This window comes from Antedon bifida, chromosome 5 (assembly GCF_963402885.1).
Source record: "Antedon bifida chromosome 5, ecAntBifi1.1, whole genome shotgun sequence".
NCBI classification, from domain to species: Eukaryota; Metazoa; Echinodermata; class Crinoidea; order Comatulida; family Antedonidae; genus Antedon; species Antedon bifida.
In genome coordinates this window covers 17275940-17391607 of record NC_136230.1, presented here as the reverse complement: position 1 = coordinate 17391607, position 115668 = coordinate 17275940, and the positions used below count along the sequence as shown (strand labels likewise).

At 32.7% G+C, this 115668-nt stretch overlaps 2 protein-coding genes and 1 long non-coding RNA gene across 4 annotated transcripts; 2 read left to right on the top strand and 1 right to left on the bottom strand.

Annotated features, from left to right (window-relative positions):
• Positions 1 to 2182: 2182 nt before the first annotated feature.
• Positions 2183 to 35606, bottom strand: LOC144842691 (aprataxin-like). The gene is made up of 7 exons (XM_078699221.1): positions 35488 to 35606; positions 29970 to 30136; positions 13794 to 13912; positions 9511 to 9564; positions 9051 to 9154; positions 6983 to 7064; positions 2183 to 3143 (listed from the first exon to the last, which is right to left on the bottom strand). Exons 2-7 carry the CDS (start codon positions 30123 to 30125, stop codon positions 3065 to 3067), a joined length of 594 nt encoding a protein of 197 aa, XP_078555347.1. The 5' UTR covers positions 30126 to 30136; positions 35488 to 35606; the 3' UTR covers positions 2183 to 3064.
• Positions 35607 to 38199: 2593 nt separating this feature from the next.
• On the top strand, positions 38200 to 99153 carry LOC144842618 (histone demethylase UTY-like). Of its 2 annotated transcripts, XM_078699076.1 has the most exons (26): positions 38200 to 38424; positions 38528 to 38594; positions 41378 to 41489; positions 41646 to 41695; positions 46681 to 46739; positions 66849 to 67024; positions 71686 to 71720; positions 72313 to 72406; positions 72627 to 72852; positions 80531 to 80662; positions 82379 to 82507; positions 82965 to 83058; positions 83596 to 83790; positions 83923 to 84144; positions 85062 to 86057; positions 86250 to 86462; positions 86779 to 87090; positions 88395 to 88459; positions 89020 to 89091; positions 89804 to 89952; positions 91668 to 91782; positions 93087 to 93231; positions 93502 to 93686; positions 93871 to 93997; positions 95065 to 95232; positions 96104 to 99153. In XM_078699076.1, the coding sequence occupies exons 1-26, from the start codon at positions 38348 to 38350 to the stop codon at positions 96125 to 96127; spliced, it is 4239 nt and encodes a 1412-aa protein (XP_078555202.1). In that variant the 5' UTR covers positions 38200 to 38347; the 3' UTR covers positions 96128 to 99153. The 2 variants fall into 2 exon arrangements, with proteins under 2 accessions (XP_078555202.1, XP_078555203.1); XM_078699077.1 differs by lacking the exons at positions 38200 to 38424; positions 38528 to 38594; positions 41378 to 41489; ... (4 more) ...; positions 72313 to 72406; positions 72627 to 72852 and adding an exon at positions 77767 to 78186.
• A 6645-nt stretch (positions 99154 to 105798) lies between these two features.
• On the top strand, positions 105799 to 106409 carry LOC144842166 (uncharacterized). The gene is made up of 2 exons (XR_013612092.1): positions 105799 to 105835; positions 106151 to 106409. It is a non-coding gene; the product is annotated as an uncharacterized LOC144842166 (long non-coding RNA).
• Positions 106410 to 115668: the final 9259 nt, after the last annotated feature.

Sequence of the window (115668 nt, the reverse complement as noted above, 5' to 3'; positions counted from 1 at the left end):
AACAACATGTAATCAGCATTATTAAAGAAATTGCTTTCATACATTTTAGTCACAAAGTTTCAAGGTCGCATAAACATAATCCGAGTATGTTCACAGATCTAGACGCATTAGGTGCAATCCTGCCTGTGATTAGGTGGATTTCAAATTATGAATAGAGAATAGTGATATGCAAGTCAGTCTTAATTCAAACCATGAGAACATTGTAGTCGCATTCCTATCATGTCATTAACCTCATTACAAATTACTCCTGTATTTATTTTAATAGAAACTTTAATTATGTATTTATTTTAATAGAAACTTTAATTATGTATTTATTTTAATAGAAACTTTAATTATGTATTTATTTTAATAGAAACTTTAATTATGTATTAAACAATGTTTGTTCTTTAATTTAATAATAATTCTTTGATGGTGATTAGTCATTTTATAAAGTATAAAGCCTTGTTTACATAGGATTTGAATAATGATAATTTATCCACAGTAATTTTACCCAAGGTTATTGTAAAATTTGTTCACATTTAATAATAACAATAACACTTCTCGCTGGAACAGTATTCACAGGAGCGCAAGTGAAAAGGCATATGTTTATTCTATATCCTACCACAATAAGTAGGACAATAACTTGGATAATTACCACAGTTTTACATTTATACATATTTAAAGATTGTCCCCCAAAAGCATGAAATTAATAAATTTTGCAGTTTCCACAGAAAAAAAAAATTGTTCCCGAGTTATAAAAAGACAAAATAAACTATTAAATTAACCAAAGCCCATTGGCTGGCAAGCAGCCAATTTGAATATTTTTTGCTGTAAATTACATTTTTTTATACAACTATATGCTACATGAAAATGTTTAAGGGGGGGGGGGGGGGGGAATATATCTTTAACCATACACTTTTTACCACAAGGTATGTTATACGGTACAGTAGTATAAAAACTATATGGTCCTATTGAGACAACTTTTCTCATCTTAAAAATGTGAAAAATAAGTGGATTCAAATCATTTTAGCGGCCCACTATAAATCCGAACATGCATTGCATGCAGATTGATTGATTTTTTTTACAGTATATTACTATGGTGGAATCAGCTTAGCTTCAAGGCGCCCCAGATATTTTTTTTTCTGTAATTCACCCAAGATAAATGGAAAATACCAGAAAACAGAAACACAATAATGCAGCAACTATACAACGTCAGGCTAGGCCTATAGCTAGATGCAATGTTCGTATGTTACCGATGTTTACCAGCTAGACCTACAAAACTAAGCCTAGCTAGACTAGGCCTAAAGACCGCCCACAAGAGGACATTCACCGCGAGCTACTTCAAGGTAGTCCATTGTTTCTCTCTTTTTATAATAATTTACCATAAAACGTACATTTAAAGTAATTATGCATTATTTCTACAAAACATCACAAATTTTGGGAATGGGTCTTTCATGTAGGTTGAACACATTATAATTATTGGTACCTTAGGGCTGCCTGAATACATTCTCAAGATGTTTAGCAAGGTAAACCTGGCCTACAGGCATAGGTATTCAAAATCTTATAACTTATGACGTCATAATAAATTTCAATTGACTATAATTCGCTATTGCTTTTCAATGCAAAATATTTTGTCCATACATGCTATAGATAATACATGTATGTATGGTTAGGAGAGTACATTATCAGTGTTCTGTCAGAAAGGGCTTAAGTCAATATCAGTTGAATTTAGTAATACATATTACTTTATGGTAAATTATGATTTAAAAAAAGAGAAACAATGCACTACATAAGTAGCTTGCGTCGAATGTCCTCTCATGGACGGTCTTTAGGCCTAGCCTTGCTAGGCTTAGTTTTGTAGGCCTAGCTGGTAAACAGCAGTAGCGTACGAACATAGTACGTTAGCTATAGGCCTAGCTTGAAATTGTCTAGCTGCTGCATTATACTATATTATATACTATACAGATTTATAGAGCGCTTTTCAAAAAAGACCAAAGCGCTGCACATTAATTAGAGCAGTATATAATGACAAATCCTATTCCTTAGGGGAAAAAAAACAATTTTTTAAAACATTGTACACTTGGAGCTATATGCACATTATAGTTGTTATAGTACGCACATTATAGTATAATGTACGCACATTATAGTTGTATTTATTGTATTTCTGTTTTTGCCAAAATCTGTTAATACAAATTGGGGAAAAGCAGGTATTTTCATTGACTGAAAAGTTATGGTTCTTTTATTTGTTTACCCTTTCACGATTGATTGAAAGTGGGTGAATCACAGAAGAAAAACGAAATTATCAATCCGCGCGCATTGCAGTTAGGGATTTTAGCAGGTCACTTAAACTTGAATAAAATCTATTTATTTTTCACATTTTTATATCTAATGTAGTTTGACCTTAAATTTATAGACACTTTTTTCTCTTAATTTAAGGTCAACTGCACTTTATGTATAAATGCTATATGGGCCGATTGCGATAATTTTTTTCCTATTTTCCTGGTAAAAATGTGAAAAATAATATGATTCTGATAATTAGAATAAAATACCAGGGTGCATTGTGCACGGATCGATATTTTCGTTTTGCTTCAATTGAAAATCTATAATGCAACCATTTTTCAGCGATTGTGAAGGTAAAACAAATGGAAGAACCATAACTTTTCAGCGAAAATACAAGCTTCCGATAAAAGAAAAACAATATTAATGCAGCAACTAGACAACTCCAGGCTTCAGCTAGCTCACGATGTTCATACGTTTACTTTCTTTTTATCATAATTAACCATAGAACTTACATAAGTAAGACAAGGAATGAACTGGTTTAATGTTTATTTTTACAAAATGTCAAAAATTGCAGGGAAAGTGTCTTTTATATGGTGCAATTGAAATCATCTTTTCAATCACCGAGAGGCTTAGGTCTAAATACCATTAGACTATGTCTGTGTACCTGCCAAACAACAAACTAGCAATGAATAATTTTAAATATTATATACCACTAATTCATGCAAGTTGCTCTTAGTTCCACCAGATCAAAATCCTGACTCCAAACATCAGATTATCTGGTTACACTATTATTAAAGTCCTGCCATCATGCATCTTGAACATGCTGTTTTATATGAGCTTTTAACTTGGGCATGTTACCTTGTTTCATATCACACACATGGCACCTAGGTTGATATAAAAATAATACAGTATATAATATTCTATACATAAATTAACATCAGGGTAAATTCAGTATTCCTGGAACATAATGTATTTCGTAAATCACAATTAGCACAGTGAGTAAAACGCCGTAGCCATTGATATCAATGCTCAGTACAGTCGAGTTCGAATCCGCAAAATGTGTAAATAATCACCACCACTTAAAGCAACAAATCAAAACTAGACCACAACATAATTACAAAAGTAGCACCACAAAAAAATTGCAAAATATCGAAACCATTGAAATTTTTTAGAAATGTAAATGAATACAAATAAACACACACAAACAAAACAAATCCATTGATGATATATTGTTAAACATCAAAACAACTTACCACCACAATTATGAAAAACAATTAATAATGTGTTTAGGTCGTGTTTCTGCAGCATACGTTAGAATATTGCGCACAGAAAACGATTATGCCATTGAAAAATGTTAGTGTGCTCTCTATTTTGTGTCACGTCTAAGTATATACAATATAAACTATACTGTATACGTACTACATACAGTGCAGAATAGGAGAAAATAACAGGACCTGCCTTTTCATCCAATTTTTACCATGATGATGTCATCAAAATGAAACACGTAGATAGCAATTTTGGAAGGAAATTATCTGAGAAACAACATATCAATGTGTTGAATAAACTTGGATACGTAGAATATGGATGCGCGCTCTTTTAAATGTTATGAACTATTATGCAAAATATGAAAATATGACTTTTATAATTCAACTGGCCATATGATGACGTCATACCATCCGATGCGCATAATTTGTACATGAATTCGTATCTACAATTCAATAGCTTTCAGAAAACGTTTTAATCATGAGTATCACTTTTTATTCTGAGGAGCTATAACATATTGAAATTTATTGGAATGATGAAAATAAGTGTTATTCACTCTTTTGCACATGATGATGTCATAACAATTTTAAAAATGGTAAATTATGTGAAAGATAATTGATTGACCTAGACAGTATAAAAATATGGGGGAAAATTGATTTTTCGTATTTTAAAATTTTTAATTTAATAGCGCATGATATAAACTACACTTTTGCTAAGTTTCAATTTAAATTGTTATCGACTTATGTTAAATACCAGAAATTCATAAAATCGCGCGTAACTTAGTCATAAAACAGAGTTTCCTGCACTTCTAAAGTTAGAGGTCAATCTTCTGACAAAGTTATACAATGTTATGTTGATAAGAATTAGAGATACACGTGACACAAAATTCTGGAAAAGAAAGAATAAGATAGAAAAAAAAAAGACCCTGACAATAACAAGGGGTTATCCGCCAAGTGCATAGTTTGGTATTTTATATTTTCGTTAGTGTCCGCACGCATCATCAGTTTTTCGACTACCACCATGTGCACTTTTATGGGTTTATTTCAAGTCCGTATAAGCAGTTGTAGTTTTATTATTCCAATACTTCACATCTTAATTCTGTAAATTACCAATTCATATTTTATCATTGAAATGTTTTAAACTGCCAACTGATTGACAGAGTTCAACGTGCATGTCCCTCTTGCCCTCAATTTGCTAGGTGCATGCATGTTGTAACTTTCTGATACACACCCTAGATTAATATTCACACAGCACAATTTTTCTTTAGCGTCTTTTATTTTCTGAAGTCTTAACACAATAAAGTTCCATATCCAGTATTGCTTTCATTTTTTAGCTTACAGATATTTCAAAGTGAAGGAATACTTCAAAGGAAGGAACAAAATCAATGGCCGTAAATAGTTCCAAATTTTATTCTTGATACAATTTGTTTTGTTTAATAATTTGTTTTATCAGGGAAGAGTGCTTCTGCTCCTCCCATGTGAATTAATATATAACCACATATTAAGGCAGAAGACTGTATGGAGCATGGGTAACTGCTAGTTTAGGTTAAATAAATTTGCCCCGATAGGGCCGTTTCCCAAATGTGGTACACACTGTCTAGGCTGCGCACATTTCTGATATAGGCCTATCCTAAATACAAATATTGAAATTTTATTACTCAAATGTTTGCATTTATTATTAATTACACAAACTTGTAGAGGTATAACGCCACATGCCATTGTAATATTTCAATGACTATGAAAGTTTCAACAAAGTATTAGTATTATTATATTATTAGTATAAAGCGCAAATGTAATGTATTCAGGGTTTTTTCAGGCCTACAGAAGAAAAGTAACATAGCCTCAAGTAGAAACATTACATTCTTAGGCGCATATTCATGAAAGGGGTCTAACTTCAGTCCAGGACTACCTTAAAACAGTATTCATGAAAGGGGACAATCTTTAGTCCCGGACTAAACCTTGACTAAAATCATCATGAATAAGGGCCTTAGACACTAGTAGAATCAATGGAATCACATTATATCACCTATATAGGCTGGTTAATATTCTATGAAAGTATAGAATGTGCCTGTTCAAAGGCTTTCTGTTCATGTTGATTGACATAGAGTAACAATTTGATCACAACGGAAATGATTGCAGATGATTTCAATTGAAAATATTGGCTAATTCATTTTCTTACGCTGAGGGAGATACACAGAAGGAGCATTTGTGTCACATTCATTGACTTGTCAATAAAAGAACAGAATGAGTAGCATATGCTGACACACAAAAGAAGCATGTTGGCGTAACACATTTGGTTCTCAGATGGCATCAATAAACATGTTTAAACCTGATTGGATTTATTCTACTCAATTACAACTGTTGAGAACTGGGAAAACATGCTTGGCAAAGAGGAAATCCATGTTCACGTTTTTCTTTGAATTAAATAAGGCCAATAGCCGTTATATTCAGATTGTTTATTTACAGACTGGCCAGGAAGAGGAAACAGCACATGGTTGTGATCTTTTCCTGGGGGATTAAAACTATTGACAGAACTCTATGTGTTCAGTATACCACATTAATATCAACCTTACTATTGACAGAACTCTATGTGTTCAGTATACCACATTAATATCAACATTACTATTGACAGAACTCTATGTGTTCAGTATACCACATTAATATCAACCTTACTATTGACAGAACTCTATGTATTCAGTATACCACATTAATATCAACCTTACTATTGACAGAACTCTATGTGTTCAGTATACCACATTAATATCAACCTTACTATTGACAGAACTCTATGTGTTCAGTATACCACATTAATATCCACCTTCTAGTTAAAACTGTCACTTGTAATTTCAATTGAAAATATTCAGAAGAAAAATATATTGACATTATGCGTCATTAACAACAGAGGATTGACAAGATTACAAAAAATAAATAATTATAACATTATCTATAGTCTAACCCAATAATCCAGTAATTCTAATAAGGTTCTCACTAGTTAGTGGAACCAATATTGAATAATTTTATGGGACAAATGATTAATTCAAATTCCAACACACTGGATTGAAGCTCCGACTCGATGTCTGGATAGCTACAGTAGCCTAGGCCTACCTGAACTAGCAATGACTACATGCTGAGGACCGAGGCCACTAAACACTAATGTTTTACTTCTTCAAAAAAAAATCATGCATAATGATAATTTACTGCTAATACCTTGCCATCATTTGCAAAATCTCAAATATTACCTGATGTGATTCTACCACAACAAAAGCTGATAATCGAGGTACCGTGTACTTAATTGATGTTCACATTGGCGCCTCAGCAACAAGCTCCAATTCTGTTGCATGTGACAGAATCAATCGGGTCTAGTGTGAACCAAGTTTAACCAAATTATAACTCACATCCTAAATTTATTAATTTCTAATGTATATATTAGCTTTGCTTTGCATCATTTTGTTAAGACTTACTTTAATTCAGCTTTCAGTAATTCTGATGGATTCAAATACGCTAGATCAACTTTTCCATTTTCCTCAAGCTGTTTAATGATTACTAAATAAAAATAAAAACAAAATAGAGTGATACTAATTTAGAATTTAAAACAAATAGAAAAGTAAACAAAAGAAAACAATGAATTTTGTTGGGGGAAGGGGGTATGAAGGACTGATGACAGTTGTTTCCTGTAGTGCTGAAAATAGAATGCTAAATTTGAACAGCTGCCATAAAAAAGAAATCCTTTCCCCCATTCCTCGTGGGACATGAAGCTAAGTATTTACTATTAATATCTTCAAAAGCTCATTTCAATCAATTTTCTGAGCATTAACCAGCAGTTTAACAGTTAAAAGTTCCAAAATCATATTACTATTGTCAAAAACATTTTTCATTTAGTTTTCAAAAATGAAAAAGAAATTGCTTAGAAGCATGCAAAGAGTTTTTATACATGTTCCTAGTGTATTACTAATTTAAAAACAATTATAAATGTGTTGAGTGAATAACGAGCCTCTAATACCCTTCAATAAAAATTGCTGAAATTTAGGAGAGCCTGGCTGACCCTTGGCCAACTAAAATGATGTTATGGATATGTCTTTTTCTTGATGTTGACATTGTTGAGGTATATATATCACCTGGATCGCAGAACACTGAACTTTTAATTGATCACCTATTGGCGACGATTGATCTTATTAGAACCAGTGATACTAGATCACATGCAGGTATATGTAGGGTGACTTTAATAGAACAGATCTGAGATCATTATATCTTGGAAATGATCTGAAACAAATTGTTTCCTCCCCAACCCGAGGGGATGTAATATTAGTTATAACTAATAAAGTATGTTCAATCCCTTGAAGATAGGAGAACTTTGTTATGTCGATCGTTAGCGTTAAAATGTACAAAAACATTTTTTCAAGTGGGTCTCTAGCATAGTGGGCCTCTAGCATAGTGGGCCTCTAGCATAGTGGGCCTCTAGCATAGTGGGCCTCTAGCATAGTGGGCCTCTAGCATAGTGGGCCTCTAGCATAGTGGGCCTCTAGCATAGTGGGCCTCTAGCATAGTGGGCCTCTAGCATAGTGGGCCTCTAGCATAGTGGGCCTCTAGCATAGTGGGCCTCTAGCATAGTGGGCCTCTAGCATAGTGGGCCTCTAGCATAGTGGGCCTCTAGCATAGTGGGCCTCTAGCATAGTGGGCCTCTAGCATAGTGGGCCTCTAGCATAGTGGGCCTCTAGCATAGTGGGCCTCTAGCATAGTGGGCCTCTAGCATAGTGGGCCTCTAGCATAGTGGGCCTCTAGCATAGTGGGCCTCTAGCATAGTGGGCCTCTAGCATAGTGGCGCTCAGAAAGCAGAGTCACTGTTTTTGTATGGTTTCTTGTTTTTTATTATGTTTTTTTCTAGTATTAGTGAGTGCCATAATTGTATCGTCGTTGTTTATTTAACTAATTAAATTGTAATTGTAAAAGATACTTTATTTCAGCTTTTGCAAATAAAGATACCATGAATATAATAATAATATAATCAACAAAACAGGCTGTGAGCTGCATTGATGATTTTTGTACAAAGCGTTGACCATTCATCCAACCAGCAAGCATTGACATAAGTTATGTTCATACAGCCTATACGTCTAAGTTAAAAGTTATGTCAAACATAAAATGATATTCGCATGTTACTTTCGGTGAGCATCCACACGATGCTTTTTTAAAATTTATACACATCCATCCTGCCATTAATTACAGTATGGATAAACAATTTATCATGCTTAAAAACTAAGTCTCATTTTAGTCTTAGAGCGTAAGCACGTAACCACCAAACTACAGCTTCACTACGAATACAACATTGCATTTTACTTGCAAGCTTTGAAATAATTGCATCTAAACAACGCTATTCCTGAGATTTCTAACTTGTCTGTAATAAGGTTGAAGTAACTTTAATACATGAGTGTCTTCACAGGCACTACCCATGGCTTACAACAAACTGTTACTTCAGAGCTTTCTGCAGACTCATCTGAACGTTCCTTAACTACTGTATTTTAAAATAAAAGTTACCTTTGGAATCTACAAAGAACTTGGTTGTGAATGAGTTCCAATGTTTCTTAGTTTTTAAGCAACTTGAATCAAAGTCTTGTGTTATAGCATGCAAATGTAGGCGACTGGAAAACAAAAATGTCCATATTTTGTAATTAACTTCAATTTTAGGGTACGATTTTGAATTTTGCTTGCATACAGTAGTGTAACTTTGAATGTAAACTACAAGTACAAGAAACTGAAAATTGTTTTAGGTCAAATTTGGGTGGTCCAGTTGGCCACCCTCCAGTGAAACAGAAAAAATGTGTTATGTTATTTTATTTCTTATTGAAAGATTACAATATGTTTAAACTTCATTCAGTTATAAATATTAAACAAATCTTCCTAGTAGTGCTACTTTGAAGTTCATGTCATTTTATGAAAAAATAAGATCAAGCTCTTAATGCAATAGATACATCTCCACTTTTAAACAAGGGTTTACCTCATACTTGCAACAGCATGATATCCTAATCGAAAATTTCGGCCACCAGCAGCCCTAAAAAAAATGAAACAATACACATATTGATTATAGTAGTATAATAAATACTTGTGGCCTAACTTAAAAAACATTTATAGTTTTACCTTCAGAGAATCTATTTATTCACAGACAAATACAACTAAAAGTGCACTAGCTAAAAGCTAAAAAACAAGAAGTAAAATCTTGTACCCGGTAGATAAATTATCCCATAATCCATGATTACTCAAAGCCTGTCAATTTTACATGGACCCTTATATTCTTGTGCATTTGCAAATTTATCCAGACAGCAAACTCTACCTCACTCCTCCAATCATCCTTTGATTACTGCTCAAATATACAATTCACTCCTTCCCAAGTAATATAATAAATCCTTGCACTGTCACATGCTTCTATCATTTCCTGCACTTCTACTTCCAAAAACTGTAGTATTTATAACACCACAACTGTACTACTGCAACTGTCTTCATGTCGCACTGCCCAAGACCCTGCTTACAGATGGTACAAAATAGCGCAGCTAGTATGTTTATGTAAACGTAGAAAGAGTGCGTCTCATTTAAGATATTGATGCTTACATATAAATCCTGCCTTGGCCTAACACAGAGATACAGTACATTGATGATGGTCTCACTTATCACACTCCCTTTCACCATGCTCTCTCTCATGCAACATCATTTTGGAATTCTCTTCCAGACCACATTAATGATGTACAGTCGATGTCACGTTTTAAGAGCCTTCTTAAAACTCATAAATTTGCCAAGTGGAAAACCGGCTTTAGATATCACTATTCCATTAGGTAGGGCTAATTCTAAATGACATGTGATGTGTAATTAACCAATCAAATTCCAAGAATACAATCAGGTGTTTTATAATATATATTTATAAATTGTATTTTTTTTCGCACTGCGGCTTTAGCCAGCTATACAGTATTCCCAGAGGAATACTCATTCAGAAGCTATATCAAGTGGAGCTATAGTTCTAGAGGCTGACAGTTTTGGAATTTTGTAAACTCGGAAGGGTCGTGCTCAAATTACAAATTACATTACAAAGCATGTCTGGAGAAAAGAGTATATGAAAACATTTGTTGCTAATACAGTATTATTGAGATGCATGTAGACAATAATCTGTAAAATCAACCTTGGTGGTATTATTTGCTTTGAGTGATTTGAATTAAATAAATTTAAAGTAGGATACTTTTTTCTATTTTTATGTGGTTAAGTGAACTACTATCTACTCACAGTACACTACTATAGTTTAGTTTATTTTTGTTCTGTACAGTAGGCCAGACTATATATTTACGTTACACAAAATGTTTACTACTGATTTTTAAACAGAAATAATTGATATTAAATCATCATTTCTGAAGAAAGAACAATAATTTAAGATGTATTGTCCCCAAAAACATGAAAAATGAAGATTAATACAATCAGACTTTAAGTAGGTAATTTTGCAGTTTTAATAAAGTTATTCACTTCTGTAAAAAAAAGAAAAGAAAATAATTATTTCAATTATAAAAAGGTAAGAGAAACCTTAAATGTTAACCAAAAACCATTGTCTGACAGACAATTTAAGTATTTTTTGCTTTAAATTACATTTTTTCAGGTAAATAATTCATTTTTTCGATCCAGTTTTTGGTTTAACGTGAATAACTATTATGTGACATTAAAATGACACATTCAAAAACAGGGGGACAATATATCTTTAAAACTGTTACATCAAAGCGAGCGGCGTTTTTTGTAAGAAATATTTCTTTTTAAAATTTTCTTTTTAGACTATATATTGCTAGTATATTTGTAGAAATCCTTGTTTTGAAAAATTACATTTTATGTATACCTTTAATTTTCACTCTCGCACTATATTTCTTTGTATTGAGTAGAGTTTTATTAGTAAGTTTTAATGTCTTTCTATGAATGTTTTGTAATCTATTGCTCTAAAAAAATAGGACCATATGATGCAATTTCTATACCTGATATATGTTTTTATCCTGTATAAATATGTTTTTAAATATTAAATAAATATACGATCGATACGATATACAAACATGATCTTACAAAACTATCCTAAACTTGTTTCAAAGAATATCATTTTTCTTTTATAGTTCTAAATTAAGTCACCCAGTTTCTTCAAAGTTTATCAATATGGATCAGTTGGATGGTTTAAGTTTTATCTATCCATAATGTAAAGTGATTTGTAATAGATTATTATCTCTGTACTACAGTATTTTCAAGATCAACAGGTATTCATCTGCAAATAGTTCAAATATTATTTAATCTCTGTCAGAATTTAATAATGCACACACTTTACTGACATGTTGATTACATTATGATTATCTCTTCTACTATCTACTATAACTGTCAACCTTGAGAAATTTTCAAGCATAAGATCTGATTTGAAGATATTTTTTTGGTGGTGGGGATGACAGATTTAACTATATATATATATATCTGTGTATTGCTAAACAGAAATTATTTTTCTGAAAATTGTTTGTTGCATGCATTGTCAAATGAAGAGAACAAACTGTGTTGTTTTTAAAATAAGTAATTTGCTTTTTGATTTATATTAACTTAACTACTATTGTACAAATGCGTGTTTTATTATTATTTTATTATATTTATATTATTATGTAATCGATCGCATGAGTCTGTTTGCTTGTTGGTTTGTTTGCAGGATTACTCAAAAGTTATTGCAAGATCTTTACCAAAATGAAAATACAGATAGATATGTGGTCAAGGACCACTCCATTAAATTTTGGAGGCAATCCGGACCACGGCCCCAATTCTGGACAACTTTTTATTATTATTTTCAGACCTCAGAAAGATAGGACAGAATTTTCAAAAGCCGGCGAGCAGTCTTAAAGTAACAAGTAAACTGAAATTGCATTTTCCCGAGAACTCCTTGTCCAAAAAGGCAAGAGTTATAATGTGTGATTTGTAATTTTAAAACATAATTTGCTTTAATGTACAGGTTTTTTTATACGAGTAGTTTTAAAAAACCTATTTCTTTTCAAATTCACCCGTTTGTTTTTGCCGTTCCTGTTCTATTGTTGGTCAACTGAAACTATATTGTTAGTTGAGAGGCTGGTTACATAAACCTTTTTACACCAAACTTGCATACACATGCATGTAGTGAAATTAGCCTAAATCACACACAGCATATATATTTCCAGAGAAATCTTATGTATGAAAATTTTACAGTAGGCAGATGTATGCACTCTCGGAGTGGCTTTCTAGTTTGGAAATTGAATTCAAATTTGTTATGACAAAAAGTGAAATCTTTTGTATATAAATTATTAATTTATTTATGGCCCTTTATCCACATTACTAAATGTTGTTGGAATTATTTTCTTAAAATTCTCCATATACAATTTAAATCAATATAGTTATAGTTATACATTAAAAATCATTGTAGTACAAAAACATTAGATGAAAGAAAAATCAATAATTGGCAGTACATAAAGAAGAAAGCAATTAACAATAAAATTGGAGCATTGCTTTCAATTTTACAATTAACGTGAAATCTATTGATTACTGGATAATAAATTTTCATTTAAAGGAAAAGAAAACTGTATAGAAATAATGAAAAATATAGAAATAAATGAAAGAATTCAAGAAAATCCAAGAATGTCTATGCAACATCTTTACCAGTGTGTACTTTCTAGAATTATATTCTAATATAATACACATGCAAAAGAACAACAAAACATATGAAGCCTAAAAATAAATAGGCCTACAGCGATATTCCAATAGGAAAGGAGTTTCAGAAAAATCCAATCATCAAATCATAATTTTTTGTTGCCGAGACAATGGCCTATAATAAGAGTGGTCTAATATAGTAATAATAATTACATCTGAACGAATGATCGACAAGTTGTACTTGTTATGTCAACAACTGTACAGTATATAAACCAAAAACTGTCCCTATCCAAGTTGTAGCATCAATCTAGGTACTCTAGAGTGTGTTTGATAAAAAATAATACTAACGATGAAAAAAAAAGATCCTCAGATACATACTCATTTTTACACCAAACTCACATTCACAAGGTTGTACTGAAATTAGCCTAATCACACACAGCATTAAAAGAAATAAAAAATAAATATTTTTGGGAGACATTTTATGTAGGGGAATTTTAGGAGGAAGTACTGTATGCACTCTTGGAGTGCACTCTTGTTCATCGCAACATGATAGATCAATCTTGATTAAAATGCATAAAATTTAATAAAAGAGTTAGATAGAAGTGCAAAGTTGCTTACTTTTTTATGATTTTTTCTCCGCATATGTGAATGTGTTTCAGTAATTCAATGTTGCTTGTGTTTAGTCTCTTCAAATTGGTTATGTTTTCTTTAGGAAGCACAAGGTAATGAAACTTTGCCTTAAAAAATAAAATTAGATATTTTATAGCAATAACAAAACAAAAACAGTGCATTAATGTAAAATGACCAAGCAATGTATGACCATGACCCAGTTATCCCTTGCCTAAATTCTATTAAATATCAGTCATTCAGTATGTCAACAGCACAAACTTTGAAGAGTTAATTAAAGTGAGGTCATTTTGATCACAAATAATAATTAAATTCTGTTTAAAAAATAGTATTTACTATAAAAATATTAATTAAAATTAATTATTATGAACACATAAATAAGAACATGTTAAAGCAGTAGTTTTTATTGATTATTAATTATGTGGCAAAGATATTTAATTTCCTGTTAAACGTTTTACATTCTCAGTTGATTCACTCAACACCCTGCAATTCAAGTGTAAAAAGAAATAATTAATAGTCTGAATAACCATAAATTTCATATTTATTTAAATTCAACACAATAAGCATTATTGACGAGGGCGTGTCAAGTTTAACATGGGCAAAGCAAAAAGTGTTATCACTAAACTCTGGTTCGATACAAATACAATTGAATATAAATATAAACATAATAATAAAACATGGAAATTTAAAAGGAGATACACAAAATGCATTTATTAATACAGATCATTCAACCAGTCATCAACAAAATGTTTATAAAAATATATATTTTTTTTAACATTCATAACTTGAACATATGTATTATTATTGATAAATAAAATTGAAAGTAGATTGGTTTATGAAGCCTAGCAGTACATAAAGCTCCTGCCTGGGAGTTGTACTACATTGAGCAGATGTAATAAATGCCAGCCTGGCTTAAAAGCCTTTACATCTGGGTTTTGCAAAGTAGCCCAGCTGACTTTCTTATATTCAAGAAATTCTCTAGTGCATTTGACATCTGAAAAGTTATTATCTTGCCATTAGATGGACTATGTAATTGCAATATAACCTAAAAGTGTGTACAAAAGTTGATCAGCTGTATCATGGTACTTAGATCAAGGCATGAGTGTTTGCACATAACCTTAAAGGTTGCATTCCAATAGTGTTAGCTACTGGTTAGTATAGTTAATTTGAAAATTCTGCAACTGGGTTTGTTACTTGCTTACAGAATAATATTCAATTTAGCAGTAGAGTAGTATATGCACATCTTAATTATTTGTTATCAAAATATAGGCTTAAATTAATATATGATATGTATAAAAAAAAATATTTGAATATAATAATTTTTAAATGACATTTAAATTAATTTAGTAAAATAAAAGTAAAACATTATACAAGGTAATATAATAATGAAATAATATTGTTTTATTAAAAGTGTTCAAATAAAAAATAAGAAAGATGAACAAAACATTAACAGGTATGCTTTAAAAACAGTATTACTATGTTATGCAATAAATGGACTGACTCATCTGTGTACAGATAGATAGGTAAGTTATTATTATTTAAACAAGGTTTATCTTTTATCAATACAAAGATCATATTCCTTTACTCTGCCCTTTGAACAGTTAGAACAGTATTCATGGCTTGATGCCTTTACATTCATAATTTGAAGATGTCACCCTACCACCTTAGGCAATATTACTGACTATACTCTAAACCAAATGATGATGATTAGCTTAATGTTATCCTGTACAAATGTTATACAAGTAATAAAGTTACACAGTCTTTGTAGCCTACATCAACATATTTGAATATAAAAATAATATAAAATATTTTTATATTGAAATAAGCCTACAGATATAGGGCCTAAAAATTCTAATACATCAAATCAAAGTTAGTTAGTTAGTGTTACTGTTAGTTTTATGATCTGTTTTCTCCTATATTTAAGTAAATTTAATTAAATTATGTTGAGTTCTGAAAAGTACTTTAGTGTTATGAAAATTATTTTGTATGTGATGGCCTTTTCTCAGAAATGTATATATTAATACATTTCCAGTGGTTTTCAAATAAAAACAGCTAATTTCATTAACTTGAAAGTTTTGATTTACTGTGAAAAATACATCAATTACAAATAAATTCTCATTTCTATGCAAAAGTTGGATCCATTTTAAAGATATTTAAAAAAATTATTTTTGAACCATATCAATTTATTTGTTCATTGTTTTTATTTTTGTACATTTTAACTTTTTTGGAGTGACATGCCTAATCAGCGCAACCAAGCTATTTATATTGTTGTCTGTTTATGTTTGTATTTGCCGAAATAAAAAAAAAAAAATTAATTCCAATATAATATTTTAATGTTGATAGATAAAACATTTTTATATTTTGAACCTCATAGTTTAAGACTAAATGCTGTACACGTATGTATTGGTAGTCACATGATTAGTACTACAGATGGATTGAATTTTATTGCCAAAGAGGGCAGCAAACATGAAAATAGGTTTATCAAACAAATAAAAAACAATTATCCTAGGTAAAAATGGCAGTGGTATTTTATAGTAAAGAATAAAAGAACAGTATTTTTTTTCCAAACCTACATGCATATTGCCCAACAAAAAATGCAAATTCAAAGTACAACTAATTGTAGGGGAGAGCGGGGTAAGTTAAGTGTAATCCAGTACTGTACTTAGGTTCATTAATAGATATAAAATATATAAATGGAAAATAAAAAAATTTGAACAGACATTGGTAAAACTGTATCCAGAATAAAAAAAAACCTTTCCAATGATAACAAACAGTACACTATTTTGTGAAATTACATGTTGACCTTTTGGTTTGAAATGTTAGCCATTTTGAGTTTCAAGATGGCGGCTGAAGGAGTGGTCGGAAAAAAAATACAAGAATAACAAAGTTAGTCCAAAAAATCTATTTTTAATTTTGGCACAAAAACAACTGCAAAACAGAATAATCCTTACTAAATGTTATCACAGTTCAAATATGTAGTGAGGACCACAGAATATGGCTGCAGCAGTCGACCATTCAATACGCTAGTCACAACACACACTGCCATGCCTGCATTACAGGGTGTAGAGCTTATCAATGCTGGAAAGTATTCTGTATGATCCTTGTATATAAAAGTGCTTGAAATTTATAAGAAATTAATTTCATTGCAATTAATTATATAAATCAGTGTATATGGTGTTCTGGCGGCAATTTATACAGTCTTATTGTTTTAAAGAATTATTTTTACACTTGAATAGATGTATCAGTAGTCATTTACCTAGATTTTCGGAACTAGATGCCATGTGTTGCGTCTGGCAAGATGAAATGAGCTACCTGTACATTTATAGATATATTTTAATTGCTGCTGCACAACAATTAAAATATGAAGGTGTTAGCAAAATGACCAGGTACAATTACTTTGGCTACATGCAGTGTTTGTTGAAGGCATGGTGAAGGGATTTCAATCTACTGGTACATGTCTTGAACTGTTTTGATGTTGCACATACTTTTGTTTTATGTTCCTGTGCTTGGAGAATGACTGTAGTTGACAAAGGATTCTGGATGCATCCTCTCACCTACTGATTTTGATGTTGGAAGTGAATGTTGGGATAGTATCTGCACTCACATTGGTCATGATGTGGCATCGGTGTTGTTTAGTCTAATAGTGCATCTATCTGTCTGACGGCTGTTTTATCAACTTAAGAACTTGTCTTGATGAAAAACATAAATAATAAAACTCGTCCTAAATATTTAAAACCTAACCCTCTAAATAATCTCTCTCAAACTAAAAAAAAATATTTTTAAAAAAATGTCAAGTAGAGAATCGATATAGCGTCAATACAAGCCTACTTTGTATATGAATGAATAAAACATACATTATACGTAAGCATTTTAACCAACCAATCAGAACAGGGTTGACGTCTTTTCTTGAACTTTGTTTGACATTTCCGAGCATCCTAATGCTTCCGAAGACATGACGAAGATGACGTTCTTTGTGACGTCACAGCTCTTTTAAATAAAATCATAAAATTCATATTTTGGCTCAGATACAGTATGTACTGTTTCGTATGTTTTTCAGAGTTTCCAACCCTCTTGAAACCATTGTAAAGGCGTTCCATGCGATACAATGTCAAAATGTTGGCTGCGGCATTTTAGGTCATTCCCCGATTTTCCGCTACGAAAGTAATTAGAGTGTTCCATTAAAGCTATAGTCGTGTACAACGCCACCTACCGGTGGTTCCGGGGGACATTGCGTCTAGTAGTAAATCTATAAATAAAGTTAAGCTTTATTGCTAAAGAGGGCAGCATACATGCAAATAGATTTTTAAAAAATGATGGTAAAAAATCTACTGAAGTATGGAGTTAAACAGACAAAAAGCAGGGCAGCCAGAAGATCTCCCAATCAATAATTAAGCACTCATTTGAACTCTCATTAGTAGTAGACCTTTTTAACTACATTTACAGTTTCTGCACAATCAGGAAAACTGATGAGCCTTAGGCCGTTATATTCAAGATGATGAAAGTATTAGGAAACTGTATCAAGTGGAAGCTTATACTTACTACGGCTGAAAAAATGGATATTTGAAAACTCGGACTGGGCATGCTCAAACCCCTAAAGCACCTCTGGGAGAAGAGAGTCTATGAGATGTATGTAGACAGTAGTCTGGCTGTCAATGTAGACATTTATCATTGAATAATGGTCAAATCCTTCCTCTATGATAAATAGTTTTGGCGATGTGTGTGTGTATCAGGGCAGCTTCCCTGGTGTGTATAGATGAAGAATTGATTAGTAGGTACATTTGTCGGCGGCTGTACAACAAAGGTTCTTGGAAATTAGAAATGTTGTTTACTGGAATGTTGGGGTATGTGGGTCACTACGACTTTAGGTGGTAACACCCCTGCCCCGGAAAATGTTTAGTTTAGTTTAAGATTATATTTTTGTTCTGAACATCAGTAGACCACATAACAAAAGTTGATTGTTTGATTGCGGATTTAATTGACAGATAAGCTAAATCTACTACAGAAGGAAAACTGAATCCAATCAAAATATACATCCTCAAAACAGTTATATTTAATACTAGATAGGCCATGTTTTGTGATTTAATAGAGCAATTCAGACGTTTTTACGTTGCACAAAATGTTTACGGTAATATTGATTGTTAAATTAAAATAATTGATCAATAATAAATTATTATTTCTTAAATTATTAAATAAAAAAAACATCATTTAATGAAGAAAGAATAATTTAAAATCTTGCATCAAAAAGTCGAGCAACGTTTTTTGTAGTTTCTAGAAAAATTGTCCAGGACTTTGTTTAACCCTACAGTTATATCCCCCACCCCCCATATCTTTTTGTGGAGGTTCCACCTTAGAACAGTGTACATGGTCTGCCAACTCTCACACATGAGGGCCAATTTTGTATGCTTCACGCATACGTGGCTACTCTCACACATGAGGGCTAATTTTGTATGCCTCACGCATACGTGGCTCTGCCAACTCTCACACATGAGGGCCAATTTTGTATGCCTCACACATACATGTACACAGTCTGCCAACTCTCACACATGAGGGCCAATTTTGTATGCCTCACGCATACGTGGCTCTGCCAACTCTCACAAATGAGGGCCAATTTTGTATGCCTCACACATACATGTACACAGTCTGCCAACTCTCACACATGAGGGCCAATTTTGTATGCCTCACGCATACATGTACACAGTCTGCCAACTCTCACACATGAGGGCCAATTTTGTATGCCTCACGCATACGTGGCTATGCCAACTCTCACACATGAGGGCCAATTTTGTATGCCTCACGCATACGTGTACACAGTCTGCCAACTCTCACACATGAGGGCCAATTTTGTATGCCTCACGCATACGTGGCTATGCCAACTCTCACACATGAGGGCCAATTTTGTATGCCTCACGCATACGTGTACACAGTCTGCCAACTCTCACACATGAGGGCCAATTTTGTATGCCTCACGCATACGTGGCTATGCCAACTCTCACACATGAGGGCCAATTTTGTATGCCTCACGCATACGTGTACACAGTCTGCCAACTCTCACACATGAGGGCCAATTTTGTATGCCTCACGCATACGTGGCTATGCCAACTCTCACACATGAGGGCCAATTTTGTATGCCTCACGCATACGTGGCTATTTCTCACGCTTTCATTATAACAAATATTCAGAAAAACCTTATTTTGAAATTAACTTGCCTATTTTGAAGGAAATATGAAAATATTAACACGGTGAGATCAACAAACAAAATAAACATTACTTACACGACATCAATAGGCCTATAAAAACAAGTTACCACTACCTAAAAATGTATTACATTTATAAATCATAAATCTTACGTCAAAGCCGAAACACAATGCGCCAAGCTATCACTGCTCTGATGTGCGGGGTATGTTGTTTTGACAGGTATCGTTTTGACAGTCATACAGTATGTAACCAGATTATTTACTTTCTAACAGTAAAATATTTACAGTCCAGACAGAATATAGTGTCCACATTTGTAGTATATAGTAATATTAAATTAATCTATCTACCAGATTTCGTAAGAAACCACGAAACATGGAGATCTCTGTGCTTGGCAGTTAAAGTGTTAAAATATAGGCTAACAAAAAGACTTACAAACAAGCAAATTTACGATATTTAAGCCATCTGCGGTCATAATTTTTTCACAACAGAAAGGGGATTCCTCTCACATATAGCCACCACGCGATACCGATTGTGATGTCACACACTGTACTCCTTACCTCTCGATAATAGATAGAGCCATGGATCACTAAAAAACTTAAGGAAATTATCAACAAAAAGAAGTGTTTATTTTTAACCGGAACTAATTATGAAAATAAATTAATGAACAGGGAAGTGATAGTGAAATAGAAGCAACCTTTGGAAATGGGAGCTTAAGAAATGCTTGGCAAGGTATAAAAAATATGGCTTCTATACATTCTAAATATAGAGTTAATCAAGAAATACATATTGATAATGTAACTGATAACTTGTTACCCGATGCGCTTGGCAATTTTTATTCCAGATTTGAAAATTGAGTGTTAAATGAAATAAGACGAGACCAAGTTCCACAAAATAATATTAAAAATAATACAAATAGAAAGATTAATATTGAAAAAAATCACATAAAAACGTTTTTACGGAAATTAAATGTAAATAAGAGTTATGGTCCTGATAAGGTTGAGGGTAAACATTATTTTTTTGTTCGGACTAACTATTGTATGTGGTGTTGTTCAACACCTCTTCCAGTCCTCGCTAAAGTTATGCATGATACCGAAACTATGAAAAAATCCACTATATAATTCCAGTAACCAAAAACAGTCGTAAGTAAAATAGGTTATTTAGATCAGTGTAACATATGTAACTATTAGCAAACACAATGGGCACTTTTTCGCACTGTAGTATTCTATTTTAAATGAAACAATTTTTACTGAACAATTATAAATGATTAAATCGTTTATTTAGCCATGCACTGAACGTGCAACACCTTTTAAGGCTATTGTTATGTATTTTTATTTTTACTAATTTGGGATCCCTTCTGGCCATGAATTACAATGCCGCACACTACAAAACAGAAGCAGAATTCGAAACTGCAGTAATAGAAACGCTGAGAGAAAAACCTGCTGGCGGTTGTGTTTGTCTTAACCAACATTAAATGCTATAGCAGAAACATTTAACTAAATTATGGAATCTGAATAATTGATTAATAGTCGAAACAGATGTAAGTTCGAATACTATTTGAAATTGAATTTCTGTGGTATACAACAGTTTTTGTCTACAAACTCTCGTTTGTAGAAAAAGATATTGCTTTTTTTCTTTTAATTTATGTTGAATTTAAATTAAGTTTTACATCTAAAGAGTGACATTGCATCTTTTAGCCTTATTTATGAGAGAAAGTGTACAGGTTAATACAGGTTAAAGCTTTGTAAACTTTGTAATTATTCTCTCTTATTATGTTTCCATGTCTATTCATATATTTTGACATGATAATTTTGACAACAAAAATGGAAAATAATGTGAGTATTTTATTATTACACACGTATATATTGATTTAATGAGAATTAAAAAGATAATATAACTACTGTACGCGATGAATTCTCGTATTTTTTATCTAGACTAGTTATCTCACTCACAGTATTCCAATTATTGAGATCCTGTGTAAAGATGTATTTCAATGTGTTTCTAGTCTGCTGTTTTATTTCAAGTTTCTTTAAAGTCCATTCAGGTAAGTTAATTTTTTTTTCCATTTTGAGACAAATACTGTAATGCATAAATTATAACATTTGTGTAGTCTGTTGGTTTAAAAATGGTGTAAATTGTGATGATGTTCAAAACAACTTTCAATTTTTAACAATAGTTAATGAACGAATGTGAAAAGTTTTTTTTTGTACTTTGTAGTAGACAAGATAGTTTTTTTTCAGATGTGATGTAGTTTCAGTATTTCAATATAATATAAAATAATTATTTTATGTTTTTCAAGTTTTTGTTTAAAAACCTTTTTATATACTGTAGGCTTACAAATTGTTAATAAAAAAATCGGATATTTTTAAATAAAACTTGTTTTCCCTTTTAATAAAGATTGTTTAATGCAATTGTTTTAATATTTTGTTATTATTGTCTATCCCTTGTTTGATCCATACACAAATAGTTTTACTACTACTACCGACTATAAACAATTTTAAAAGACAACATTTTTATCTGTTTTTCAGCAAATTTGTCATACAATAAAACTGTCACTGCGAGGTCATATCCTCTAGGTTTTGATCCTAACATACTTACAAACGGAGATGACGATGATGAAGTCGGGAAAGTTTGCACAATGTTTTAAAACAGGTAAAGAAGTATTAACTACACTTTATGTGTTTAAATTTTAGAATTATTATATGCCTATACGTAATATATTTTCTTGTTTTTTTTCTATGAATCTCAGCGAAATTAAAAAGTTAAATCACTTTAACAAAGAGAAAATTGTATTTATAATTGGCCCTAGTATAATAAACAAATTGTATTTTGTTTGGTCATCTGGTATAAGTTGTTTAAATGTTAGATATATCCCAGTTTACACAGCTTCTTTTATCGTTGGTTTATTAATAATTTAAGGTCCTGTATTTATTTCTGAACGTAGAGAATGACCTGTTAGGAGCTCATTTTATACTAAGCCTGGTCATTAAGTGGTTGGGTAGCCAGTCCCTTTCCACACCTTATCCTCCCTAGTATTTCAACCATTTTCAACCAGATACTCATTTACAGGTACTCATTTACAGCTGATAGACTGTGAGTTTTCAGAATTAAACCCGGGTCTCTCTGTAGGCTACAACAGTCAAGTGTCTTAACCACTCGGCTACCCAACTTCAATTTAATTTTAAAAAGTATAACCTATAACTACACTTTTTATTGAAACAGCAACTTTTCACGGATAGGTCGTAATACGTCGCTGTTTCAATAAACAAGTAAATCAGTTAATGATATTATTATACACCTTATTATATCGAAAATATAATGATTAGTACTGTAATCACTGCACTTTTGTTTACTTATCTTTTGGTCTTTTTGACTGCTAATACTTTGAACAAACTGAAGGCACGGCTATGGGATCTCCTTTATTTCCGGTCATTGCCAACATCTTTCTGGAGGAGCTCGAACATCTAGCACTCTACTCCGCCAACAAGCGACCAAACTTTGGCTTCGATGTGTAGACGTCAACCAACAACAGCGATCCTGCAGAGTTCAGAAAGTCTGTATGTTTACCATATTTGGGACAGCTTTCTCATCGTATCTAGCGAGTACTAGAAAACGCCGACATAAAAGTATTTCATAGTGCAGTCAACATGTTGTCACAGTGTACAAACCATCTAAACACAGCTAACCTGGTGTATACTGTATCCCATGTGAATGTGGAAAGGTATACATTGGGGAAACTGGACGCGACCTTCAAACCAGGCTCAAAGAACATCAAGGCCATGCCAGAAGAGGAGAGCAAGACAAATCATCAATAGTTATGCATTCTCACAAACGACAACACCAAGTTAATTGGAAAGATGCTGAACTAATTGCTACCGTTCCTTCTTGCCATTCCAGACGAACCAGGGAAGCTATTGAAATCTACAAACACAACACTGTTCATCAAGATATTGGATTTGTTATTAGTGACATTTGGCTATCTTTATTCAACAAGAATCTTCATCGACAGTAAACCATGCCATAGTTTCTGGCCAGTTTACATTTCACAACCCTGTCTGGACACATGGTCTATGTTTGACCAGTCCACACCTAACTTGAGACAATGCTATTGTTTTTAGCTTGTCTCACCTTGCTTTTCACACCTATCAGGAACAATGCTCTTCTATAGCAAAGTTTCCATTCACTATTGTTCATGAGAAACAATGCTCTGCTATAGCTAGTTTCAATCCCTCCCACGGTGTGAACTTGCCATTGTTTCTGGCTTTCACACCAGTCCCACCCTTTCCACTTATATTCCAAGTTTCCTGGACTTTCTCCATTCTCACTCCTGAGGACGATCAAGGCATATTGATCAAAACTTCTAGAAACTCAACAGTTCTTTTCAGAACTAATACACATGGTGTACCGCAACTATATTTTTATCATGGTTAAATGCATTTTATTCCGACGCATACTACCATTTTTGCAGAGCGGTAAAATAGTATTGTTTTTCGATACACTTGTATATTAAAAGTTGACTTGTCTATTATATGACTACAATAACTATAGTCACTTATACAATATTACTGGATTGTTTCATGTTATTTATGTTATGCCTTCTTCTCCTTCTAGCTAATACAGACGATGAATGGATTCAAATAGATTTGGGCAAAGAATACATTATAACGAAAGTGACTATCATAAATGGAGTAACTAACAGTATGTTTTAGCTTAACATATTAACAAAAACAACTTAGGACCACCCCTTATTTAACGCGTGATTAAGTTTTCGAGAGGCATTCATTACATTACTGTATCAGATTTGGAAATAGATCCATTAGTAATAATGAAACTAATCTAAGCATTTTGCTCTTAACAATATTTTTTACCAATTAAGTTAAATTAAATAAATACAAGTTAATAACACACACACAGTTTATTATAGGCTTATGATATAAAAATGTGGCTAAGATTATGTACACTCTCGAGTTTACTTTCGAAATTAGACGATACAGTTCGGTAGGCCGTTGCGTGAATAATATTAATAATTACGAAAACAATACAGAATTTTAATAGGCCTACATATGTCTTTTGGTAAATTATTTTTCAGCGTATGATGGAGGGGAATTGGAAGGTAGCAGAATTACAATCTCTACGGGTGATACTGAACAAGACTGTACAGAAAACCCTGTTTCCAAGGCTCAAATTGAAAAGATGATGTACTTTTAACAAGAGCGCACATGCTTTTGCCTTTGGAATGGACATTTCTTGCAGTTACATTTGATGACAGTAAGAAGACAATTACGCTGTGGAGAGATGGAGAAATCAGTGCAGTGTAGGATTTACAGATTTTGAAAACATAACATCAGCTTTCAATGTATTGCGGATTGGAAATACAGGTGGAAAATTTATTGCGAAATTGGCCATGTTGCAGCTATATGATCGTGCATTAAATGAAGCTAAAATGAAAGCCGCAAGAGACGTGCCGTTTCAAAGTAAGGCTTGTTGATTTTTCGATGAACTATTCAGAAAGTATGACGTCACTTATCTAAAGATCCCAATCCCTATTTAATCAGTGCATTTTGTAGGCTGTAAACGGACACCTCTTGTGTAGACACCCGAATATCTTTTTAACGACCTAAGTAATATTTACAAAATACTGAACATCATATTATGCCCCACTGAACCAACGTAAATGCACTTTAAAGTTAGAATGTTTTTGGTCCACTCGGTCTATTTGTATCCTTTTAAAATAAGTGTGCATGCGCCTACTGTTTCTCATCCAATAGCCTAAAGTTCTTGCTTTAGTAGTGACCTCTTCTCGTATCTTGATTTTCCCCCTGCCATCAGCCTTCAATACAGACGTCTGGTTTGTAGTAGGAATTTATACAAATTCTTGTAGCTTCTTGCACAATCCTTTTATTTTCACACCTTATTTAAAACCATGTGGTTAAAGTAGCTTTTTCGCAGATTAATATCAGACCTTGACCATCAGGTAAGAAAATGCGGATTTTCTTCAAATACATAGCTTCATATCGGATGTCTGAATTCGTGTTTACAAATATATTAGCTCAACTCTAGCAACAACAAAAATATTTCCAGGAGCGTAAACAAAATACTGAATTACATTGTGCTCGATCGATCACTCAATGATTGAATTTTTACCAATAAAATAACACTAATATGCTCATGCACACTCGTTCAAAGAACACACAATAGACCGAACCCATCCTGTAATTGGCGAGTTACACGCTGTTGGATGCGTATGAAACAAAATAAAAAATTGTATATACTGAAGTAGTATTTTGTATTTTTTAACCAACAGCTTGAAATTTCGATTCAAATGGAAAATTTGTGAAGTTGAAGCCACCGAGCAGTATTACAGGACCTAAAATACTTAGCAGTACCAACTCGTCGAAGTTAGACTGTGTTTGCAGCAAACATGTTGTAAGGGACTTCAAATTCATCAAGTGAATAAGTCGTGTATTCTGTTCTCAAAGTATAATTTGACCAATAAGAGTGAGCCGTTTGATTCTGATAATATTGAGTATTATCAGAAGGAGTCACAGTCGCATAACCTTGTTAAGCACTGCTAAATTCCTCATTTTTCACTGCCATTATTTAATATTTAGCACTATTTAGGACAAATCATTGAATGTTCAAAGTGTATCCTAATGTTCATTATTGTTATTTATTATCGTAGTGAACGCTGCAAATCCATAAACAATACTTATTGTTAAAGTATTATAATAAGTTTGGTATTAATTAGTAAGACTTTGTTTCTTGCTGGTAGACATACAAAGAGTAAATGTATACAAGACATCAATTTGTGCATGTGTATAAACCATCGTACATTATCAGGTCCCTATCCCTTAAAATAGAACTATCCCTGAATAATGGATCATCATGACCAAGTGAGATATGATACATGTGGCATAGGCTGTTCATAGCTAAACTAAAAAATAAGTATACAGGAATAAAAACAACCTCTTGGCGCAGGTAACGCCACGAAAATGTCTAGCCCTTTGTAATGTCTCGCTTGAGTTACGATAGAAAAGACCTGGTCTTTGATTGGTTGAATGTTCTCTACTGTTACGCATTGATGCGTTAACTGATAACTACAGTAAGTATACAAGTGTGTGTTTGCCTCATGATTGAAGACATTTTCGCCGTATAATAATGGCCATACTGTGGAATTTAATGGACCCACGACAGTCGTAATTGTGGGCTCGAATAGCAATTGAGTGGTGATCGTTTGTAGCTACGTATTGACAAATTACATATTCTAGTGGGGTGTGCCTGCCTTCATTTTTGTACAAGAGGGAAGAGTTATTATTTGTGATTTGTAAATTTTAAAACATAATTAGATTTAATATACAGGTTTTTTGATGCGAGTAGTTTAAAAAACCTATTTCTTATCAAATTCACCCGTGTGTTTTTCGTGTTGCTATTCTATTGTTAGTCGACTGAAGCTATTGTTAGTTGAAAGGCTGGTCACATAACCTTTACACCAAATTCGCATACACATGATTGTAGTGAAATTAGCCTAAATCACACAGCATTAAGACACACACTTTTGGTGAAAATCGGGTCAAGGTCAGGAGGCCAATTTTGATTTGGCCAAGTATCGCACTATGCGCGAAGGCTAGTTTGTTTGTCTGTTTATTTATTACTTGGCCAAATTGAAAATTGGCCAAGTATGTTGATCTGTTTGGTTTGTTTGTTTGTTTGTCATCACTCTAGCGCTCACAGTTTTGATTCGAATGACTCCAAATTACTACCATACATGTCACCTGGTACAAGGACGACACTGCCCAATTTTGGTTAAAATCTGGACCACGGTCCCAATTCTGGACCACTTTTAAAAATTATTTTCAGACCTGCTAGTGTTAAAAGATAGGACAGAATTATCAAAAGCCGGTGAGCAGTCTTAAATTAACAAGTAAACTAAAATTGCATTTTCTCGAGAACTACTTGTCCAAAAAACTTCATTTTTGTACAAGAGGCAAGTGTTATAATTTGTGATTTGTAATTTTGAAACATAATTAGATTTAATGTACAGGTTTTTTGATGCGAGTAGTTTACAAAACCTATTTCTTTTCAAATTCGCCGTGTGTTTTTTTCGCGTGCTGTTCTATTGTTAGCCGACTGAAGCTATTGTTCGTTGAAAGGCTGGTTACATAACCTGTACACCAAACTCGTATACACATGATTGTAGTGAAATTAGCCTAAATCACAGCATAAGACACACATTTTGGTGAAAGTTGGGTCAATGTCAGGAGGCCAATTTTGATTTGGCCAAGTATCGCGCTATGCGCGAAGGCTAGTTTGTTTGTCTGTTTGTTTGTCTGTTTGTTTGTTTGTCTGTTTGTTTGTTAGCAGGATTACTCAAAAAGTAATTACAAGATCTTTACCAAAATGAATGTACAGATAGATATGTGTTCAAGGACCATTCCATTAAATTTTGGGACCATTTGGGACCATGGTCCCAATTCTGGACCACTTTTTAGTATACTTTTCAGACCTGCTAGTGTTAAAAGATAGGACAGAATTTTTCAAAAGCCGGCGAGCAGTCTTGAAGTAACAAACTGAAATTGCATTTTCTCAAGAACTTTTTTGTACAAGAGGCAAGAGTTATAATTTGTGATTTGTAATTTTAAAACATAATTTGATTTAATGTGCACGTTTTTTTATGCGAGTAGTTTAAAAATCCTATTTCTTTTCAAATTCACTCGTTTGATTTTCGCGTTGCTGTTCTATTGTTAGTCAACTGAAGCTATTGTTAATTGAAAGGCTTGTTACATAACCATTACACCAAACTAGCTTGCATACGCATGCTTGTAGTGAAATTAGCCTAAATCACAAACAGCATTAAGACACACACAAATATATATATATTTTCCCGGAGAAATCTTGTGTAGGAGAATTTTACAGTAGGCGGAGGTATACACTCTCGGAGTGGCTTTCTAGTTCTTATAAGTACCTTGGTACTATATTTGAAGACAATCTCAGCTGGGGATTAAATACTGATATGTTAATAAAAAAAAGGGTTAGGTTGGTTCTCCAATTTACCCATTAAAGATCGATCTGGGCTAGTGAAAATTGTAAATGTATGTTTGAAAATTACCGGATGCTAATTGCGAAATATTTCATCTTTCTGTGACAAACAAATTTTAGCTAAATGTAAATATATATTAAAAACACCGGAACATGCCCTACTGTATTTCATGATTTCAAACCTATGTGTAGGACAAAATAAAAACTAAATTCTTTTGTTGCAACCAGTATTGATTAGACTGTTAAATAAAGGTTTTAAATGTGATTTGTGTATTTTTTAATTAATTATTACTATGTATTTTTGAAAATGTATTTTTCAGTTCTTGATGAAATTACCCCACGCAGGATGAATAAAAAATTTGAAATAGAGGGTGCTGTTGACCTAAAAAACACCACCTCCTGTTTTCTTCAGATGTTGCCATCATGTATACAGATTGACGGTTGAAGGGTGAACAAACAATGTTTTCAGGGAAGATCCACATCATACCATTTTCAATTAGAATACAAATTTGTGTTTCATATTTCATATCATAACATACGACTTACTTTGTTCTTGCAATTAATTATGCGGTATTAGTTATAGCCGTATTGTAAAAGTGATGATGGTGATAATTAAGATTTGTAATGAGCGTTCAGTTTCAGTTGTTGCCATGCGATGTTGTTTACTGAGTGAGCGCAGCCTATAACTGTTCTACTCCATGTTTAAAATGGGGGCACTGCCTTCAAGGCCTAACATTCGACAATATTTCAAGAGGAGCAGCAGAATAATTGAATACAATTTTACCCCAGAATAGGAGGTGTGGATAAAACAAATGATACATGTTTTGTATGCATTGCATATACAACCTAAAAACCCATACCATTAATTTTTCCCTGGACTTAATCAAAACCGATACCTTCACCACTACTGTAATTGCAACATATACTACAGTACCATACCTTTGGATATTTGTCTTTGATAACTGTCACCAAGTCATCTTCTTCAACTATCAGATCTGGGTCTGTCATTGAGTCAAGTAAACCAAGACTCCAATGTTTTTTTTTATATGGTTTTGATTGACCTTCATCCTCATGTTTCCTCTTAATCTTGGACATACTCTTCTATCCTAATGAAGAAAAGAAAGTTGAGATACCTAATGGTGGTCATAAGGGTGGCCATAACCAGTGGCGTATCCAGGATTTTGAAGTCGTGGGGGGGGGGGGGGGGGCGGGAATTGCCAATTTGCCGACAAAATTAGTGTCGTTACCTGTACATACACCTGATCAATATATGTTCTAGGATTGCATAGTCATGTTGTCTTATAGGGATAACGATGCAAAATTAAAACCAAATTAAACATTATCTGTTAGTATGTTGTATTAATATTACAATAAAGAAAGAATTACGAAAATCTGAGGGTCTAAAACATCGCCAAAAATGATCGTTTTTAGCCACGAAAGAAGTAAAACAATTTGCGGCCTCAGTTGACAATTCTATTAACTACGCCATTTTTGGCAAAAATAATTACATATAATTACGTTTTTTAGTCATTTATTTTATATATCACCATTGGAAATATCAATAAAACATGTTATTAAATGCTTATAAAATATATAAAGTTGTTTACTTAACGGAATTTGGACAAATTCATTGCTCTAACTTTGTGTAGTAAACGATCAGAGAAGACCATGTCAGTTCATGGTACTGTACACGCGCGAGAAAAAACATTCCGCCGCTGCGGGTGATTCGCATCCGCCAATCAAACGATCGGAAAACACCCCTATTTGGGGCAAATCGTTGAACCTAAATTCGTTTTAATTGTCAATTGCTGCGGGTGATTCGCATCCGCCAATCAAAACGATCGGAAAACACCCCTATTTGGGGCAAATCGTTGAACCTAAATTCGTTTTAATTGTCAATAACTAATTATCTAACTCAATTTAATTAATAAACAGGGTCACATCAGGTGGTTAAAATCAGTACCAAAAGTATGAACCAACTTCATAATCATATTATATATGGTTTACGATGAAATCGGTCGCGTCTGAAATCGGTTGCGATAAAGCCAACTTCCGGTATTTTGTATGGCGCGCCGCTAGAGCTATACTTTTGATGATATCGGTTGCGTTTGAAATCAGTCACGCTATTTTGTATGGAGCGGGATGCATGCTAGCGGGATATACATTTTCTTCGTTTATATAGATTTAATTGATATTTTTTAGGAACTGGACTATTGATGTGGATATTTTTTATTTGGTTAATTAATATTTATTATCAATCATTAATTTTTTTTTCACAGGTCTCAGAGAAAGAGAAGGACTGTGTCTTTTCAAAATGGCCATTTCTAAACACTTTAAATATTATATTATTATTAGGCATATAATAATTTACCTATTTACATGTACTGTAATTAATATATAGAGAATATATGTATTATATATACAATTACGTAAAAGTGACTGCCAGAGGTTTTTCCAGTTAGAAACTGCCACCGCCAGTGTTTTTAGCCCAATTCGATGTTTTTATTAAAGCTTTATATGTAATTTAGACTAAAATAATCATAAAGATTTTAGCTTTACAATGGTACCAAGAACGATTTTCAAATCGCAATATGTAAATCGTAATATGAAAATAAAAGTAACTCACTTTTTTAGTTTTTCGTAGTTTCGCGCAAGAAAGTTGAGATATTCACGATTTTGTGCAAGACATCACAATATGAAAATATCGTCCCGGTGAGATCAACAAACAACAAAAAAGTTACTTACACGGCACCGATAGGCCTATAAAAACAAGTTATCACTATCGAAAAATGTATTACATTTTATAAATTATAAGTCTTACATCAATGTTTCGCCAAAATCCACATAGTAAAGACACTAGGCCTGATTAACCACCAGGCCTAAAGTTGGTCCGGAGCCGTTTTACGACTAGGCCTAGGCTAGCCTAGTATAGTAAGCCTAGTAAACTGATGATAATATCCATACCATTTCTAAACAAGTTTGCTGCGTGAAACTCGGTCACTTACAGTGAAACACCAAAACAATTAGGGTATACATATACAATAATAAAATTAAAGACTCCATATTGAAAATGACTCCATTATTTTTTATTCAGATAACAAACAAGCATGCCAATCCACAAAAACCTTTGTAATGCTTCGGCGGCATAGCTAGCGTGCGACCGATACACAATGCGCCAAGCCATCCCTCTACGCATTACTGTGATGCGCGGTATATGTTATTTCCACAGGTACCATTTTGACAGTCGTTCATAACCAGATTGGTTACTTTCAAATAGTAAAATATTGACGGTCCAGACCGAATATAGTTTCCATATTTATAGTATATACCAATAATTAACCTATCTACCGGATTTCGTAAAAAACCGCGAAACACGAAGATCTGGGGCGCCCCATGGGCCATACTGTACAAATTAGCGCGACCACAATAAAACGCGATCGATATCAAACGTAACTAATATTCATTCATTCATTCATTTTTTATTTCTGAAAAAATTAATTCTCCATAGCTCAAGAACAAATTAGTGTTTACATTATTATAAATATAAAGGAAAAACATGGTTAATAGAATATTAGCTTCATCCATCTATCATGTAGATTGGATGATGGAAGAGCAAAATCATAGATACATTAATTTTTGTGACCATATGATAAAAAGCGTATCTAGCGGCGCTCCATACAAAATACCGGATGTTGATTTTATTGCGACCGATTTCATCTGACACCTTATATCAAAGAACTTATAACACAAGAATCTCCTGTTTATCCAATATGCGTGTAACAATTTTGAAAGGCATTGTAGGATATAGAATAGAGCTAAAGCCTAATGGGTGATCAAATTAGAAAGTCAAAATCATAGAGGGGATCTGCTAATCAAAGATACTATAGCGCCACGAAGTGGCGCAAGATATGGAAGTCCTATCTCTTATACACTGCGCATGAGTGAAATTCCATGGGCAGCCATTCCGGCAAGCAAGTTACGCGATCACATACCCCGGAAGTGTATAAAAAACCATTGAACCACATCCACGTGTGACGTGTTGAGTGTTTGTTCGGGACATTTTCTCGTGTTGTATCGGGTAAATTGTAGTGGTAAGTTTTTAGAATATATATTTTTTTGTTAGTAAACATTAACAAAATTATTAAATTGTTGGATAAAGGTAGTTTAGGCGGGCGTTTCTGTGCAATCCGATCTAGGGCCTAGATAGTAGTAGGCGTAGGTCTAGGCATATTTTAATGCCGAACTAGGCCTAGCTAGGCCTATAATATTATACAAAAAAAGTCTGGGAGGATGAATGATATTGGCGGCTTGAAGATGGATCAAACAAGGCCTCAATGGATGGATGGAATAATCATAAGATTAAGAAAAAAGCTAAAAGCTGTTCGGGAATTTTTAGAATTAGGCGTTTTATTAATACAGTAATAACATTAACAGAAATAATTAAATGTAATGAAATAAAAAAATGTTATAGGGGCCTAAAAAACAATAAAAGCATAGGTAGGCCTACACTAACTATTCTAAACCAAAACATTGATGATGATATTGGTTTTTTTAAAAATAATAATTATAAATATAAATTATAATTATAAATTTGATCCCCATATTTATTTTGTCCTTAATTATTATTATTTGTATTGCCATATTTCTGAACTGAACTATCTAGGTTTTCACACATTTTATTACAAATAGTATATTGACTTTTGTTTTGAATTTAAAAATATATACTGTAGTATTTTAAAATACTATAATAAGTAATCAAATGATTATGTAACACTAACAGTTCAAAAAGTGACTATTAATTTAATAATATATTTTTCCCTATTTCAGAAAGATATAAGAAAGTCTGTCATCATACTGTATTACTATTGAGAAGATGGATGAATTGAGTGCACAGTGACATTTTAGACAAGAATTAAATACAAAGGCCAGAACTGATGGACAATTAATATATATTAGTAATAATAATTTATAGTTTTAATTGTTGAAAAGGAGCAGTATGTGATTACAAATAAAATCACTATTTTCACACACCTCATGGATCACTTTTAAGTGAAAGGAAATAACCAGTATTAGTAATATGAGAATTGGCTTCTTTTGTAATACATTAAGAAATCAAAATAATTATAGAATTTTCCTTGTATTTAAGAAGGCTAAACCATACATTCGTAATTGATTGAGTGTATTTTTATTCCATATCATTATTTAATTGTGTATAAACAACTTTGAAGTTAGAATTTTTCAGTCTTTTTATTGCATTCTAATCCCGTCCGTAATATTGAAAGTTGAGCTAATAAAAGTGGGTTTCCCCACAAAACAACAAATTATGATTATGAATTTTTTAAAATAATATTTAATACTTTTACTTTTTTGACAACTATATAATTTCTTTAATTCATTAAATATTTCTATGAATAAAAAAAATTAACAATTGTTTTTGTATCTTGTAATGTATGTACAGTACTATACTACAGTTGTGGCAGATCGTTGTAAAATTCCCCTTACATTACAATGAAATAACTTTGTAGGCCTGAAGCACACAAAATAGAGAGGGTCCAAACAGGGAAAAGAACACGTCCCCCACCATTAATTTTTTTAAAAATAAATAAAAATACAGTTGTGGACAATATATTTGGCAATTATTACAATTCATCTCCAAAAAATGCTTCTCTCGCACATAAACTGTGCCATCGTCCCAGCCTAGGCCAAACGCGGCCGATCTTGGGCGTGAAGTGGGTAGCATCGCTCTGCACCCCGCGACACCATTTATAGCTATGCCTCAACCGACTGCCTACAAAATTCGGCCTCCATACAGTCAGTGTTTATTCTGTAGCCGTTTGAGATTGGACAGTGATATACGCATATGTAAGTGTAATAACAAATGGAGTAACTTTATATAATCGAATTTTATATAAATGTTCTTTCATTTTGACGCAAAAGATAAAATAAAGTCGTACTGTTTATCGCGAAGATGTAAACCCTATTTGTTTACATTGATTTCGGTGTTGTGCCACATTGCCTTCTGGGTAATCCGCTTGCCGGAATGGCTGCCCATGCGATTATCATTTTTCGAGCGTCAGTTCCATATCTTGCGCCACTACGTGGCGCTATACGATCTTTGCTGCTAATACTATAGGGGGATAGAGTAATTGACTGAGACCTCTATAGGAATTATTTTTGACTTCCTAGTTTGGAGAGGGCGCTGCTCCATGCTGTAAAATGGCGTCGCCCAGTTTGACCTTTTAACCCTGTACTTCCGATACTGTGTTTTGAATGCAAATTGTGTTATAAGTTCTTTGCTTATATAATATATACCATAGAGGCCGAGTAAACATTCTAGAATAGAAGTAACGATTTACTGAATTTTGCCCTTACGCAAATTTATATAGCCTAGGGTAGGCCTATATAATAGGCTAGGCTAGATAAACCAAACAAGGACCACCGAAAATATAAAACTTACCAAACATTTAGCCTAACAGCTAGCCGCCTGAGTCAAGTAGCCCTAAATAATAAAAGTGAAATAAGAGTTAAGACTATAGATCAAGCACCTTTATGAGGTGCGATTGAGACATTTAACATTTATAAATTGAAAGGGCGCCTCGCACGTCCAACATAGTTTTCAGCATATTATGATGTAGAGGCAGCAGCCAGAGAGAGAGATGTTATAAGCCGAAGGCTAGAGACTGAAAAGTGATTCCAACAGATGGGAAACCAACAAGATGGCTACCGTCAAATGTGTTCAAAAACATTATTTAATATAAAAAAATAATCTAATATAATACATTAAGACCACATAAATTACAACACATATTCTTGTTAAAGCAGTGAAGTTTATAGTTAATCGCAATGGAATGAATATTTTTTGTATACACGTCGAGGATCATATAGAATCCGTTCGCATTCATAAGAGCAATAGGCTGCGTGCGTTGCGTATCGTACATACAACAGCGTGTACAACACAGCGTATCTGAGGGCGTATCTGATTGGTCGATTGCAGCCGCCATCTTGTTTGTTCCCACTCCATGAAGAATAACTTTTTGAATTGCGCTAACATTGGAGTTTGCTATCTAGCCTTCGGCTATAAAATCTTTGGCAGCAGCGCAAAGGTGTTTTATTTGGCAGCAGAGGGGAACAAAGTACTTTCCCTTCCCTCAGTCTCCGCGTAGCGTTTATAATTTGCATTTTTAAAACAGAGTACAACGGTAATTAAGATTATTTAAAACTATTGAAATATTTATTTTCAAAAATATTCCAGAAATTGTAGGCCATGGAAAAATAACTATTAAAAAGCCATTAACCAGCGTGCATATTTTAAGAATTGTTTTATCATCTATTTCAAGTATAAAAGATATTTATAAATAATTTTAAGAAGATAACGTAATTGATTATTTATTTTAATTTAATGTTTATCTAATTGAACATTGATTAACTTTTTTATTATTAATTATTGGATAGAGGATAATAATATAGATATTGTTTTGTACCTTCTTCACAAATATTTTGTTCTCGAAATGTTTCGTCACCCTCACGCCGAGAACTCAAAAGCAGGATCGTAACATTCAAGATTCTGAATTTTAAGTAATATTTGGTGAAAATATAATTGGTTTGCGGGAAACATGGTTTATCATTCTGGTTCTAAGATCTGTTCATGTAATATTCGTAATCATGTACATTCTGAATACATTTGATTTTGAAGTTCAAGATTTGTTCCGTGGATCTTGTTTACATGTTTGCGTGTGTGGAAATCAAAATTAACTATACTACTGTGTATATAGTTTAGCTAGTTAATGTTTCCTATGTTAATTATTCATTATTTATTATCCCCGACCCTCCAGTGTATGTTAAGTTCACTGAATAATTATTCTCGAAATCACTATTTTAGATATCACCAAATCAAAATATCTCCATTAGTGACCATGCTCTATTTTGTCCAAAATTTAGGTAATGTTTTTAAAAAATAGTGTTCGAGATCAAATTCATCATTGCATTGTTTGTTGTGCGTTGACATTTTTCTTGAAGTTTATTTTTTCCAATTTAATTACTTAGGCCTATAATAATGAACAATTTAAATCTTGTTTCGAAGATGCGATCTATTGATAATGTAACAACGTTGTAGATTGAAGATGTATTAAAAAATGCATTCAGTGAATAGAAAACGCTGTATTTTCATTAAATAGTTTTATTAGTGTAGCCAATTTATTTATCTATTTTTATTGTTCATATTCTAACTAGGCTACACATTGTGCTAACATTTCTTCATTACATCATATTACATTTGTGAATCTTCTTTTTAAAAAACAACATAAAACAAACTTGCTATTTAATGTAATCATACTATCATATCATAGTACTATCATAGTGATATTATGGAAAACTCATTTTGTATTAAATGTGTATGAAGTAGGCCTACAGATGTATGGAGAAATTAATAAAAGCCTGCATAGCGTCACGTGTGATATGCATTTGCAGGAGGGGGCAAGCCACTGTTTAACAAGGAGGTGTGGTTTTTGCGATGTCTGTGCATGAGATACGGTATCAAGATATTACTTGGGGTGGCTCAGGATTTGGTGTCGGTGGGCGATTGAGACTGAATTAACTTTAAAAAAGGTCAATGGCCATGGCTGGGCCTGAGGTCAGATAATCCTGTACTTTCCTGGAAATTGTACTAAAGAAGGTGTGAAAAAAAATTATGTAAATGCATTAGGTTAAGCATAAGTTCATAAATTTCAGATACGGGGAATGGAGTAAAAAATGGGGGGAGGGGTGGGGGAATGCATTTCTGCGCAACCCCAACCACGGTTCCTGTTTTTTCGTGCAATGCAGAATAGTGGCCCTTCCGAGGTTCTAAAAGAACTTTTTTTTTTATGAAAAACAAGATTCTTTGATTTTTGAAGCGGCGTCTCCATATAATAGGTTTTTGGAGATGGAAATTTGAATCATCGGTACAACAGGGATTGACTTAACTTTTCATAAAATACATGTTGTCAGTACGGCAAAACATTTATTTGATGGTTTATTATTATTATGTTTATTGATATAATACAAATAAACAAAAACAAAAAGGGAGTTGTAAGGTCGACGAACTTGACCTCTAAATATGGTCATATGACAGAATTGTGCATTTTGATTGGACCGCGCGCTAACCTCGCAGAGCAATACAGCGTGGAATGACTGTGTTGTAGCTATGTAGAGTGTACTGTGTTGTATTTTTGGGGCTCTTGTGACATTTATGGAATATAATTAATGTAACTATCAGCATGGTTTATATGTATGATAAATGGACTTCCTTGAATCTGCATATCCAAGAAAAAAATTAAGACATGGCTGCAGGACAAGCTTGTGAATCGTCCGCTACCCTGTCACCGGATGAAGTAAATTTTCTGTCCGAATACGATAGGTAAGCTGATAAATTTATCATTTTTATAATGGTTTCTGACTAAATGTTGATATGTTTTGAAAAGTGCGTTTATTTTAATATATTTTATATATTTTTCTTCTAGTCAATTATTTGGATTCGTAGATTTTGAGTCGGAAAAAGGACTTCAAACTAAGGCTCTACTTATGAAGGTAATGTCACTTGTTTAATTTTGGGATGCTCCCAGGATGGGTCCACTTTAATGTAGGTGAAATTTAAGTTTTACAATAGAACTGAAAATTAAACAATTCATTTAAACATGCATTATTTATAAATCTATTACTTTTTTAGATATCAGTGAATAAAAATTATAGTAAATACACTTGCAATGATCACTATTATGAAGTGAATTACAATATGTCAGGGTAAGCTAAAGAATGGAATATTCCAAGATGGCGGTTATGTTCCAAAAATACGTACTTTTCTAAAGTTCTTTGTTAGTTTGGAAGCCAATATTGTATCAAAAATATTTGGTTTTACCTGTTCATGATTCTTGATAGCCCTTTCTGTAAACATAGACTAAATTCAGATGTTTTGGTTAATGATTAACTGTTATATTGAACTAAAAACTTAGGTAGGCCTAGCTAGCTATCTAATCTAGCCTAGTCTACTAGGGCCAGGCTAGACTAGATAGAGCCTACTACTACTAGGCCTAGACGGCTAGCGTACTACTACTATCGGATACCCCTACTATGCAGGTACCAGGCCTATGCTACTCTCTAGCTATCCCCCTGGTGGCTTGCCTCTAGGTATTAGCCTAATTGAGACATTCATGATTCATTGATGTACTAAATTCTTATTCTAAAAATGATTTGATAATTGTGACATGTTTATTAATTAAATGGTACTCTAGTCTACTGCTATTCTAATCATCAGCGTTTTTAGTTTACCAATATTATTATATTATTTTTATGCAGCTGACAGAAAAGTATGGAATATGTTTGAATTTTTTGTGTGCATGCAGGACTAGGCCTAGTAATAATTTATACTAATGTTTCACCCCCAATTTAATGATGTGTTTTAATAGATTTGACGCATTTTAAACTTGTCACTGTCACAATATATCCCACACAATCGGCATTTCAGTATAGTTACTGTCTTGCATTGTGCCGGACAGTCCCGCATTTCAAAGTGATTTTTAATGAAACACACATTTTGAACAAACACATGCGTGACAAATATGTGGTCACGCATTTAGCAGTATGTGTGATAATTTTTTATCACTATTTGAGAGGAAAATGCATTCAAATTAATTAAAATCTGTTATGCGAGTATTCATTTTTTAAGTTAATAATATCAACCAAAATACGTAATATCATGGAAAAATTACAATTAATTTATACGTGGTCACTCACCGTGTGTTCAATTTGGCCCTCTAAAAAAAGAAATTTAAATACAGTAGAACCTTTGTTTTACGTTCCCTTGATTTTACGTACAGTACACTTAAAATGACCGATGACGTCATCGTGTTCTTACATTAAGGGTGCAATTTAACAACAACAAAGCACAAAGCCATGGCTGTATGAAGAACTCATGTGCATTCCCCCTATAACAGCGACTGTTTTTATTGATAGAAAATACAAGTCACTAATATTTTATTTATAACACTTTATTTAAACATCGCACAGCCTGTATATAACTGTACTTTTCTAGTTAGACCTCACACTAGGTCTGCTAGCCTAGCCTAGATTAGTCTAGGAAAGGCCTAGCTAAGCTAGTGACCACCTGCATGCTGTACAAAGTAGGCAAACACGGCAGCCTTTTTAGCTACGACATATGTATTTGGGGGTAAATTTAAGGTTAACTTGGATTTTACGAATCCCATGTTTTACGCATGCCTTTCGGTCCCGTACCGTACGTAAAATGAAGGTTCTACTGTAAAATAAATTTAAGAATCGGCATGAAAATAACGTTGAATCATATTGATAACAGATTAACAAACAAAAGATTAAAAATATAATTTGGTATATAAAATGCTGTAGTCTGTCACGCATTTCAAATCTCTGAGGTTGGTAACTATGCCAGAGGTGCATCGTGCTAATCGGATGTAATTATGTGAATACAGATAACCTTCTAAAAAAGAATTCAGACAATAAAGATGGGTTTGAAAAATGTTTTTATCTAAAACTATAAATTTGGAAGATTTTGTTAATATTTGGGGGATTCAAGGATAAAAATTTGAATGTTTGTTTGAATAGTATATAATATTTTTTAACCCAATGAGATTTTTGTGCCACAAAACAGACTGGTGAAATTTCTAATTATTAGATGGCATTCAACTCATTTATTTGTCAAAAAGTAGCACAATTTTCACCAACACACCATTCGTATTACATTATCTAGTTTTTTATTGAGCTCTGAAAATGAAACGAAACCAAATATTTTTTTTTTTATTTATCAAAGGCGCTGTTTATAAATTGCAAAGTCAATATGAAAAGGCCGAATTGTCCCAGGCCGAATCGTCCTAGGGAAAAATCGTCTCGCTACAGTTACCAAATAAAGCATGGATAAGGGGCTACTACTGTACTAATCTATGAATAGTATTCACAAATCGGTTTAATCAAATTTAAAGACCCATTCCCTACAATTTGTGACATTTTGTAAAAATAATGCATATACAGTATATTACTTTAAAAACATTAAACCAGGTCATTCCTTGTCTTAAATGTACGCTTTATGGTAAATTATGATAAAAAGAAAGAAACAATGCACTACCTAAGTAGCTCGTGTTGAATGTCCGCTCGATGGCCGTCTTTAGGCCTAGCCTAGCTAGGCTTAGTTTTGTAGGCCTAGCTGGTAAACATCGGTAATGTACGAACATCGTACACTCTATAGGCCTAGCCTGACGTTTAGTTGCTGCATTTATTGTCTTTATGTTTTTGCCAGACTCTGTTGATTTAAATTTAATTTAAATTTGTATTTTCTTTCTCTTTAGGCTGTTTTACATTATAAACAGATGATACAAAATTTGAATGCAGAAGGAGTAGATCCACATATCTACTGTCGATTGGGCCATTTTCATTTGCTTCTGAATGATTTTAGTAAAGGTAAGTATTAGATTCATTGAAAGTATTAGATTAGATTTAACCTATTATTTTCCGGAGCAGAATCTTACCTTTCTAGGGTTTGTAGGAATAATTATTATCTATTTTACCAGTTTTTTTATTTAATTGATCTAAAATATTTTACATATTTTTCCATAGCATTGTCAGCTTATCAGAAGTTTTTCACCATACAGGAAGATTACTGGAAGGTATGGTTCATGTCTTTTTAAATGCCACAAGAATGTCATCTGATAGATAAAATTAACAAGTTCATGCCTTGCCAGTTCACAATGAACATGTAGTGTTGTATTTCGGTTACAGTGCAGAAAGAAATTACTGCTTCGTATCTACGAGTAACCTTTTGTAGCATAGGTAGATCATAGGCCATCGCATGGACAATGCATACAAACAATGTATTGTTCCCTACTTATACAGTACAGATAAAAACGCGTAGGTAACGTAGTGGCGGTTGCGTGGCGTAATTTACAAAATGCATAGGCTACGCACAGCATTCGTAGCCTACGTTGTGATCAACTGTGTGTGAGAATTCCCCAAACTCAACTGTGTACACGTACATCATCGATGGCTAAGCAGGCTACGAAAAGTTCGAATAAATAGAAATATATGATTGTTTCGCCAATACAATAATATCATCATCATTATAAAACATACTTGAAATTAAAATTTTTCTAAAGAAAATAGCAATTTTATTTAGGCCTACATCTTTTAGCTGTTCGAGATTTTTACTTTACATTATGAGAATTAGACCAATAAAAGATGAATTGAATTACCTTTCGTAAAAAATCTTTAAGTTGAATGCCACACAAGCTCGATGGGATTAAGGTCTGGTGACTCCGCCGTTTTCCACCAATATATGTTTTCTCCTTTGAAATAATCGGCAGCGTAATGCAAAGTATGTCTGGGATCGTTGTCCTGCATGAAACGGAATTTATCTGTGAACTTAGCTGAAACATACGGACGTAATACTTTATCTAAAATCGTGTCCACATGAAATTCTTTCCTCATTATCCCGTCAAATATGATTGACGTCGCTCCCTCTGTAGAAATTCCCGCCCATACATGTACTTTTGTTGGATGTTTGGCCCTAGGTTTCAATTTCGGTTGTTCATGCAGCTTCCTAAATGTAATTCTAGCGTGATTATCAAGTTCAATTGTACATTCATCTGTAAAGATAACGCGTTTGAACTGTTCAGCATTTCTTATACATTTCACTGCAAAATCAAATCGATCAATCCGATTCTTTGCTCTTATTAATTGGCAATATCTTGCACCTTCGCAAACCCATCCCAGTCTCCTACGTCGTCGTCTTACGGATCTGTCTGAAAATGTACAGCCTGTTTTCTCTTGCAATATATCCCGCAGTTTACTTGAATTCAATTCTGAGCTGGCATCCATTTCGTCAAGTGTTTTGTCAAGTGTTCGTCTCTAAATTTACTGGGCCGGCCAATGCGAGCTTTATTGGCAATCGTCGAATACTGTTAAATTGTTCCAAAATTTCCCAAATTGTTGTGTCGTGTACCTTTATGCCATCATCGTTAAGCGTTTCCTGTATCTGTTTGACAGTGTTACCACGGTCGCGTAATTCTGGATCTAGTAGTGTAATGTGTTTTTATCATGAAATTTCTTTCGAATGTGTCCACAAAAATCTCTCGCTAAAACTCCCATCCCAATAAGGTTTGATTTTAAAGAAAACGCCTATTGTCTTGTTGCATTAAATTAGTCGCTTTTCCCTGCATGGGTTACATTAGGCGTCACAATAACTAATTTAATAATATAATACATGATAATGATATATTTAGGGCTAATAAAACTAAAAGATTTTTTTCTTTTTAATTACTATTTTATTATTTTTTATACGCGTTATTTCATAATGAATGAACTCTTCACCTTTTCGATCAGTTCGTTCCCTCATAAAAGCATGTGTGAAAAAGATGATGACCATGGATTGTAAAATTATGTTGGTGTATTGTTGCCTTCCAAGACGGGCGTACAGTAGGCTACGTTGTTTTTACAATCAATTGAGAAATGTGTACTGCGAAGTTTTTAGTTTGGAAATAATTAATTATGATGTGGCCTAGCCTCCATGGTTCACCGCCGCCTTAACTTGGGTATTTACTACTCCAGTTTTAATATAGGCACACTGTACCTGTAATTGAGGACATAACCACTACTGTAGATGCGAGGGCAGACGCAGCTCATATACACAGGCCTAATCGTTAGTAGTAGTAAAAAAAGTGAACATACTGTAAATCTAACAAAAAACACATTGCTGCAGAAACACGAATTGTTAAGTTGTTTTCATGTATGTTCATTTTATTCATTTACACTTTTTTATTTCAATGGTTTTGATTTTTTTATTTTGCAATTTTTTACCTATTTGCTACTTTTATATTAAATAAATTGTGTTCTAGCAGTAACCTGTGCGCACGCGGTCTTGTCTGCCTTTAATAATTCGCATGGGATGACTAAGTATAATAAAAGCGCACTCTTGCGGCTACTGACAAATTGTGTAAAAAACAATTAAACAAATTATTTACGGCCATTGATTTTGTTATACACAAAGTATTCCTTTACTTTTTACTCACTGGGCCAAACTGTGATTTTCGAAAATCATTCTGGTCAAGGTTAGGTGTAATTAATTAAACTTCAGCGATTATTTGATACGGTTGACCGGCTGCCGAGACTAAGCACTTTTTTTATTTGGCGGCATGGTATTTGTAGATGGCCATGGCGGTACACAACAGAGGAGGTTGCGTACTTTACACAGTGATGTAACATGGTCGCTGAGACGTCAAATGCCTTTTTTTAGTGCTTATCATTAAAATTCAGGAAAGTTTCAATTTAATTTCAATTTAATTTATTTCCACAATAATAACATACAGCATAATAAATACAATTAAGTAATCATGACATATAATAAACATCAGTGTGCCAAATGTGAGCAAAATTTAGTAGCATTAATATATAGATATTTGCCGTGAGTAGGTGTAAACTCCACGAAGGAAACGATTACGATTAAAAAATATATATTTTTTAGTAATTAACAGTACAGAAAGAAAATACTGCAACTTTTCCTATAAGCTGGCTTCATAGATAGAACGTAGGCTATGTTGGCTTCGCAGGTTACATTGTTTGGCAATCGTAACCACAATAAACTAAATTGAGCTACGTTCGTACTTCGTAGGGAGTTCGTAACCTTAATAAACAACCCTACAATGTTCTTAGTGAACTAACAAGATGTGAAAATGAATGTGTTAATTTTGACTGGCGGAGGACCAAATTGTACAGTACAGATAAAAACTACTTGTGGCGGTTGCATGATATCATTTACAAAATGCGTGGGCTACGCATAGTATTAGTAGATGTGAGTAGATCAACTGTCTGTGGGAATTCCCCAACTGAATTGTGTACACACGTATACATTGTCGACAGCTACACTGGCTACAAAATGTTTGAATAAATAGAAATAACACGATTGTTTCGGCAATAAAATAATATCATTTTTTTTAAATACATGAAATTCAAAAGAAAACAGCATTTAGAAACTGCTCAAAGCCTACAGTACAGCTATTAATTACTGCTTCGTTCCCATGCGTAACCTTTCATAGCCTACGTGTGGAGCATTGTTTTATGATCGCAAACCCACGAAGGATTGTCCTCTGATCGCGATCCCACACGCTCCCACAACAGGTATTGTTTTTTTATCGCGTTCCCACACTATACTTTAGGAAGGTATTGTTTTTTATCGCGTTCCCACGCGATACTTTATGAAGGTTTTTTTTTTTATCCCGATACTACGAGAGGCTTTGTTTTGCTATGCCTCCGATGGAAGGGTGTTGAATATACACCATTGTTACCAGCTAACAAAAGTTGCCAGCTAAAAAAAGAGAACCATGAATCGACGAATTCTACAGCTACGCCCGAGTAGGCCTGCGTAGCTGCTACAGGCCTTGTTTCATTTTGTCGTATGGGAGTTTCTCTAGAAAAATTGATTTATATCAATATATTCCATGTTAAAATATCACAAAATAATACTTCGATTGTGTAAAAAGTAATTATAAATATGACCCTATACGAACGAATCGGCCAACACTGCTAAAATAATATATTCTTTGAATAAAATCCAATAACCTATGACCCACATTACAGAGTGCACCGACTGGGAGCGAAAAAAACACTTGAAACATTGGTGGTCGAGTGAATTTCATTCTCACACGTGATAAAAACAATGCAAATTAAACATGTTTTGGATAAAAGAAAGTTGGCTCAGTTCACTGAGGCCTAGGCTAGTGGGAAAGTCGAATTTAAAACATAGCGATATGATGTTTAATTGGATTAATTTACAATGTGGCCGTATAATATTTTTATTGAATGTAAGGCAATATTCTGACAGATTTCATAGGTTTTAGTTTTTTATTTCTTAGCTTGGTTGCTTTGAATTTACTGAATATATTTGCTAATATACTAATCAAAATGTATTGGCCTGAACATACGTCAAAAGTCATTATTATATCAGAGTACATTTTTCTTGATTTAGACAACAACAAAAAATTATGTTCTGCGCAAGTGCAAATCGCTCAGTCACAACAAGTTTGCATAACAAATAAGAACCTGGCAGTAAAAAAACCATAATCATTTCCAATCTCTTTAAATTAAAACTAACATGATTAACGGTAGGTAACTGCCACTAAGAACATCCCTTTATAGTTATTACCTAAGGGATTATTGATTAGTAAACAGGGTTACATCAGGTGGTTAAAATCTGTACCGAAAGTACGAACCAACTTTATGTACCATCGAGTAAACATTCTAGAAGTAACGCGATTTACCAAACTTTGCCCTTACGTAATTTATATATAGATAACTAGCTGCGATTAAAACAGTCCCCGATTGAAACATCACATCAGTATTTATATTGATTTATTTATTGAAGCTTACAATGAGTAAAAAACATACCATATGATGTCCAATAACAGAGCCTACATTCCATACGTAAATCATGTACAATTTTGTATGTATTTTTAAATACCAGATAAATTGTTGATTTATAGTTGTCTAATTAAGGCATCTAATTTGTTCATATTAATATTTGGGTGTGATGAGTGAGTATTCTTCTTTTGTCATTAAACATTATATTTCAAAGTGACAGACAATTATTTATGGGTTTTTTTAGGATGCTGCGTTTTTGTATGGACTTGGCATGGTGTATTTTCACTTCGCTGCGTATCAGTGGTAAGTGTTTCTGTTTTATAATTTGTTGTTACTACAGTATTACATGCATGTCTCATGTTTGTTCATGTTTATGACGATGGTGGATGATGCCTCTTTGTAGTGTAAGCAAAATTAAATGAAGATATCCACATGGTAAGTAAAAATATGTAGGGTACAGAAAGAAATTACTGCTTCCTATCTACGAGTAACCTTTCGTAGCTTACAAAATAGGTAGATTGTAGGTCATTTTTCTGAATGTAGCCTAGTAGGAAGTATTGTTTGTAGCCCACAATGTATTATCTATGCGACGATCGTAAGAGAAGTGGTCGCTTACGAGAGGTGGTCCTTGTGGTTACTTGTTCGATGGTGTTCGATTATAAGAAGCGGTCCCTTAAGAGAGGTGGTCGCTAACCAAAGGTGGTCGATTATTTGAAGCGGTCCTTTAAGAGAGATGGTTGCTTACGGTATGTGGTCGTTTTACAAAGTTGGTCGTTTACCAGAGGTGGATAGACTGATAGAGAGAGAGAGATGCATTTGCATTTGATTTAATTTTAAACATAGGTTTGTAAAAAATATAATATTTTCTACATTAGCTGGCGATAGTAACTACTACATTAGCTGGGAGGCAATTTTTGTTCTACATTAGCTGGGAGGCAATTTTCGTTCTACATTAGCTAGAGGTTTTACTACATTAGCGGTGAATTGTTCTACCTTAGCGGTTGTTTCGACATTAGCTGGCGTTTTCTACATTAGCGGTTGTAAATGAATATTTAGGAAATTACAAGGTATCCTCCCAAATTGCAAAAAAGCCTTGATTTCAAGTAAATCGTGCACATTAAAAACAATTTTTTTTAAATATATATAATGTGAGACAAGTATTACATTTCATTTCATGTGACACAAAATCCAGCCTCCTCACACGCGCGCTGATAAAGTGTATAGAACCAGGCGGTTGTACTGAGTAAAAAAACATGAGACATTGCAGTCAACAACAGAGTATCGCATTTCATGCTACAGTATGTTACCAAAAAGCTAGGTCCTAATATTAATTACGGTTTTCTGTTGCAGTCCTTTTGACCATTCTTATACTATCTTAGAATGAAATTTGAGTTTTTACAATCTTTTTTGTCGGCATTGTTTCTGGATCGACTGGGCGTTTGCTATATTATTTTTATAAGTTGGCCTACAGTAGTTCATTGAAGTTCATCGGTGGCTATGCTCACGCTAACCATTCGCGTTTAGTTTTGCAAATGGCAATTGGAGTAGTCAATTTACCAACAAAAAAAAATTATATAGCCAGCCTATACCTTATATTTCGGTGTATAAGTCGCACTTTTTACATGCAAATTTGACCTCTAAATTAAGAGGGCGTCTTATACACCGAACACAAATGCCTCACTGCACAATTGTACATCGACACCTCGTAGGCCTAAGGCTTTATGGTAAGACCTAGTTAGTTAGAGTCTACCTACATAAACGACAACCTGCTTCTGCCTAGTTTTCAAGGCAGCATGATATTATACTAAATATGATGAGAGATTTGTTCATTATTTTTTGTGCGCTCTTAAAATCTGATAAACTGATTATTGACGTCACTAACTGATATTATTTCTTTGTAAACATTACGATTAGAATAGTATTATAGTTATATGCACGATAGCCGGCCATCGTGTGGTGGTGATTACACCACCACCAGCGTGTGCCTGGCGGCCATGTGATGTACAGTATTCGAGTAGTATATACTCCAGTTGATTATACAGTAGCATGGACCTAGCGTACACACATCTCGGATACATACTAATAGAATATGATTGTCTGTGAAGACGTGCACCCTCTCAAAATTAAAAAAAACATTGTTTTGATGAAATATAAAGTGCGTCTTATACATTGGCGATATAAAAAATACCGATATTTTACTCTCAGTTTGGGATGCGTCTTATACACAGGTGCGAGTTATACAGCGAAATATAGCGATAGCAATGTAGAGATATTGCGTTACTTGCCTATCGTTTTTTTCACGTCACTTGAGTGAATTAAAACGAGATTTCCATTCAGAGGCGTGATTGTGATGTAAATACTGTCTTACTTTACATGTGTATGTTGTCTTTGTGATTAAAATATAAAAACATGACTGTAAGAATTCCGGACGCTGACACTAGTCACCATAATGTGATAGACATCAGGAATACAACATGCACTCAACATTTACAGCCTGGATAATTGATCGGAAATCGGAATTAACCAATTTTGGAAGTCTCTCATTTTCATTTTTCTTTCTGGAATCTGGTTCCTGCAAGAATCGTCTTAGTTTAATGCAAAAAAAATAAATTGATAGCCAGCCTTCCTGAGAATTGGAAGACACGCTGTTATCACCTAACCTAGTGCACAAAACAAAATCTTTTCTTGAAGCTGGAAAACAGGCGAAAAACTTTACATCATCAATTGGAAGCATCAGAAAAAATGTCCACTTATGCTGATGGTGAAATGCATTTTATTTGTTTAACATTTTGGCGGTTGAATAAAGCAATTATCAAGACAGCCAGGTATCATGCTCAGGGGTTTTGAATTGAGGTATCACAAAGGCTGTCAACAGTCTGCTATTTGGCCAAGTAAAATTTCCCCAAAAATGTACAGTATACCCTATTTTAATTAAGTTGTCAAAAATTGGACCAAATAGAATAATAACAAATTAACTTTTTGACAAACAATGTTCAACTCTATCTCCAGCTATCCCATATTTTTTACCCATCGATTGATTGCAGTGGCGGATCTAAGGGGGTGGGGGGGTGAATAGGGTGGCTAGCCACCCCCCTTAATTCTCAAAAGAAAAAAAGATGCAACATACCCGCGACCGTCGCTAGACGTGGATTTGACGCACCTGACTCTTTTTTAATTAAGAGTAGGCCTAGACCTAGGGTTAGCATTAAACAGGCCTACATAGTGAAAGAGCTAAGAGTTTATTTACTATTTATGAATTCAAGAGTTTAAAAAGAAAACGCGATTTAAAATCTTCAGAAAATACCCACAACTGAGTTATTTTCAAAACACACGCACTCCTACTACCAGCGTCACAGTCACGTTGTCTAGCTCGTGCCTCGTGTGAATGCTGACATCATCACGCTCCAAAAATACACCATTTTCCATTTCAGTTAATTACCGCCTTGGCCCTCTGTGTGTACAAGCGCTAGCGTGGTACATTTACATCCCTCAGTGGAGTGTAATATCGTGAACTTTTTTCTCGCGTATGAAGGTTTTTTTATTTAATAATGGTATGCAGTATAAACGATAAAAATAAACGGCCGTATGAAGGTTTTTTTATATAATAATGGTATGCAGTATAAACGATAAAAATAAACGGCCGAAAAAAAGTGTGTGGCGTATTTGGCGTTTTATTGATTTGTGTTATACTGTAGACACGGCTATTACTGCAATCATTGTATACTAAATTACATTGAATTATTCTCCCGGCTGTAGGGTATATATCTGAGGTTAACAGACCATCAAAACACACTTACACAACACATGCACTATCGAGGCATTTTCAGAGTACCGCATTACCAAATGTTCATTTTGTTTGAAGTGTTTTTCGATCAAAGTTTATTATTCGTAAGAAGGAAGGATTTATTTAAATTTACATTACGTAACATTTGTTATTAAATGTGATGGAAACAGTTGCTCTAGCCTATTAAAACAGTGTGTAAGCATCTATTTTCTGAGGCTCGGGAGGAGGAAACACCCCATCCCAAACCCACCCCCGCTCTGTGCTTCTCACCTCGTTTGCCACTTCCGCAACTCCACAAAACCATAAGGTAAAAACAATGTACCATTAATGAACCATTTCCAAAATAGAAGGTTTGTAAATGAGTAGTTTGGCTCTCTGTTGATTATTTCATTTCATTCAAATAAACTGTCAGGTAAATGGCGCCATCTGTTGACCACCTTTGTTTACCATTTACCAGAATAATTTTCTTTAAAAATTAATGAAATTCAGTTAATTTGTAATGTTTATTACTGGTATAAGCCTCCCAGCTATCTCTTAATTAATCACCCTTGTTTGTGTGTTTTTATGTTGGCTAATTTAATGCCCATTTGCAATAAATGTTTTAAATGCACTTTACATATGTGACATGATAAAATGCAGCTAAATCAAATATGACTTGGCTGTGGCGACAAGTATCGCGCCAGGCCGGTGAGGCTGCAGTAGATAGGCCGTTTGCATGCGGTCATTTTTTTTTGTGTATTTTAATCACAAATTTTGAATGAATAAAACATTTTTTAAAACGCAAGACAACAGAAAAATTTGGCCATTTTCATGGTTTTTAAAATTTGCAATTTGGCAAAAACAAATATAAAACTAGATTTGAACTCGTCACGTTGACGAGTTAGGCTATCGCCCAACGCATCGTAACACGCACATGTTATTTATTATGCTTAGTCTACAATAGGCTGCACTACAACGATTGTAACGAACAGCTGGAATGCATCAAAATCGTTTAATAAGTGTCAACAGTTGACGGTATTAGCATTGTAAACGGTTTAGTTGACGGTTATTTTTTATTTTACACCACTCACGTTTATTCAATTGTTTGAAAATGATGACCTTTTCAAATTAAAAAAAAAAGTTCATAAGTCTAAAGAGGAATTGTTTTAGTAATAAAATATTGAAAATTGGAAGAAAATTGATAACGTTTACGCGGTATGCGCTCTATTGAATGTGACGAACTGTGTCGAAAGAGACAAAATCCCTATATTTTACATTTGTGTGGCCATACGATGACGTCACAACAACCCAGAGGTAAAAATTTTGCATGAATTCATATCTACAACATATCTGCTTACATATTAAGTCACCAGACATCCCGGAGAGCTATAATCGATTCAAAATAGGCATATTTTTACACAAATTTGCATAAAATTACCAATTTTCAAGCGCACGATTTTTAAAGTTTGACGTGCACGTGTGTCATTATTTTGCATTCATAATTCATCAAATATGAAAGAAATATATCATAAAACTATGAAAAATAATAATCAAGCGCAAAAACGGACTTTCTAGGCTGCGTACGAGCGAAGTGCGCAAAAGCGCGCACGCAACGCAAATTTTTTTGAAAAATGTGAAATGCTTAAAATGTCCTGAAACGTGTAGAAAGTTGATTAGAAATTGATTTTGAGCATTTTTAACTTTCAAAGCGCGCGTACGCGCAATTTGACCAATGTTCAAAATTTTGCTGATGATACAGGAAGATGACCCTTGACATGAAGCATACGTGTGTCAAGTGGTATTTAAAAATAGCTATTGGTTTTCAAGTTATAGTCAATCTAAGAATTTCAGAAAATCGCGCGTAGTTACGCTACGCGACCATATTTTCATTAAACCAAAGTTTGTTGCACAACTACATATATACGTGCATCTGCTGGCCAAGTTACAACATAACTGCTATTGCCGTTTTTGAGATATGCGACCAACAAAAAACTAGATTTGAACTCGTCACTACGGACGAGTTAGGTTATCCGCAGCGCAAACGCCACGTGCACGTCATACGTTAGAATATTGCGCACAGAAAAACGATTATGCCATTGAAAAAATGTTAGTGCGCTCTCTATTTTGTGTCACGTCTAAGTATATACAGTATATACTATATACTGTATACGTACTACATACAGTGCAGAATAGGTGAAAATAAGTGACCAAAGTTATTGACGCTTTTGGACATGATGACGTCACAAAAAATGTTAAAATGGTAAATCATGCGAAAGATAATTGATTGACCTAGACAATATAAAAACATGGGGGAAAATGAAATACGGATAAGTGGAGATGCGCTCTATTAAATGTGATGAGCTATGACGAAAGAGACAAAAATCCTCTATTTTATATTCGAGTGGCCATACGATGACGTCACAATATCGGGTTAGCCATATCAATGCATGATTCGATATCTACAACTCATCTACTTTCAGAATATGTAATAAACAATAAAATTCACCTTGTAGTTTAGAATCTATGACTGTTTAAAAAAAGGCATAATTTTGACAAATTTTTGAACTTTTTTATCAAAAACTCGCGCAAATTATCCAATTCCACGTGCTCGTATGACGTGACTTTGAGTCGAAATTGTTTAAAAGTTGGTAAAATTACTAGAAAAGGCTGGAAAAACATAAATCACGCGAAAAAAGTATGTTTTTAACGCTATGTGCGCACGTGCGCGTACAAATGTGCGCGCGCGTGGGAATTTTTGGCATGCTTAAAATGACATGAAACGCATAGATTGATTAGAAATTGATTTTTCGCATTTTAAAGTTTTAAACGCGCGTGCGCGCGTAACTTTCTGTGGAACATGCCATTTTCTCTCCATAGAAAGTTAGCGCATGATATAAATTAAACTTTTGCCAAGTTTCAATTTAAATGGTTTATTGGTTTTCGATCTAAATTAAATACGCGAAATTCATAAAATCGCGCGTAACTTACGCTGCGCAACTCGGACGGGACCGAAAACCTTATTACGACATCTTCAGATAGAGGTCAATCTTCTGATAAAGTTATACAATGTTATGTTAAGAAGATTTAGAGATACACGCGCAACAAAATTCTGGGAAAGAAAGAAGAACATAGAACTAGATTTGAACTCGTCACTACGGACGAGTTAGGTTATCCGCAGCCCAAAAGCCACGTGCACGTCATACGTTAGAATATTGGACACAGAAAAAGATTATTATGACTACTATACTATACTATAGGTCCCTGGACCTATTTGTTTATCACAAATAGCCAATCAGTACTTAGTCTTTTTTGGCCTGCTACATTATAGCAGTAGGTAGGAAATAAATGATTTGGGCTATACCAAATGCCGTTAATCTTTATAATCTTTATACGTACTATATACAGTTCAGAATAGGTGAAAATAAGTGACCAAAGTTATTGACGCTTTTGAACATGATGACGTCATCACAAATTTAAAAATGGTAAATCATGCGAAAGATAATTGATTGACCTAGACATTATATAAAAATTGAGGGAAATGGAATACGGATAAGTAGAGATGCGCTCTATTAAATTTGAAGAGCTCTGACGAAAGAGAAAAAAATCCTATATTTTATATTCGAGTGGCCATACGATGACGTCACAATGTCCGGTTAGCCATATTCATGCATGATTCGAGAAATACAACTCATCTACTTCCAGAATATGTAATTTAAAAAAGTTCACCACGTAGTTTAGAATTTATGACAGTTTAAAAAAAGGTCTAATTTTGACGAATTTTTGAAGTTTTTCATCAAAAACGCGCGCAAATTATCCAATTCTACGTGCTCGTGTGACGTGATTTTAAGTCGAAATTGATTGAAAATTGGTAAATTTACAAAAAAAGACTGAAAAAACAAAAATCAAGCAAAAAAAGGATGTTTTTGCGCTACGTGCGCACGCGCGCGTAAACAAATTGGGCACGCGTGGGAATTTTTGAAATGCTCAAAATGACTTGAAACGCGTAGAAAGTTGATTAGAAATGAATTTTGCGCATTTTAAAATTTTGAACGCGCGTAACTTTATGTATAACATGCCATTTTTAATCCATAGAAAGTTTGCGCATGATATAACTTAAATTTTCACCAAGTTTCAATAGAAAATGACTTTTGGTTTTTAATCTATGATCAATCATTGAAATTCATAAAATCGCGCGTAACTTACGTTGCGCGACTCGAAATTAATAAAAAAAAGTTTCTTGCACATCTACAGCTACAGGGCAATCTTATGACAAAGTTATACAATCTTATATTGGCCAGAATTAGAGATACGCTGCCAACAAAAAATGGGGGAGAAGGGTGGAAAGAAAGAAATAAATACTAGATTTGAACTCGTCACTACGTACGAGTTAGGTTATCCGCAGCCCAAAAGCCACGCGCACGTCATACGTTAGAATATTGCGCACAGAAAAACGATTATGCTATTGAAAAAATGTTAGTGCGCTCTCTATTTTGCTTCACGTCAAAGTATATACGGTATACACTATATACTGTATACGTACTACATACAGTTCAGAATAGGTGAAAATAAGTGACCAAAGTTATTGACGCTTTTGAACATGATGACGTCATCACAATTTTAAAAATGGTAAATCATGTAAAAGATAATTAATTGACCTAGACAATATTACAAAATTGAGGAAAATGGAATATGGATAAGTAGAGATGCGCTCAATTAAATGTGATGAGCTATGACGAAAGAGACAAAAATCCTATATTTGATATTGGAGTGGCCATACGACGACGTCACAATATCCGATTAGCCAAATGGATGCATGATTCTATATCTACAACTCATCTACTTTCAGAATATGTAAAAAAAAATAAAATTGACCATGTAGTTTAGAATCTATGACTGTTTAAAAAAAGGTATGATTTTGACAAATTTTTGAAATTGTTTATCGAAAACGCGCGCAAATTGTTCAATTCTACGTGCTCGTATGATGTGATTTTAAGTCGAAATTGTTTGAAAGTTGGTAAAATTTTAAACGCGCGTGCGCGCGTAACTTTCTGCGCAACCTGCCATTTTTAATCCATAGAAAGTTTGCGCTTGATATGACTTAAATTTTCACCAAGTTTCAATACAAAATGACTTTTGGTTTTTAATCTATGATCAATCATTGAAATTCATAAAATCGCGCGTAACTTACACTGCGCAACTCGGACTGGACCGAAAACCTTATTACGACATCTTCAGATAGAGGTCAATCTTCTGATAAAGTTATACAATGTTATGTTAGGAAGATTTTGAGATACACGCGCAACAAAATTCTCGGAAAGAAAGAAGAAAAAAGAAAAAAAAGAAAAAAAAAAAAAAGATCCTGACAATAACAAGGGGTTATCCGCCAAAGTGCGGATAACCAAAAAAAAAAAAAAAAAAAAAGATCCTGACAATAACAAGGGGTTATCCGCCAAGTGCGGATAACCAATGAGCAGAAAAAATGAAATCTTTGACAATAACAATAGGCTATCGCTCTACAGAGAGCGATAGCCTAATAATTTTATTGAAATTCTTAATCCTAACTTTAAGAATATAAGATCGTTTTCGGACGTACTGTAGTTAAAAAAAAGGCGTAGGCTAAAATAACCTGTAAATTTGGTGAACATTTTTCCTCAATTCTTTTTTAGCCTAGGGCAAAAGTTAAGTATTAGGCCGCAAAAATAAACGTTCAATTCAATCTTCATTTAATATTGGCGACTCCGAGATGTATTCAATCCAAAGATAATTTTGGAATATTTGAACAAATTTCAATTTCATGTAACTTTATTTTGAACATGTTATCATTCAATATAATTGCCAGGATAAATTTCTTCGGTACTTCCTAACTCCACTTGTTAAATAATTTAATAAATTGGTGAAATTGACGTTTCGAAGCAAATATTTCATGAGAAGCGACATTTTTTGACATGCCTTGTGTGCGGATAAGACTAGTTCCGAAAATGGAACAGTCCATAGGGGTATCCAATCATTAATTAACACAGGGGTATCCAATCATTAATTAATGTGCTAATACTGTACATGCATACAATGCACATTGCCTGGGTGACGGTAATTTAGTACTAAGCGGAGAAATGAATCCCCCTGTAAGGAAAATGGTAAACACTGATATTTTCTGTAGGGATTTTTTTTTTTCAGTCGTTGGTCTTGTTGGCCTCTTTGCACGAGGTCCACGCAAAGTCAAATAAAACAATGTAGTTTTATCAAAGAGAAATATCAATTAGCATTAATTCAATACTAAATTTGCTAGATTTTGCTAGATTTTGATAATGAGAAACACTAAAAAAATTGACATTTGAGGCGGATGTGCATAATAATAATAACCCGATTTACATATCAAAATAAAGAGTATTTAAAGCCTGATAACATGCAACAAAAATTACTCCAACACCTGTTATGGACCTTGTGCGATCGTGATTTGAAAATGGGTAGTGTTTTCCCAAGTTACTTTTAGCCGGCTTTTGCACCTCATTTTTAACTCGCGTTTTCCAATAAAATATTTAATAAACATAAATTTAAAATATATATAAATAAACCCCTAAACAAGATCTTTCCAGACATATCATTTTTATGGGTACACAAAGAAATAGTATATTTTTAACTTCAAAGACACGTCACAAAGAACGTGTTCAAACCCCAGTAATGAAAATCCGCATCATTGGGATACCTATTCGATAGATTAAAAAGGTATATTTTTGCACAAACTTGCAGTAACTTACCTTTTTTTTAGCACATGATCATCATCAATAAAAATATAATGTTTGTGTAAAATAAACTAATATAGATTAATTGTCAAATTGGTTTCACAATCACTGTTTGCTCACAACATTTTCATCAGTTCGGGGTCGTGAGGTGTCGCCAATACAATAAAAAACAATTTGGGGCCTTTTCAGAAATGTTCTGTTGGAAAAAACTTTATTTTTCAGAAACTTTAAACAGTACAACATTAATTCAATCTTCAACCTGATGGTTTCAGCATGGATTTTGAATAGATTTTTTAACCATTTCATCTTACCTAAAGGCTAATGGGAAAGTAAAACGACCTTCAACCTTGGTGTGAAATTTGTAAACATAAAGGTCAATAAAAGGACATGGTTTTTATTGTTTCCAACCATTGCTATAATTAACACATACTAAATATTAATTCAATCTGCATTTAAAAAACAAACACTATTTTAGTATTAACAGGGTTCTCACTAGCATGTCTCATGAGTGGTGGTCGGCAAAACCCCCAAAAAAATAACTCCGCCCCTGGTAGTGGCATGATGCACCACGTTAAACCTCAATGACCTTCTAAAAATAATATAGCAAACGTATAGTCGATCTAAAAACGATGCCGACAATAAAACATCATTCATTCTAAATATAGTATCAGAACATTGATCGCGTAGACCTAGAATTTTTTTGAGATATTTGCATGCAAACCTAGGTAAATTTAACTTTGAAATGTGCATTTTTGTGAACAATATTTAATTTATTCCTTTAACAATGGAATATTCAGTTTAGATTAAGGAACTTTCGTTTATATTTTTTGAGACATGGTGTTAATTGAACATGAATAGTATACCTTCAGGGGGCTTTGCATAGAATGAATTTTCATCTTACAAGATGCTCTCAGAAGGGCTCCTGCTGCTACAGTACTACATACCATTGCAAATCTGAGCTTGCCTAAAAATATATCTTGGAGAAAATTATTTCCTCCATGATTACTATAAAACAAGAAACTTTCACATGCATTTAACTGTCACAAATTTTGCGAGTGACATGAGTGATTAAAATTCGCGAAAGTTTCATGTCACGAATAATGTTTATCTAGCCAACGAGGTGACGATATGTACAATCTGTGTGGTGAGGCATTTATGTTCGGTGTATAAGACGCACCCTTAATTTAGAGGTCAAATTTGCGTGTCAAAAGTGCGACTTATACACCGAAATATACGGTACTTTATTTTTCAAATTTGTCTTATGTTATGAAAATGGTCGATGTAACCGATTCATGTTGCAAAGTTTCATGTTGCGAAAGTTTCTTGTTTACAGTTTGTCGAAAATAAGCCCATCTTTCACACTGGTTTAGTTTTAGTTACTAATTGTAATGTTGACAAATTTGGTCGGCGGTAGACATTCTTTTTCGATTTATGGTGTTTAAAAGTTTTACTTATACGGTATATACACATCACAGATAAGTTTTCATGCTAAATTCTTTTTGTATTATAAATATAATGTAATAACAAGATAACTTACTTAAATCATAATCCTAGCAAATCTTTTCTTTTGTTCTTTCTATTCTTCACACGATGTTTAGTAGCACTGGTGTTTTATTACTCTGTTCCTATAAAATCATCATTGCTCTGTCCTTGCTGTGACCATGACTGTGGCATTTTACAATAATGCTTTATGAAATTCACCTTTTTATTCAAAACATCACCCAATCCTGATCATAATTTATTTTATGGCCTTATTTTGTAATACTTTGAAATCATTAAATGTATTTTCACACTTTCTACCATTCATTCAGAAAAAAAGTAAGGAATGATTGTAATTGTTATTTACCATGAGGTTATAAAAATATATTTATTTATAAACTGTAAATATAAATATTTCTTCACATTCAAATGGCTTAGGGCCAACTTGACCAGCACCCAGTAAATTTGTATGTTGTAAAAACCTTCTCAGAGTTATCAAATTTCTGTAATTAATTTCAGTAGCCTTGATAAAAAATAATTTGTAGTAAATAGAAAATTTCAGTACCTTATTTTTTTTTTTTTGCATCACATCAAACCGTCATTATGCATGGGGGAAATCCAGGAAACATGGTGTATGTTGTTGTTTTGCCTGTAATGAATAAGTGTTTGGAACTGAGAATACACTTTTTTAGCTTGAGAATAATAAATCACTGGAACGCATTTCCATATGACCTAGTAAACGCAACATCTGTGAAAGTTTTTGATGGAAAATTGTTGGTAAAAAAAAGGACTTTAATACCATTCTGGGCTTCGAAGCATAACTGACTGTTGGTCACAAGAGGCAAATTAGCCTATGTAATATATACAGTACAGTAATTTTAGGCCAAATCATTTCTGTGTATACTATTTCCGTAGTATTACCTCCATCTCCGTATGTCTTTCATTTGGCCGAATTTTGTTTGGTAGTAATTACGGACGTTCCATTGTACTTGAGAACTCTGCCTTCTAATAACACTTATAGTAACATAATTAGGTTATATGCATTATCATGCATATAACCTTATTGATTCTGTCAGAATCTTTATTTATTTCTTTATTTATTCTTTCCTTAGCACTATTTTGTCCGTCAATTATCTTGATCAGTTTTATCTACCTGCGTCAATTTTTCAGAGTATATTCCTTATGGCCAGGAATTATGTGTGGTTATCTTTTCATGGTGCGCAATCAAAAATTATGCAGTCTACGCGCGATTTAACGAAATCACATTTTTAATCATATCTTCACGACCATGTATTATAATTAAACCAAATTTGGTACACATAAATTTCAGGTCATATTTTATCATATGACAATACAAATATGTGCGTAGTGCATACAGTATAGATAGATAGATAGAAATCTTTCTTTATTCTGGATATTCATTCAATATTTGTACATGTTCTTCCTTGAAGTCCAGTTAACACTTACAAATTACAAATATAAACAATAAAAATGGAAAATTATGAAACCGTTTTTAAAGACTACAATATCACAAGAAGCAAGAGAAAAATACAGTTAGATCAAATTTTTAAACGCATGCATACGTGCGCTTTCAATTTTGAAAACGTCAATTTATTTTCGATGACATTTGAGTATGTTTCAGACAATTTTAAGCGTTTAAAATAACATAACATGGTTTATGACATTATACGCGGATGGATCTTTGATCGGATTGTGATACCAGCTATTGTATTTGCGTTAGCAAGATCCTATCTTTCATATATTATAAATAATTAAGATTCTGACAAAATCAATCAAACAATATATCTTTTAAAAATCGATTATCTTTATTTAAATCAATGCATATAACCTATAATTCGTCATAGTGACGAATTAAATCTAGTTGACATACTTATTTTGTTGCTTTTCACGCTGCTGCTCTAGCCCGCTACGTCACAAGAGATGACGTAATCCAATATAAAGCAAGCAGCAGTTTTAGTACTGAGAGACTGACATTTTTGCTAAAATGGAAACTCCACTGTAATTTATAGGTCCCAGCTGCTAGACCCAAAAAACGTCTGGGAAAAGAGTTGAATGACAAATCCTAAAGCATTTCTGGTGTTTATGAGTCCCATGATATTATATAATACTGTAAATCAAAACAGTCCATGAAAGTTTTTGTTTGTCCCATGGAACTATAATTATAATTCCATGTTTGTACTAAAGTGACAGTAATTGAGTCTGTATTTCATATCAAAGTTATTCACTTCTGTAACAAAAAAATAATATTTATTCACATATAAAAAGAGAGAAGAAACGTTTAATTATAACTCAAAAACCATTGTCTGACACTGACAGACAATTTAAGTATTTTTTGCTTTAAATTACATTTTTTCAGGTAAAATAACTATTATGTGACAATGACACATTAAAAAACAAATTTGAAATAACAAATATTTTTCAGAGGGACAATATATCTTTAAAACTGTTACGTCAATAAGCGAGCAGCGTTTTTTGTAAGAAATATTTCTTGTTTAGTTTTCTTTTGAATGTATTTATAGGTTTTTCTAATCTATTGAGGGTTGTTGTGTGTGTGGTTCAAATGCAGTATTTCACAGGTTTTGATTCACAGAGCAAGATGATGTCATAGGAAATTACTGTTCAATTAGTCTGCCTAGACTTTATCAAGCATGGCAGCTTCATTACTAATCAAATTGCTTATATAACTAATTATAAATGTTGTACACTGGTTATGTTCTAAAAATCTAAAAATAATTAGCATATTTTGATAATTACATCTCCTACTTTCTACTGAATTTCAGATATAATGCTTCATTTGTGAATAATGTATATTTTGACAATGTCATCCCTAGTATACTTCCCTCCCTCTCAGTTTCTACTGAATTTCAGATAATGCTTCATTTGTGAATAATGTACATTTTGACAATGTCATCCCTAGTATACTCCCATCTAAACCACCGCCCCCCCCCCCCTCCCCCCTCCTCTTCCTCCCTCCTCTTCCTCCTCTCTCAGTTTCTACTGAATTTTAGACATAATTCTTCATTTGTGAATGATCACAGACATGGTCACTGGTTTTATTTACAAAAAATTAGCTGAGCGGCAATACTAAAGACCTACACACACAAAAAACGAATGCAACAAATTAATATGTTGGACTCTCATCATTCTCTAATCATGAAGATGGGGCATGCCATTATTTTAGACCAGATAATTTTTGTACAGCCACATAGTGTCAACAAATAATGAAGAATACAGTACCATTTTATATTTTATAAAACTGGAAGCTCCTTTAACTTGTTTTGACCTTACTACAATATTTGACAGTAATATTTATTACAAGTAATTACATTTTAATCTTACAGTGTGCATAATTTTAACAATGTGATGTGAGAATGATAGGATATGTAATGTGCAATTAACAAATAGGATGCTTGTGAACAAGTTTAGCTGCCATTTTGAAGATTATTTAATACATCTATTGTTGATTTTTTATTTGATTGAATAGAAAGTTCTAAGACCCTAGTTAACATTGTTTTAAATCCATTGTGTTGTAACGTTTACTATTATGATTAAATTGACCTTTAAGCACCCCTATTTATACAATGGACTGTTCTAAAGTAATCCTTGCTGTATGATTAATTATGCATGCAGGCTAGCCTTGTTAGCAGCATGGGGCTTTAAGCTTTCCCTTTGCTTTTCTGTTGAGTGGATCGTTTTTGCTGTGACTAGTGAGGCAGGTCCAACTACCTGATCCTAGCAAGGGATATGCCACTCATTCAATTATTTTTATTTTCTTTTGGGAATACCTGGTTTTAGAAGTACATCTGGATTATTCCATTGCTTTTCTATTGTTTTTTTTGCCTGATATATTTATCCTGCCTGTTTGTTTTCCTTGTTATTAGGATCAGGTCTTATCTCATACAGGTAATTGGATATTGTAATAATTATTAAAGCTTTTCATTGACTGACTGCTGGCTGGCAGACTTGGCAATAGGTTGTTGTATATAGAACAGGAATCTGCCTGTAGTAGTCGCTCAGCTGTCTTCAGTGGGCGTGAGTTTATATCTTGAATCAAAGCCAAAGCACAATGTAATATGTGGTTTTGTGGCTTTTTTCGCATATTTTACATTCCCAGAGTGTACACCAGTAGGTCTTGCAAATTGAGACAGTTGCGCATTTATTTCACACTAGAATGGCTACGTTTAGTCAGCCATTATTGCAATGTATAGGAAGTAACCACTGAACACTTAACCCACCCAATAGTTACAGCCTAGCCACTCATCATATTTTTAAACCTTCTATTTATAGCATTTATAATAAAAATAGTTAATAAGTTGTATCAACATTTGTTTTTGTTAAAAAATAGAGGCACTTCAGTTGATATTAATGGGCATGATAATTATTTTATTAATAAAATAATATAGTAATTCTATTTAGTACAGATGATCAAATGGTAAAATAATAACTGAAAACAGCACGATGCTTAATGATTGATATGTGATAATGTACAGTATATTACAAATGATTTGATTTTACCTAAAGGCCCAACAAAAAAAATGTACTTGTTATGCGTCAACATCTGAATATATTTCAGGGAAGGGAGGGCGTTTTCTTTTTTCGTATATTATATATTTAATAATAGGTCATCGACTTTAATTTATGCTACCATTCTGAAATACACTGACACTAACTATTTAAAACATTAACAAAATCAACTACATACATTCTTTACTTCAAAATGCAATCAAATTGTTTCTGTACACTTGTGAATCAAATGTTTGGTGTTTTCATTAACATACTGTACGCAGCTCAAAAATCAGTTGAAGGAGGTGACACTTTACAATATATTATTTTTTTTTTTTTTTGCCTACTGTAATTAACATATTTTTTCACTTATGAAGTCAACACCACATTGGAAATGTTTGAATGTCGACATGATCACTGTCGGTTTGTAGACATATAATATTGGAAATTTGACAACATTTTCACACGTTTTTGTAGAAATTTCAATAAAACTATTTTGATAATTTGTGAAAGTTGTTAAAACAAAATAATTGCTCATATTAAATAGAATATTTCTCAGGTGTTTTTTTTTTTTATGATTTGTCTATTTCATGGAATTTTAAATCTATTTTTAGCATAAACTATATTTTTATTTAGCGTGTTGATGGAATAAAACAAACAACATGTAAACTGACTGATCTTTGTTCTCCTTGCTGGTGTGTTCAGTTCACAGTCATGCACCATGGTAGCCATTTTTATTTGCTTTAGGTCATGTTATTGTAAAATGCTTTACAAAGTGAGTTTGTATGGTATTTCTTTGTTGTTAAAAATAGGTTTTTAATTTGTGCAGTGGCCTAGAGCATTTTGAATAGATTGACCGAATATAAATTAGTGTGCTTAGCCTTTAAATTTCAATTTCAAACATCTAGATGAATTAATTTTTTGTGTTGTGTTTTTTAATTTTATTTGTTCACATTTTAAATTGGTAGACCACTGCTGAATGGAATACTATCAGCATAACCAGTGATGTAGCTTTAGTACTAATAATATTTACTACAAAGTTGGGTGTGTGGAATCTTTAAAGAGTTATTATATATATTATTATTAAGAATTCATAAGATTCTTATTGGGTTACGGATGAAAATTAAGCTAGATGATTCTCCTAACACGCCTCTTCCTCTCACAACAACCTAGTATCATTAATATTTTTAATTAAATCTGTTTTGTTTTATCTTATTTTTTGTAGTTTTTACTTTCTAAAGATAAAATGCATTACTTTTAAATTAATGGAAAGTCTTTATATCACAATAGGATGATTTCTAGTATTATCCTTACTATTCAAATGTAGTGATTGTAGAACAATGCATGTAAAAATTACCATTGTTATTTTTACATGTGTGACAAAAGGTTTTCATTTACTCTGTCCTTCATTTAAGGTCATCTTAATTATAATCACCATAATAAAAACAGTAGTGGATGTAATTGTAAGGCATGTTTACCTATATAGCAGAATTATGGACAAATAATTTGACATTCTTTTAAATATAATATTCTTATATTACTATTAGTATACCAGAAAAACTGAAAAAGTGACATTTTCCAGTCTGAGGAGCTATTATATAATGTTATTGGCTTTTTAAAAGTTACTAATTGTATTTTAGATAAAATATACTTTTTTAATAGCCATTATAAATAGCTAAATACAGTTGTACAAATGTGACAGGCTTGCTAAATGCCACAATTAAGATGTGCAAATGGTAAAAATGCTGTAGTTCATTTATAAGTCTACTACTCACAGCAGTTAAACTAATAGGGAATGTTAGTAATTAACATTTTTAGCTTTATAATTTGTGCCATAAAAATGTCCCAAAACCAATTGATGGCTTATTTACTAAGTAGTTTAAAGTGTACTGCCAAATAATGATTTTTGCATCCTACAACATAGTAATTGATTATTGAAAATAGCTAATAATTATTACTTGTACATTTATACAGTATGCTGCAGTGAATAGTTATTCTTGATTCTTAGATTAATTTAGCTGCTAATTATAGGATGTTGTTGTGTAAAAGTGTGGAAGTAGTCAGATTTCTTATTTCCTCTGTTGCTATATTTACATTGCAATGCAGAGATACGTTGCATGTCTTCAAGGGATAGTACCAGCGTACAGTAGTCACCGTTTATCATCTGAAAAACTAATTCACATTGTTGTTATCTCAACATTTGTTTAATTTTAAGTATCAGTTGATACTAATATTTTTGTTTATGTTCTGCATGGAACCCCTACAATTTAAACAGGGATAAACAACAGAAGAATAATAATATAATATCCTGGATTTATATAGCACCTAATGTTGTGAAACCTCTAAGCGCTGAACATTATTACCCCAGTATTTTTTTGGATCAAACATGTATGGAAACATACTCCCATAATGCAGCTAGTAATCAGCGCAAAGTTATGTCTTTATCTAACCGGGTTCCCATTTATACACCTGGGTGAAGAATAGACTTTCATTTAATTTCTTGAGCTGTACTCACTCACTTTATTCTCTACCTACAGTATCCGTCCATCCAGTAAACTAAAAATACAAACAAAGAAACAATATGCACGGTTCAATGAAACCATGTCTCTAACGTGTACTAAGGTCTAACATACATAAATTGTCAATAACATGGGCTTGCAATCATGATATGATATCAAATGTAATAAATCACAACTACAGTAACTAATAAATACAATTTCTATAACATAAATACCTGATAATAGGGCTCGCTATACTAAGATACTGTCAATGTATTGACTATAACAACTAATGTATGTACTGTAGCCTAATTTACATATCAAGGTGTGACAGACTGTGATGTACATACATACTGTAACGTTTTATTTTATACATATTAGTATTCTACTACTACTGTATATAGTATTTTTTTTAGTATGGCGAATTTCAAATGCTAGTGGTCATTAGAATGTAGGTCTGTATCAGCAATACATTATGTCTGGCAAACTGAACTACGGCATACTTTTTTAAAGTCATCTAGAGGCCAATTGGAAACAGAAAAATATTTCATACATTAGGAAGTCTAGTTGCTTTTAAATACTAATCCTATTCTGTAATTTGTATTGGACCATTAAAGTCTATATAATAACCCTACCACTGATTAAGATTGTAAATCATCCTTGATTTTATTTTATAGTTTTAACTTTGCTTATTTCTACAGATAAACATTTAAGAAGACCTGTATATAGTATAGTGTATTTTTTAACAATATAAACTGCCATAAACTTAAAGCTACTAATGTACAATTAAAACAGTTGTAAAGAATATAAAATTGGATTACATGTATGTAGTTCACTAATAATATATTCCATTTTTAATAATTAAGAAAATATGGAAAAATTGTATAAACATTTTAATACATTTTGACAAATTCAGTAACTGTATTATATTATACAGTTATTGAATTTGTCAATCATATTTAACATAAATGTTAAAAAATACCTTGATCTAAAATGGATGAGTCCATCCTCTGAAAAATTTATGAGATTATTGGTTACGTGCATTGTAGCATAACAAATTGGTTGAAGCTATGGATGGAAGTTGTAATTAAGGTCATAGTCTAGGCCTTATTACCAAAGGTCATAGTAAGCTAGAACATTGATGATTGATAGGGATTTTCCCATCAATGTTGTGGGCAGTGGAATTACCTATCATGAAATAAAAAAAACAGTAAATTACTAGGAATTGTATAGTTTATTTACGTGCGTGGTAATGTATTGTGTTCTTTTTAATATTTTGGTGATTATACGTTTCTGAAGGATATGTTGCAGTGCTATCAATGATGATATTGCTTGTTAAATTTGCTTTCAAACCTTTTATTGTTTTATTATTTAATGACCTATATTATTATATTTTTTGTTGTGACAGGGCTGTGCGAGCTTTTCAACAGGTTCTGTACATTGACCGTGGGTTTAGCCGTGCTAATGAGGTACAGCTAAGACTTGGTCTCATCTTTAAAGTGAATTCAGATTATGAAGCCAGTTTAAAACACTTTCAACTCGCTCTTTTGGACTCCAGTCCGTGTACCCTTAAAAAAGCTGAAAGTAAGTAAAAATCAATTGACACTAACTTGTATATATTACCAGCTTGACTAATGATATATAATTATAATAATAATCTAGATTTATAAATTACCTAATGTTGTACATACTGTATTATTCCCTGGTCATTTTTGGATCAAGCCTGTATGGAATAATACTCCCATAATGCAGCTAGTAATCGGCGCAAAGTTGTGTCTTGACTGTAACAGGTACCCATTTGTACACAGGGTTGAGAGAGTCCAACGCAAGTGTCTTATTCAAGGATACAAGCAATGCGACGAGCATTTGATTCAAACTCACGATCAGTAGTCCAATGTCCAACACACTCAATTTCATTTTGATGTGATTTTGTATAAATTTTAATAAAAAATACATTTACTAATAATTAAAATAAGGTCAACATGATGAATTGATAAGTGATTTATCCTTGTTCACATCTGTTATAATGGTAGATTATTCCTATTTACTTAAACTGAATATGAACTATATAACACTTAAAATAATCCAATATTATGACCCAATGAACTTGGATCATTGTTTGTTAAATGATAAATTTCAACACATCCTCTAATAGTGGGGTATTGCTAAACTGCGCAAACTGCGCAAACACTGCGCAAACTGCGCAAACACTGCGCAAACAACAAAAAAAGCTGCGCAAACCTCCTTCAAAACAATTAATATTGATTAGAACACAACTAGAACTATATAGGGAGATAATTTATGAGAAAAAAAAATTGAAATTCCTTTAAAGTTTGCATTTTTTTTGGTTAAAAACTTCAATTTTTGGGAAAATTACTGATTTCACAGCGCAAACAACAAAAAAAGCTGCGCAAACCTCCTTTAAATCAATTAATATTGATTAGATAACAACTAGACCTATATAGGGAGACAATTTATGGGGAAAAAAATTGAAATTCCTTTAAGTTTGCCTTTTTTTGGGTGAAAAACTTCAATTTTTGGGAAAATTACTGATTTCACAGCGCAAACCCCCAAAAAAAGCTGCGCAAACCTCCTTCAAACCAATTAATATTTATTAAAACACAACTAGAACTATATAGGGAGACATTTTATGGGGAAAAAAATTGAAATTGCTGTAAATTTGCCTTTTTTTGGGTGAAAAACAGAAAATTACAGATTTCACAGATTTACTGTAAAGGTTTGCGCAACTGCGCAAACCCCCAAAAAAGCTGCGCAAACCTCCTTCAAATCAATTAATATTGATTAGATAACAACTAGAACTATATAGGGAGACAATTTATGGGAAAACAAATTTGAAATTCCTTTAAGTTTGCCTTTTTTTGGGTGAAAAACTTCAATTTTTGGGAAAATTACTGATTTCACAGCGCAAACAACGCAACGCAAAAAAGCTGCGCAAACCTCCTTCAAACAATTAATATTGATTAAAACACAACTAGACCTATATAGGGAGACAATTTATGAGGAAAAAAATTTGAAATTGCTGTAAGTTTCTTTTTTTTTTTGGGTTAAACACTTCAATTTTTGGGAAAATTACAGATTTCACAGATTTAAAGGTTTGCGCAAACCCTCCAAAAAGCTGCGCAAACCTCCTTCAAATCAATTAATATTGATTAGATAACAACTAGAACTATATAGGGAGACAATTTATGGGAAAACAAATTTGAAATTCCTTTAAGTTTGCCTTTTTTTGGGTGAAAAACTTCAATTTTTGGGAAAATTACTGATTTCACAGCACAAACAACAAAAAAAGCTGCGCAAACCTCCTTTAAATCAATTAATATTTATTAGAACACAACTAGAACTATATAGGGAGACAATTTATGGGAAAAAGAATTTGAAATTCCTTTAACACGTTCACTGCCACGGCGTATTTATACGTCAAAAATTGCGTGTCGCTACTTGCCAAGACGTAATACTACGTCAAAATCGTAGCACTTTTGTATTGTATGTAGAATCGCTGGCAGTGGTGATTGGAACAGGAATTATCGCATGGCAGTTTATGAATGATGTACGTAAACGATAATCTAAAAATAAATGTCATATGTTTGTTTGTGTTTATTCCCTCATGCATTGAATATGGTTGATACGATGGCGCCCTCACACTCAATATAATCATCTCAAACATGTCATAAATTGCGCTAATAGTAAATAAAAATAATAATGCACATGGACAATGACGTATGAGCGTGGACAATGACGTATATGAACAGTTTGACCGATTTTAGCGCGGAAAATCCCTGACGTATATTTACGTTCCTGGCAAAGTCAATAAAATTGTTGGACCATTGCCAGTGACGTATTTATACGTCTCAACGGTTTTTTCCGCCATCGTATTTTGAATGACATCATGATAGTCTGTGACCAGTTGTTACACTTTCAAACTGTAATTTAATATGTAAACGGGACTTGGCACTGGGACAGAAATTACGGAAAATGCCTTGGCAGTCAATGTGTTAAGCTTGCCTTTTTTTTGGGTTAAAAACTTCAATTTTTGTTGTTTGCGCTGTGAAATCAGTAATTTTCCTAAAAATTGAAGTTTTTCACCCAAAAAAAGGCAAACTTAAAGGAATTTCAAATTTTTTTTCTCATAAATTGTCTCTCTATATAGTTCTAGTTGTGTTCTTATCAATATTAATTGTTATGAAGGAGGTTTGCGCAGCTTTTTTTGTTGTTAATTGCGCTGTGAAATCAGTAATTTTCCCAAAAATTGAAGTTTTTCACCCAAAAAAAGGCAAACTTAAAGGAATTTCAAATTTGTTTTCCCATAAATTGTCTCCCTATATAGGTCTAGTTGTGTTTTAATCAATATTAATTGATTTGAAGGAGGTTTGCGCAGTTTTTTATGGGGCAAACCTTTACAGTAAATCTGTGAAATCTGTAATTTTCTGTTTTTCACCCAAAAAAAGGCAAACTTACAGCAATTTCAATTTTTTCCCCCATAAATTGTCTCCCTATATAGGTCTAGTTGTGTTTTAATCAATATTAATTGATTTAAAGGAGGTTTGCGCAGCTTTTTTTGTTGTTTGCGCTGTGAAATCAGTAATTTTCCCAAAAATTGAAGTTTTTCACCCAAAAAAAGGCTAACTTAAAGGAATTTCAAATTTTTTTCCCCATAAATTGTCTCCCTATATAGGTCTAGTTGTGTTTTAATCAATATTAATTGTTTGAAGGAGGTTTGCGCAGCTTTTTTGCGTTGCGTTGTTTGCGCTGTGAAATCAGTAATTTTCCCAAAAATTGAAGTTTTTCACCCAAAAAAAGGCAAACTTAAAGTTAAAGGAATTTCAAATTTGTTTTCCCATAAATTGTCTCCCTATATAGTTCTAGTTGTTATCTAATCAATATTAATTGATTTGAAGGAGGTTTGCGCAGCTTTTTTGGGGGTTTGCGCAGTTGCGCAAACCTTTACAGTAAATCTGTGAAATCTGTAATTTTCTGTTTTTCACCCAAAAAAAGGCAAATTTACAGCAATTTCAATTTTTTTCCCCATAAAATGTCTCCCTATATAGTTCTAGTTGTGTTTTAATAAATATTAATTGGTTTGAAGGAGGTTTGCGCAGCTTTTTTTGGGGGTTTGCGCTGTGAAATCAGTAATTTTCCCAAAAATTGAAGTTTTTCACCCAAAAAAAGGCAAACTTAAAGGAATTTCAATTTTTTTCCCCATAAATTGTCTCCCTATATAGGTCTAGTTGTTATCTAATCAATATTAATTGATTTAAAGGAGGTTTGCGCAGCTTTTTTTGTTGTTTGCGCTGTGAAATCAGTAATTTTCCCAAAAATTGAAGTTTTTAACCAAAAAAAAGGCAAACTTAAAGGAATTTCAAATTTTTTCCCCATAAATTGTCTCCCTATATAGTTCTAGTTGTGTTCTAATAAATGTTAATTGGTTTGAAGGAGGTTTGCGCAGCTTTTTTTGGGGGTTTGCGCTGTGAAATCAGTAATTTTCCCAAAAATTGATGTTTTTCACCCAAAAAAAGGCAAACTTAAAGGAATTTCAAATTTTTTTCCCCATAAATTGTCTCCCTATATAGGTCTAGTTGTGTTTTAATCAATATTAATTGTTTTGAAGGAGGTTTGCGCAGCTTTTTTTGTTGTTTGCGCTGTGAAATCAGTAATTTTCCCAAAAATTGAAGTTTTTAACCCAAAAAAAGGCAAACTTAAAGGAATTTCAAATTTTTCCCCATAAATTGTCTCCCTATATAGTTCTAGTTGTGTTCTATCAATATTAATTGTTTTGAAGGAGGTTTGCGCAGCTTTTTTTGTTGTTTGCGCTGTGAAATCAGTAATTTTCCTAAAAATTGAAGTTTTTCACCCAAAAAAGGGAAAACTTAGAGGAATTTCAAATTTGTTTTCTCATAAATTGTCTCCCTATATAGTTCCAGTTGTGTTCTAATCAATAATAATTGTTTTGAAGGAGGTTTGCGCAGCTTTTTTTGTTGTTTGCGCAGTGTTTGCGCAGTTTGCGCAGTGTTTGCGCAGTTTGCGCAGTTTAGCAATACCCCTAATAGTGTGCTAAAAAAGGACAAAGAAAGTGGTAATTTATTATACTTTAGCACTGAAGTACTTGTTGTTTTTATCTAAAAGGATGTTTTTAATCAAACTTGCATTTCCATGTTTGTCCTTTTTAATGTTATTGAATGTAATCTTGATCAATTGTTTAATATAACTTTATTTTGGTTTATTTTTAGTAAAATTTCATATTGCGCATCTACATGAAATTCAGGTAAGATATATGTATTATCGTTTTTTTAAAGTCATCATGTTAATAACTATAAATTTACAACAACAACAAAATAAATATAGGTACAAATATCAGTACCACTTTTCAACAGGTTGTAATAGACTAGTTGAATATGTTACAGTTTTTTTAATATATAAGTTTATTTGTCTGGTTTCCCTTAAAGTTCTGCTTTACCACTGACAATTCTATCAATACTGTATCAATAGAAATGGTAACCCCACAGTTATACTTTCAGGAATTGATGGACTTTCCTGTCTTGTTTTCTGTAATTATATATTTAGTCTTTAAAAGAGTTCTCTAATTAATACACAAACACATGTTTTCCTTGTAATTCAATGTGGATGGGTTTTCACCTGATAAGCAATGCAGGAAGCAAGTACAGGGTAAACATTAAGGCTTGATTTTTGCTTACTTCACGTTAGTAGATTAAATCTAAGGAAAAGGCATTTCCTTTGTGAGTGGCCAAAGCATTGTCTTTGTGTACAAATGTGGCTGTCTTTACAGCCTAAGTCCAAAACAAGAAAACTGAATTTCAATTCTAATTGTTTATTGTGTTTTTATTTGTTCTAATCAGGGTAAATATAAGGCAGCAAAACAAGCCTATGAAGATATAAGCAAGAGTGATTCAGTTTCAGATATTGTTCGTGCTAATGCCCTACGACAATTAGGTAAGTTTTCATAATGACAAGCAGGGTGTTAATCAAAATACTTTGTTTCAAAGAACAGTCATTTTGTGAGCCATTTACCATAATTTTTCTAAACAATGTGATTATTTGTAATCATTATTTAGTATAATCCTCACGATTGAATTCTTAATGTCATTACAACCGAACATTTAATTAAAAATAATAGATTAAATTTGTGTGTCTGTTTTCTGTCTCCAATTAGGATGGATGCACCACACATGTGAAGAACTTGGAGAGAAAGCTCTTAGAGAAAGCCAAGCCATCGAACTTCTGCAGAAGTCTCTTGAAGCTGATTCAAACAGTGGCCAATCCTGGTATCTTCTAGGACGTTGTTTCTCAAGTGTTGGTAAAGTCCATGATGCGTTTGTGTCTTATCGGCATTCTATCGACAAATCAGAAGCGAACGCAGATACCTGGTGCTCCATTGGGTAAGTTATTTTGTATTTTAAGATAAGCCCACAGTTATTAACCCATAACGGTGGTATAATCCTAGTTAAGGGAAGTGTGCGCACACTACACAAGTTACAAACGTGTGTAGATCAGATCTCTCGACATCAGAAAACAATGCATTCTAGTAATAGTATGAGGGATTCATATTTTATTTACCTGTTTAAACACATACCTCAACCACTGTGGGATCATAACATGTATTTACTTGGATTCCCGGTGGGGGTCACTCTTATATATTCATACAGGGAGGTGCCGCATTTTTGTGGGCCTGGTAGCACAAGTATGGAAAAATATGAGGAGCTGCAGTATTTATGGGATATATTTCTGAGGATTTTGTAGCACAAGCGTGGGAAATGAAGGGGTGAATTAGTAGTTTAAGTCCCTGGCCCGTCCGGGGTTAAACTGTCAAGATTTATCGCACAATTTTAACAGGGATTTTAGCTATACTGGATGGATCCTACCTTTGAATCAATGAAAACTAGCCGCCTATTTTATAGAAAACCCTGTCACGAACATTTCCCTTTTTGCCGAGAACTAGTACAAATATTGCGCCCTCTCTAGCATGGCCTTTTTCCTGTAGTCTTGGTAGTTCAAGTCCATAGTATTTTCAGTAAAACAGGTAGCACAAGTGCCACATGTCTCAAAGTGGCTGCTGCACCTCCATGGTTTGTATACAAGTGTTGTTTTCGACTTTGCAAATGTGGTCAGTGTTGTCTTGTTACAAATAGTGATCTCAGCCTAACTAGGTGGAGTTTTGTTTTTTAATAATCATAACATGCCATTAATTATATAGTATGCTGCTCATGAAGGGTGGTGTTGTGATCACCTGATTTACTAAAGCTAAATCATTCAGCTGGAAGGTTTAGCTGGTGAGAACATGGCATAACATCAGTTTTGGGAAATTCATTCACTGAATTACAAGTCTCCATGAGTCCTTGTTTTGATTCTTTATTGTAAACAAAAGGCAGTAAAAATAGGAAAACAAACAGGTTAAGTAAAAGAAAAATATAGCAATAACAAATAAATGCCCTCTACACACAATCATTTTAATATTGGGTTTGCGTGTGATATAGCAGATCACAAGAAAATAAAGCTGTTGATTATATTTACACCAGACTGACAAGTTGAGTACAAACTGGGTTTAAGCCCATATACTTGGATACCTGCCAATATTTCAGCTTTGTCTTTTTTTGGAATTCTGCTGAAGAACAAAAGCATTTACTGTGTGTGATATTTAAATATAAAAGATACAGGAAAAATCTAACAATAGTATTACCTTAGTAGTAGAAGGAAAATATATTACTGGTTAGGATTGTTATTAACATTCCAAAAGAAAATGCTGAGCAATAATAAATATAAAACATAAGTAAGTAACATAAGAATGTACAAACTAACAAGAACAATGGAACCCCAATGTAGCAGTGCATTAAATGTAAAAGATTGGACATGTGATTTTACTACAAGACAACACATCAATTACAAAGGTTATAGAAAAATCAAGGGAAAAAAGCTAAACAGCAATTGAAGGATAGAGATATCAAATAAGAAAGATCTACAAGAACAAACAATACAAGCCTGCTTTAACACAAGAAAATGTGGAAGTGGTTGTGGGGTGGGAGAGGAGAGTGTATTGTGTTGCAAGACAGAACTTGTTAAGATAGAGATATGTCAGGTTCACTCTGCTGACTTACTGCACATCTTAAGTGAGCATGATGTAAAACCTTTTTTTACATTTTTGTTATTCAAGTCAAGTAAATTTATTGTCATTTCTGAACATATAAAAAACATGTACATTAAAACATTTTCGGCTAACAAATAATATAAATAAATAGACAGAACTTAAACTACATGGTGAAGCCATACCCCGGCGGACACCATCCCGGTAATGAAGTTCATGCTGTGACAAGAGTAAGACGCGTTTGTGTGGAGCTCCTGGATTACACGGCTGTATATGCTAATTTTCAGTGAATATGAGATGCCGAAACAAAAGACAGCAAAGGCTGTTAAGCCTGTCGACCAAGCCAGCGATGTGAACTCGAACGATGAATGCACAGACTTTGAAACGTATGTTCGTTCTACACAAAGACAAATGAGACTTGATTTAAAAGTTAGTATTAACTTAAACTGCCACAGAATTTCAACAATTGAAAGTAAGAAGAAACCAAAAGCCAGGTTGAAGCTCTTCAAAGCAAGATCAGCAAACTAGATGGTCTCAACAAATCAAAGCGTTCAAGAAGAAACAACATTCAACTTGCCAGTTTTGAACAGACTTCAAAGGAAAATTGTTTACTGTAGGCTGATGACCTGCTAGCTAAACACTTCACATTTGACTCTAAACCTAAGCTCCAACGAGCACATTGCGATGGAAGACGGTAAGCCACCTCACATTCTGATCAAGTTTTTATCTTACACGGACAAAATTACTGTTATGAGATAGCGCTCGACTGCACTAAACAAGCACGAATGTGCAATACTCGGGGTACAGCGAAAGAAGCTGCAATGACGTCATAAGACCGGATGTAACGTCACATACACATCAATAACCGCGCTACCAAATACTGCTATACGGTACCATCTTCGAGACGTGATATCGCTGCATCCGGTTTGAAATTAAAAAATCCGGCTCTAGGCTATAGCTTTGAGGACCTGTCCCTGTAGTATATTCATGCTAAATCCAAGCTCAATACTACAACGAATAAGGGAGGAGTAGTACTTTATAAATCGCACTTTTTGCTCAATAGTGTCCGGATGGAAGAAGAAGAGGAAAAGATGAGAGAGTCCTAGACTCGGGTACCCCGAGTAATAAAACGAGATATACTCTATATCATATTGCGTATACAGTATATTACACCATAAAGTTAAAGAAAAATAGGTTTCGCCAGGGCTCGAACCGGGACCTTCTGCGTGTTAAGCAGACTTGAAAAACACTACACTACCTCTTATACTAAAAATGTGGGTTACAGAACGTTTTTTAATCCATTTAAATTACAAATAAATATGGTAATAAGCACGAAGCAAAATAAACATGTGTAAAAGTGATAATTACCGATTACACAAAATAAGTATTTAAAAAAATAATAAAAATAAGATATACTGTGTATAATTATCATATTGCGTATACAGTACTTTTCACCATAAAGTTTAAAAAAAAGGTTTCGCCCGGGCTCGAACCAGGTACCTTCTGCGTGTTAAGCAAACATGATAACCACTACGCCAAGAAGCCGCATATAACTACATAACGCTGTGGTGTGTGTCACACATTGTGGCTTCTTAATTAAACAAATTAATTAACAAAAAAGCACGAATGTGCGATACTCGGGGTACAGCAAATGAAGCTGTAATGACGTCATAAGACGGGATGTGACGTCACATACACATCAATAACCTACCAAATACGGCTATATGGTACCATCTTCGAGACGTCATATGGCTGCATCCGGTTTGAAATTTAAAATTCCGGCTCTATAGATTTGAGGACATGTCCCTGTAGTATATTCATGCCAGCTCAATACTACAACTAATAAGGGAGGAGTAGTACTTTAAAAATCGCACTTTTTACTCAATAGTGTCCAGATGGAGGAGAAAATGAGTAAGTCCTAGACTCGGGTACCCCGAGTAAAAACGAGCCTTTCTATATCATAGATGATTTAACCATCACTGATCTACTTGAAAAACGAAAATGGAAAAATCAGGCGAAAGTGCTGTATGAAAAAGGCACTAAACTATACACCTTCAAAAGTATCTAAATAACTCTTGAACTATGATTATTTTTTTTTCACTCTCTGAACTCTCACGGCAATTTGTATTTGTATACTGACCTATTAGGTTTTGCGTATCGATCTAAATTTGTGACTGTGAAACATAATTTGGAAATGATGATCAATGTTGCCTTTTTAAGTAAACGTTGGGATATGCGTATGATTTTTGAGGAACGTTTAATGACACCCTACATCTAATTGTATAACTCCTGTGTACTCCTGTAAACGATGTCTCTATACATTTCACAACAAATGCAAACCCTTCTTAAAATAAATTGAATATGTTAGAAAGTATGTGATTTTGGGCTTAGTCGCTTGTACTCCACACATCTTTCCCTCCTGAACCCCACCAGTGGACCTAGTATTATCAGATTTTAGCATTCTGCATAACTCATAAGGTGTGTACACAATTTCTACTACTATACTGATTACACAAAACGTGGTTTATTATGTCCGGAACATTTTTGACAGGGTGACCACCTCATCTGCCTTATGCTAGCTAAGGCCCTGGCAGATTTCCATTCCCTACGTTTTTTAGATCTAATTTAAGGTCACAAACTACATTTAATGTAAAAATAAATACTATATGGTCCTATTGCGATAACTTTTTTCCTGTAGTTGAAATGGTTAAAAAAGTGAAAAAATAAGTCTATTCTAATAATTTCAGCTGCCCACTATAATCCCAACATGCATTTTAGTTTTTCTTCTGTAATTCACCCACTTTTGATCGATCGTGAAGGCCAAAAACAAATTGAAGAATCATTACTTTTCAGTGGAAATACCGGGTTTTCCCCCAAACGGATACTGGCAAAAACAGAAAGACAATTAATGCAGCCACTAGACAACGTTGCTAGGCTTATAGCTAGCGTACGATGTTTGTACGTAGCTGCTGTTTACCGGCTAGGCCTACAAAACCAAGCCTAGACCGTCCCCCAAAAGGACATTCACTGCGAATTACTTAGGTAGTGCATTGCTCTTTTTATCATAATTTACCATAAAACGTTTATATTTATATATTTTTACAAAACGTCCAAAATTGTAGGGAATGGGTCTTTAAATTCTAAGCTTGTGATACTGAAAATTGTTTCTTGATGGCATTATAACCATTAATACAGAAACAAACCAAGTACTAAAGTACAGTACTCCCTTTAACACTTGATATATAAATTATTAAATGCAAAATAGCCCACCTCCTCAAAAAGTGTGTGTTGATAAAGTTGAGAGAGGTTTACATTTATTGAGTGGGTTTAGCATAATACTTCTATCAGTGACATTTGGCAATGATTTTTTGTACTGTATTATCAGAAATGAGTGGGTGCTGCTTTGCATCTATAATCTTGTCAGCTAGACATGTCCTGTTGGTTCTATTTATAATGTTTTAGCTCACTGCTTTGTGGGAGGATAGTGTGATTGAATGAGAAGTAGTTTGTGTAGGATATTAAAATGCGTATCATTGTTGTTGTTGTTCATTGAATTGGCTAGTGTTCAACAGACATGTAACCAACTTCTTTGTTCACAGAAATTCATTTACCAAATACAGATCACAATGTCTATGTAAGTACATTGTATTGGTTGTATTGTATTAGGAAATACTACTAAAAATGTTGGTATAGTGTATCTGATTGTATTGACCAACCCACAAAATTAAATTAATTAATAATGTAGCCTGCCTGTGGTGGTTTGAACCTGTATTGTGGTTAAACATTTTAATAACCCTTAGATGTTTCTATCAGTAGGTTGCATAGGTACTGTTAGTATGTTGGTATATTCTTTGTACATGTATTTTATATTACAAGTGATATTTAATGTATGGACAGAGAATGTTTGGACTTGGTAGGTAGACAGAATTGATGGATTCACTCTCCACTTTATAAATTATCAAAGATTGTTAAACTTTATAACAGTGGTAAGTACTGCTGTTGCTAACTGCTTTCAATATTACATAGGTCTCCCACTGGAAGCAGACGCTTTAATAATCAATTTCTAGGAAATTCAAACGTAAACTGAGCAAAACAAATACTATATATAAGTATTTATCCAATGAAACTAATCACTGTATCAAATTGCTGTTTTATATTTTTACTAAGTTGTTTTGAACTTTGTAGGCTAAATGAAAATTAAATCATTCAAATTAGCAAAGTGTTTTCATCTGTACCACTTTGCTTTTGTTTTTGGTGAGATATAATCACAGACAGGACATAAACAATTGATTGGTTACAATGTGATAGTAGTTATTGAATCATTTCTGAATAATAGTAGTAGTTTAATTAATATTAGATAATTATGTGTGTGTTATAGTAGATGGTGAGATTGTGTAGGTTTATGTAATTATACATTAAATTTATGATTAAAATAATGTGATAATGGTATTCCCTAACTACATATTTTCTCTCGATTTAATCTTAAATTCCACATAATGTGGTTTCGTCATATTCGGTCTAAATCTGGAATTATTCGTAGTAGGAAATGAGAGCTGACTAATGCAGGTATTTCCCTGTATTGGTTCTTTGTATGTGAATGTTTCTAGTCTTGGCAATGTTCCATCATTATGTCTACAGTATGTTTCATTTCACAAAGGAACAAAGACACAATTCTCTTGTGTTTAAACCTGTTATGCAAGAGTATCCTCATCTCTTTTTAGACACTTTTTCAAACTTTTTTTTTATTGGCTAAGCTTAAAAAATTAATCATAGATGAATCACATTCAATCAATTTTAATGGAAATCTAAAAAGCCACAATAGGTCAACCTAGTAGGATAGTCCAGATTTCCACTTGAATAAGATGCTATAGGTATTTCATGTTAAATATAGTGCAAATACATCTTTAATATAATTTATGCTTATTAGTTATTGTATTTAATTATACCAATTTTATTGTAAAATCACATGGTTTAGAATCATAGACAATGGCTAAATTGCATTGTAAATACGAAAACAATAAACATTGTACATATATATATAGAATTTTTAGAATAGAAAGTATCATATAAAAACCGTTTTGTTTAAAAATCTATTTAAAAAAACGGTTAAAAATGTGAAATTTATGTTGATTTTATTTTTAATAATTTAAGTTGTCCTCTATAAATACCAGCATGTATTGAGCTCGGATTGATATTTTCGTTTTGCTTTGATCTCAAAGTCAAAACAAATGAAAGAACTTTTCAGCGAAAATACCAGGTCTTCCCCAATATGTATTAATGTATTCTGTTTAAAAAAAAGAAAGACAATTAATACAGCAACTAGACAACGCCAGGCTAGGCCTATAGCTAGTGTACAATGTTTGTATGTTACTGCTGTTTGCCAGCTAGGCCTACAACACTAAGCCTAACTAGGCTATGCCTAAGACCGCCCACGAGAGAGGGATATGTAGTGCATTGTTTTCTCTTTTTATTATAATTAACCATAAAACGACAAGGAATGACCTGGTGTAAGTAATATATGCATTATATTTACAAAACGTCAACAATTGTAGGGAAAGTGTCTTTAAAAAATATCTAAAACTACAAAAAAAAAGGGGGGTTGGTCTATGTGTTTTTGACACTATAATGATAAAGATACATAAAATGAATACTACTACTAAAATTTGAATTATTTTCATAATTATTTTTTAACTAAACGTTTGAAAGTAAAAATAACACACTATAGAGGGTAGAGTATAAAGTTCAGATTTTTATGTATTACACGCAGTTCAATAACATTTGTTTATACTTGGCATAAGCAGTGAAAGGGTTTTAAGCATACTAGTTTTTAAAAATCATCTGTGTAGTACACCTAATATAATAATTTGTACTTCATGAATACCCAAATTATTAATTAAAATAAATAAAAATATTGTATTCAAAGAGTTCAACAAATAAAGGTATACTGTATTTCATTATTTAATTTCATATTTGTACAGGGTACTTTACCAGCAACAAAATCAGCCTATGGATGCTCTCCAAGCTTACATTTGTGCAGTGCAATTAGACAAATCCCATACGGCAGCCTGGACTGATCTTGGAATATTGTATGAAGCTTGCTCTCAACCAAGGTAAGTTAACTGAAACTCTTACGGTAAGCCATGGAACGCAGCTAATCTCAACTGATAGGAACTATTTGCGCAAGAGAATTTATGTAAAATTTTCAAGCAACAGAACTGAACAGAACCAGCAATTATGTCAACACTGATTGTAACTAGTTGCCATAATGCGTGCACGATGCGATTCATATATGTATAGGAAGCAGTATGCACGAGCCCTTATATGGAAACATTAAACTTATCTCTACTGGTCACTGTTACCCTTACTGCACACATGATGCAATTCAAAGTTTTCAGTTGCGCTCAGTATCCTTTCAGTTCGGAAAAAAGTAGATGGGCAACTGAAAGAAACTAGAAGCTTGTGTCGACATTTGTGTGCGCCTGTCAGTTGAGTTCAGTGGCGTTCAGTTGCTTGGAGCATTTATGTTAACATAGTTGAATTGCTTCAGAGTCGGCATAAGCTTAGCTTTACAGACTGTTGTTATTTATATGGCAAAACAATGTGAACATTTTTTTAATAAAATGTACTGTTTGAAGGTTTCGTGGTGGAATCAAATGTTGATATAAAATTTGCGGTACACCACATGTTCTGAAAAGAACTGTTGAGTTTCTCGATGTTTGATCAATGTACTTTGATCGTCCTGACTCCTGAGAACGATCAAAGTACATTGATTAAATTCTTTACAGAACTAATATATGTGGTGTACCGCAAACTTTAAATTAAATGGTTCTTCATATATTGAGCAACAAAGCAAAACATGACAAAGAAAAAAATAATATTTGGATAGGTGCATAGTAAGATATTGAAATTACCAGGGTGAAAGTTAGCTGTTTAAATCTAGTTATTTTTAAAATCAAAGGAAGACAAAAAAAAGATTTTCTTTCTTGAAATACCACAATGAACTTCCAATTTGTAATTTAACCAACCTTGATCCATACCCTATAATCTATGTTTTGTAATGCAAATTACCTTTACTGAATTCATAATTGTGTTCATTTTATGATTGAAAAGAAACAAATTACTTTCATGCTTATGGATTAGATTGGAAAAGGATTGGATCCCTGCTAAGAAATAAATAGTAAACAAATGACTGAGTAGTTGGATCGATATCCTTGTACTTTAATTCAGTAGAGATGTAGAATTTGGGATATTCCTCACTAGCAACATTGTAGGTCAAATTTTATTTTGATTATTCTGGGATTCATCACTTGCTCTAAATCCAATTAAATATACATTTTGTATTTGCATTAACTGCTATATGCACTATTTCAATAATTTAATTATACTGTACTGACTTTTATCTATTAGCCAACCAATAAGGCAATATGTATAAATATAGTCAGAACATGCAGTGGTCAAGCAAGTTTGTTAATTTGTTCATGTAGTATGACCATTCTATAGCTCTGGTGGTAGTCTTCTTTCATAAGGACTATTAACCATTTTCACATTGATCATGATTTTGAAGATAGTGAAACTTGTTTTTATCTACAAATATTTTCCCAGTGAACTGCTAGTTCCTTTTTATATGAATTTGCACTGTTTTTAATATCTACAATGGACATGGCAGGGAAGGGGAGTGTTTTGTCCACATAGTTTGTTTGCGACTATATATATAAACCTTTCCATTATTTTTTAATTAAGTATATATGATACTTCAATCAATGTATCATACTAAACTTATATACGGTAATGAAATGATTGATTAGAAATTGTAAATTATTTTATAGGGACGCTTTAGTGTGTTATTCTAACGCCAGCAAAACCAATAAAACAGGAGTGGGATCTGCATTAACTGCAAGAGTTAAATTACTTCAAGCTCAAATGGCTACACTTCCACCTCAACACATGCAAGCTAAGTAAGTTAAATCCTAATTTGCAACTATTCAACATCATTGAAATCAATAATGTATCTCTTTTTTAATTGGAGGTGTTACCTCTAGCAAACACCACAATAATGATTTTTCTTATACAAACTTGTATAGAAACTTTTGACCAAACCGATTTTATTTTGGAATTTTTTTTGGGACACTTTACATAATAATTGTCTAATTATACACTTATTAATGATTTATTTCATTTTTGCCTGGTAAGGTGTGGCTGAAAATAAATAACCTAACTATTTTATATAAAAGATTTGAAATATAAACGTGAGTAAAAGAAGCCCCTTGTAACAAATGATTCAATCTGTAATAGGGGTCTTTGATTTTAACAAACAAATCCATCCAGCATGGATCTAACTACCAAGTGAACTATTGCATAATTAATGGTCTTGTTGGTTGAATGTTTAATTTTAACTGATTCTATTTTTTTCAGAAATAAAACTCTACCCACCATAGAAGAAGCGTGGAACCTGCCTATCCCTGCTGAACTCACCTCACGTCAAGGAGTTATGAATTCTATTCAACAGGTTTGTTTAAATTAGTTTAGTTATTTTCTTTTGTAAATTGCATTATTCAGACGGCCTTACCACTAATGACTCAGTAGGTACATGAAAATTATCTAAGTAAAAGGCTTTGATAATGGTTTGCTCGAAAGTAAGAGCATCTACATGGCATAATACCAGGAAATAACACCTTACTCATTGGCATTCTTTGGGGTAAATTATTCTTTTATTAGAATAGTTAAATTAATACAAAAAGCATCTTGACCGGCACTACCCAAAGTTTAAACCTTACTTCCATCTTATCTGAACAACGTTATTGATGACTGATGTAACATATCTTAAAGATATTTGATCATTTGTTGAAAAATGTTGTATAAATGTTGGATGTGCATTGATGAGAGAAAGAATACCTAATAATGTTTGAAAATTAGATTAGGACATTTACAATAACCTATTAATATTCATCTCTATTCTGTTTTAAACAAAATTTTAAAATACTTATTGTTTATTTTTGGTATTATATTTAGAAATTACTAATATAATTATTTATTTCTGCTTCAGGCAAGGCTTCTACACCAGCAAATGGTTTCAAAATCAACTCCTCCTCCGCCATATCCAGGCGTCCTTGGTAACCAATTTCCCATGCCGAACAACCCTAGCTGCAATACTTCTAATGCTCAACCAACAAACAATGGCAAGAACCCAGCTCAGTCCCAACAAGGCAATCCTGCTAAACGTCAAAAAAAGAAAACCAAGGTATTTATATTTTAAAATGATATTTCAGCCACACATCCAGTAAGCAGACAATGGAAGAAACAAATATTTGAATATAAATTAGTATTTATGCTATTTAATTAATTAATTTTATATTTTACTTATTCGCACTAGAACTCGACCTCTGTAGCGGAACTCTTGGAGCAGCAGCAGCAACAGCAGCAGCAGCAACAACAGCAACTCCAACAGAGGCCACCACCAACTTATCTTACACCCCATCAGATACAAGTGATGAATGCACTACAGCAGAATCAAGCCTCACTCTCTCCAGAGCAACAAGTCATATTAAATCAACTGCAACAAGCATTCTGGCTAATGCAACAACATCAACAACAGGTACCTTTTTATTTTCATTCAAGACCGTATGTGCATTTTTCAAATTGTACTTTGTACGCTTTCAAAAGCAAAACTCCTGAGACACTCTGGAGTTGACGCCCCGGTGTTTTGATGTCAAAGGTAAAATCAAACAACTCCGAAGTTCAAAACACTGTGGTTGAACAACTGACCGTTCTCCGGAGGGCCAACTGATATCGCTTTGGCTGTGCTTGAAACCGAGCCTCACATGGTTGCTGGACCGATGGCCGGACAAAAGTACATTTTAGGGCACTATATTTCAAGGCACTATATTTCAACAGCATTTGATATTTAATAAATTGGTATTAGTGTCAACATTTCGTGTACGTTCCCCGACTGTTCATTCATTGACATCTATCATGAGGCCTTCGCTCGTGTATGTGACGTCGTGAATATAGATGCACCCGACGTTGAAATGGAAAATTGTAATTGCGTGCGTATTTTCACTAATTTACCAAAATACTATACACTTTGTTTTTATTTGTATGTGCTTGTGTTTATTTGATACATTTAAATAACATTAACCTGAAAATCCATTTCAGGTCCATTTTGAAGGTGGCTATCATCAAGAATGTATTTGTCACCAAAAATTCCACTACTAATGTCATTCTACTACTAAAGTTAATGTCTTGCTTTAGTTCAATGTTTTTCTGAAAAAAGTTTTAAATGTTGAAAAAGAAAGATTTCTTGTGTAAACTTGAATATGTTATGTAAGGAGTGAATACCTTGTTGTATATGTGTCATATTGATGAATCATGTAGAAATTAACCTTGTTACACCAATTACAATATTAGATAACATGATTTAATTTGTTTAAAAAGTTGTTTTTCACATAAGAAACATTTAAGCTATTTATAACATTCTTTTCTTTCATTCTTTACAATTTTTGTCATTTGCAGATGCTAAAAATACAGCAATGTGATGGAATAGCAGGTGGATTGAATGTGCAACAACCAAATTCAGTTAATTTGAGCAATATTCAGCAAACGAATACAACCACCAACTTCCAGACAGGAAACCCTGCAATAATGACGACGTCATTGCCCAGTGGGAGAGTTGTGTCCAGTGAATCAATACAAAAAACAATGTTACCTAATGGGCATGGACTTGTGCCTTCATCAACTTCTGGTCCAGTGCTTGCCATTGGCATGCACAGTGATGCTCTGTCATTCCCAGATTCAAAAGTAGACCTACCTCAAAAAGTTGTGTTTTCACCAACATCTGTTGAACAGGGATCTGTGGTGTCACCAAAAGCAGCAATGAACAGTCCGTCATCACATACTCAAAACCCGATGTCTTTAGCAGGAACAATGAGCCTTCAGAGCCCACATCAGCATCCTGCACCTAATGTAATAGCACCACCTAGTCCAGATATTTCTCAGAAACTAGCAGAATTCAAGTCCAAATCTGAAGGTGAAATTAGAACTAAGTTATCCCCACAGGAAATAGCAGATAGTATGCTTGCATCACTAACTCAAGGAGAGGAATTAAGCGGTGCAATGAGTCCTGTACAAACACATGCTGCATCATCCGTTGGCCAAAGTCCATCGGCACAAATTTTGTCAGACAACCCTTACAGTACTACAATTAGCGCAGAGAAACTTGCTTCTCAGGCTGGTCCAGATGCAAGACGGATAAGTGAGGATTCTATGTTACAGAATCAGACAAGTGTGGAGAAAAGTTTATTGAACAGTACCCCGCAAGTTGGAACATCTCCTACACAGCACTCTCTGGTTCACTCGCCTAGAACAATATCAAATCTTGTGTCACCAACCCAGAGGGAACCAGTTGAAAATGTAAGCACGCCACGTAGTAATGAAGCCAAGTCTCCTCGTAGTGAGGCAGGAACAGCTCCAGTTGATGGTCACATTAATGGAAATATTGCTCATGATAAGGTAAAAAAAAAACCGTAGGCTTAGGTTTCAACGTGTGTGTGTGTGTGTGTGTGGTTTTATTTAACATTTTTAAATTACTTCTTTAAGATTATGTCTCCATAAGCACTAACTTATCACTTTAGTCTAATTGATTATTTTGTCTTGTATTCAAATATTAAACTAAGAAAGTAATCCATGAGTGTTCTATATTAGGTCATCAAGACAAGTAATCCAAGTATTGACAACTCGCATTCATCAAATAAAGTCTACAGCTGTGCTGCAGCTATAATAGAATCTTGTCGCAATAAGAATGGCATTCGATGTTCCAATTATTATCTTGATAAGCTACCACCACCAACCCCACCACCAAATCCGTATCCTCCTTTACCCAAAGATCAACTTAATCCACCAACACCTAGTGTTTTTGTAAGTATATTTGGTTGTTTTTTTTTTTCGCTTTCTCATAATGTTTAATTTCCCCTCCCAAATGACTCATCTCATTACTATAATTTACAGTGTTGACAGAAGATGAGTGATCAATGACTTTGCTTCAAATTACCTAAAACAGTAAAAGAACTATTTGTGCATTTCCATTGCATTCTGGCACTCATAAATTTTATTTAGGTGATTGTAGTACCACTAAAAAAGAATGTATTTTTTGTAGCAGAGCATACTGTCCTATTTACAGGAAAAGGAATTCTGTATACGTACTATATCATTTGTATAATAATGCATATTTCAGATTGAATCAAAGCATGATGCATATTCAGAAGCACTGGCTCACCATTGCCTACAACCTAACCAGCCTATCACAGTAATCAGAGGTTTGGCTGCAGCCTTAAAGTTAGACCTCGGCCTATTCTCTACCAAGACACTGGTTGAGGCTAACAGTGAGCATACCGTGGAAGTACGTACACAGCGCCAGCAGCCACCAGATGAAAACTGGGATATGGCTGGACTGAAGAAGGTCTGGAAGTGTAATAGCAATCGATCGTTTACAACGATTGCAAAATATGCTCAGTACCAGGCATCTTCATTCCAGGAGTCACTCAGGGTATGTCATAATGTACTGTTGATCAATGCATATTTTCCCTTCTTAATTAGGTAATATGCATTAACATGCATTATAACCTTATTGATTCTGTCAGAATCTTTATTTATTTATTTATTTATTCTTTCCTTAGCACTATTTTGTCCGTCAATTATCTTGATCCATTTCATCTAGCTATGTCAATTTTTCAAAGTATATTCCTTATGGCCAGGAATGTAGTTATCTTATCATGGTGCGCAATAAAAAATTACGCGGTCTAGGCACGATTTAACAAAATCATGTTTGTAATCATATCTTCACGACCATGTATTATAGTCATATTTCATCATATGGCAATACAAATACGTGCGTACCGTATATAACGCATGCGTACGCGCGCTTATTTTTTCAAAATTGTCAAAAATGAAATAAGATTTGTTTTTATGTCCGTATTGTTTGTTCAATTTTATTTCTTAGTGTATAGATTAATATACCCATGATTTATAATGAAAAAGTAAAAAAGTAACTTATGTCTTTATTATTATGTAACAAGGGTGGTTTATGACATTATACGCGAAGGGATCTTTGATCGGATTGTGATACCGGCTATTGTATTTGCGTTAGCAAGATCCTATCTTCATATATTATAAATAATTAAAGATTCTGACAAAGTCGATCAAACAATATATAATTATTTTAAAAATCAATTGTCTTTATTTAACTCAATGCATATAACCTATATTTTCGTCATAGTGACGAATTAAATCTAGTTACAGTTGGTTTTATACATATAGTAGTAAACTCTCATTTATATAATGTTATAAGTTTCCTAATAATGTTCAAAATTATCTTTAGCCTTTAAAAACATCTTATAAAGAATCCTTATATAGATATGAACTAAAAATCATGTTATAGATTTTAAATTGGTTAATCTTCGAAAATGTTGTCTGGTTTTATATAATGTAGATATATACATATTTAAAGATAAACCAGTAAATTATGTACGTGCAACGTTTTGATCTATTCACATTAGATCCTCTTCTGGTAATGACTAGTCGTTAGTTATTGCTGGGAAGGAGTAGCATTGCTTGATGTGGTGCAGTGCCCTCTATTGAAAAGACCACAGTAGTTGCTTTTGTATTCTTGTGGTGTTATATCCTTCTAAAATTCAGAATGAATAAATAATGACTTTTGAATCTATTATTAACGTACAATTGATATAGTAGTACAACTGTACTGTGTTAAATATGTTCTTCTATATGTTACCCAAAATCTATAATGAGAATGTGTAAAATAATTTGAAGCCTGTATTTTTACCCTATTTATAGGAAGAAGCAGAGAGAAATTCGCAAGATTATCACAACCCAGATTTTGACCAAAGTTCAAATAAAAGGTACATACATATATATTCTATACTTCAGTTTAACAAATATTCATCGATCATATACAGAGCAAACAGGACCATGAAGAAATTCATGATGCAGACTCCTTTATAATCTTCAAAACATTTTTGTTTTAACTTAATATGAATTTCTTCTCTGAGTAAAGTTTATGCATTGTTGTTCTTTTAAGTGCTGCAAGTTTTTATAAAACAATTTTTTTATTGTTTATTGAAATGTTATATCTTATCTTAATGTGCTACTCAGTAAGAGGGTAACACTGAATCTTTTAGATTTAGAGATTTAATTCCTTTGTGTTTCCTGCCACTGTGGTTGCTTATTTTTGTTGCATGGCAATAAAGAATAAGAATATTTCAAATGAATGCTTAATTACATATACATATTTCCTTTACTGTGCACTTGGTCGTTTGTCAACATGACTGTTTTCAACTCCACCCAGTAAATATAATGTGCAGGCTTTGTATGCAAAAGATGGCCAATACAGTATGCACACTACTGAACAGAGATAGAATGTTGTCGTCATAATTTCATATTACTATCTTTGTTTTCTTAGGAAAAGAACTACTGAGAGGGAATTCAAAATGCTCAAGTTTGGCACAAATGTAGATCTTTCAGATGAAAAGAAGTATGTATTCCTTTAAAATTTCAGACTGCATAAACTAATACGGAAATCAGACAATAACGTGGGAACCACCCATAATGGACTGTTAGAGTGGTGGCTGAATAACAATGTTAGGTGTTGGCTTGTGTTTTTTTATCAATCTCTACAATATAAGGTAGATTACATAAAGTAAAATTCAAAGGTATATAATAGGAAGTAACCATGTAATTTTGGTCTCTTGTAGAGATTGATAAAAAAAAACAAGTAAACAACCCACCACTCTAAAAATGGTACAATCCATAATGGGTGTTGTCCTACACTTTCTAATAGAGTATTAACTGCTCAATGATGTATAGCTTATGCTTTTGAATGCTTTTAATTTTTTTATTCATAAATTCAAGGATCAATCGAAATTTCAAAGAATTAGGCCATGATTATATTTAATTATTTATTTATTTATTTTATTTCTTTATTCTGACATAAAATCATAGGATAAAAACACAATAAAGTACCGAGACGGCAAACTTATTTCCATTATTTAAAATATTTATTTGCATAATCCTGATATTTGTTTTGTGTTTGTAAAATTTGAGTTTTATGTTAAGAATGTTACGCACATCAAAATGAATTCAAAGTTAAGTGCAGTCATGAAACAGTTACTGTACACGAATCATAAAGAACTTGGCAAGTGACTTGGTGTCATTATTTAATGCTTAATAAATTGTGTGTTGTACAGGTGGAAGAAGCAATTACATGAGTTGTCTAAACTACCCGTGTTCACCCGGATAGTGTCAGCTGCTAACATGTTATCTCATGTAGGCTACCAGATTCTAGGTATGAACACTGTCCAGCTGTACATGAAGGTTCCGGGAAGTAGAACACCAGGTTAGTTGATTGCAATTTTTTTTTAAATCCAACAAAGAATCCAAATTTTAAAGAAAACTCTGTAAAACATCCTAAATATAACATATAGTCGACTCCGCCTAAGTTAAATTTTTATGAAAGTCCTAATTCTTTCCTATACATGGCTGTGTAATTCTTATTTGTAAGTCAAATTTTTCTAAGTCGAAATTCGTCTAAGTCAACATTTGTAATGTATGTAGTCTTTAAGATATGTAACTTTTTTTCATGTTCTTTGTTGTCAGTAGCGCAGTGAGCGTATTTTTTAGACCGATGCTTGCACTTTGCAAATTATTATTACTAATATTTTGTTGTGTCCGAACACATGCATTCTTTAGTGATTTACATTGTATAAGTCGAAGTCACAAATCACGCGGCAACAACATGCTAAAAATGCTAGACAGATGGCAATAAACAATTGGATACCAATTTCGAATAAGAACCAAAATGTATTTATTATACTTTTATATACTTATTTCTTATTATTGTTATGGCTTAAACCATAAAGAAAATACAGTTTGCCATTGCTGATAAAGGAGGCTTAGACATTTATTAGGCCTAGCTAGCTAAGCAACAAACTCAATTCAAGAAGGCTCATCGTGTTGGCCGCGATTGTGATGCGATATGTACTATTTGTGAAGTAAGCCTAATAAGGTTTAGTCGTAGCGAGGCTAGTGAGTGAATCTAGCCTAGGCCTAGCATTTTTTTTAACAAATCTGTAAGTTCGCATAACTCTAATTTTTATACCAGTCCCATTAGATTTGACTTAGGCGGATTCGACTGTAGTACGTATTTGGATAAGATTTTAAATTCCTAAGGGGGAAAAAGGATACATTTGATTTCCAATTTGTTCAAAATTGCCTTTGATCAAGGAAAATTAGTGAAATAGCACGGAATTGGAGATTTTTAATCAAATTCAATCAATTTGCGATGCCTAAACTTGTCCTAATGTAAAACACAGCATAACAAAACATTCTCAGCTCAGAACCATCAGCTCTTTGTCTGTTTGAAACAATTAACATTATTTGTTGGTCATGATTTATTGAATTGAATTGAAATATATATTTATACTGGGTAACCTCTTCAGTCAAAGACTGGTCTCCCAGAGGGCCCAGTTGGTGATCAGTGGCTGTGATGTACTAATACACCGGGGTAACCCCCTACTCGTCTCGAAAGATGTACTAGGTTCTTTAAAGTGCACACGAGCTAGTTGTGTACACTGGACCTACGGTTTATAGTCCTTATCCGAGAAGACTCGTTCAACCACCAGAACCATGGAGTGAGTGAGCCTCGAACCTGTGCCGATGTTATGGCTACGTAATTACGGTTCCACTGTCTTAACCGCTCGGCCACTCACTCACTATTGTTTATCATGTGCTTTTTTATGTATTGTTTATAGTAGTGTAGAATTACAAATACATTGTTCCTATGTTTTAGTGCATTGTTGACCATTTTTAAATACTTCCTTCTTTTAATAATACAAAAAAAAACCTTTGTAGAAGGAAGTAATTGTAATTCTTCCATGGTATTATAGAAACCTTTTATTTCTAATAATAATTTAAATAAATAATTACAAATCCTTCACCTCCTCTTTCTAACATCAACATTATTTTTCTTTAAGTTAATTTTATTGACATTGAATTTATTATAGACAAAGTTAGTGTATTATTATCTATTATTGCTTTATTTATGTACTTTAGGTCATCAAGAAAATAACAACTTTTGTTCTGTAAATATTAATATTGGACCTGGTGACTGCGAATGGTTTGCCGTTCCTGAGCCTTACTGGGGAGTTATTCACAGCTTGTGTGAAAGGTAATTCATCAAAAATGATTTATAAATTATAATATTTAATATCATTATTATTATTAGAAAATAAATAAATTATAAAAGTAAACAAATAAATTGGTGTTTGTTTAAAAGATGACCCATAAGAGGAATAGAACATATGCCTGACAGATCTAGCAGTTGGATCCGTGGGACTACCTAGATGATTTGTGTGTATATTGGAAGTTATCTATGGTATTCTAATTAGATATGATGGGCATTGTAAATGGTTTGAAAAACTTACTTTGTTTGTGAGCAATATTGATTATTATATAACACCTGTCATTTGATGGTGTGCAATTGTATGCACTATTGAACAGTCTTTCAATAGTACTTTCTGTCTCTATTTTTAGTGTATGAAAAAAAAATGGTTTCGTGGATGAAAAACAAATTTACGACAATTACTGCGATTCTCTGAACGTAAAATCTAACAACTCCGCCTATTTTGTTAACAATAACAAATATTGACACATTGAACTCTCGTTTTGCGATTTTTAAATTTAACTTAGCTTTAGATCATATGTATGATTTTGAATAATTAATTGGAACAAATCTACAATTAGCCTAGATCAGTTTCAATGGCCTGGCAAAGTTTCGTAATGGTATCGCTGCCTTTTTCTAGCCTAGCTCTCTAGGGCTAGGTCTAGCTAGGGGCCTAGGCGCTGTATAGCATAGCTAGGCCTAGGAATGTTTGGGAGTTTGTTGACATAATTAACTACTACAGTAGGATTATAAAATCCAAATAAATATAAAATTTACTATATTATAAAAACAAAATATATATTGTTTTGCAATGTAAATATGTGTAAAAATTTCAATGTGAATCAAATGAAATGTAGGCCTACCTTTTATTCAATCTGATTAAAATGACAGGAATATATTTAGATGTTATTTAAAACAAATAATGAATGTATTATATTCGTGTAATGGTACAAATAATGACATTTGGTGAATGATGAAAGGTTATATTTCAACTCGGCTTCGTCTCATTCAAATATAACCTTTCATCATTCACCTTATGCCATTATTTGTACCATTACACTCATAAACATTCATTATTTGTATACTATTACTACTGATACTGACTTGTCCATAATAAGTAAAATGAAAATACATTTGAAACTGACATGAAAAAATACTAAACTGAACAAAACAAAAATCAAAAATTGTAATTACAACCATATACATGGGTATTATTAAAATGAGAAAAAGTTGGATAGTGCATTATAAATTTATTTTATTGTAGACTTGAGGCTAGTTTGCAACATTAAAGATATGTTGTTTTATTTTAGAAATGGCATTAACTTTTTGACTGGTTCATGGTGGCCAGTACTGGAAGATCTGTATGAGGAAAATGTACCTGTGTATAGGTTTGTGCAGCGGCCTGGTGACTTGGTCTGGGTGAATGCTGGAGCTGTTCACTGGGTTCAAGCTGTGGTAGGTTATAATGTCTTTTTGACATTCAGTCAATATAACATCATGAATTGTATATGGATTAAACCATTTATATAATGGTCCTGTAGATTCTATTGTTGTGTAGGTAGGAAGGTAGGTGTCTATTCTGTCCTAAAATCAATTCAAAATTCCTTGAAATGAATACAACATTGGTAATGTAAAACTATACAAGTTAAATAACTATAATATAAATTGCAGTTGTTGTGTAATTTAGACTTCACATAATAAGAGTGATTTCTTTCTTCTTTCTAGGGTTGGTGCAATAACATAGCATGGAATGTAGGCCCATTGAAGGCCTATCAGTTTAAACTTGCTATGGAACGCTACGAGTGGAATAAACTTCAAAACTACAAATCAATTGTACCACTCATGCACCTTTCCTGGAACATGGCAAGAAATGTAAAAGTGTCTGATCCTGAATATTTTGAGATGGTCAAGTAAGTATTACTTTCATGTTCCTAAACGTTTAGATTCTTAATATCTGGAATGTGCCTTCACTGATTGACAAATATGATTTGGCAAATACAAATGAGTAAAGCGTGCAAGTAGAGAGGTTACATTTGAGAAAATGAGAAAAATTTAAATTAGTTAATTTGAATGATCGTTTGTGTTTATTTGCAGTGATGTTCTGATGAGATCCTTAAGAAAATGTCAGCTATTGCTTGACAACCTAAAAGATGAAGGTATCAAAGTACATTGGCATGGACGCTCAAAGAACGAAGCAGCACATTATTGTGTTAATTGCGAGGTAAACTTACTGTCAATTGTATTTAAATTCATGCTCAAATTATACAGTAAATAAATTTACTTGATGTGTACCACAATACAATATATTACAGGGATACAGAATTCCGATAAGAAGAAAATGTGGTCCAAAACTAAAATAAGACATAAATATATTCATAACTAGATTTGAACTTTATCCGCACGACCAACCACGTGCACATCATACATTAGAATATTGCGCACAGAAAAAAGATATATATTATTTGTGACCCGATCTGGCAAAACCCTCTCTTTGTCTGGATTTCATGTAATCAGCCAAAATACATCCAAATCGACTACCCTGGCAGATTACATGTTTTTGCATTTTCAAAATATTTCACTATTTAAGATACGTCTACCTGATTTAAACTCCCAAAATGTAATTAAAAATATGAAAAAGAGAGTTTTAAAAACATATATTTTCATCAAGCCTAACAATTTATTACGTTAAAATTCCGTTGAAAGTGGCTGAATTTTATGACATTTTGATCACCAATTTTCTGCACAATATTGAAAGTTCACACATCAAAATAAAGCTCATCAATTTGACATTCCAAATATGGAAGTTTTAGGGCGGAGTTTAAAGAAGGAACCAATGAAAACTTTGATTTACTATGACATAATTTCAGAAAATTCTGAATTCTCTTTGAAGTTTCTGGAACAGCGAACTGTGTGTGTTGCTATGGCGCATCATCGCAATAAAAAACATTATTGGTCAACACGCTAGATGTTATATGCTCTACGCGCAGAAATAAAAAAGTTGTTGTATAACATTTAATAATTTTTTAAATATTTACTCAATTTTTACGAAATAAACAACATTGCAAAGCTTATGATTCGAATAATTACACAAATACAAAAATGAAAATTTCAAACAAAAGTAGGGGTTTTGCCAGATTGGGTCACATTTAAAGATGTATTGTCTATTGTATTAATCAAATCAGACTTGTTTTAATAAAGTTGTTCACTTCACATAAGTTTTATTATACAAAAAATTTATGTTTATAAGTTGAATTTGTTTTTTTAACATATTTATTTTTATTGTTATAGGAAGAAGTATTCAACATCTTATTTACAACTGAAAGGGACAAGAAATATGAAGTAAACTGTGAGGATTGTGCAAGACGTGCACACCGTAATCTAGAGGGATTTGTTATCCTTAAGCAATACACCATGGAAGATCTCATGCTGGTCTATGATGGATTTACACTCCAACAGGTTTGTTTACATCTTTAATACTTATTATATAGAAAACATCATTTATGTATGTGAAATGGCCTATTGAAAGTCTGATTTTGGGAACAATACAACTTTAAATTGTATGTGACAATTATGTATTCCATTCCATTCACATCCCTTTCCACAATTCTACATACTGTTATATTAGAAATTTTTATACAAGACCAAATCTTTTTACTCTCATTGATTAAAAGTATGTGTATGTATATATATATCAATTGAGAGCAGCAATGAAACATTTGCTGTACTGATTATGCATAATGAAATGTGTTTTCTTTGAGCAAATACGCATACTACCATAATATATTATTATAACACATACAGTATAAACTAACATACCGTATTTATGTGAATAAACAACCGAGGCGTTTATTGTTCAGGAGGGTTTTTAGAGGTGGTCATTCAAGGGTGGTGTTTATGTTTATGGGTGATAACATGTATAATCAAATAAATGCATTCAGATATGAAAAAATATGACAAATAATAAGTGATAAAATACAGTAACAATTATATCAAAATGCTTGATAAATTGTAGATAAAATAAATTCTACTACAAATAAAAGTGTGTTATGTGTTATGTACAATATCGTGTGTATATGTATGTGGGGGAGGAAAAAAATGCCCTGGGCATTTATTAGAGGGGGTAGGGGCGATGCTCCATGGAGGACGTTATATAAATGTGGTAACACATAATTGCTATGTCAAGAGAAGGCAAACAGATGATGAAGTGGAGGATTTTCACTAACTAAAGTTTATTTTATCAATTTCAAAGTGGTATTAAATGTATGTATTGATGCAATATAAACTGCCAAAATATGTGTTTAATATTAGGTTCTGTTTTTGTTTGCAGCCCATGATTAAACACAAATCATGACCAACTGTAAGAGAAATTGAAGAATATGTAAGCTAACCAGCTTGTAACATCTAAAACATTTACCTACCTGAAACCCTAGCAAACCAATTAGACAAGCAAGAAGTATTGAGCTACTCAACCATGTGCCTTGAATTTTCCAAGACATGACAGATAATAGCCTGCATTGACTAGTGTTCCTACCTGGTAAGAGTTAACACAGAACCTACATATCTGCTAATGATTAAATACAAAGACAATGTGGTTATTTATATTAATGGACAATGATACTAAAAACACTCTCTCGCCAGGACTCAAGCTAAATTGTCTAAATATATTGGTATTAATAAATATATTCTAGACATAATAAAAAGAATACTTTCATATCAGAATGAAATGGCACAGATCTTGCATATCTGCTAATGGTTAAATACAAGACAATCTAGACATAACCAAAAGAATACTTTCATATCAGAATGAAATGGCACTTAGGCCAAATCATCTAAGGGCCTGTTCAGACCTACAGAGGTATAGTTTTGTATCATATGCAGTGTACATCTCCTTAGGTCTGAAATAAGAAATGACATGACTTTGACCTCCAAACAATCAATTTGCAAACAGTGTGACCTTACTTTATGATATGAAAACCTACCTCCATTGATCTGAACATGCCCAAAGACATTAGCAGCGTTTATTTGCTAGGTACTGAATCAAAAACATTGATGCATATATCCTACTAGCTTGTTAATGACCAAAAGTTCCAGATGATTGATCTAATTTGCAGGTTTTAGAGGAACATTTCTTTTGTCCTTTTGAATTACTAATATCAATTGTCTTACAACTAAATGCCAAATTATTAATGTCATTCACATACACCTGTAAATATATTAATCTAATGAATATTTTAGAAGGTTTATGTTAGTTTTGTTATTAAGATTGGAAGGTTGAATCAAAATTAAAATTGATCAAAATGTACAGATTTTTTTTCCTCTAAATAATTGGATAGATTCAAGGGGTTTTTATTCTTTTTCTTTAATTTAACAAATTTGACCTACCGGGTTAGCAATGGTTTCTTTACGGGTGCATCGACAAAATTAATATGGAAATTAATAATGTTTATCAAATATAGTTAGTGGGTTTCTGTTCTTCTGATGTGAAAATTACATAGATTTTTACCGACCCTTGTTTGATTATTTTGAACAGTAACCATTAAAAACTAAATTGTTTTTTTAACTTAATTTTTCTTCTGATTTCTCTACCATTGGCTAGAGGTCAGATTTTATCATTGTACATTTCTTATACATTTCAAATTTATATTTGATTTCTTGTTTATATTTGATGTAAATCTGAATAAGCCCTAATAAGGACATGGGTTGTGTGTCAATTGATTGATAGATGGTTTACAGTACACATCTCATGGTCTTACGTAAATATCAAATATATAATGATTATTTTATTTGAAAGAATGCAATTATACATTTACAATTGGTGAAGACTTATTTCGTATGTATGTGGTTACCATCTGGGTTAGCATAGCGTTCACATGAACGGAATGTGGATATTCAACCTGGTTGATTGCTGGAGTAGTAATGTGTGAATAATGTTTACGTTCAACTATGCAAACCAGGTTCTTGTGTTTGTGATACATAATGCTGCAAGGTTTTCATCTATATAAATATGTAAAGGGTGTTGTTGCATATCATGTACATTGTTAGTAACAATGTGACCTATTCTTCTTGTTTTCATTGTTTATTTTTAGAATTTATTATAGTAATAATGTAAGATAAATTTGTGGCTCAGTTGTGATTGATGCAGAAAAGTGCAAAAAATAAAACATTTCCTTTTACATTTGTCTCAGACAAACAAAGCAAATGAACCTAATTTACAGTTAGTCTATAAGACAGTGGATTATTAGATATAATGTATAATTGCTTAATAGGGATGTACAACCTGATGTACAACCTAATTTTACCACCTCACTAGTTTATTTATATGAAAGCATGTCAATGAAGGCTTGTGGGGCATGCTTTAAAAAGCGTTTTCATGGTTATTCTTATTTACTTTGGACTAATAGTGGTTTTTTTTCTCATTATAATGCATTCAAGTACATTACATGTGTACAGTTGTGATTTTGCTCCTTAAGTCTTCAAAAATGTCAGTCAAATGAGAGCATGTTTATTATATTGAAAATGTATTGGAAAAAAAATTGAAACCCATTATTCATTTTAGAATAATTTTTGGTTTTGCATTGTATTGATTTGTTGTTGACGGAAGAATTGAAAGAGACGTCTTCTAGTCGTCAGTATTATTGAGGTGATATCTAAAAGTACTAATAAACACAGCGAATTGAATAGTTTCTATGCTAGCGTTTTTTGTATAGATAGGTAAACGCCATATACAGTAAGGTCCGCCATTAGTGTATGTATATACCATATCGTTTGTGACCAAGCATAGATCATTGTGTTTACCAGATAGTTGTCTGATTTCTTTATACATTTGTAAAAAAAAGTACAAAATAAAAGAAAATTTTGTTTTTTTATATCCACGTGGAGTCTATAGTGGACTCGCTTGTTTTACAGGCAATCACAAATATTTTAGTTTTAATGTTAAATGATGTAATTCAAAATTTACATATCTACTCAACTTATTTCTTGTGTAAATGTTTTATTTTATTCTCAGTTGTGATGTGAAATCCATTCCATGTGAATTTTTCTTTCTTATAATATTTAAGTTTTTTTTCTGTAGTAAAAAAAGTTGTAATGATTTGTTTATATGAGATAGTGTTTATTGCTACAATAGTGTATTTATTTTGTTCTGTTGATCTGTTTATATCTGCACTATGAACGATACTAGTAAATGATGACATAAAACAATGTTGTCAATTCAGTCAATGTTTAGTCTTAACACTTTATTTATAAATACATATTTATTACCGACTTCACATAGTGTCTCTTTTCCTTAATGATTTCTTGATGTTAATAATATTATCCTGACATATTTGTACTAAGCAACGATGGTTTGTAATAATTAAATAATGAATTTGCATATTAGATTGAAGTTATTCGTTGATGATTATTATAATTAAAGAAGATAAATTGAACATTGTGGAATACAGTAATAAATGAGTGAGATTTAACGCACAAACACGGAATCACATTTTCCAATTTGAAAATAACAGTACTGTAAAGGCAACATTCTGTTACAAACATTAGTTATATATTAATATACAAAATACTAAAAAAAAAATGATGTAACAAAATCTCGATTAGAACAAACCATCAGAAAAAGTACATTTGAACATGATGACATTTCATACAAAAGTTCCTAGAGACAACCTTCAAATATATTAAGTTATGAACGAACTGTTTTACAATCATCTTTTCCATCTTAAAACAACATACAATTTATTTACATACATTTACACTGCTTAAAACCAATTATATTTGTTTATTTTACTTTGGCATATTTTTTCTAATAAAGACCTATTTCTGTACAATAATTACTTTAACATGTTTTCTTAACTGGTACTAAAGTAATCATGTTGTACATTTAATTAATTTTTTATTTTATTTAACAATATTTAACGAGGGTGGTCCATCCAGCCGAAGCTGATCATTAGGTACCCTCACAATAATACAAATTGACGAGACAATAAAATTATTATCACAATAGGATCCCTGGGTGTGGATCAACATAATTTTCCGGTCATTTATCCTTTGAATGTGCACACGCCTCGATATAAACAAAAACTCTGTTTTTGCATTAAAAACAAAGGACGATGTTTAGTAGCAAGCCGGAAGTCATATCTCAGTTGCAAAGATGACTGCCTACCTTCTATAATCTAGAACTTACAGAAAGTGAATTCAACTATTGGTGTATTGCTCAAAAGAAAATGATGGTTATTGCTGCTGATTGTTAAAAGCGCTATATACATTCATTAACATTAGCCAGTGAAATAAAAAAAAGGGTTTGTTTTAAAAGAGCCTTTTTATTTATTATAACTGTCCTATTTTGGCTGTTGTAATATAATATATAAATTTACGTAAGGGCAAAATTCGGTAAATCGCGCGTTATTTCTAGAATGTTTACTCGATGGTATTACAATGAGTTAGCTAATTAGTTGACAATTAAAACGAATTTAGGTTCAACGATTTGCCCCAAGTAAGTGTGGTCACACTGTCTAATGGAGTGTCCATCTTGAAAAACACTCGCATTTACCTATCTTCTTCTACGATAATTGTTTTTAATAGCTGAAAACAGCTCGAGTACAGCATTATAATGTTGAAGACAGACGAAATTTCTTTAAAAATACTATTTAATAGATTACACGTTTTTTCAAACGTATTGATTGTTGATGAATGAATCTGTTAGATATGTAAACACACTAGCAATTATATCAGCCCCAGGGCGGGTTTCAAAATTAGTTTAAAGCCTTCTCAGTACATAACACCCGACGCCAGTATCTCTCTATACTCACCAACCTCCACCTTCTTCAATAACACCCCACACTCTTTTTTAAAAACAAATTCTTCCCAGTGATGGACAAATTCAATTCAACTTTAGCTTAAAATTGAGAGGAGTATACATGATAGGCCTAATAATGGTTTAAGTACGTTGTAAACTGTGTAAATGAATAGTATAATTAAAATATCTAATTTTGATACTGCGGTCCCCCAGCCTTCTTTCTCCTCTCACCATCCCAGCCACAATCAACAAACCTTAACTCCTCCACTGGACAGTTCAAATATAGTAACGTTTCCTAGTACAATTCCAATCATATAGGCTACTTCATTACGCCAGTATTTTCGCTCCTCCTCCTCTCCCTCCAAACACACCCCAGATACACTGGGTGATGTTTTTAAGACGGTTCCAGTACAAATTATGTTAGCCTTTACTCCCAACCCAGTTTTCAAATGTACAGCCCCACCTCAAACTCTCAGCCCTTTCCCAGGGATAATTAAAATACTTTTTAAAGTAAAGTAAAGTATGTTAAGACATTTTCCAACCACAATTCTGGTCAATTTGATAGCCTACTACCCCTAGCCTAAGCAAAATTCCCATTATCCCCTGAACCCCAACTCCCACACCCTATCTCCCAACCCCCCTGTCCCACCAATTTTTTTTAATGTAGTTTAAAACCTTCCCGGTACAATTGCGATAATTTTGATACCCCTATGTATTGTATAACGAACAAACATCGAAAGTGGGCCATTTTGGCCACATTTTGGCCCCTTACTTGGATCCTAGATGGCGGATGATGTTCAAATATAGTTTAGAACTTTCCCGGTACAATTGCGGTCATTTTGATATCACATTATTGTGTAAGGTTACGCGCAGAGCAACACAAATTTGTATAACGAACAAACACACAAACGTACAAACCCTCTTACTTATAATATAGATTAACAAATAAACTTTATTACTGACAGCTTTAATTTTGTATTAATTAATAAATATAAACGTCGTGGTGGTGTATCGTTACATGTACTTTACTATTTCAATCGATGACAGTGACAGTTTCAACAAAGCATTAAATCACAAATGTTTTACTGTGTTTAGTTGTATGATTATTTATAAAATATGAAAACAATGTTGTTAATATTACTAAATGCGTAAAGAATAATTTATATATTTAAAAATTCTCCCTCTTTGCACCCAAATCCTCTTCCCCATCTCTCACATCATTTTGTGACAAGTTTCTCTTTCGGAAGTAATTCTCAGGGTGCTATTGCTAATTTTAGTTGACTACATAAATCACCGTATCTATTTGAAATATAGTAGTCCTGTGGTAGACATACCAGTTTGTTTACGCTGAAATTACTGTGTATTCGAGAACCATCTAGTAATTGTAAATTTGAACAATTCCTCTGTTTTAACATATTTTTGGATCAGCATGAAGTACACATTCAAAATGTAGTTTGCAAACACTATACGAATTTAATTTAAAATAAGTTTCAATAACTTTGTTTTGTGTGCATAGTAAGTAATTGTATATTGATCAGTATATTATATATATATTGAAAGGTTCATCTGGATCACTATATTGTATTGTAGTTTACCCATGGACCTATAAATTATAGGTCCATGGTTTACCGTATTATTCCGCAAAAAAACATGAAAATTAATAAAATCAGTCTTTGAATATTTTTTTTAAGTTCATCACTGTCTGTAGAAAACAAAACGAACAAAATAATGGGTCCATTTATAAAAAGACAAAATAAATGGTTAAATTTAAACATACAGACGATTTGAATATTTTGCTTTTAAATTAGAGTTTTCGAAACTTGTTTCGGTCTAATTTTTGGTACAAGTCAATAACTATTATATTGCATTTCGATATTGTTTATCTTTATTGTAAATTTGATTTTAGTCTTTACTTTTCATTGATTTTATCTTTATACAATAATAAATGTTTACAATCAATAAATCCTGTTTAACTTAGATACATCTCCGACCATGGAAGAGATATTGGTTCTTTTTAATTTTGTTCAGTTCATCATTTAATTGAATAAAACAGCATTAGTTTTGGGTTATCCTATTAGATGACTTTTACTTGGTATTCTCATGTTATGAGTTTGTATAACATTTAAAGGCCATATTTATTTTTATATTTCACTTTTATTACAGTTCAGTACATGAATTAAAAAATTTTAAAAGAAATTTGAAAAGTTTTATAAAGTTCATTGATTATTGTTGAATATTGTATTTAACTATAGACGCAAGCCATGTGGAATTTTAGGTGTGGTTCTCGAACAGTTTATAAAGAAACCGACAAAATACATTGGGCGGACGGCAATTGTCTCAGACTGTACCAGCAGAAGCGCAGTAAACAGCTGCGAATTCATGTAGTCCTGTCACAGAACAATAGGCTGGGTGGGGTTCCCTGCCCATTGCTTCTAACGGAATACACTGTGTAGTACAAAAGAGGAAACATGGGCTGGGTTGGTACCATGTAAATTGGCATATAATTCTGAATATGAGGACAAGAAGTTTTATTTAATTATAAGGCCCTTAAATATACTCTATTCCAAATATTGAAATAATATGTAAACAACTAACATTGCATAAAAACTGTTTTGAAAGAGATCAGTAATAGGATACATGCATACACGTTATTACACGTTTCATCAAAATTAAATTTGCTCTACAGTAAAAATACTTTTGATAGCATGGTTTATAATAATAAATAAATAAGCATAAATGCTTTAAACATATACAATACATTTTATGCAGTAAACACAAACAAATCAAAGTAAATTAAATGATTTCGGAAATTATATTCCTAATGTTGAAAATTGATCTGACAACAATTATTCCACACGCTTTAATTCGTTTGTAAACTTACGTGTAACATCCAATGAACATTTCTTTAGTATTAATATTGAGCATAACTGTAATGTATTACAATCACATTTATTTCATAATTGCTAATTCTAGAAAGAGTGCTATAGTAGTTCTATTTCTATATAATTATTTAATTTTAGTTACTTAATATAGCCTTATTAAACGTTGTTTAGGCATAAAGTTTTTTAGGCTTACAAAAAGAACTTTTTTTCTCGCATGTGCTATCAATTAATTGTCAATCATTTTACCCAATAATGGAACAGGGCAATAATGATTGTCCAATCAAAAATAAATTAGTACCCGCATTATCCAACCAATTACTCAATCGAAATAAAAGTGACGATTGGGATAAAGAAAACAATAGGTAATGGAATAGTCCAATAAATTATCATTGCATAATAAATAGACGTCTGTGATTGCATTTGCTTCATTCAACGTGTGTGAATCACAAGAAGCACATGAACATGGAGTCGTCACAATTTGTACTTATGCTGTTATTCAATTTGTCTTTAATTATCATAGCGAATGCACTCAGTTATTCCAGTTTTAATGAGGTAAGCAATTTTTTCTGTATGTTAGGCCTATAGGTACGGACAAGATCTACTACTAAGTCTGCATTTATTTGATTTACTATTAATATAATCATTGCTATTCCTCCTAAATACCAAGCCCTATCAATTATAATCAACCCCCACCAGTAGGCCTAAGTGTAAAAATTATACAAAATAGGATCTATTGCGGCTCCTTAATTGCATTTTTAAAAAAATTTAGACCGATTTTGAAAATGGGTTAAAAAAATGTTTTAATAATCGCGTTAACATTGCATTACTAAACTACATTATATTTTTTAAGTTCAGATCATATAATGTTTTCATAAATAGTACACTACACAAAGAAACACATTATATTCCAAAAAATATAATATTTGGTGAGGTTTTAATCAATTTGATGGTTCACCAATTTGATGACTCCTAAAACCAATATTTTTAAAACTAAAAGATATTAACATGAATATTTGAACCCATGAGCCTTGTGAAAAAATTGTATGTTTTGTCCGTGACTAGTCTACTCAGTATCTGTAAATAATAAAGAAATTTAAAGAGATATTGTCCCTTGAAATTTGTTATGGATGTGTTGCATTCCGCGTTGCATATATCATAATAGTTATTCAATTTGACCATTTAGATCGAAAACAAAATTATTTACATGAAAAACTGTAATTTAAAGCAAGCAATAAGTCTACTTGTCTGTCAGAAAATGGGGTAAATCATGGTTAAATGTATTTATTTTTATATTTATGTATTATTGTTCATGTTTTGAGGGACAATACATCTTTAAATTATAAATGCGCAAATAAAATACGCATATTTAAATTATGCGAGTTATTTTTATATTGTGACCACGATCACGGACCGTTAATATACCTGCTGAATTACTACTTTGAAATACTAAATTAGTACAATAAAGTACTAACTTCTCACTCACTTCTCTCAGCCGGCTGTCTTAGCTCTCTCTCAGTGTTAACGCCCTCTATAGTTTAAGTGAATTAATGTATGTTACGGTTGAGTAAGCGCCTTTAAAAACAATAATAATTTAGCATGCTTTTTTGTGATTCGTCTCTGATCTTTTGTTTACATTAAATACCCTTAAAATACAGCGTCTGGCAATTCTAAACTTCACTCCATTCAGCAGAGGTTTAGCTCAGTAATAATAGGCATAGGAGCCTATGTTGATACAGCAAGTTCTGCTGAATGAATGAGGTTTAGTTTTGTATGCAATACTCACTTTTTATGTTGCAAGTTGAAGCTCTACAAGTAGAGGTCTGTTAGACCTTTTTATTTCTTTACTTGTAAGTATTGAAACCGTCAGAGAGGCAGTAAACTAATGTAGTGAACCCCTTCTCTCTTTTTAATATCTATTTCAATTAATGTAGTAATTTGTTTGCATATAAAATGTGTTATTATTATTATTATTATAACTTGTCAATTATTATATCTTCTTTATTTTAGGAGCTAATAGCTGGTCGTAATAGTAAAATAGTTGAGAATAAACAAACAAGATCTAAACGTGAAGGTAAGTTACATAAGAAAATTTCATACAGTTTGTTTTGCTTTATTTTATAATCAAAGCAATTCATCTTCAAATATATAAATGTACTCTTGTAAATTATCATGTACTTATATAGCAGGTGAATTCTTTTCCATCGCTTTTTTCCTGCATTAAAATAATTAAGAATTGCATTAGAAATAATTTTATTTGGATCATTAGCCACTCAAGAGGTATCAAATTGCCCCTGCAAGAATTCGGGTGATTGTCTTGGAGATGATTCGTCTTTTTTATGTGTATGCAAGTTTGGTTACCATGGCAAACTATGCGAGTTTTACATTGGTGAGTTGTTTTTGTTGTTGTCATATCTTTTATTTCGTAGGTTATATCCATATATATGATGTTATGATGAAAGGAAATAAATTGATTCTGTCCAACTCTCCATAATTGCAACCATTGTAATTAAACATAATTATAATTACAAAAAAAACTAACTATTGTATTGTGTAGTAGGCTCCAGGCAACTCATATTTTAAGTATATATAATTACTTTCACTGTACAATACAAACAAAACCAGATTTTAGGTATCAAGACTGAGAGATTTTGTTGACATGATATTATTATAAATAAATACAAACTTTGATCTTGATTTTCAGGGGAATCAGGAGATTGGCCTACAGCTAACTGTGGATATTACCAATATGGAGAAACGAGGGGCGAAATCACATCACCATTCTACCCCAACAATTACACCAATAATCATCGATGTTATTATATCATTGCCACCGATGATGCACAGGCAACAAAGCTATTTTTCAACCATCTGAGCATTGAAGATGATTTTGATTATCTTGTCATTGGGGAAGGGTTGACATTTGACTGGAACTCCAAGTTGTATGAATTTTCAGGACAGCAACTACCAGCGCCAATTGAAATTGATAGTGGATACGTTTGGGTTTACTTCTATTCTGACTTTGTCAATGTTAACACAGGATTCAATTTAACATTTGTATTAGGTATGTAAATTGCATTTATTTAATTTTGTTACATTCAATTATTCTTAGTATTAATAATAATTGTTTTTAATGGACTACATTACTATTTCATTGATTTGACAGACTGTAGTGTATTTAAGCTTTATCCCATTCAATTCTGGGTATTGTTTGTTTTACGTAAATAAATTATTTAATATTATTGTTATAATTGAAATGTTAATTGCAAGAATATTAAAAGAATAATAAAATTATATTGCTTTTGTTCTTAACTCAATTTAATAATCGTTTTATGTATATCTTATTGATTGTTTAGCGTACTGCCATAGTTATTATTAGTTTATTTTAACCAGATAGTTATACAGTAAATTCTCTCTTACATTAATCTATTTATTTTTTCTTTTACAGATGTCAATGACTGTATAAGCAATCCATGTTCTTCAAACTCTAAGTGTGTTGACCTTAACTATACTTACCAGTGCATAGGTATGTATAGGCCGGTAAATCAACACCCTACCCTGTTATAATGATACACTACAAAAACAAAGTATTTCTACTTGAAATCTTTTAATTACTGACTATTACAATTGTTTATTGTATTAATGTCTACTGTTTTACAATTGCTTTTATGTTGTGGATACAGGTGTTTTCCCAAATGATCATACCCAGTGTACCGTTTTGATTTTACCATCATTCCGCAAAATACCTCACAACATTGTAGGATACTTGTATTAATTTCTACTGTTTTACAATTGCTTTTTTAAGATTTTCTTTGCTAAAACCAGAATAAATGTTCTTTTGTAATACCAGTGTAGTACTTTGATTTTTAGTCTTTTATTTTTAGTCAGTCTTTTATTTTTAGTCAGTCTTTTATTATCAAATTTTACACATGTTTTTGATTATTTTAATTTATTATTTTATTTCTTTCACTCAAGTATTTTGGTGATATTTCCATACATGCATAGAGTGCCATATTACAAATCATAATTACCAATGTTACCAATAAGGTTTTATACAATGTGGTAACGCCAGGTTTATTTTTCTTTAGCAGACAAATCCGACGAGTTCAAATCTACCATATCAACTACAGTTGTGGGAAAACCATTTATACCAACAACTACACCAATCTTTTTTGTTCCTACACGTAAGTAAATAATCAGATATATTTCTATAAATATTATATATATCTTCTCAATGAGTCAATCTTAGTTGATTGATTGTTTACCTAGAAACAAATAGTTCAATTGACTAATATTAATTCTTCCAATGTTTACCATTACATTTTGTATAACATTCTTGTTTTTATTTAGTAAACATCATCAGTATTAAATAAACTTTTGTGCCACTCTGTATAAATAACAAATCTGATTTCTATCATAATTTATAAATCCTCTTCTTCTCAACCAGTTAACCTTGATTGACTGCTTACCTAGGAACAAATAGTTCAATTGACTACTATTAACTCTTCCATTTTTACCACCATTTCATTACATTTTGTATAACATTCTTATTTTATCTTATTAAACATCATCAACATTAAATTATTTGGCACTCAAAATTTCTATCTACAGCAAAAGTTGGTCACTGTACTATTTGGTCTCAGAAGTATTACAGGACATTTGATGGTAAACAGTTTATATTTGACAGTACTTGCAAACTTGTACTTGTAAAAGACTGCGAGGAATTCAGTGCATTTACCATCTACTTGACAACCGAGCGATGTGGCCAAGAAAACTGCAATCAGCGATTAATCATTGAAATCGAAACAGAAAATGGATTGATGAATCTTCAATTACGTAAAGAAGGAGAGCAAGCTGTTGTTGTTGTAGATGACAATGTTGACGACTTCCTTACTCAATCAAGCTCTGTGAATGGAGTGGAAATACAATTTGTTTCTGGATGGGTTGTTGTTTCAAGTAACATAGGCTTTAATGTTATCTGGGATGGCATGTCTCATTACACTGTAGATATGACATCTCAAGATTTTTCTGACAGTCTTTGTGGTCTCTGTGGCAATTTCAATGAAGATCAAGAAGATGAGTTCTTAACTCCTGAAGGAACAATTGTAAACTTTGTAGAGGTGTTTGGAAAGAGCTGGAAATCAGATGACCAGGAAGGTGAGTGTTTAAAAAAATATATGTTTATAATGCATCAACATTCTGATTCACTGTATTGATATAAAAATTGCAAGTTTGATTTTGGTTTAAAGTGTACCTTTTGTCTTGATAGGAGTTTGTTTTGATGAAAGTAAATTATGCACTGATGGTTTGAATGGAAATTTAATGATGGACTATGAATCCGCTTGCAATTACTTACGAGGAGGTGTGTTTGAAAGCTGCAATAAGGTATTGAATATTTTTTATGTTTATTATTCAAATTGGCGTTTGTTTCAACTTTAGATACCAGAAACTCTCCAAAACCCTCATTTTTCGTAAAATGTTATCCAATTCTTTCATACTTCAGAAACTAATGTCTTACAACATTTCAGATTTAGTACTTTAAAATTGTTTAACCATTTATTGAAATTGTTTTGCAGAAAGTAGATGTAACACCATATATCAATTCATGCGTAGAGTACTTGTGTGATTGTGTTCAGCGTTCATCTAAAGAGGTTGATACTTCTGATGTTCTGTCACAGTGTACTTGTGATGCCTTCTCAGCCTATGCAAGTGCCTGTGCATGGCAGCAGCAAGTAGTTGACTGGAGAACTCCTGAATTGTGTGGTAATTACTATTTTGAAATACATTCTTTTGAAAGACCCTTTAAAATTTATAAACCCGAAAGTGTACATACCCTACCAACAATGACTTGACAACTTTAATTTTATTTAGGTACAAGTAGGTCTTTATAGATAGAATGTCTTGTTTGTAATTTTGGTTTATTGTACATCCCTGCTTATGAACAATTTTATTTGTGTTCAAACAGCATATGAATGCCCTAAAGGGATGGAGTATCAAGTGTGTGGAAGCACTTGCTCTGAGACGTGTGGAAATCAAGTTATAGATTGTGATAATGATTACTGCATTGAAGGATGTCATTGTCCAGCTGGCCAGATGTTAGTGGACAATAAATGTATTACTGCAAGCGAATGCCAATGTGAATATGATGGTCAACAAATGCAACCAGGCAGTGTCATGTGGGATGGTAATACACAATGGTATGTAACCTTTCTTATTTTAAATTAATTATCTTAATTTAGAACTTTACATATCAATTAGATGGAAAGCAAAGAATAACAGCAATTCAGGCTATGCTCTGCCAACGTCCAAACATTTAGTAGTTAAAATATTTAGTAGTATCACATCAAAAACAGTAATGTGTCCACTTTTCACATTCTGATGTGTAAAGTCCCCCTTACTTGGCAAAGCATTTTTGATATTTATTGTTATTTTTTTCTTTTTAACAGTGTTTGCACAAATGGAAAATGGAATTGTTCTGACTTTGACTCTACAGGTAAGATTTTCACTACCCTTCAGTTTATTTTAGTAAATGATTAGAATCAATTTCATTTATTCATTTTCCTGCCTATTTTCTCAAGGTAGGATGTACAGAATTGGTTGATTTTTATTATTTCCTGGTTATATGTAGTACTTGTAATCATTATAACATACCTGAGTGTATTCTTGCCATTTGTTAATTATGTATCATGTGCCGAAACAATTTATCAGATATTCTCCCCATTCAACTCAAAAACATTTGTTATTTGTATAGTAATGTAACTTTGTCAATTCTGGTTGAATGATACACGAGTGATATATTTGGAATGGTAACAGTCTCAACTAATTTCTATTTTTAGCTCGTTGTTGGTTGGCTGGTGATGATCATTTCAAATCCTTTGATGATAAATATTTTGATGTTTCTGGTAACTGTGAGTACGTCCTTACCACTTACTGCCAGAATCAAGATGCAGAATTTTCTGTAAATGTAAACAATTATGGTTGTAGCAAGACCGGATCTAAGTGTACTCGCGCTGTCCTCATAACCGTTGCTACCACACATATAAGAGTACGCAGCTCCGAGGTTTTAGTCAATGACGAGAGTGTCAGTAAACTACCAGCAGATTTTAATGGTATTTTAATAGAAGCACCGACAACTACTGTGACAAAGGTATGAACATTTATTGTAATATACTTCTATATTATGTTCAATTTAAATTTTATTATTTGCTCAAATAATGAAATACGAAAATTGTGTTTCTACATCATTAATATGATAAAAACTCCTTAGAATCAGTACTATTCAATTTTTCTCATGAAAGAAACTGTTATTATCAATTTTAATTAATTATACATGTTTTACTTTTTTTTCTGCTGATCATAAATTTGTTCGTCACTAATACAAATCATGTGTTTTGTAGATTACATTATCAAATGGTCTTCAAGTAGAAATTAGCAAGAACTACCGTGTCACAGTGCTTGCTCCCCCAACATTACAAGATAAACTATGTGGTCTATGTGGTACATTCAACAAGAACCAAGAAGATGATTTTTATACAAGATCAGGTAAATTGATTTGTGTTATAACTAATTATGTTAATGATGTATTCACCTCAAATACATGAAACATGAAAATCAGACTTATAATAGGCCATTTTGCAATTGTAATTAAGTTATTTTTCATAGAAAAATTTCACTTATTAAAAGTGGTTAATTAATGAATGGTTAAATTTGACCAAAAAACATTGTCTGTTTACTATTTTTTTGCTTTAAATTTGAAAGTAAATAATTGGGGGTTTTTTTTCACTCCAATTTTTGTTTAGAGTGAATAACTATTATTAAAATGGCATGTTTAACAAAATAATTCTAAAATTTCAGAGAGACAATATATCTAATTATTTCTAATTTTTTAGAAACAGTAAAACGAAATGCCACATTACATGTTTTTGGTTGATATTGAATGGAATTTTAATATATATACTGTAATTGTAGATATGTTGTATTCGTTGTCAATGTTGCTCTGTTTTAAATGTGTCTGTTAAACTATGCTCTCATTTGTGTACAATATTACAGTAAGATGAGTAAGATGATTTTTGTATTCTTACTATGATTTTATTGTACATTTGGAGCTGTAATAATAAATGAATACTGTCTTTTAATTTAAAATTAATAATTCAGTTGGATTTTTTTTACAGGGGATATTGAGACAACTGCTCAGTCTTTTGCAAGTAAATGGCAGACGTCAGCATTTTGTGAAACTCCAAAATCACACATCAATTTCTGCATGTTACATCAACAAAAAATTCCACTAGCTCAAGAGAAGTGTGCTGTTTTAATTGATGAAGACAGTCCATTTTTAGGTTAGTTAGTTTATTCATTTTTCATTTCATTTTTTAATTTATTTATTTTAAGTATTATATTTAAAATTTGATTTTGTATTTGACATTTGGATAACCTACCAAATTGAAATTCAATGTCAATTATAAAATAAGTTTATTATTTCATTACAAGGAAAAGGAAATATGAATGAATTCTGCCTGAAACTATTGACAATCCTTGTAAAGATTATCATTTTGTTTCAGTATAACATAAAATGTTTTGTTTGTGTCTTTTGATCAGGATGTTTTGGAGTACTGGACTCCAAGTCGTACTATGATGATTGTGTTGCACAGGTATGTGGCTGTAAGACAGAAGAATGTAGATGCAGTATTCTAGAGCAATATGCTGCTGATTGTAGTGCAAAAGGTGTCATCCTTCAATGGAGAGAAGATGTTTCCTCATGCGGTAAGCTTACAATGTTTGTCTTATGTTGCCATTTATGTTCTTTTTGGATTAAATTTATACATGCAAAACTAAATCTTTCAAATATCAAAGTAAATATACGAAGGATTCAGGAATCAATTTCTAATACTTACAGTCACAAAATGTCTGCATCATTATACTGTACATTAAATCTCTCTCATTATTTCAGTTAGTTAGTTCAGTTTATTAAACGTTGATTACCAATAGACATGAGACATCATAAAGCAAAATATCTCAATATCTTGTACACAGAAGCATTTCCTGTTTAACTTTGTCAAGCGCCTCTGAACTTTATGGATACCGTTGCTATGATTCATTGATTAATTCATTGATTGAAATGACTAAGCAGTTATTGTGTCTATTTTGTATCTTACTTTACAAAGTTTATATCAATATTTAAGTATTTGAAATTATTTACATTATTGATTTGCAAATTGTTTTATGTGTCTAATACTGTACATTGTTTTCATGGAAAGTCATATATCCTAATACGCAACATTATTATTTTCTTCTTCAGCTGTTTCTTGTGATGGTGATCTTGTCTATAGGGAATGTGCATCAACCTGTTCAACATCATGTGCTTCCTTGTCTAGTGGATTTCCATGTCAGTCTGGCTGTGTTCCTGGTTGTACATGTCCAGAGGGTTTTGTACTAGCAAAAGATGGCTCTTGCGTTCCTCCATCAGAATGTCCCTGTCAATCAGACAATGGTCTCAAGTCACCAGGTTTTGTGTTGCAGAGTGCATGTGGACCATGGTAAGAACAATATTTTGTATAAGCATTTTGAAATGATGCATTAGTAGCAAAGTTTATTGTGCTGGCTTTCCAAACCCTGTCCTAATGCCAGGAAACTTACTCAGGTTTGCATATTTACAAGTTGGAAAAATGTATGCAGTTGTTAAAAGGATATTACTTTATAAACATAATATTTATCCATCCTGTAATTGACAAGTTTCTTGATGTGAGGATGTGAATTAAAAATGTATCTATAATTTGTTTAAATTATTAAAATAATTAATTAGACCGCTCTTAATTACTCTTGAATGTGCTTCTTGAATTTCAGTACATGTACAAATGGCCGATTTATCTGTGAGAAAGAGAAGTGTTCTGAAGAGTGTGGTAAAAACATGGAATTTTCAACCTGTGCACCTAACCAGGTTAAGACCTGTGCCAATATGGGCAGTTACCAGGATGAGAGGCAAGCTCAATGTATTCCAGACTGTGTCTGCAAAGATGGATTTGTTTTTGATGAAAATTCAAATGAGTGTGTAGCACCTATGGAGTGCCCATGTCCACATGGTGGCAATCTCTACAGGAAGGGCGAAGATATCATGATTGGATGTAATAAATGGTAAGAACATATGAGATCATTCTATAAAAAAGTTATTAATATCAGGATATTCATTCATTTCTCTTGTGTTTGTGTGTAAATAGTACTAGACATGGTAACATAGTCAATTAAAGTATTAACCAAGGCCAGAGCCAATGCCTTGAACAAATCCCGCTTTTGCCTGAAGTGACCTTTCAACCAGAGACCAGCAGCGAAAGTAAAGATACTTAGGCCTAGCTTGTGCCAATAGGTGAAAAAAAACACAATTGTCTAAATGTTGTTTATTTTTTCTTCAGCACCTGTATTGGTAATTCTTGGGAATGTGAGCAGAAAGAATGTCCAGGTATGCTTTCTATATTAACAATGGAGAATACATACTATTTATGAACATATAGACAATGTACTGTATAAATCAAATTATATTCAATGGAACTAGGACTAGAATTACTGACAACATTCTATACATAGAATTCATAATACAGAAAAACGTGTTCCTTTTTTTTACTGCACCAGAAGTCATACCACATAACATAAAATGTGTGTCCTGCCTTTGTTTTAATTAATTGATTTTAATATTAATTTTAATTATTTTCAATTTATACACTTATTTTACAGGAATCTGTACAGCCTGGGGTGACCCTCATTTTACATCATTTGATGGTAAAAAGTTTGACTTCCATGGTGACTGTGATTATGAGCTTGCAACAAATTTATACAATAAACAAGAAGATGGATTTGAACCATTTAGAGTTGTGATTAAGAATGTCCCTTGTGGTTTGGCTGGTGTTACATGCACTAAATCTATCAAGTTGACTATTGGTATGTTCATTTCATTTAATAATGCAGAATTGTTGTATTCTATGTGAAATCCCATCATAATTTTCATGCCCACCGAAAAACATATATAATAATAATATGTCGATCTTATATGGCGCTTAATGCACAAATCCTCTAAGCGCTTATTATTACCCAGTCATATTTTGGGATCAAACATGCGTGGAAACATACTCCCATAATGTTGCAGCCAGTAATCAGTGCAGTTGTGTTTTGACCGATACCAGGTAACCATTTGTACACCTGGGTGGAGAGAGGCAAATGTAAGTAAAGTATCTTGCCTAAGGATACAAGCAATGCGACAGGCTTTCAATTCAGACTCATGATCTCACAGTCAATAGTCCAATGTCCAACACAACCATTTATAATAAATGTTTTCTTTGTAGGTTCAGGAAAAAACAAGGACAAAGTACACCTCATTCGTGGGAAGCCCATACATTTAACTTCTAAAAATCCTGATCGTATTCGTGTCAGCGAAGTTGGCTTGTATGTATTTGTCCATACAAATATTGGTGTTACACTTATTTGGAACAAAGGCACTTGGATCCAAGTTAAGCTTGACCCGTATTACAAAGGACAGGTAAAGACACAATCATTACATACAAAATAATGCTGTTGAAATTAAGAGAAAAAATAATTAATTTCTGCTTACTTTTAATCCACTAAAGATATACTAGATTTTTGAAAGTCTGATATTTTTCAGATTTACCAATTAAATTGAAAAATAAAATACTAAAATAGAACATTACACTACTGTGTAACATTATTTGAACAAATGCTCACCAAGTTTATCATTTTACTCTTTTGTTGTTGTCACATTTGTTTTGTATTTCAAGTTTGATTGTGCTATTTCTTAATTAGGTTTTGGTAGATAATATATTTCATTATTTTATTAATAGGTGTCAGGTCTCTGCGGTAACTTTAATGGAAATCAAAATGATGACTTTACTAAGAGGTCTGGTGGAATACCAGCAACTTCAGCTGTAGAGTTTGGCCAAAGTTGGAAGGTATATATTTCATTTTATTAGTAGCTGCATAGATTTTATGTTTCAAATACAGTTTTCATAACCAGGATTTTTATATTTATATTTAGGTACCACTACATAGATGCTTGTGTAATTATATCTTGTATGTAAACTTAATTCTTTTCTTTATCCCTCAGCAATTTGGTTATTGTGCAGATGTTGAAGAAGTTCCAAGTGTCTGCAGCCTCTATCCACTTCGTGAATTGTGGGCCCAAAGAAAATGTTCAGTGTTGAAGTCTGATATTTTTAGACCATG

What these genes read in the sequence shown, in the direction of transcription:
- LOC144842691 (XM_078699221.1), bottom strand. Translation starts at nt 30,125, where the DNA reads ATGTCCAAGATTAAGAGGAAACATGAGGATGAAGGTCAATCAAAACCA. An exon ending in TCAAAGACAAATATCCAAAG is followed by an intron (nt 13,913 to 29,969) that starts GTATGGTACTGT and finishes TTATTTTTTAAG; the next exon opens with GCAAAGTTTCATTACCTTGT. An exon ending in GGAGAAAAAATCATAAAAAA is followed by an intron (nt 9,565 to 13,793) that starts GTAAGCAACTTT and finishes CATTTTTTTTAG; the next exon opens with GGCTGCTGGTGGCCGAAATT.
- LOC144842618 (XM_078699076.1), top strand. Translation starts at nt 38,348, where the DNA reads ATGGCTGCAGGACAAGCTTGTGAATCGTCCGCTACCCTGTCACCGGAT. An exon ending in TAATGCCCTACGACAATTAG is followed by an intron (nt 72,407 to 72,626) that starts GTAAGTTTTCAT and finishes GTCTCCAATTAG; the next exon opens with GATGGATGCACCACACATGT. An exon ending in GAATATTTTGAGATGGTCAA is followed by an intron (nt 93,687 to 93,870) that starts GTAAGTATTACT and finishes GTTTATTTGCAG; the next exon opens with TGATGTTCTGATGAGATCCT.